At 41.3% G+C, this 144179-nt stretch overlaps 1 long non-coding RNA gene and 1 pseudogene across 3 annotated transcripts; both read left to right on the top strand.

Moving 5' to 3' along the window:
- The first annotated feature begins 35085 nt into the window (after positions 1 to 35085).
- LOC141416834 (uncharacterized) lies at positions 35086 to 132240 on the top strand. Of its 3 annotated transcripts, XR_012441405.1 has the most exons (6): positions 35086 to 35233; positions 77639 to 77839; positions 84447 to 84508; positions 90343 to 90404; positions 91468 to 91529; positions 121865 to 132240. It is a non-coding gene; the product is annotated as an uncharacterized lncRNA (long non-coding RNA). The 3 variants fall into 3 exon arrangements; XR_012441406.1 differs by lacking the exon at positions 90343 to 90404; XR_012441407.1 differs by lacking the exons at positions 84447 to 84508; positions 90343 to 90404; positions 91468 to 91529; positions 121865 to 132240 and adding an exon at positions 78840 to 81378.
- On the top strand, positions 86526 to 89398 carry LOC141416407 (zinc finger and BTB domain-containing protein 14 pseudogene; annotated as a pseudogene).
- Positions 132241 to 144179: the final 11939 nt, after the last annotated feature.

The following is a 144179-nucleotide window of genomic DNA, read 5'->3' as shown; positions in this document are numbered from 1 at the left end:
TAGGGAGGACGCCGGGCACCCTAGAACCAAGGACAGGACATGCAGGTCAGCGTCCTGAAGGAGAAAGGAGGCAGTTTGTAACCTTCGGTTTGCGTCACTCACGTCATGTGTTCGTGAGTCGTCTTGTAGGGCTGCTATTTGAAAAAGGAGAACTGTGAACTACCATGTGTTAGAACTGTCCCACGAGCAAGAAATAGTTGATAATGCTGAGGAAAGGGGAAGCCTGTGTTGGGGAATGCGGGCTGGGAGGAGGATATTTAGAGATTTATGGTTAGGCCAAAGAAGCGCTGGACTTGGAAGTGGTGGTGGTTGTATTTAAGACAGCTTTCCACATATTTAGTAAGTTGGGTTCAGAAGAGGTGGGCCCAACAGGAGGAAGGCAGCCTGGGGTGTGCATGAACCACAGATCCTACCATCTCCACCTGGCCGCTCACCTCCACGTAGTCTACAGGTAGGGAGAGCGTTAGGCATGTGCCCTGTCCTGACAGCCCCCTCCCACAGCCAGAGGGCGCTGAAGGTCGTCCCTCAACCACCAAACTTGAGGTGACCCCAGGACCATCTGCCCTACAAGACAACTGATGATCACCACTAAGCAACTCTGCCAGCCGTGTTTTGTTTGGGGTATATCTGAGATATGGTCTCCTGAACTATTTGCCTGGACTGCCATCCAACAATCATCATTCTGGTAAATGTCCTGAGTAACTGGAATTACAGACATGAGTCACCATTGCCATGCTACTTTGTTTTTTGAGACAGAATCTTGCTATGCTTCCCAGGATATCTTTGAACAGACTTTGTATCCCAGGCACCTGTAACTATTGATAGTACTACCTCACCTTCCTAAATGCCATGATGACCAGAACCTGGCTTCATATGAATTTTGGTCTGAGACTTGGCATTATTTTGTCACTCACACTCAGTTCTACACAGATTTTGATGACTTTTGAGGATACTTTGGTTTGAATTTAAGCTCATACTTTCTAGGCCACTACTCTATCACTTAAGCCAGATCCCCCCTGCCCTCCACATGGTCATCCAGAGATTTTTCAGTTGACTCTATCGGTGGCATACCAATATGGTAATGTGGAATTTCCTAGAAATGTTCCCATGAAGACGAGGAACACACAGTTGTTCTGTGGATATATCTCTTGGTTACATATAGAGGTCCTGAGGTGTGTTGTCTAAGATTGGCAGGATGGATAGCTGTCAAACCAGTATGATGACATGAAGTGCTACTGAAATTTACATTCCAAGAGCCAAGTGTGGGGACATTTACAGCAGGTATGGGATTTCTATTGGTATAGAAATCTCACAAATTTACCCACTATAACCAGTCCTGGGTAAGGTTCACAATCACATTCTTAAAGGTCACTGACACCTACAACACAGTGCATAATGTATAGTGCAGGAAGGGTGAGACAGCACCCAATTTCTGGGAAGTCCCCATGATTCTGGTCTCCAAACATTCACTGCATGTCTTGGTCATAAGCCTTTTTCTCTCTATACTCAGGTCCTTTCCCATAGTCACCGAGATGATGAAATGAGTTATTGATAAGGGAAATAGCAGAATAGAAGCACTCCTCAGGATTGTGTGTCATGCCATGTCACCTGTAAAGTCTCTTTGTAATACCTGCCTTAAAGCTGTACTTATATAACAGTAAACATTAATAAGGCATTAGTAACTCACACCTGTAATCCTAGATTTTCAGGAGGCTGAGATCTGGAGGATTCCAGTTCAAAGCCATGGGAGGCAAATAGTTTGTTAAACCCTATCTGAAAAACCTTGCCACAATAAGAAGAACTGGTGGATTCAAAATAGTTGGAGATAGTGAGTTCATGCCCCAGTATAGAAAAAAAATAACCACAGTAATCATTACAGTACTGACACTGCTCTTCTTTGAAATGCCTGCTCATAACACTTGACCTTACTCCTATCAGAGTAATTATATATTTGAAGGGGCAAGGCACTGGCAGCTCACACATGTAATCCTAGCTACTTGGGAGGCAAAGATTAAAATAACCTCAGTTCCAAGCCATCTGTGACAAATAATAAGACCTGAAAGGTCTGGTGCAGAGGCTCAAGTGGTAGAGCACTTGGAAGCATGAGGGCCTGCTTCCACACCCCAGTATCACTGATAAAAAGAGTTTAAAGGATCCCAGCACACTAAGTGTCCAGGAATACCACATTCCAAGTTTAGAGTTTATACAAATAATATGTGTTACACTCCTGCTTTCTTCTAAAGTTTGAAATTGTGTAACATCTTGGAAAGAGGGTGCATGCATGATTCCCCCAAATCACAGGGAGCGGCTGATCAGCAAGTCTCTAATGCACTAACTTTTTGAAAACATTCTTATATGATTATACTGAGAAGTCATGAAAAAGGTGACTGGTTTCTGGAGAACTCTCACCTGTGCAGATTGGGCACAACCAGGCAGAGTGCTGTAGCCTCCTGGCTGACTGATGGGCACTTTGTTAGAGCTCCATGCAGATCAGTATGGGACTGTTGGATTTGAATTCCCAGTCTCCTTGGACCAATAGCAGGGGCACCTCACCAACCAGGATCTGTGCAACTGTGTGAATGAGGGACAGGGCAGAACATCTCTATAGGCAGCAATTACAGAGTACCAGTGTGCAGCCAAAACCCACATTCAAATATTGGGTCTCTTATGGACTCTGCCCTTGTGTTTAACCACTTAAATGACTCACAGTCTAGATGCCAACAAAATCTGCCTTCCTTTACTACCAATTGGCAATTTGCACAAATCCAGAATGTCAGATCTTACATTTATTTTCACTTTACACTACTCAGATGGAATCTGCAAGACACTACTTACTTACATGTTTTGCTTACCTGTCCCAAATACCCAATGTACCAATCAGCTACAAGGCCTTTCCACAAATTATCTAGAACTTTCATATCAACAGTATTACCAGAGAGATTTTTCACAAGGGGTGATGGTTATAACAAAAAAGGATATGAAACAATTTCACAAATTTATTGACAGCTGTGGCCTCATGCATGTGCATAGCCCAAGGGAGAAGCAATCTTCCAATAGGAAATGTCAATTCTTATAGCCGTGTAGGCTTTCAATGCTGGAGTAATTACATATCATTTAACCATATTCTCAGAATTACAGCAGAGAAAATCAAAGTATCTCCAAATAGGCAGTATGAGCTTCTGAAGGCTGTCATTTAACAGTACCCATTTAGTTTCCCATCATTCTGGAACATCAAGTTATTGGATGGAATGATTTCTCCTGAGATCATTCACCTTGGTTTTTCTATTGTCATCTGGATCTCCTTGTCTTTAATGTTTTTCTGTGACTATTGATGTACTTTATCTTCCTGTCAGTAGAAAAGTACATGAATCAGATTAGGACCCAACCTTCAATTAACTGAATTTGTATTAGTTATGAATTTGAGGGAAATATGTCGAAGCCATTGTCCAGTCTGAGGCACCATTTTAACGGATGCAATGAGTCCCAGTATTCATGAAAGAAAAGAGAGCAAGATGCCAAAGGAAGGCTTCTGTAAGGTTAGTTTACATCACAAATGTGTCCATAATAATGGGTGTGGCACCTTAGACTATCGGCTATACATGGTGACATGTACCATGTTAGCACCAGGCAGGTTGGGGCAGTCCATTAAGCCTGGCAGCAAAGAGTGTGGCTTGCACTGCCTTTGGAGGCACTTGTGTGAACTCTGCAGTTTTGGCCGTGTCGCTGGCTGAGCATTAGTCCAACAACCAGTCTTTTACCTGCAGCCAAAAAAAGTAGAGGATATTTTGAAGGTGTCTCAATCCCATAGTATTGCTGCTTTGACAATTGTTTCATTTAGCCACTAACATTGTATTAAAAAATCGATGTGAAGGGGGCGGGGGCAAGTGGGAAATGGCTCCAAAATGTATGTACATATGAATAAATGAATTAAAAAATCTGTGTGAATTTTTCCGGGGGACACAATTCACCTCATAACATATACAAGCCTGCTGTAAATCATACTCCGCTATCATCTTCAAACCTTCCCTATTTACCTGTTCTATGATGAGCTAGGTCCTCCCTCCCAAACTGCTGTATAGAATGTGTCAGTGTGACCTAGCTCAGCTGTCCAGCTATGGATTGGTGTGATGGAATGTCACTCAGGGCCTCAAGCCCTGTCCACTTGGAGGCAAGGCATAAGGACTGCACAATCAGGTACAGATACAGAAAGTGGCAGGTTTAAACGATCTTGGAAGGGTTTTGAACTGAAACTAGCTGTCAGAGAACATCTGGGAATTGTCTCCAGGCTTTCTCCTCTGTTGAGGATGTTCATGTGGCTTTGTCACAGCCTCTGTCGTCCTGAGAAAGGTCAGACTCAAGCAGGTTATAGGGAGGATGCCAGGCAACCTAAAACCAAGGATAGGACATGCAGGTCAGTGTCCTGAAGGGAAGGGAGGCAGTTTGTCACTGTCGGTTTGCATCACCCCACTATGTGATCATTAGTCCTCTTGTAGGGCAGCTGGGCCTGGGGTCACCTCAAGTTTGGTGGTTGGGGGGTCATCTTCACCACCTTCTGGCTGTGGGAGGGGGCTGTCAGGACAGGGCGCGTGCCTAATGCTCTCCCTACTTGTAGATGATGTGGAGGTGAGCGGGCATGTGGAGATGGTAGGATCTGTGGTTCATGCACACCCCAGGCTCCCTTCCTCCTCTTGGGCCCACCTCTTTTGCCCCCAGATTTCCAAATATGTGGAAAGCAGTCTTAAACACCACCACCACTCAGTCCACTGCCTCTTTTCTGTAACCATAAATCCCTAAATATCCTCCACCAAGCCCACATTCCTCAACACCACCTTCCTCTTTCCACAGCATTATGAACTATTTTTTGCTCATTATTCTAACAGACAGTATGTCATCGTTTTTCCTTTATCAAAGGATGTTTAATATTTTACTGTTTGTGCGCATTTCATATGACTGGAACCCAGAGAAGAATCCTTTGACTCTGTTTTCTGTTTGTATTGATTTTACTTCTCTTTTTATGTCCCCTAGGCAGTGGCACCTCATCAGAACATTTGGGTCATCTGGCAGTTCAGTTCTGACCCAGGGCTACAGAACTGAGTGACATCAGGTGCCCATAGCTGCCCTGTGCCTGGTCCCTTGGCATTTCTAGTGACTAGAATCCCCTAGGACCTCTCTTGAGGAGCAGCCTGAGGTGTGGGTTTTGAGCATCTCAGAGCACCTGGGAGGAATCTCGGTATATGCTCATGTCAAAGTCACTTTACTTGTTTCTCTTTTTACCTGCTGTCAGAGTGCTATACTGAACATCGGAGTTCAGTCATCTTGGACATCCTGATGTCTGTTATTGGGATATATACCTAGAATTGTATTTTTGGATCATCTGACTGTTCGATGATTAGTTTTTTTGAAGAACTGTCAAGCTGCTTTCTGAAATGGTTATATTAACATTTATTCTCACCAGCAGTGTACCAGGACTCCACTCTCGATGGATATCCATGTCCTCTCAAACACGTTACTCTCCCACTACTTACTGTGGATGGAAGGTATTAGTAGGAGGACTGTGGTTTGACCAAGGGCTTCATGCTTACAAAGCAGGCACTCTACCCCTTGAGAAAAACCACCAGTCCAGGTTACTGTGGTTATTTTTGAGGTGGGGTCTCCTAGACACCCTGGGAATGGTGGTCTGGAACCATAATCCTCCAGATCTCAGATCTCAGCCTTTACAGGGATAATCCTAGTCTGGCTCTTCAACTTCTTAATTAAGCCATTCTGAATGTTGTGTTCACACTGCAGGTGGTTTGCTGTTTGGTACACTACATCAACAGTGCAAATTTGTTATAATCCAGGCTGTCAAATAGTTATTGGAGGCAGGGTGCTGTTGGCTCACACCTGTTATCCTAGCTCCTCAGGAGGCAGAGATCTGGAAAATCATCCTATCAAGCTAGCCCAACCAAATAGTTTGTGAGACAAAACTCAAAAATACTTATCACAAAAAAGGGTTGTTGGAGTGACTCAATGTGGAGAGCTCAAACCACAGTGCCACAGGAAAAAAATTAGTCACCAGAGGACTATGTCATAAACTTCCTAAATGTCTCTGCACATGTAAATGCTCCTGCAATGATATTGAGGTCCTAATATGTGTTGTCTGACATTGCCAGGACACATTTGTGTCATTTTTCACCTGCTTAACAATAGGAAATATATACCCACATACATTCTTACATGAATATTGTATGTATTGTGGCTGCTTGTATTTTATTACTTCACTATTATACCTAATAATATATATTAGTGTGAAGCTGTGTTGGCTACTCCTATTCTTACAATTGACAAGTTTCTAGGGTGATTTCATCTCAAATACACAGACACACATTCAGATGAGGTTAGAATTTCCTTTCAGGTTCTTTATTAAAATTGTATATGTTGACATTTCATTGATTTTGGAGAGAAAACGTAGACTTGTGATGAGTTTATCTACAGACCTGCAGTATATAACACAGTTTTTAATGTTCCTTTGTCCCTTTTTATTTTAGCCTAAATTCACAATTTTTCTTTTTTGAAACATGTCAACATTTGAAACAACACATGCATATGTAACTATATAACTTAGTGGTGCTAATAACATTTATTGTGCAGGATTTATAGAGTGAGGCTGGGCTGTAAAACAAGCTCCCACATTACAGGCATGATTATAGGCATGAGGCACAGGTGCATGGCTGAGATATCATTTCTTAGATCAGCGGAGGCTTTCAAAGCTAGAGAAATTTGATGCCATTCAACAATATTCACATACACTTCCTGCACTGAAAATTGTAAGCATCTCCTAAAAGACTGTATGATCGTCTGAGGACTGTCATTGAATACACAAAATTATTTTGCTCAGACTATTCTAACTGAATGGGTCCGGATCTGCGTGAGGAAGCAAACAGCGAAATGGCAACAGAAAGGCTTCTTGACGGTTAGCTTGCGTCAGAAAGGTGGCCATAGTAACGATTGTGACACACTAGACTTGTAGCCTAGGGATGGCGTCTTGTAGGAGGTTAGTGCCAGGCAGGTTGGGTCACTTGGTGCAGCCAGGCAGGACTGTGGTTTGTGCTGCTTCTGAGGCGCTGATGGGGATGCTGTCTGGGCGTTTGTCTAACAACCAGTCTTACCAACAGCTAAAACCAAAATTAAAGGGGACTTACCTGGAGAATTGCTCCTATGACGCCTGTTTCACTTAGCCACTAACATTAAGTTGTTGAAAATGCTTATGTTGTAAGAAAATCCAAGTGAATTTCTGTAAGGTTCCCACTTTAGCTCATAACATCTACTGTCCTCTTGCTAGAATTCCTAATCCTCTATCTTCAAGATGAGGTGAGTACACCTGTTCTATGATGAAGTTCGGTCCACCCTCCAGAAGAGGCAGTAGAGACCTTGTCATTGTTACCGCCCTCAGCTATGCACCTATGGATTGATGAGATCATATGTCATTCAGGGCGTCCAATTCTGCCAATTGGAGGCACGGCATGTAGACTGCCCAATCAGACACAGACTCAGAGGCAAAGGGGCGGGCTTAAACGATCTTGGGCGGGTTTTAAACTGACACTAGCTGTCAGAGAGCATCTGGGAATTGTCTCCAGGCTGTCTCCTCTGTGGAGGATGGTCAGGTTCCTGCCACATCCTCTGATGCCCTGTGAATTGTCAGGCTCAAGCAAATTACATGGAAGTCGCCCGGCGCCCTAAAACCAAGGATATGGGGTGCAGGTCAGCATCCTGAAGGAGAAGGGCAGCAGTTTGTAGCGAGTGGTTGGCGTCCCCCACAATGCCTCGGTGAGTCCTGTAGGGCAGCTGGACCTGGGTCTCCTCTCGCTTTGGCGGTTGGGGACGCGACCTTTAGCGCCTTCCGGCTGTGGGAGGGGCTGTCAGGACAGGGCGCGTGCCTAACGCTCTCCCTACTTGTAGACGACGTGTAGGTGAGCGGGCATGTGGAGATGGTAGGATCCGTGGTTCATGCCCACACCAGGCTGCCTTCCTCTTGTTGGGCCCACCTCTTTTGCCTCCAACTTGCCAAATATGTGGAAAGCAGTCTTAAATACAACCACCACCGCGTCCCAGTCCAGTGCTTCTTTGGTCTAACCATAAATCCTTAACCATCCTCTTCCCACCCCGTATTCCACAGCACCGACTTCCCCTTTCCGCAGCATTATCAATAATTTGTTGCTTATGGCACAGTTCTAACAGACAGTATTGCCTCCTCTTTCCTTTTTCAAAGGGTGCTGAGTATTTTTCTGTTGGTGCACATTGCAAGTTAGAGGAAGGCAGAGAATCTCTTGAGCCCTCTGTTGTCTCCGCGTGTTTTTCTTTTCCTTCTCTTCTTTGTCTCCTTGGAACTGGCACCTAATCTGTACATTTGGATCATCTGGTAGTTTAGTTCTGGCCCAGGGCTTCCTTATTGACTTTCATCAAGTGCCCACAGCTGCCCTGGGTCTGCTCAAACCCCAGTTCAACAAAGAAAGTAGTCACTGGAGGACTGAGCCATACACCTCTTAAGGGATCTGTCCTTCTTAAATGTCTCTACATATAAATGCTTCTGTCCCTATACTGAGGTCCTTGTGTGTGTTGTCTGAGATGGTCAGGACACATTTAATGTTATTTTTCACATGGTTAACAATAGGAAACATAAATTCACATGCATTCTTCTGTGAAAATTGTTTGTATTGTGATTTCTTGGTGTTGGTTATTTCAATATTATACTTTAATAACATACATTAGTATTAGATAATGATGGATGCTCCTATTCTTATATTTGAGAAGAATCTAGGCTAATTTCATACACACAGACACATTCAGATGACTTTAGAATTTGCTGTAAGGTTCTTTATTAAAAATTATATATGTTGATATTTAGATTGATTTTTGGGGAACAAATTAAAGTGGTAGTGAGTTTTATCTACACACCTGTGTTATGTAACCCAGATTTTTATGTCCTCTTTTCCATTTGTCTTTTATCCTAAATTCACAAATTTTCTGTTTTGAAACATGTCCCCATGTGAAACACCTGCATGGGATACTATGTGAAATTGAGGTATTGCTAATACCATTTGTCATACAGGATAGAGAATACCTAGAGTGAGGCTAGGTCTAGAACATGCCCCACATTTTCTTATTTGCCTCTTACGTATTCATTTCTTGATTTTTTATAGTGGTGACACTTGGGTTTGACATCAGGGCCTCATGCTTGCTAGGTAGGTGTTCTACCAGTTGATCCACAACTCCAGCCCTGTTTGCTGTAGGGTATTTCCAAGATGGGGTTTCCTGAATGATTTCCCTTGACAGCACTTCAACCATGATCGTTTTGAACTCTGCCTCCTCTATAGATAGGATCATAGGTCTGACACACCATTGTCATTCTCCTTTGGTTTTTGTGACAGGAGCTTGCTACAAAACCCAGGGTATCATAAAACACACCATGTAGCTCAGGTACCTGAAACTAGAGATCCTTCTACCTCAGCTTACTGAGTGTGGTGATATCAGTTCCCTGGTTCCACATCAGCTTCAGTCAAAGACTTTACTTTTTGTCACACACTTGGTTATACACTGTCTTCATATAGCATTTTCGTTGGAATTTCAGCTCACCTTTATTAAGCAATAACTCTACCACTTGTTCCAGATCCAGAATTTTCCTTTTGAGCTCTATTCATGGCATATTGATATCACTCTATGGAATGCCTAGAAATATCCCCACAAAAGCATGGAAACCATAGTTCATTTGTTTCTGGATATTTATCATTGTAGATGTGCCAGATGTTTGCATATTGAGTTACTGACTTCCTGAGTTGTGTTGTGTCACATGGGCAGTACAGAAAGCTGTCAAACCAGTATGATGAACTCAAGAGCTGCTGAAATCTCCAATGCAAGGGCCAAGTGTGGGGGCATTTATTGAAAGAATTGAATTTTTATTAATATTTAAGAAATGACCACAAACTTACCCACTAAAAACTCTACAGGGTGAGGGTCAAAGTCACATCCTTAATAGTCACTGATTCTTAAAACACCGAACATAAGAGCAGGAAGAAGGAGACAAAACAGGATTTGTTATTGAATTCATGGTAAGTACACACAATTCAGGTCTTGAATCATTCATTCCTTTATTTGGTCCTCAGGCTCTGTCTGTCTTCATTCATGTCTTTGCCCATAGTCACTGAGATGAAGAAATGAATTATTGATATGGGCAATAGCAGAATAGGACTACCCCTCTGAATTGTGGGTCCTGCCACAATCACTGCTTTAATATTTGTCTTAATGCTGTGTTCATGAAACAGTCAACATTACAGTACTGACACTCTCTTCCTTTGAAATGCCTTCTCATATTGATCTTGGCTCCTGTCAGAGTAATGAAGTATTTGAAGAGGCCAGGCACCTGTGGCTCACACCTGGAATACTTGCTACTGCAGAGGCTGAGGTCAGGATTGCAGTGTGAAGCCAGTGGGTAAAAATTGTAATACCCTATCTCAAACATACCTACCACAGGAAATATTAAAGAGTATCACATTATGACCAAGTTCCATGTGCAAATATGGGGACTACTCTCAGATTTGTCCCATGGCTTGATCAGTTGCATGACCCACAGTACTGATTCCAACAGATTATGCCTGCCTTTACTCCCACTGGCAAGCTGGCTAACATCCAGAATCTCAGACCTTACATTGATTTTCATGTAACCCTACTCAGAATGAATCTGCTTGTTACTACAGCTCTTACTTACCTGTCCCAAGTGCCCCATGTACCAATCAGCTGCACTGCCCTTTCAGAAATTATTGAAGAATTGCAGATCAACAGTATTCCAGAGAGGTTTTTCACAAGGAGTGAGGGTTACACAGAACAGGATATGAAACTATTTTCAAATTCTCAATGCTAGAGAAATTTCATGTCATTCAACCATACTGTCCTATACCTGCACCAGAGAAAAAAATCTCTAAGTGTCTCCTAAAAGGCTGTATTAGCTTCAGAAGGCAGTCATTTAATGGTATGCATTTATTTTCCTCATCATTTTGACTGGGCATGACCCCAACAACCCATCTTTGAATGGCAGCCAAAAGCAGCAAAGGAAAAAATAAAGGAGTCTTAATCCCTTTCTCCTCTGCTTCATGTATCTGCTAAAACAGTGTGTTATGAAACCAATGTGAATTTCTCAGGCGAGGGGCAGGGGAATACAATTTAGCTCATAACATATACTAGCCGGGTGGTATAATTGATAATTCATTATCATCGTCAATTTCAGGTTCGTACACCTCTTCTACAATGAATTAGGTCCTCCTTCCCATATATGCAGCAGAGAACTTGTTATTTTGATGTGCTCAGCTGTGCAGAAATGGACTGGTGCTATCTAATGTCATTGAGAGTCTCAAACCCTGTCCAATTGGAGGCACGAGATGAAGAGTTCCCAATCACCCCAGATACAGAGGGAAGTGGAAGGGCTTGAATGATGTTGGGTGGGTCTTTAACTGAAACTCCCTGTCAGAGACCATGTAGGAATGATCTGCTGGCAGCTCCTTTGTTGAGGATGTTCAGGTGGCTTTGCCACAACCTCTGTCACCCTGTGCATTTTCAGACTCAAGCAGATTAGAGGAAGGATGCTGGGCACCCTAAAACCAAGGATAGGGTGCGCAGCTCAGCATCGTGAAGAAGGGAGGACTTTCGTAAACAGTGGTTTATGTCTCCCCACTATGTGTTCTTGAGTCCTCTTCTAGGGCAGCTGGACTGGGGATCACCTCTAGTTTTGGGGGTTGAGGGGCAATCTTTGGTGTCTTCTGGCTGTGGGAGGGGCTGTCAGGATAGGGTGTGTGCTTAATGCTCTCTTAGGTGTAGGTGACATGGAGGTGTGAGAGGGGATCACAGGTTCATGAACATCCCAGGCTGCCTTCTTCCTGTTGGGCCCACCTGTTTCCAAAAACTGTGGCAAGTAGTCTTAAGTCCAAACACCACCACCCCCAGTCCTGTACCTCTCTCCTCTAACCATAAATCCCTAAGTATCCTCATCCCAGCCCAAATTCCCCAATACCACCTTCCCCTTTCCACAGCATTAGCAACTACTTGTTGCTCATGTGACATTTCTAACAGAGAGTAGTACCATCATTTTTCCTTTTTCAAAGGGTGCTTAATATTTGACTGTTTGTGCACATTCCATATGAGAGGAAGGCAGAGAAGAATCTCTTGACCCTTTTTGTTTTCTATTTGTAGTGATTTTACTTCTCTTTTTTTCTTCTAAGCACTGGCACCTCATCAGAACATTTGGGTCATCTGGCAGTTCAGTTCTGACCCAGAGCTACAGAACTGAGTGTCATCAGGTGCCCATAGCTGCCATGTGCCTGGTCCCTTGGCATGTCTAGTGAATCAAAGCCTCTAGGACATGTCCTGAGGAGCAGACTGAGGTACTGGTTTGGAGCCTCTCAAATCATCTGGAAGAAATCTCAGTCTATACGCTCATGTCAAAGTCACTTTACTTGCTTCTTCTTCTTTCTTGCTATGTGTAGTGCTATACTTAAAATCACTGTGCTGCCATCTTGCACATTCTGATATCCATTATTGGGATGAATACCTAGAATTGTGTTGTTAATATCTTCTGCCAATTCAATGTTTAGATTTTTGGAGAACCTTCAGGCCATTTTCCAAAATGGTTGTATCCAAATTTATTCTCACCAATAGTTTACCTGGGCTCCATTCTTGCTATGTCCATGTCCTCTCAAACACATCTTACCTTTTGACCTCTTATTTTGGAAGGAAAGTGGGAATTAGTAGGAGGAGGTGGTTGGACCACAGGTCTTCATTCTTGCAATGCTGGCCTTTTCCCTTTAAGCAATAACTTTTGTCCATGCTGCTGTCATTATTTTCGAGGTGAATTTTCCCAGAATATCTGGTAGTGGTGGTTTGGAACATTAATCCTCCAGATGTCATATATCAACCTTTCAAGTAACTAGCATTTCAGGAGTGTGCCACTGGCAAGTGCCTTCTCATCTTCTTAATAATAGCCATTCTGATCCCGGTGTTTAGACTCAGGTGTTCTGCAGTACACCCAGAAGGCAAATTCATTAAAATCCAGGCTTTCAAGTAGTCACTGGAAGTTGGGTGCTCTTGGCTCATGCCTGTAATCCTTGCAGAGGCAGAGATCAGGAAATCATAATTTGAAGCCAGCCCGGCCATATAGTTTTTGAGATGCTATCTTGAAAAATCCCATCATAAAATAGGGGTGTCACAGTGACTCAAGGGGGAGGTCCTGAGTATAAACCCCCGTAGAGCAAGAAAAATAGAGTCATCTCTGGAGGACTGTGCCATAAACCTCTTAAGGGATCTGTGCTTCCTAATAGTCCCCACACATCCACATGTTACTGTGACCATATTGAGATCCTCATGAGTGTGGTCTGATATTTGCAGGGCCACTTTAATGTCATTTTCTTGTGGCTAACAATAGGAAACTTACGTCCACATATCTTCTCTCATGCATATTGTGTGTATTGTGGTTCTTTGGTGTTTTTTACTTCAATATCGTATCTTAATTATGTACATTAGTGTCAAGCAATGATAGCTCCACCTATTCTTACAATTAAGCAGTTTCGTGGCTAATTTCAGATGCACACATACATTCAGATGAATTTAGCATTTGCTTTCAATTTCTTTATTCAAAATCATGTATTTTGACATTTGTATTGATTTGGGGGAAAAAACTTAAGCTTGTGATGAGTTTTATCTACACATGTGAGGTATGTAGCTCAGTTATTTTATGTGACATTGTCCATTTTTATTTACTGCTAAATTCACAATTTCCCCCTTATACACATGTCCACATGTGAAACAACGCGTCCATGTAACACCCATGTGATACCTACATGGTCCTAATATTATTTACCTAACCGTATATATGTACAACTATGTGTGAGTCTGTGCTCTCAAGGGGCCCCACACTTTCTTCTTTGCCTCTTCATTTTTCTTACCATTTTGGTTGTGCTGGGTTTGAACTCAAGGATTCACACTTGCTAGATAGGCACTCAACATCTTGATGAAGTCTGCCAGCCTTGTCTTTTGTTGGTTATTTCTGAGATGTGGCCTCCTGAACTATTTGCCTGGACTGCCATCCAACCATGATCATCCTGATCTCTACTACTGAGTAGCAGTTAGGTGGATTACAGGGGTGTGCCACCAGCTCCAGCCTCTCAACCTCTGTATAATAGCCATTGTGTAGAAGAGATTAACCAATACAGATATAGATATAGATATCACAAGGATACTCACTGCTTCCTTAGGCAAACAAAATGTCACTTTTTTCTTTTACAAAATCAGAGAATAGAAGAACAGAACAGATCCTCCCTGGAGGGTTGGTAGTAGTGGGAAGTGGGAGGAGTGGGGAAAGGTTGTAGGATGGTGAATATGGTACAAATACTGTGTATACATTTATGTAAATGGAGAAATGAAACCTGTAAACTAGTCCAGGAATTGAAGGGAGCAGGGTAAAGGAGAATAATGGAGGGGGTGACTTCAAGTATGATATGTTTAACATAATATAAGGACTTTTGTAAACCTCACAATGTTATCCCAGGACAAAAATAAAAAAGGAAACAATAAAAATTAATTTAAAAAATAATGATAATACCCACTGTGATAGTTGTGCACATGCTGCAGGTGGTTGTCTTTTTGGTACAGAACATTCCTAAGGCAAATTTGTTAGAACCATCAAGTAGTCATTGCTGTTCTGTACTATAATCCTATAAAGGGAATACACAGGCATTTCAGTTTTGCAAAAACTCTCTGCCCTTACAAATGCTAGTGTGCACCTTTAAAATCATTTGTTTTTGTTTTTCTCCAATCCCAGGAAATTACCACTTACCCATGCTGTATTACTGGTAGAGTTTGGAGAAATAGCATGTATTTCCTGCAGTGGCATGTGTTACAGTTGAAATACCCACTGCAAAAATCATTAGCTTTTCTGTATACCAACTACGAACAAACTGAGAAGGACTATATGGAACCAATTCCATTCACAATAGCCTCAAAATAAATCAAATACTAGGAGTGAAATTAACAAAAAATGTGAATGACCTCTACAAGGAAAATTACAAACTCCTGAAGAAAGATATCAAGGAAGACTACAGAAGATGGAATGATGATCTGTGCTCATGGATCTGTACAATCTATATAGTAAAAATGGCTATACTACGGAAAGCACTCTACATGTTTAATGCAATTCCCATCAAAATCCCAATGACTTTCATCACAGACACTGAAAAATCTACTCTAAAGTTCATTTGGAAACACAAGAGACCTCAAATATCTAAGGCAATACTCAGCAAAAAAAGCAATGCTGGAGGTATCACAATACCCAACTTCAAACTATATTACAAAGCAATAACAATAAAAACAGCATGGCACTTGCATAAAAACAGACATGAAGACTGTGGAACAGACTATGGACTGGGATCATGTGACAAGGGGAGAGCACATATGGGTGATACAGAAATAGGTAGAAAACCCAAAACATGTAAGTGTTTGATGTCCCCACTCCAGAGGAGCTACTACAGAAACCTTAAAGCTACAGAGGTTATCATGAGAAGGGGATCAGTAATTAGGGTAAAGATCAGTTAGAGATGAACCAACATGGGTCATAACATGTGTACACGAAAGCAATGCTAGGAATATTTCTGGATAGCTATTCTTAACTCAGCTAGCAAAAACACCTTGTCCTCCTTATTATTGTTGTCTCTTTTGTTCAACAAAATGCATGATAAAGGCAGAAAAGGACCTGCCTGGAACTGAGGGGGGAAGGGGGAAGAGGGTGGGGGAGGGAGTCAAGGTGGAGGAATGAACAAACAATGTGTGCACATGTGAGTAAATGAATAATAAAAGAAATTGGTACTGCAAATACCATAAACAAAATAAAAATTTATATTTTGTAAAAAAAAAATCTCATTCCAGGTGGAACTGGTGGACCTGGAGTCATCAGAAGGGTGAGCTAGGGGAGGCCCTAGGAAGTACTGAACTACTGTCCAGGACGGCAGAAATCTACAGATTGAAGGTAAGGAGGGTTGTTGGGAGTATTTGTTGTTGTTTTGCTTGTTTTTTGCCTTATCAACTCCCTACAAATCCCAGATAACAGCTCAGCAATGAGCAAGCTATGGTGGAAATCTCTTTTAAGAGAAAATTAAATTTTAACTCCTTTTCTGCCCTCAGACTAGGGAAGAACATATGTATGAACATGTAACACTACCACTTTGTTCTGTGGTCTGGGGAGACTCATGTATGCATAGTGCTGTTTTCTCCTAGCGCTAACTGAGTAATTTACACACAAGACTTTTGAGTCAGGGTGAACTATGGTCCAGTCTTTGTCACTTTAGAATGATCCTGTGGGTTTGGCATTTTTATTGGACACATTGCCCAGGGAAGGATTCATTTCCACATGTCTAACATCTTTCAATGCTCATTTGATGTGGATGTTTTCTCTCCTCCCTATGTATAGAAGTCTATCAACTCATTTATGGCTTTGAGAGTGATTTGAGGGGGAGTAGATTTTATTTAGCTGTGGTGTAGAGGTGGAGTGATAATCAGGATTTTCTATTAGTGCTGTAGCTGCTGGGAGTTGAGCACAGGGTTTTGAAAGTTCTGGCTATGCACTTTTACCACAGTGCTATATCCTCAGTCACAACATCTGCCTTTTTGGGGTTATTTAGTCTATTCACATTTAATGTTATTTGTTACATGTTTGACAATATGAAACTTATTTCCACTTAATTCTCCAATGAACATTGTGTGTATAGTGATTCTTGATGCTTATTGTTTGAATATTAGAGCCTTATAAAGTATATTAAAACTGGCCTGTGTCTGGTCCCTTGGCCGTTCTACTGAATAGCAGCCACTGGGAGCTCTGTAGAGGAGCCTGATCTGTGGGTTTGCAGCCTGCCAGAGCAACTAGGAGGAGCATTTGACTATACACTCACATAAAAGGCAAGTGCCTTTTCCATATCTTAGCTACTGTCAAAAGTTCTACAATGAACATCAGAGTACAGCCATCTTATACCTTCTGATATCCACTGGATCAGATTCATAAGCAGAATTGTGACTTGGGTCATCTGGCAGTTCAATGTTCAGTTTTTAAAGAATCTTCAAGCTCTTTAAGAAAATGGTTGTATGAAAATTTATTCTCACTAACAGTTTACCAGGGCACCATTTTGCTATATACAAGTCCTCTCAAACACAAGTTATCCTCGTGTTCTTTTTTTGGAGGAGTGAGCAATGAGAGAGTACTAGGACCCAGGGCTTCATTTTTTCAAAGAAAGCCCTCTACCACTTGATACACAGTATTGTCCACGTGATATGGTTATTTTGAAAGAGGCTTCTCCCAAACTATTTGGCAGGGCTGGTCTCAATCTCAATCCTTCTGATCTTAACCTCCCAAGTACCTAGGATTACAAAATTTGGCTCAAGTGCCAATCACCTGAACATCTTGTTAATAACCATTGTGACAGGTGTGCTCAGGTTGCAGGTGGTTTTCTATTTGGTACAGAACATCCTGTGGCAAAGTTATTAGAACCCAGGCTGTCAAATAGCCACTGGGAGACTCTACCATAAAGCTCTTAAAGGAATAACTGGGATCCAAGCTTCTTAAGCCTTCTCTGCCCACACACATGCCAGTGTGCCCATTTGAAACTGTCATAACAAAAGATGCAGGGTGGATAAAGTAGAATGGTGGAGGGGGTGAATTCAACTATGATATTGTATAAGATCTTTTGTAAATGTCACATTGTCCCTTCAGTACAACAGTGATTCAAAACAAACAAATAAATAAAACAATTTGTATTTCTTCACTCCAGGGCAATTAGCATGTGCCCAACTCTGTTTTTCTCTCAGTTTTGAGGATTAGGATTCATCCCTGAAATGGAATGTGTTTCAACTGCAACACCTAAAGCACTGACAAACTCTTTCCATGAAAAACTGGTGGACATGGAGTTGTCAGTGGGGTGAGCTAGTGGAAGTCCTGGGAAGTGTTGAGCTCCTGGTCAGGGTGATAGAAGTCTACTGGTTAGGGGGAAAGTCTGTTGTGGTCATTGGTTTTATTTTTTGTCCCATAAACTTCATACATCTGGTTAGATACAAGTTCATCTGTCAGCTGTTTTGCTCAACTTTTGAAACAACTGACAGTTAACAAACTATGCTGGAAAGGTCTTACACTGTCAAATTAGGCTTAAGCATTTAATTCCTGATATTAGGGACTGAAGCCCTTGGAGGGACATGTCACACCACCATTTTTTTCTGCTGTCAGTGGACCAGTGTAGGAAAAGTGCTATCCTTTGCCAGGCTAGGAGAATTATTCATCCATAGAGTACATTCGATTCAGGGTGACACATTTATGTTCCCAGTTTTTTCACTTCAGAGTGATGCTGTGTGTTTGGGATTCATTGTTGGGTTCATTGCTTAGGGCAGGATTCATGCCCACATGTGTTCAATTTCCATGCTCATTTGATGTGGATGTTCTTACAGCTGCCCAGTGTATGGAAGTCTCTCCAGTCATTGATGACTTTGAGAGTGACTTGAAGGGAAGAGATGTTTATTTAGCTTATACATAGGTAGAGGGCTAGTCAAAACCTGGTTTTAAAGGTGGTAGTAATTGAACTGAGGGCTTTCAATATTCTGGAAATAGACAATTACCACTGTGCTATGCCTCAGCTATATCATCTGCCTTTTGTTTGGATTAGTCTATTCACATGGAATTATTTTACATATGAAATTTATATGCACATACATTCATGTGAATATTGTTTGCATTGTGATACCTTGGTGTAGATTATTTTACTATTACCAATAATAATATACATTACTATCCAGTAATCATATGTTTTATCCTAAATTCACAATTTTTCTTTATAAAACATGTATACCTGTGAAATAACAGATACATGTGATAAGGATATGATACTTAGGTGGTGCTTAATACTATTTCTTGTCGTGGATATATAAAACCTAGAGGGGGGCTGGACTCTCAAATGTGCCACATACTTTCTTGTTTATCTTTTCTTTTTTGTTGTACTGGAGTTTGAACTCAGAGCTTCTCACTTGCTAGACAGGCACTCTACCACTTCAGCCACTCAGCAAGCCCTTTTTTCTGTTTTGTATTTCCAAGATAAGGACTGGTGAACTCTTTACCTAGAAGGCCTCCAACCATGATCCATCTGATCTCTGTCTCATGAGTAGCTTGATTATTTCATGTAGTATGAAGCTCCATTGTACTGCTTCTTGGTTTTTTGTGATAGCCTTGCTATGTAGTCCAGGCTATCACTGAACACACCATGTAACTCAGGGACCTGAAACTCAGATTCCTGAGTACTGTGATGAGAGACCCCTGCTTCCATATAAGTTTTGGTCTAAATCTTCAATTTGTGTGAGGCACTCAGTTCTACACAGTTTTTAATGTGTTTGTGTGGTACTGGGCATTGAACTTCAGTTGACACTTGCTAGGCAAGTACCTTACCACGTGAATCAGATCCCCAAGCCCTCAATACAGATATCCACGGATTTCTCCATGACTCATGAGCATGATTCTATGTCATGCCTGGAAATGTTCCCAGAAAGATATGGAGCACATAGTTCTTCTTTTGTAGGATATTGATCCCTACGGATATGTCTAGTGGTGGTGGACATTTATGGAAAGTATTGAATTTCTATTAGTAAATAAGAATGTTCACTAACTTGAGAATGCCATGCATAACATATAGAGCAGGAAGGGTAAAAGCACAGGATAGATTGTGCAATTCATGTGAAATTCCCAAGATTCTGGTCTCCAACATTCATTCTATGACTTGGTTGTCAGACACTTTCTCTCTACATTCACGTCCTTCCCCACAGTACTTCTGGAGGAAGAAATGAATTACTGGTAATTGCAATAGCAGTATAGGAGTACCCTATGGGTTTTGTGTCATGTGCTGAGGTCACCTCTTATTTCTGTTTCCAGTAAGTGACTTAAAGCTATACCCAAAAAACAGTAAACATTGCAGTACTGACAATACTTCTCCTTTCAAACTGGGGCTCACAACATTTGATCATTGCTCCTCACAAAACATAGTAAATATTTGAAGCCATCCCACCACACTAGTGGCCAGGAGTAGCTCACTCTGCCTTGATACTTTATGTAAACAACATAATATTTGTTAGTCTCCTGCTTTTGTTCAGATTTTGAAATACTGTTACATCTTGGAAAGAGGGTACTCCATGATTCCCCAAAAATCTCAGGAAATGAGTGATCAGTGAGTCTTCAATGAACTACCTGCTGAAAAACATACAATTGTCCCAAATTACCACATGAGCTCATTCTGTATGATTATGGTGAGAAGTCATGAAACAGTCTGCTGCACTGTTAACAGTAAGGAAAAAAACCTTTTGCCATCCTAACACAAATTTTTTCCAGTAAGTATTGGTTACCATTTTTTTCTATACAGATGTTGGTCCAGAGACCTCAGGCTATAACTTGTCTTCCTCTCTGATTGGAGATGTAAGTATATACTACTATGGATCTGACCATGATAGAAGAATTTGTCATGGCCATGAACTTATGGGGACAAACCGGCAGGGTTCATCAGATCTGACTGAGGACCACTCTTTTGCAGAACTCTATGCAGATCAGTATGGAGACATTTGATAATGTGGTGTCCTTGAACCAATAGCAGGGACACAAAGCCAAGGACCTGTGCCTCTGTGGATGACAATGGGTGCAGAAGGGTTTCCACAGGTCTCCATCAGGGTTCAGCTGAGACCCAGGTTCAGATATTGGGTCTGCTCTGTGCTCTGTCCTTGGGCTTGACAACTTGAATGAACCACAATCCATGTTCCAACAAAATCTGCCTTCCTTTACAACCCACTGGCAACCTGCATAAATGCAAAATGACAAATCTCACATTTATTTTCACTAATCCAAAAGAATATACTTGTTTCTATCGCTGTTATTGTTTTACTTACCTGTCCCTAGTACCCTAGGTACCAGTCAAATGCAAGAACTTACACAAGCCTTACAAGTCTGACAGAGCAATCTTTATCAAAAAGAGGAACCATGGTTACACCAAAATAATATGAAACTATTTCACACATTTAATGACTGGGTGTCATCTCACAGAACACATCAGCAGCTGTGATCTCAGTAATGTTCATAGTCCAAGACAGAATCAAAATTCCAGTAGGAAATATCGTTTCTAATATTAGTGCAGGCTTTCAATGATAGAGATATTTGATGTCATTCAAATTTCTTCTCATTCCTAACATGTTACAGAGAAAATTATGTGACCTACAGTGAGGTCATTTTAGACTTTCTGCTTATATATGAGGACCTGTAGCCAGATAGGAACAGGAAGGTTGGGGCAGTTCCTGCATCTGGGCAGCAAGCAGTGTGGTTTTTGCTGTTTTGGAGGCACTTGTGTGAATCCTGCACATTTGGCTGCATGTCTGCCTGGGCATTAGCCTGACATCCACTCTTTTACATGCAGCCAACAAAAAAAAGGACAAGTAAAATGTCCCTTAATGCAGTAGTATTGTTCCTTTGATATTTGTTTCATGTAGCCCAAAACACTGTGTTAAAATATTCATGTGAATTTTTAATGGGAACACACTTCAGCTCATAACATGTACTAGCCTCCTGCGATAGTTCATAATCCTCTACCTCTTCAATACGAGGTTAGTACACCTGTTCTATGATGAAGCTAGGTTTTCCTCCCAATGCTGCATCATAGGACTAATCATTGATATCTCTCTCAGCTATGCATCCAAAGATTGGTGTAATCTAATGTCACTCAGGGCAGCAAGTCCTGTCCAATTAGGCATGACATGAGGACTGCCCAATCAGGCACAGAAACTGAGGGACAAGGGCGGGCTTAACTGATATTGGGTGGGTTTTTAACTGAAACTCACTGTCAGAGATCTTCTGGGAATTCTCTCCAGGCTTACTCATCTGTTGAGGATGTTCAGGTGGCTTTGTCACATTCTCTGAGGCCCTGTTAATTGTCAAACTCAAGCAGATTGTAGGGAGATCACCAGGCACCCTAAAACCAAGAATAGGGAATACAGGTCAGAGTCCTGAAGAAGGTGGCAGTTTGTCCAATGGTTTGCATCTACCCCTCTGGGTTGGCAAGTCCTCCTGTAGGGCAGCTGGACCAGATTTCACCTCAAGCTTTGGGGGTTTGAGGGGTGACCTTCAGTGCCTTCTGACTATGGGAGGGGTGTAAGGACAGTTCACATCCCCCATGCTCTCCCTAGTTGTAGATGATCTGGAGGTGTGTAAGTTTGTGGCAATGGTAGGATCTGTGATACATGCACGGCTCCCACTGCCTCCATCCTGTTGGACCCCGCTGTTTCTCCCCAACCTTCGAAATATGTGGAAAGCAGTCTCAAATGCAAACACCACCACTCCCTAGTACAGCACTTCTTTCCTCTAACCGTAAGTCCCTAAAGATCATCCTCCCAGCCCACGTTCCACAACACTGACTTCTCCTTTCCACAGAATTATCAACTATTTGTTGCTCATGGCACAGTTCTAACAGACACTATTGCATGCTTTATCCCATTCAAAGGGTATTTAGTATTTTTCTGTTTGTGCACATTTCACGTTAGAGGAAGCCAGAGAACAGTCTCTTGACCCCTGGTTGTTTTGTGTTTTTAAAAAAATTCCTTCTCTTTTTGTGTTGCCTTGGCACTGGCACTGGATCATTTTTCAGTTCAGTGCTGGCCCAGGGCTTACAAACTAACTTTCGTCAGGTGCACACAGCTCCAATGTGTCGTTCAAACCCCAGTATCACAAAAAAGTAGTCATTGGAAGACAGAGCCAACGCCTCTATAGGGATCTGTCCTTCTTAAATGTCTTTGCACATATAAATGCTTCTGCCCCCATAGTGAGGTCCTCTTGTTTGTTGTCTGAGATTGTAGGAGATATTTAATTTTATTTTTCCCATGGTTAACAATAGGAAACTTACATTCACATATCTTCTTCTATGTAAATTGTATGTATTGTGTTTCCTTGGTGTTTATAACTTCAGTATTACACCCAAATATGCACATTAGTATCAGGTAATGATGACTACTCCTATTCTTACCATTGAGAAGGATCTAGGATAATTTCATATACACACATTCAGATGAGTTTATAATTTGCTTTGATTTCCTTTATTAAAAATTATGTATGTTGACATTTATATTGATTTTTGGGGAAAAACTAACACTTGTGATAAGTTTTATATAGACACTGCATTATGTAACTAGATTCTCATGTGCCTTTTTCCATTTATATTTTATCCTATATTCACAAATTTTCTGTTTCAAAACACATCCATATGTGAAACAACATATGCATATGATACTATGTGAAACTGAGTTGGTGCTAATACCATCTGTTGTCATTAAAAGTTAGAGTGAGGCTAGGCTCTAGAAGATGCACACATTTTCATATTTGCCTCTGATTTATTTATTTTGATGGTACTTGAGTTTGAACTAAGGACCTCATGCTTGCTAGGCAGGTGCTCTACCTGTTGATCCACACCTCCAGTCCTATTTGGGGTTGGGTATTTCCAAGATGGGGTTTCCTGAACTATTTCCCTGGACTGCCCTTCAACCATGATCATCCTGAACTCTGGCTTCTCAGTAGCAAGGATGATGGGCCTGATACACCACTGGCATTCTCCTTTGAGTTTTGAGAAAGGATCTTGCTATGAAACCCAGGATATCACAAAACAAACCATGTAACTCAGGTACCTGAGACTATTGATCCTCCTGCTCAGCTTTCTGAGTGTGATGATGTCAGGACCCTGCCTCTATATCAGCTTTGGTCAAAGTCTTTACTTTGTTTGATCACTCACACTCAGTTCTACAGTTTTTGATGTCTTTGCATAGTAGTTTGGTTGGAACTTAAACTCATACTTTAGGCAAATACTCTACCACTTGAGCCAGCTCCCCTGCCCTCCACACAGACATCCAATGATTTTTGAGTTGAGCTCTATCCATGACATATTAATATGATTCCATGAGCTGTCTGAAACTCTTCCCATGAAGACATGGAACCAATAGTTCATTGGTTGCCAGATATTAATCATTGTAGATGTGTCTGTTGGTTGCATATTGAGATCCTGAGGTGTGTTGTCTGAGATTCTCAGGACAGAAAGCTGTCAAACCAGTATGAAGATCTGAAGGACTGCTGAAATCTCCCACCCAAGGACCAAGGGTAGGGGGCATTTATCGAAAGAATTGGATTGCTATTAATATTTAAGATATAACCAAAAACTTACACACTAAAAGCTCTACTGGGTGATGTTCAAAGTCATGTCTTTAATGGTCACTGTACCTAAAACACTGAGCCAAAAGAGCAGGAAGAATGAGACAAAACAGAATATCTTATTCAATTCATGAGAAGTCTACATGATTCAGGTCTGGAAATATTCATTCCCTGACTTGGTCATCAAACTCTTTCTCTCTGCATTCATGTCTTTGCCCATAGTCACTGAGATGAAGAAATGAATTATTAATAAGGGCAATAGCAGAATAGGACCACCCCTCTGGATTGTCAGTTATGCCATACTCCTGGCTTTAATTCTTGTCTTAAAGTTGTATTCATAAAACAATAAACATGACAGTACTGACACTACCCTTCCTTTTAAATGCTTTCTCATCACATTGACCTTGGCTCCTTTCCGAGTAATTAAGAATCTGAAGAGGTCAGGCACTTGTGGCTCACATCTGTAACCCTTCCTACTGCAGAGGCTGAGATCAGGATTGCAGTTTGAACCCAGCAAAGATAAATAGTAAGACCCAATCTGAAACATACCTAACCCCAACAGAAATTAAAGAGTACCAAGGTGGGACCAAGATCCACATTCTAATATGGGGACTTCTCAGATCTGTCCATGGGCTTGACAAATTGCATGACCCACAGTACAGAGTCCAAGAGAATATGCCTGCCCTCACTACCACCAGTAAACTTGCTGAAATCCAGAATCTCAGACCTTACATTATTTTCATGGAATACTACTCAGAATGAATCTGTATGTTGCTACAGCTCTTCCTTACCTGCCCCAAGTACCCCATGAACCAAAGAGCTGCACCGCCCTTCCAGAAATTATTGAAGAATTGCAGATCAACAGTATTACCAGAGAGCTTTCTCACAAGGAGTGAGGGTTACACAAGAAATGATATGAAACTATTTTCATACCCTCAATGCTAGAGAAATTGTATGTCAGTTAAACCTACTGTTATTCAGTTCAGCAGAGAAAACATAAGTGTGTCCTACAAGGCTGTATGAGCTTCTGAAAGCTATCATTTAATAGCAATTTTTATTTTCCTCAACATTCTGGAACATCAAGGTTTTGGATGGAATCGGTTCTCCTGAGATCTCTGTCCTTATTTTGGGCATTGTCATTTTGATCTCTTTGTTCTTGTGTTTATCTGTATCTGTCGATTGTCTTTATTTTCCTATTATAAGGAAAACACACTAATCAGTTTAGGTCCCAACTCCCAATTAACTGAATTTTGGATTAGTTATGAATTGGAAAGAAATATGTCGACATGATTGTCCAGTCTGAGGTACTATGGAAACAGATACAATAAACCCATGTCTTGGTGATAAAGAAAAGACTGCATGATGCAGAAAGAAGACTTCTAGAAGCTTAGCTTACCTCATAAGTGTTGCCATAGTAATGCATGTGGTACCTTAGACTTTCGGCTTATCGGTGTGGACATGTAGCAGATTGTGCAGCTGGGTCGGAAGCAGTGTGGTTTGCGCTGCTTTTCGAGGCACTTATGTGAAGTCTGCACTTTTACCATAGTTCTGACTGCGCATTACCCGAACAGTCTTTGACATGCAACCAAAGGAAAAGGACAATTTAAAGGTGCCTTAATCCAGTAATATTGCTCCTTTGACATCTGCTTCACGTACACTCTAAAACTGTATGTTAAAAAAATCAAGGTTAATTTTTCTGGGGGGACGCAATTCAGCTTATCACATATACTAACCTCCTTCTATAATTGATAATTCGTTATCATCTTCAATTTGAGTTTTGTTCATCTGTTCGATGATGAACTAGTTCCTACCTCCCAAATCGGGAGCATAGAAGTCATCATTGTGAAGCTGCTCAACTATGCAGCAATGGATTGGTGAGACTTAATGTCACTCAGGGCCTCAAGCACTGTCCAATTGGAGGCACGAGATGAACACAACCCAATCAAACGCAGACACAGAGGGAATTGGGCTGGCTTTAACGAGGTTCTGCGGGTCTTTAAGAGAAACAACCTGTCAGAGGTCATCTGGGAATTTTCTCCTGCCTTTTGTTCAGGTTTCTTTGCCACAGCCTCTGTCGCTCTGTGAAATGTCAGATTCAAGCAGATAATAGGGAGTATGCTGGAAACCCTAAAACCAAGGAAAGGGTGCACAAGTCAGCGTCCTGAAGGAGAAGGATGGCAGTTTGTCGCAAGCGGTTGGCGTCCCCCCACTCAGCGATGGTGAGTCCTGTAGGTCAGCTGGACCGGGGTCGCCTCTGGCTTTGGGGCTTGGGGATGCGACCTTTAGCACCCTTTGGCTGTGGGAGGGGCTGTCAGGACAGGGTGCATGCCTAACGCTCTCCCTACTTGTAGATGACGTGGAGGTGAGCTGGCATGTGGAGATGGTAGGATGTGTGGTTCATGCACACCCCAGGCTGCCTTCCTTCTGTTGGGCCCACCTGTTTCACCCGCAGCATTCCAGAAAATGTGGAAAGCAATCTTAAATCTAACCACCACCCCAAGTCCAGCACCTCTTTAGTCTAATCATAAATCCCTAAATATACTCCTATCCCGCATTCCCCAACACTGACTTCCACTTTCCACAGAATTATCAACTATTTGTTGCTAATGGTACAGTTATAACTGTCAGTACTTCATCCTTTAAAAAGGGTGATTAATATTTAACTGTGTGCATTTCATATGAGAGGAAGTCAGAGAAGAATCCCATGACCCCTTTTTTTTTCTGTTTGCATAAATTTTACTTCTCTTTTTGGGTCCCCTAGGCACTGGCACCTCATCAGAACATTTGATCATCTGGCAGTTCAGTTCTGGCCAAGGACTTCAGAGCTGATTGTCATCAGGTGCCCATAGCTGCCCTGTGTCAAGTCCCTTAGCATTTCTAGTGAATAGAGGCCCCTAGGACCTTTCCTGAGAAGCAGACTGAGGTATTAGTTTGGAGCCCGTCAAAGCATCTGGGAAGAATCTCAGTCTATACACTCATATCAAAGTCACTTTACTTGTTTTTGTTTCTTTCTTGCTGTGAGTCTTGCCATACTTAACATCACTGTTCTGTCATCTTGGACATTCTGATATCCATTATTGGGATGAATACTTAGAATTGTGCTGTTAGGGTCACCTGACCATTCAATGTTTACTTTTTCAAGAACCTACATGCCCTTTTCCAAAATGATTTTATTAAAATTTATTTCACCAACAGTTTATCTAGGCTCCATTCTTGCTATGTCCATGTCCTCTCAAACATATATTACCCTTTTAATTCTTATATTGTAAAGAAAGCGGGAATTAGTAGGACTGTGGTTTGATGTCAGGTATTCATTCTTGCAAAGCAGGCACTCTACCCTTTGAGCAACGCCATCAGTCTGGGTTGCTATCATTATTTTGGAGGTGGGGTCTCCCAGACTCTGGTAGTGCTGGTCTGGAAGCTTAATCCTCCAGATCTCAATCTCAGTCTCTCCAGTAGCTAGGATTACAGGATGTGCAAGCAGAACCTGGCCCCTTAACTTAATAATAGTCATTCTGACTGCAGTGTTCAGGCTGCAGGTGGTCTGCTGTTTGGTACAGTACATCCATAAGTCAAATATGCTATAATCCAGGCTGTCAAGTAGTCACCTGAGGCCAGGTGCTGTGAGATCACACTTGTGATCCTAGCTAATCAGGAGACAGAGATAAGAAGGATCATAGTTTGAAGATAGCCCAGGCAAAAAGTTTGTGATATGTTAACTTGAAAAAACCCATCACAAAATACAGTTTACAGTGACTCAAGATGGAGGTCCTGAGTTAAAACCCAGTACTGCAGGAAAAATAGAGTAGTCTATCGAGTACTACACCATAAACCTCTCAAGGGATCTGTGCTTGCTAATATTCACTACATGTAAATGCTACTGTGACCATATTGAGGTCCTCATGTATGTTGTCTGAGATTAGAAGGACATATTTAATTTTATTTTTATGTGGATAACAATAGGAATCTTATATCCACAAACATTTTATCATGAATATTGTGTGTATTGGGAAACTTTCTTGTTCGGTGTTCCAATATTACACCTTAATAATGTACATTAGTGTCAGGTAATGATGACTGCACCTGTTCTTACATTTGATCAGTTTCTAGGCTAATTTCAGATACACAAACACACATTCAGATTAGTTTAGAATTTGGTATGTATGTTGACAATTGGATTGATTTTGGAAGAAAAACTTAATCTTGTGCTGAGTTTTATCTAGATATGTAGCATAGTCTTTTTATGGGCCATTGTACATTTTAATTTACTGCTCAATTCACAATTTTTCCATTACACACATGTCCGCATGTGAAACAACATGTAAATGTGACACCTATGTGAACCTTAGGTGTTGCTACTACTATTTATCTTACCGTATATATGTATGACCTTGTGTCTGTGCTCTCAAGGTGCCCCACACTTTCTTCTTTACCTCTTCATTTTTCTTATCATTTTGGTTGTGCTGGGTTTGAACTTAGGGACTCACACTTGCTAGATACATACTCTACACCTTCAGCAATTAACCAGGCCTGTTTTGTGTTGGGTATTTCTGAGATATGGTCTCCTGAGCTTTTTCCATGACTGCCTTCCAACCATGATCATCCTGATCTCTACTACTGAGTACCAATTAGGTGAGGAAACTCACTGTTACCTTAAACAAACAAAAATGTCAATTTTTCTTTATTAAAATTGGAGAATAGGAGGACAAAACCGGTCCTCCCTGTGGCACTGGTAGTAGTGGGAAGGGGGAGGAGTGGGGAAAGGGTGTATGATGGTGAATATGGTGCAAATACTGTGTACAATCTATGTAAATGGAGAAATGAGACCTATAAACTAGTCCAGGAATGGTGGGAGCAGGGATACAGGAGAATGTTGGTAGGGGAGAATTCAAGTATGATATGTTTAACATATTTTAAGGACTTTTGTAATCCTCAAAATGTTATCTCATCACAAAAATAAAAAATAGAATAATAAGAAATAATTTTAAAAGTAATAATAGCCCCTGTGATGGCTGTGCTCATGCAGCAGGTGGTCAGCTCTTTGGTACAGAACATTTCTGAGACAAATTTGTTAGAACTCAGGCTGTTAAGTAGTTATTGGTGGTTTGTACTGTAAACCACTTAAGGGAATACATGAGGATCTTTTCTTGGAACACCCTCTCTGACCAAATACTGGCATGCACCTTTAAAATCATTTGTTTTTCTCCAATCCCAGGAAGTTACCACTTGTCCCCTCTGCTTTACTGGCAGGATTTGGAGAATTAGGATATATTCCCTGCAGTGGCATGGGTTACAGTTGAAATACCCACTGCATGAACAAACTCCTTCCAGAAGGAACTGGTGGACATGGAGTCATTAGAGGGGTGAGCAGGGGGAGGCCCTAGGAAGTACTGATCTGCTGTCCAGGATGGTTGAAGTCTACTGGATTGAGGTAAGGGGGGTTGTTGGGAGTTTTTGTTGTTGTTTTGCTTGCTTTTTGCCTTATCAACTCCCTACAACTCATGTATAACCACTCAACTGATCAAACTAAGGTGGAAATCTCTTTGAAGAGGAAATTGAATTTTAACTCCTTTTCAGCCCTCATCCTAGGGAAGAGCATATGCATGACCATGTAACACCACACATTGTTCTGTGGTCTGGGGAGACTCATGTATGCATAGTGCTGTCCTCTCCCTGTGCTCAGTGAATAATCCACACATGGAAGACTTTTGAGTCAGGGTGATACAATTATGTTCCCAGCATTTCACTTAGAACGATCCTGTGTGTTTGACTTTCTGTCTTGGGCACACTGCCCAGAGAATGATTCATTTCCATATGTCCAACACCTTTCCATGCCCATTTAATGTGGATGTTTTCTGTCCTGCCCAGTACACAGAAATCTCTAACTATTTATGCTTTTGAGAGTGATTTGAAAGGAATAGATTTTCATTTACCTACTGGTGTACATGTGGAGAGATAGTTAGGACCTATCCATTGTTGGCTCAATTCCCAACACCTATATGTGCAGTAGGTGTTGGGAATTGAGTCCAAGGTTTTACAAATTCTGTGCATACACTCTTTCTACTATGCTATGTCCTCAGTCACAACATCTACCTTTTGTTTGCGTTATTTAGTCTATTCACATTTAATGTTATTTGTTACATGTTTAATAGGAAACTTACTTCCAATAATTCTCAAAAAAGAGTTCTGTGTATATTGTAATATTTGATGTTTATTATTTCAATATTAGAGCCTGATAATGTATACTACTGTAGAATTGAATGTCAACAGGTACCCACAGCTGGCCTGGGTCTGGTCCCTTGGAGTTTCTAATGAATAGCAGCCACTGGGAGCTCTGTAGAGCGGCCTGAGGTGTGGGTTTGCAGTTCATCAGAGCAGCTAGAGGATTATCTGACTGTACACTCATGTAAAAGGCAAGTGCCTTTTCCATATCTTAGCTACTGTCAATAGTGCTACAATGAATATCAGAGTACAGCCATCTTGTACCTTTTGATATCCACTGTTACAGATTCATAACCAGAATTGTAACTTTTGGATCATCTGGCAGTTCAATGTTTAGTTTTTTGATGAACCTTCAAGCTCTTTTCCAAAATGGTGGTATGAAAATTTATTCTCATCTGCAATTTCCCAGGGCTCCCTTCTTGTACATGTCCTCTCAAACACAAGTTATCTTCAACTTCTTTCAGTTTAGGGCCCAAACCCCTATTAATTGAATTTATATTAGTTATGAATTTGATGGAAATATGTCAAAAGCATTGTTGAGTCTGACAAAGTTAATGTCATTACAATGACTGTTGTAAGGGATGCATTGAGCCTGTGTCTTGGTGACAGAAAGAAGATGCAGAAAGAAGACTTCCAGAACTTGAGCTTACATCATAAATGTGGCCATAGTAATGGGTGTGGCACATTAGACTTTCAGACTATAGATGTTGAATGTAACAGGTTAGAGCCAGGCAGGTGGAGCAGTCCCTGCAGCTGAACAGCAAACACTATGGTTTCTGCTGCTTTTGGAGGCACATGTGTGAATTCAGCACTTTTGGACACAGCGTTGACTGGGTATTGCCCTAGAAACCATTCTATGATGTGCAGTCAAAAAAGAAAGTAACAATTAAAGGTGCCTTAATCCAGTAGTGTTTGTCCTTTGACATCTGATTCATGTAGCCACTAACACTGTGTGTTAAAATTTTTATGTGAATTTTTCAGAGGACACAATTAAGCTCATATACTAGCATCCTGGAATATTCATATTACATTGTCATCTTCACTATGAGGTTAGTATACTTGTTCTATGATGAGCTAGGTCCTCTCTCCCAAATCCGAAGCATACCACTTGTCATTGTGACATTTCTCTAATGTCACTCAGGATCTCAAGACCTGTCCAATTGGAGGCACAGAATGAGGACTTTCCAATCAGGTGCATATAGAGAAGGAAAGGGGCGGGCTTAATCATGTTAGGCGGGTCTTTAATTGAAGCTTCTTGTCAGAGATCCTCTTGGAATGATTTCCAGGTTGTCTCCTCTGTTGAGGAGGTTTAGGTAGCTTTGCCACAGCTGCTGTTGCCCTATGAATTCTCAGACTCAAACAGATTACAAGGAGGACTCCGGGCCACCCTAAAACCAAGGACAGAGTAGCAGGTCGGCAACCTGAACGACAAGGGAAGCAGGTTGTAACCTGTGGTTTGTAACTCCCCTCTTTGTTTGTGAATTCTCCTATAGGACACGTGCACAATGGGTCACCTCTTGCTGTGGGGATTGGGGTGGGGCCACCTTCAGCGCCTTCTCGCTCTGTGATCAGGATGTCAGTGCAGGTCACGTGCCTAATGCTCTCCCTAGTTCTAGATTACATGGAGGATCATTGGTTCACGTACACCCAAGCTGCCATCTTCAAGATGGGCCCACCCATTTTGCCCACAGCTATCCAAATATGTGGAAAGAAGTCTTAAATCTAAACACCAACACCCCCAGTCCAACTACTCTAACAATAAGTCCCAAATACCCTCCATCCAGTCCACTTTCCCTAAAATTGACTTCCCCTTTCCACAGCATTATCAACTATGTATTGCTTATGTCTAAAAGACAGTATTGCATCCTTTTTCCTTTTTCAAAGGGTGCTTAGTATTTACCTTTTGTGTGCAATTCACAGGAGAGGAAGGCAGAGAAGACTCAATTGATCGCTTTTTGTTTTTGTCGATCTTATATTGTGGTTCTCTTTTTGTAGGAGGATTGTGGTTTGACCTCAGCACTTCATGCTTGCAAACCAGGCATTCTACCCCTTGAGACACACCACCAGTCCACAGTTGTGTGGTTATTTTGGAGGTGGGGTCTCCCAGACTCTTGAAGGGTTGGTCTGGACACTTAATCCTCTGGATATCAGAGCTCAGCCTTTCACATCCCTAGGATGACAGGTGTACCATCAGTGCCTGCCCACTCAACTTTATAATAATAGCCACTCTGACATCTTTGTACCAATGGCACATAGTGTGCTTTTTCTTACATGACATCCACATGGCTAAATTGTTATGATCAGGCTTTCAAGTAGTCACTGGAGGCTGGGAGCTGGTGGCTCACAGCTGATAGCTAGCTTCTCAGGAAGCAGAAATCAGGAGGATTACAGTTTGAAGCCAGCTCAGGCAAATTATTTGTGAGACCCTAACTGGAAAAAAAATCACAAAAGAATGGTTTTTAGAGTGACTCAAGGACATGGTCCTGAGTTAAAACTCCAGTACTCCTGAAAAAAAAAATGGCACTGGTGGCCTGTGACAAAAGTCAAAGAAAGGGTCTGTGCTCCCTAAATGTCTCTGCACATACAAATGCTACTGCCTCCATACTGAGGTCCTCATGTATGCTGTCTGAACTTGGCAGGACACAATGTTATTTTTCATCTGGGTAACAATAGGAAACATACGTTCCTATTGTGAATAACAATATTCACATATGTTCTTCTCTGAATATTGTTTGTATTGTGATTCCTAGGTTTTTATTATTTTCATATTATTACTTTGATAATGTACATCAGTATCAGTTAATGATGGCTATGACTTCTTACAACTGAGAAGGTTCATACACACACATTTCATGCACATACATACACTAATTTCATACACACACATACACACATTCAGATGAGTTTAGAATTTAAGTGTAGTATTTTTGTTAAAAATTCAATATGTTGACATTTAGATTGATTTGGGGGAAAACTTAAACTTTTGGGGAGTTTTCTCTATATATCTGAGGTATGTAATCCAGTTTTTTATGTGCTTATGTCCATTTTAATTTTATCCTAAATTGACAATTGTTCCTTTTCAAAAAACGTCCATATATGCAACAACACAGGCATGTGACACAATATGAAACTTAGGTGGTGCTAATTCTATTTCTTGTACTGGACATATAAGACCTAGTGTGAAGCTTGGCTTTAGAATTTTCCCCACACTTACATGTTTCCCTCTTATTTATTTTTTAATTTGGTGGTATTTGGTTTGAATTAAGGTCTCATTCTTGCTATGAACCTCCAGCCCTACTTTAGTTGGGAATTTCCAAGATGGGGTTTTGAGAACTCTTTGCCTGGTTGTATTTGGAGACGTTTCTGACCCAGGACATCACAGCTGTCATCAGGTGCCCACAGCTGTCCTGTGTCTGGATCTCTTGGCATTTCTAATGAATAGCAGCCCCTGGAACCTCTCCTGTAGAATTGTCTGAGGCATGGGTTTGGAGTCTCCAAGAGAGCAGATGGATGAATCTCGGGCTATTCACTCACGTTCAAAGGCATGTTGTTTCTGCTTCTTACCTACCATGAGTATCACTGCTAAACTTAACATCGAAGTGCAGCTGTCTTTCTCATCCTGAAATTTTTTCTTTGGATGCATACCTATAATTGTGGTTTGGGGATCATCTTGAAGTTCAAAGTTCAGTTTTGTAAAGCATCTTCTGTTTGTTTTCCGACATGGCTGTGTTACAATTTATTCTCCCCAGTAGTATACCAGGGCTCCATTCTTGCTATACTCACGTCATCCTAAACAGGTTATCCTACAATTTCTTATTGTGGAAGAAAAGCAGGAGTTAGCAGGAATTCTGGTTTGAAAGCATGGCATTGTTCTTGCAAAGCAGTCACTCTACTCCTTGAGGCACATCACCAGATCAGGATGATGTGGTCATTTTGCAGGTGGGGTCTCCAAGACTCTCTGGGATTGCTGGTCTGGAAGCAAAATGGTGACAGGAAGGCCTCTGGACGCTTAGCTTATGTCATAAAGTTGGCGATGGTAACGATTGTGACACGTCAGATGGGTGGCATAGAGATGCTGTCCTGTAGCAGGTTAGCACAGGGAAGGTTGGGCCAGTCAGTGCAGTCCTACAGCAGAGTGGTTTGCGAGGCTTCTGAGCCACTTCTGGAATTTCGGGCACAGGAACGACTGGGCATTAGCCCAACAGCTGAAAAAAAGAGCAATTAAAGTGTCCCTTAATCTCGAAATATTGCCCTGGGAAGACATTTTCACTTAGTCGCTAACACTGTGTTTTAAAATCAACATGATTTTTTTCCTGAGGGACACAATTCAGCTCATAGCATATACTAGCCTTCTTCTATAATTCATAACCTGCTATCATCAATACGAGGTCGTACAACTGTTCAGTTTTGAAGGTTGGTCCTCTCTCCGGAAGCTGCAGCAGAGAGTTTGACATTGTGACGTCTTTCAGCTATTGGTTGGTGCGTTCTGATGTCACTCAGGACTTCAATCGCTGTCCAGTGGAGGCACCGCATGAGCACTGTCCAATCAGGCACAGATACAGAGAGGAAAGGGCGGGCTTTTGCGATCTGGGGCGGGTCCTTAACTGAAGCTCGCCATTTACCGCTAGCTTGGAATCGTCTCCAGCTGTGTCCTGTGTCCGGGATGCTCAGGTGGTTTTTCCACATCCGATTTCTCCCTGTGAATTGCAGGACGCAGGGAGACCCTTAGGGAGGACGCGAACACCCCGAAAGGCAAGGACAGTGCGTGCGTGTGGCGTGGTGACGGGGAAGGGAGGGCGTCCGTGACTGCGGGAGTGCTTCTCCCCACCGCGTGCTCCCGAGTCTACAGGCTCGGCTTCCTTTAGGGCAGCTGCGCCGGGGTCCCCTCTGTTCGGCAAGAGTAAGGTCATCCTAAAACCAGGCAGCCTCTTAAGGCTCACCCGCTGGCCTTCCCACTCTGCCATTTCTGACGTCACCTTACCTTGCCTTGTTTCCCCGCAGTCATTTTTCTTAAGTGACGCAGCCACTGTCAGTGTCCAGTAAGCGATGCACCAACCGTCCAGAGCTGAAAGATGCAACCCCTCCCTAACACAGCCGCATTAACCGTGACCTCCTGCACACCTGCCCTGAAGACCACCTCCCTAAAACACCCTGTACAGCCCCATAAATCCCAAGCCTGTTGGAGGGCACTCTGGTCTTTCCCTCTGACTAGAGTCCTCTCTTGTTCATCCTGACATAAACCTGCCTCTGCTGTTGAGCCGAGCCTCCCATTTCTGTCTTCTTTTCTGTTCACCTTTTTCCCGACCCCTCTAGCTGTGGGGCATTGGGGGAGGGCGGCCTTCAGTTTCTTCCGACTGTGAGGAGAGGTCTGGCAGGCAGCTGGGACTGGCGTGTGCCTTGGGCCTCGTGGTCCACGCCTGAAAAATCTAGCTACTGAGGAGGCAGAGATCAGAGGATCACACTTTGAAGCCAGCCCAGGCAAAAAGTTTCTGAGATCCTAACTCTAAAATAACATCAAGAGAAAGTGTTGTTGGAATGACTAAAAGTGAAAGTATTGAGTTGACACCCCACTACCACAAAAGAGTAGTTACTGGAGGACTGTGTCATAGGGCTCTTAAGGGATTTTGCTTCCTCATGTCACTGCACATATACTGATTCTGACCGTATATTGAGGTCTTCGTGGGTGTTGTCTAAGATAGGCAGGACACATGTAAAGTTATTTTTCACCTGGATAACCATCTGAAACTTAGGTTCACATGTGTTGTTCTATCAATACTGTGTGTATTGTGATTCCGTGGTGTTTATTATTTCAATATTATACCTTATAGTGTACATTGGTATCAGGTAATGATGGCTACTCCTATTCTTACAATTGAGAAGTTTCTAGGCTAATTTCATAAACACAGAAAAATACACACATTGACATGATATTAGAATTTCCTTTCTGTTTTTTAATAATTATGTATCTTCACATTTGAACTGATTTTAAGGGAAAAACTAAAACGTAGTGAGTTTTATCTACATACCTGAGGTATGTAACAGTTTTTTTATGTGCCTTTGTCCACTTTATATTATTGTAAAGTCACAGTTTTTCCTTTACAAAACATGGCCACATGCATGTGATACTATGTGAAACTTAGGTGGTGCTAATACTATATGTTATACTGGATATATAAGAACTCGGTGAGGGTGGGCTCGGGCACTTGCCCCACACTTACTTGTTTATCATGCGTCCTAGGCCAGTGCTCTACCTCTTGAGCCACACCTCCAGGCCTGTTTTGAGTTGGGAATTTCCATTATGGTGTATCTTGAACTTTCAGAGTTGTTCTGAACTCTGCCTCCTGAGTAGCTCAGACTATAGACCAGACCAACCATTGCCGTTCTCTTTGGTTTTTGAGATAGGACTTTGCTGTGAATCAGAAAGCACACTATGTAGCTCAGGTACCTGAAACTGGAAACCGCCTATGCCAGCTACCTGAGTGTAGTCACGATGGGTTCCTGGTTCCATATCAGCTTTGGTCAATGTCTTGACTTTGTTTTGTCATTCATATTCAGTTCCACATAGTTTTTTAACCTTCTAGCTGGTACTATGTTTAGAACATGAGTTCATACTTGCTAGGTTAGTACTCTACCACTTGAGCCAGAATCTCTGCCCTCTACATGGACATCCAGTGATTTTTGAATTGAGCTCTATCAATGGCATACTAATGTGATTCCATGGCATATCTGGGAATGTTCCCACGAAGATATTTAATCCATAGTTCATTTGTTGCTGCATATAATCATTGTAGATATGTCTGTTAGTTGAATATTAAGGTCCTGAAGTGTGTTGTCTGAGATTGGCAGGACAGAAAGCTATCAGACCAGTATGATTCCCTGAGGAGCTACTGAAATATCTATTGCATGAGCCAAGAATGGGGGGGGAATTTATGCAAAGTGTTGAATTTCTATTAGTTCTTAAGAAATAGTCACAAACATACCAACTAAAAATACTTTTGTGTGAGGTTAACAATCACATCCTTAAAGGACAAGGACTCCTAAGACACCCTGCAAAATGTACACAGCAGGAAGAGTGAGACAGAACAGGATATCTTAGTTAATTCACAAGAGGTCCCAAGATTCTTGTCTCCAAACATTCATTCCTTCATTTGGTCATCAGACCCTTTCTCTCTACATTCATGTCTTTTCAAAGTTGACTGAGATGAGGAAATGAATTATTGATAAGGGCACTTGCAGTATAGTTGCACTTCTCTGGATTTTGGGTCATTCCACAATCCTGGTTTTAATACTTGTCTTAAAGCTGTACTTGTCACAAGTGACTATTAGAGTACTAACACTGCTCTTCCTTTTATTTTTTTAATTTTTATTTTATTCATCTGTGCATACAATGTTTTGGTCATTTCTCCCCCCTTCCCCCATCCCCTCCCATACCCCCTCACCCTGCTCCCTCGCTTACCCCCCCCCTTACCCCTCACTACCAGGCAGAAACTATTCTCCCCTTATCTCTAATTTTGTTGAAGAGGGAGTATAAGCAATAATAGGAAGGACCAAGGCTTTTTGCTAGTTGAAATAAGGATAGCTATACAGGGAGTTGACTCGCATTGATTTCCTGTACATGTGGGTTACCTTTCGAGTTAATTCTTCTCGAACTAATCTTTTCTCTAGTTCCTGGTCCCCTTCTCCTGTTGGACTTAGTTGCTTTAAAGTATCTGCTTTATTTTCTCTGTGTTGCACTCTTCCTTTTAAATGACTGCTCATCACATTGACCTTGGCTCTTGCCAGAGTAATTAAATATTTTAAAGAGCTTAAGAGCTGATGGCTCACATCTGTAATCCATCCTACAAAGGAGGCAGAGAACAGGAGGATTGCAGCTCAAATCCAGCAGGGACAAATTGTAAGAACCTAGCTTGAAAATACCTAACCCCTACAGAAATAAAAGAATACCAGTGTGGGTACCAGACCGACACTCAAATATGGGATGTCTCTGGGTTCTGTCCTTGGTTTGGCCACTTGAATTATCCACAGTACAGACTTCAACACAATCTGCATTCCTTTGCTACCCACTGGCAAACTTTCACAAATCCAGAATCTCAGACCTTACATGTATTTTCACTTTACACTACTCAGATGGAATCTGCATGTTGCTACTACACTTACTTACCTGTCACAAGTACTGCATGTACCAATCACCAGCACTGCCTTTCCAGAAATTATCAAAGACTTCCATATTAAAGGTATTACTAGAGATTTTAATCACAAGGTGTAATGGATACAAAAAGAAAGATATCAAACTATTTCACAAATTTATTGACAGATATGGCCTCATTCATTTTCATAGTCCAAGGGAGAAGCAATCTTCCAATAAAAAATATCAATTCTTATAGCAGTGTAGGCTTTAAGTGCTAAAGAAATTTCATGACCTTCAACCATATTGTCATATACTTGCAGAAAAAGTCTAAGTGTTTCCTAAAAGACTTTATGAGCTTCTGAAGGCTGTCATTTCTTAGCATACATTTATTTGCTTCATTGTTCCAGAATATCAAGTTTTTAGATGGAATGGTTTCTCTGGAGAGCTCTCTTTCTTGGTTTATCCATATTCAATTTGATCTCATTGTTCTAGTGTTTTTCTGTGACTGTGGGTGTTCTTTACCTTTCTTGTTATAGGGAAAGTACACAACCAGATAAGGGCCCAATGCCCAATTAGCTGAATTTATATTAGTCATGAATTTGAGGGAAATGTGTGGAAACTATTGTCTTATTTACTAGAGTAACAGATTCAATGAGCTCCAGGCTTTGGTGACGAAGAAATGACAGCAAGATGCAGAAAGAAGGCATCTAGAGGCTTAGTTTATGTCATAAATGTGGTCACAGGAATGGATGTGGCATGTTAGATTTTCGGCCTATAGATGGCAATTTGTAGCAGGTTAGCGCCGGGCAAATTGGGGCAGTTCCTGCAGCTAGACAGCAAACGTTGTGCTTTTCACTGGTTGGAGGCACTTGTGTGAATTCTGCACTTTGGGAGACAGCCCAGGCTGAGCATTAGCCCAACAACCAGTCTTTTAGGTGAAGCCAAAAAAAGAAAAGGAGAATTTCAAGGTGCCTAAATCCAGTAGTATTTCTGCATTGATATCTGTTTCAAGAACCTGCTAATACTGCATGTTAAAAAATCAATGTGAATTTGTTGGGGGTGATACAGTTCAGCTCCTAACATATAGTAGCCTTCTTCTATAATTCATAATCTGCTAGCATCTTCAGTAAGAGGTAAGTACACCTCTTCTATGAAGAACAAGGTCCTCCCTCCCAAAACCGTAGCATAGAATTTGGGAATATGAGGTTTCTCTGCTATGCAGCTTGGATTGGTGTAATCCAATGTCACTCAGGGTCTCAAACCCTGTCCAATTGGATGTACGGCTAAAAAGATTACCCAATCAGGCAAAGACACTGTGGGAAAGGGCAGGCTTGAATCATGTTGGGCGGGTCTTTAACTGAAGCTTTCTACAAAAGATCATAGGGTAATCATCTCCAGGCAACTCCTCCATTGAGGATGTTCAGGTGGCGTTGCCACAGTGTCTGTCGCCCTGTGAATTGTCAGACTCAAGCAGATTATAGGGAGGACATAGGGCACCCTAAACCCAACAATAGGGCATGCAGGTCAGTGTCCTGAAGGGAAGGATGGCAGTTTGTAACTGCTCATTTGCATCTCCCCACTATGTGTTCCTTACGCGTCCTACAGGGCAGCTGGACCCGGCGTTGCCTCTAGGTTTGGGGTTGGGCAGGGCGACCTTCGGTGCCTTCTGGCTGTGGGAGGGGGCTGTCAGGACAGAGCCCTTGCCTAATGCTCTCCCTACTTATAGATGATGGGGAAGTGTGTGGATGTGCGGCTATGGTAGGATCAGTGGTTCAGGCACAACCCGGGCTGCCTTCCTCCTGTTGGTCCCACCTGTTTCTCCCCCAGCTTTCCAAATATGTAGAAAGCATTCTTCAATCCAAACACGACCTCCCCCAGTCCAGCACCTCTTTCATCTAACAATAAATCCCTATATATCCTCCTCCCAGCCCGCATTCTGGCAGCAGCCCACATACTGATTTCCCCTTTCCACAGCATTATGAAGCATTTGTTGCTCAATATACGTTCTAACAGACAGTATTTATCCTTTTTTCTTTTTCAAGCGTGCTTAATATTTTTCTGTTTGTGCACATTTCAGAGGAGAGGAAAGCACAGAAGAATCACTTGACCCCTTTGGGGTTTTGTTATTTTCAATTGTGCTTCTCTTTTAGTAGGAGGACTGTGGTTTGACCTCAGGGCTTCATGGTTGCAAAAGCAACAACTCTTCCCATTGAGCAACATCAGCAGTTCACATTGCTGTGGTTATATTGATGTGGGGTCTCCCAGGCTCCCTGGGAGGTCTGGTTTGGAAAGTTAATCCTCCTGATCTCAGTCCTTAGCCTTTCAAAAAACTAGGATTACATTGGTGTGTCACAGATGCCTGGCCTCTCAACTTCTTAATAATACCCATTCTGACCTCTGTTCTGAATGCAGGAGGTCTGCTGTGTTGTACAGTATATCCACAAGGCAAATTTGTTATAATCCATGTTTTCAGGTAGTCACTGTAGACTGGGTGCTGGTGGCTGATGCCTGTATTCCTGGCTTCTCAGGAGGCAGAGATCAGGATGATAACAGTGTGAAGGCAGCCCAGGCAAATAGATGGTGATATGCTAACTCATAAAAACTCATCACAAAAAAGCATTGTTGGAATGACTCAAGTTGGCTGTCCTGAGTTCGAACCCCAGTCCTCAGGAAATAAAAAGAAGTCACTGGAGGACTGTGCCATAGATCTTTGAAGGGATCTGTACTTCCTAAATGTCTCTGCATATATAAATGCTACACTGTGTATTTTGCTGTCCTCATCTGTGTTGTCTGAGATTGGAAGATTATATTGAATGTTATTTTTCACAAGGTTATCAATAGGAAACTTACATGCACATACACTCTTCCATGATTGTTGTGTATGCTATGATTCCTTGGTGTTTAATATTTCAATATTATACCTTAGCAATATACATTAGTGTCAGGTTATGATGGCTACTCTTATTCTTACAATTGAGAAGTTTTTTGGCTTCTAACATCATACACATGCACACACACATGCACACACACACACTCATTCAGGTGAGTTTCAAATTTGATTTTAGTTTCTTCATTAAAAATTATGCATATTGATATTTGGATTGATTTTGGTGGAAAACCTTAAGCTCAGGATGCGTTTTCTCTACAAACGTGAGGTATGTATCTCATTGTTTTTATGTGCACTTATATTTTTTATTTAATATTAAATTCACAATTTTCCTTTACAAACCATGTCCACATGTGAAGCAACATATGTGTGAAATTTACCTTAGTGAAATTTATGTGGTGTTAACACTATTTGCATTTCTGTATATATAAAACCTAGTGTGAGGCTAGGCTCTTAAGGTGCCCCACACATTCTTGTTTGACTCTTCCTTTTTATTATTATTTTGGTTGGGCTGTTTTGAACTCTGGGACTCATACTTGCTAGATAGGCACTTTACCTCTTGATCAACTCTGCCAGTCCCATTTTGCCTTGGGTATTTCTGAGATATTGTTTCCTGAACTATTTGCCTGGACTTCCATACAACCATGATCATCCTGATCTCTTCTCCTGAGCAACTAGGATTATGGTGGTGAGCCACCATTGCCATGCTTCTCTGTTGTTTGAGACAAAATCTTTGTATGTACCCCAACCACCATTGAAACACACTTATATTACAGTATTGATACAGCTCTGTCTTTGATATGCCTGCTCCTAACACTAGAACTTGCTCCTATTGGGGTAATTAAATATTTGAAGGGACAGGGCACTGGTGACGCCCACTGGTGATCCTAGCTACTTGGAATGCAGAGATCAGAGGAATCACAGTTCAAGTAAGCTGGAGCAAATAGTTGGTAAGATTAGTCTTCAAAATGCCTAAACACAAAAGCAGTAGTAGAGGGATTAATGTGGTAGAGCACTTGCTGACCAAATATGGGGCCTGAGTCCAAACCCCAGTATTGCTTTAAAAAATATTTTGAAGGGATCCCAGTACACTAATTGGCCAGGAGTACCACATTCTATTTTTAGAGTTTATATAAATAGTATAATATGTGTTATAATCCTGCTTTCTTTCAACATTTGAAATTGTGTAACATCTTGGAAAGAGGGTACCTACATGATTCTGCAAAATCCTAGGGAGTGACTGATCAGGGAATCTCTAATGCACTAACTCTTTTAAAACACTCTAATTGATTATACTGAGAAGTCATGAAACTGGTGACTGGTTTCTGGAGCATAGCCATGTCTGTTTGGGGACAACCAGGTAGGGTACTAATGCCTTCTGGCTGACTGATGATCAGTCATTTTTAGGTCTCCATGCAGATCAATGTGAGACCATTGGTATCCCAGTCTCCTTGGACCAATAGCAGGTGTACCACATCATCAACCATGACCTGTGCCTGTGTGAGAATGAGAATGGGTGCAGAAGATCTCCACAGGCAACATTTAGTGAGTATCAGGATTGGACCAAGACCCACATTCAAATATTGGGACTCTTATGGACTCTGCCCTTGGGTTTAACCACTTGAATGACACACAGTCCAGATTCCTCCAAAATCTGCTTTGCTTTACTACCAACTGGCAACTTTCACAAATCCAAACTCTGAGATCTTATATTTATTTTCACTTTACAATAGTCAAAAGGAATCTGCATGATGCTACTGTTCTTACCTGTTTTGCTTACCTGTCCCAAGTACCCCATGTACTGTTCACCTGCACTGCTGTTCCAGAACTTATGCAAGATTTACAAATCAACAGTCTAAGCAGAGAAATTCACAAAGGAGTGATGGTTGCATGAAAAGATATCAAACAGTTTCACAAATTTATTGACAGCTGTGGCCTCATTCAGGTTCATACTCCAAGAGAGAAGCAATATTCAAATAGGAACTATCTTTCCTTTTTTGATTATTTGCTTTACTGAAGTTGGAACTCAAGGGTCCACAACTTTGCCACTCAACTAGCACTATTTGTGTGTTGGGAAAGTAGGAGATATGGTCTCCAGAACTGTTTGCCAGAGATGGAATCGAACCGCACTGGCCGGAGTATCTAGGATTACAGGTGTGGGCCACAGGTTGGAAAGAGAGTGGGTGCAGAAGATCTCCACAGGCAGCAATTAAGGAATAGCAGAGTGGGGCCAGGACACACTTTCAAATATTGGGCTCTTGTGGACTCTGTCCTTGGGTTTAACCACTTGAATGACACACAGTCCAGATTCCAACAAAATCTGCCTTTCTTTACAATGGACTGGCAACTGGCACAGATCCAAAATAACAGATCATATATTTATTTTCACTTTGCACTGGTTTGAACTCAGGGCCTCAAACTTGCTACTCAGGTGCTTTACGACTTGAACAACTTGGCCAGCCCTGTTGTGTATTGGGTATTTTCAAGTAAGGTCCTGAAAACTCTTTGTCCTCCTGGGCTCAAACTGTGATTCTCCTGATCTGTGCCTCCTCACTAGCTAGGATGATGGGCCTGACCCATTGGCACCCTGCCAGTTTATTTGTGTTTTGCGATAAGGTCATGCTGTGTAGCCCATACTATCCTTGAACACACCATGAAGCTAGTGATCCTCCTAACTCCATTTCTGGAGTGTTGGGTATACAGGCTCTGGCTCCATGTTTGTATTGGTAAAATCTTACGTCACACATTCAGTTCTACACAGTTTTGATGTCTTTGGGTTTTACTGGGGTTTGAACTGGAGCTCACACTTCCTATGCCAGCAAGTACTCTACCACTTGAGCAGGTCCCAGGTCCCCTTCCCTCTACACAGCATCCACTGATTTTGTAGTGAGATCTATCCATGAAAAAAACACATGTATCTGTGGTATGTATGTAAATTTCCCCACAAAGACATGGAACACATAGTTCTTCAGTTGTTGGATATGGAACATTTTGGTTATTTCTGCTGGTTGCTTATGGAGGCCATTAGTTGTGTTGCCTGATATTGGCAAGGCATAAAATTTCAAACCAGTATGAAGACCTGAAAGTCTACTGAAATTTCCACGCTGAGATCCTGGGGTGTGGGGTATTTTTGGAAAGTATTGTATTTCTGTTATATAAGAAATAGCTACAAACTTATCCACTCAAAACACTACTGGGTGAGGTTCACAGTAAATCTGCAAAATTCACTTACTACCCAGGCACCGGTGTCTCAAAGGATCACAGTTCAAATACAATTGAGCAAATAGTTCATGAGACTCGATGTGAAAAAAAAACCCATCACACACAAAAGAGGATTGATCTGCCATCCTCCTCATCTCTGCAAAGCACTCAATTATAAGCACAAAAAAACAGTGCCCTGCAAGAAATGAACTTTTGATGAGGCACATAACATAAATTTAGCATCCCTCTGGGCTGAAGTTCATGAAAGTAGAATGTGCTGCACGATTATCTGTTATTTCTCTTTCAAATAAGTATCTTAAAGCTGTACTCTTAAAACAATGAATGTTAAGTGCTGACATTTCTTCTTCTTTGAAATGCCTGCTTATAGCAGTTGAGCTTTATATCTTTCAAGGAAATTAAATATTTCAAGGTATTGCACCACACTAAGTGACCAGATGTAGCTCATTCCATTTTTTAGATTTTATACAAACAATACAATAACCTTCCATTCAGATTGAAATTCTGTTCCATTTTGGAACAAGTGTGCCTGCATGATTCCCCCAAATTTGTAGGGATTCTACAACACACTGCTTGGGAACAGTTTCTAAATATTGTCCCTAATTGCTACATGAGCCCATTATATATGATTATGCTGAGAAGTCATGAAACTGGCCTCTGGTTTTTCCTAAAGCAAATTTAATTGTGCACTACTAACAATAATGAAAAAATATTTTGTCATCCTAACAGAACAAGTTATTAATAAGTATTGGGGACCAGTTTGTCTACTCAGATGTTGACCCAGACACCACAGGCTATAATTTGTCTTCCTCCCAGATTGAAGATGTAAGCATGAGCTCCTATGGACTTGACCTTGTTGAAGAATTTTTAACGGCTATGTCCTTTTGGAGGCAACCAGGCACCATGTTGGTGTCTCCTCGTCTGACTCTGAGGTACTCCTGAACAGCTCCATGCAGATCATGGAGAAGTCATTTGATAAACCTCTCCTTGGACCAGTAGCAAGTGCACCATTCCATGGGCAATGACCTCTGACTCTATGGGATGAGAATGGGTGCAGAAGGGTCTTCACTAGCCTGGAACCAAGACCCAAATTCAAACGTGGAGGTACCTGTTTGCTTTGCCTTTGGTCTTTATCACTCATGTGACCCCCAGTACAGGCTCCAAAGGGATCTGGTCTCTTTTACTATCCACTGGCAAATTTTCAGGAGTGCAAAATCACAGTTCTCATGTTTATTTTCACTTTTCTCTAGTCCCAAAAAATCTTCATGTTGCTATAGGTAACTAAATAATTGCCTGTTCCAAGTAATTCATGTGTCAGTCAACTCCCTGCCCATCCAGAATTTACACAAGACTTACAAATCAGCAGCCTTACTCTTGTAGGCTCCTGCAGTCTCTGATTAGAAGATTCCCACATTCTTTGTGTCCCATATGGAAACATCCTGGCTGGACATGTGCATGTAGGAAGGGAGGTAATAGAGTTTATTAAACATAAAGTAAAGGAGTTACAAAGGCCATGATGTGACTAGGTGACAAGAGAGAAAGCATCTTCCTCTCTAGCTGCTTTTAAAACCTTCACTAGCTGGGTGACAGTGGCTCACACATATCATCTTAGCTACTCATGAGGGAGAGATCAGGAGGATCACGTTTTGAAGTCAGCCTGGGCAAAATACTTCAGACCCTGTCTAGAAAAAAGCCATCACAGAAAAGGGTTCTGGAGTGGTTCAAGGTGTAGGCCCTGAGGTTAATCCCCAGAACCAGCAAAAAGAAAAAAAGAAGACAAGAAAACCTACTTTAGCTTGGTGATTACCAACCACCAGTAATCAATGGATGGGGAGGGTCATTGGTAGTCCCCTGATGAAATGAGGGTGGTGTGAATAGTCTGCATGCCAGGGTGTGAATAACCTATACACATTTGCAATTGAAAATAAGGCTGAAAGAAAGAGAACTTTCAACCTGAAATGCAATATTAAGTCATGTATGTTTTAAGAGTCCCAAACTTTTCTTATTAGCCAGCCACATTACAGGAGAGATTTTTTTCAGAAGGAGTTATGGTTACACAAAAAGAATAGCAAACTATTTCACACATTTATTGATAGCATGTCATCTCACACAACATATCACTCTAGCCCCATCAGCAGCTGTGGCCTCATCCATGTTCATAGTTCAAGGAAGAAGCAATATTCCAATAGGAAATACCATATCTTATTACAGGGCAGGCTTTCAATGGTAGAGAAATTTGATGTCATTCAACTCTGTTCTCATGTATTTCCTACAGAAGAATATCCTATGTGTCTCCTAAAAGGCTCTATGAGCTTCTGAGTGTTGTCATTTACTACCACAAAATTATTTTCCTCATAATTCTGGAAGATAAAGATTTTGCATGGCATGGTTTCTCCTGAGATCTCTCTCCTAGTTTGTACATTGTCCACGTGGTTTATACATTGTCATGTTGATCTCTGTGTTCCTGTTGTGTCTCTGTGACTGTCCACGTCATTTTGTTTCCTGTTTTAAGGAAAGTGAACGAATCAGATTACCCAAACACACACACACACACACACACACACACACACACACACACACACTTACTTAAGAGATTAATATTAGTTATGAATTTCAGGGGAATACACCCAAACAGTTGTCCAGTCTTATGTAGTATTGTAACTAAATGCAATGAGTTCAGATCCTGGTGACGAAGAAAGATCAATATGTCAACAGGAATGATTCTGGATGCTCACCTTAAGAGCTAAATGTGGCCATAGTAACTGGTGTGGCACGTTAGACTTTCAGCCTATAGATGGCGCCATGCAGCAGGGTAGCCCAGGCGAGTTGGTCAGGTGTGCAGCCGGGCAGCAGTGTGGTTTGCGCTGCTTTGGGAGGCACTGGTGTGGATGCTGGAATTTCGGCCGCACGGGTGGCTCGGCCATGGTACAACAGCCAGTCTTTACCTGCGGTCAAAAGGAAAAAACAGTTCAGATAGCTGTATTCGAGGAGTGTTGCTCCTATAATGCACATGTGTTAGAAAATCAAAGTGAGTTTTTCAGAAGGGATGCAATTCAGCTCGTAGCATGTGCTAGCCTCCTGCTCTAATTCATAATCCGCTATCATCTTCAATAACAGGATAGAACACCTGTTCTGTGATGAAACTAGGTCCTCCCACCAGAAGCTGTAGCAAGGCACTTGTCATTGTGACCTCACTCATCTATGCAGCTATGGATTCGTGTGATCTAATGTCACTCACGGCCTCAAGACAAATCCAATAAGTGCCACCTATGAGAACTGCACAATCACAGAAAAGGGCGGGTTTTCTGATATTGCTCAGCGAGGGGGAGCTTGACTTTAACTGAAGTGCACCATCTGCTGCCATCCTCAATTCTCTCCAGATTGTTTCCTCTACTCAGGATGTTCAAGTGGATTTGCGACAGTATCTGTGGCCCTGTGAAATATCAGACTGAGATAGATCCATAGGGAGGACGCTGGGCACCCAAACACAAGGACAGCGGGTATGGGTCAGCATCCAGATGAGGAGGAAAGGAGGCTGTTTGTAATCTGCGGGAGTACATGTCCCCACCATGTGCTTCCAAGTGTACAGTCCTGGTGCCTCCATTAAAGCAGCAAGCATGGGGAAACTAGTGCGGATTCGGAGGTGTTATTATTTGATAATGCTTTGGAAAGGGGAAGTTGGTGTAAGTATTTATGATTAAAGGAAAGAGGCAGTGGACTGGGTAGTGTTTGGATTTAAGACTGCTTTCCACATATTTGGAAATCTGGGGGCAAAAGGGGTGGGCCCAACAGGAGGAAGGCAACCTAGAGTGTGCATGAACACAGATCCTACCATCTCCACATGCCCGCTCACCTCCATGTAGTCAACAAGTAGGGAGAGCGTTAGGCACGCGCCCTGTCCCAACAGCCTCCTCCCACAGCCAGAAGGCACTAAAGGTCGCGTCCCCAACTGCCAAATCCAGAGGCAACCATGGTCCAGCTGCCCTACAGGATGACTCACGAACACAGTGGGAGATGCAAAACTCCAGTTACAAACTGCCTCCCGTGCCCAGCAGGACACTGACCTGCATATTCTATGCTTGGTTTTAGTGTGCCCAGCTTTCTCCCTGTAATCTGCTTGAATATGAGAATTCTCAGAGGTACCTAGGTTGTGGAAAGAAACCTGAACATCCTCAACAGAGGAGACAGCCTGGAGAGAATTCCCAGATGCTCTCTGACAGTGAGTTTCCGTTAAAAACCTGCCAACATCATTCAAGCCTGCCATTTCCCTTGGTAGCTATGTCTAACTGGACACTCAGCATGCTGTGCCTCCAATTGGACAGGGTTTGAGGCTCTGAGTGACATTAGATTGTACCAATCCATAGCTGCATAGCTGAATAAGGTCACAATGACAATTTTTATGCTGCAGCTTTGTCGGGAATGATCTAGTTCATCACAGCAGAAGTGTACTACCTCGCTTTGCAGATCATAGCAGAATTTGAATTATAAAGGAGGTTGGTATATGTTATGAGTGGAATTGTGCCCTCCCTAGAAAAATTCACCTTAATTTTTGTACACACTGTTAGTGGCTAAGTGAAACAGGTGTCAAAGGAGCAATGCTACTTGATTAAGAAACTTTGAAATTGCCATTTTCTCTCTTGGCTGCATGTCAAAGACAGCTAGTTGGCTAATGCAAAGCCAGTGCTGGGGCCAAAACTGCAGAATTCACATAAGTACACCCAAAAGCAGCACAAACCACACTGCTTCCTGCCATCCATAGGCCAAAAGTCTAAGGTACCAAACCCATTGATATTGCCACAATTTCAGTGACTATGGACAAATACATGAATGTAGAGAGAATGACTGATGACCAGGTCATGTAAAAATGTTTGGAGACCAGAATCATGAGCACTTCTAATAAATTGAAAAATGTAACCTGTGCCGTCTCATTCTTCCTGCTCTATACATTATGCATGGTGTTTTAGGTGTCAGTGATCTTTAAGGACGTGACTTTATACCTCACAAGGTGTGTTTTAACCAGGTGTTTGTGGCTATTTCTTAAATGTTAATAGAAACCCAATGGTTTCCAAAAATGCACCCCACACTTAGCCTTGGAATGGAGTTTTCAGTATTCCTTCAGGTCATCACACTTGTTTGACAGCTTTCTGTCCACCCATCCCAGAAAACACACATCAGAACCTCAATATGCAACCAACAGACATATCTACAGTGATGAACATCAGGCAACAAATGAACTATGGGTTCTATGGCTTCAAGGGAACATTTTCAGGAATTCCATGGAATCATATCAATATGCCACACATAGGGCTCAACTGAAAAATCACTTTATGTCCACGTGGAGGGCAGAGGAGCTTACTCAAGTGGTAGAGTACTTGCCTAGCAAGTATGAGCTCAGGTTCAAACCAAAGTTCCATCCAAAGACATCAAAAACTGTGTAGAACTGAGTGTGAGTGACAAAACAAGGTCGTGACTTTGACTAAAGCTGATATGGAGCAGGGACTTGTCATCATCACACTCAGTATCTGAGGTAGGAGGATCACTATTTTCAGGTAACTTACTGACATATGTGTTTTGCTATACCCTGGATTACATGAAAGATCCTGTCTCAAAAACCAAAGTAGAATGCCAATATGGGTCAGGCCTATAATCATAGCTATGGAAGAGGCAGAGTTCGGGATGAACAAAGTTGGAGGCCAGTCCAGGCAAATAGTTTATGTAAGTCCATCTTGGAAATACTCAACTGAAAACAGGGTTGGAGGTGTGACTCAAGAGTTCAAGCACCTGCTTAGCAAGTCTGTTGCCCTGAGTTCAAACACAAGTACCACCATAATAAAAAAAATTAAATAAAGTAGTAAGTTTAGGGCAAGTTCTAGAGCCCAGCCTCTCTCTAGGTCTTATACATCCAGTAGAACAACAAATAGTATTAGCACCACCTAACATGCATGTGTTGTTTCACATTGGGACATGTTTCAAAGGAAATATGGTGAATTTAGGATAAAATAAAACTGTAAAAAGGCACAAAAAAACCAGGGTTCCATATCTCATGTATGTAGAAAAAACATCACAAGTTTAAGTTTTCCCCCCAAAATCAATCTAAATGTCAACATATTTAACTTTTATTAAAGAAACTAAAATCAAATTCTAAACTCATCTGAATGTGTGTGTATGTATGAAATTAGCCTAGAAACTTCTTCATTGTAAGAATAGAAGTAGCCATCATTGCCTGACACTAATGTACATTATTAAGGTAAAATATTCAAATAATAAACACCAAGGAATCACAATTCACACAACATTCACAGAAGAGTATATGAGAATACAAGTTTTCTGCAGTTAACCATGTGAAACATAACATTATATGTGTCCTGCTACTCTAATACAATACACATGAGGACTTCCATATGGTCACAGTAGCATTTAGATAAGAAGAGAAATTTAGGAAATACACATCCCTTCATAAGATTTTGGCACAGTCCTCCAGTGACTTTATTTTTTCTGTGGTACTGGGGTTTAACTCAGGACCTCTACATAAAGTCACTCCTAAAACCCTTTTGTGATTTTTTTCCAGTTAAGGTCTCACAAACAATTTTCCAACTGTGATCCTTCTGATCTCTGCCTCCTGAGTACCTAGGATTACAGGAGTAAGCCACCAGTACTCAGTCTCTTGTGACTACTTGAAAGCCTGGTTATAACAAAACTGCCTTGTGTCATTTTACATACTGTGCTACTCTGCCAGCCCTGTTTTGTGCTGGCTATTTCTGAGATATGGCCTCCTGAAGTATTTGACAGGACTGCCATCCAACCATGATCATCCTGACTTCTATCCTGAGTAACTAGGATTATAGGCATGAGCCACCATTGCCATGCTACTTTGTTTTCTGAGACAGAACCTTGCTATGTAGCCCAGGCTACATTGAACACACCATGTAGCTCAGACCATTGAAGCTAGTGATCCTCCTACTTCAGCTTCCTGAATGTTGCAGTGACCAACCTCTGGCTCCGTGTCAGTTTTGGTCTAAGACTTGACATAATCTTATCACTCACCCTCTGTCCTACACAGGTTTTGATGTCTTTTGAGGGTACTTTGGAGGGTGTGAATTTGGGCTCAAACTTGCTATGGTAGTACTCATCCCTTGAGCCAGACCCCCTGCCCTCCACATGGCTATCGAGGGATTTTTCAGTTGACCTCTATCCATGGTATAATAATATGGATGCATGGGATGCCTGGAAATTCTCCCATGAAGTTGGAATGCATAGTTGTTCTGTTGTTGGATATTGATCATTATGGATATGTCTGTTGATTGCATATAGCTCCTGAGGTGTGTTTTCTCAGATTGGCTGAACAGAAAGCTGTCAAACCTGTCTGGTGTCCTGAAATGCTACTGAAATTTACATTTCAAAAGCCATTGATGGGGACATTTATGGAAGGTATTGGATATCTATTCATAAAGAAATCCCACAAACTTGCCCACTAAAAACTGACCTGGGTGAGGTTCAAAGTCACATTCTCCTAAAGCAGTCACTGACTCCTAAAACACCATGCATAATGTACAGAGCAGGAAATGTGTGACAGCAGAGGATACCTCATTCAATTCCTGAGAAGTCCCCATGATTCTGGTCTCCAAACATTCATTGCATGACTTGGTCATCAGGCTCTTTCTCTATACACTCATGTCTTTTCCTACAGTCACTGAGATTAAGAACTGAATTATTGATAAGGGCAATGGCAGAATAGGAGCACCCCTTTGGATGGTCTGTCATGCCAGGTCATCATAATATCTCTTTCTAATACCTATCTTAAAGCTGTACTCATAAAACAGGAAACATAGTGGTACTCATAAAAGCTGTACTCATAAAACAGAGGCACTGGTGACTCAGTCCTGTAATCCTAGCTGCTCAGGAGGAAGAGATCTGGAGGATCCCTGTTCAAAGCCATCCCAGACAAATAGTTTGCAAAACCCTATCTCCAAAAACCTTCCACAATAAAAAGAGCTGTGGGAGTGGCTTAATATGGAGGTCATGAATTCATTCTCCACCACTGCAAAAAAAAAGTAAACATTACAGTACTGACAGTTCCCTTCATGAAATGCCTGCTCATAGAACTTGACCTTTCTCCTATTAGTGTAATTATATATTTGAAGGGGTGAGGCACTGCTGGCTTACACCTGTAATCCTAGCTACTGGAGAGGCTGAGACTAGAAGAATCTCAGTTCCAAACCAGCTGGGGCAAACAGTTGGTCTTGGGAACCTAAAGCCACAATCTGACAAGGTCACTGTGGCTTAGCAGCAGTCCAACAAGTCAGAATCTGCAGGAGTACCATGTCTCTATCACAATGGGAAGGAATGCTAAATGGTTTCCCTTGACTAGAAAAAAAGTTTATACTCAGTCAAGGACACTGGCAGTAAGAATGCAGGATGGAAAAAACAGAAAGATTGTAACTAGGTCAAAGTGTTTTTAATATTTAAGTCTCTTCCTCTTTTATATAAAGCTAGCTGAGAAAAATAAAATTTTGCCAGTTGGTCATCAGCCTACTAGCCCACTCGATCTGTGTCTTGTTCATTCCTGCCCTGAGCCCTTTCAGGCTAAGGACCTCTGCAATCCTGGCAAGTTGGTAAGACCCTTTCTTGAAAATATCTAACCTGAAAGTTCTGGTGGAGGGGCTCAAGTGGTAGAGCACTTGCTGAGCAAGCAGGAGAGCCTACACTTAAACCCCAGTATCATTGAAAAAAAATTTGAAGGAATCCCAGCACACTAAGTGACCAAGAATGCCACATTCCAACTTTAGAGATCATGCAACTAATAAAACATGTGTTACACTCCTGCTTTGTTTCAAAGTTTAAAATTGTGCAACATCTTGGAAAGAGGGTGACTACATGATTCCCCTAAATCATAGGGAGTGACTGATCAGTGAGTCCCTAATGCACTAACTCTTTGAAAACATTCTATATGATTATACTGAGAAGTCATGAAACTGGTGACTGGTTTCTGGAGCACAGCTATGTCCCTTTGGACACAACCAGGCAGGGTGCTGATGCCTCCTGGCTGACTGATGAGCACTCTTTTGTAGAGCTCCATGCAGATTAGCATGGGACTGTTTGATTTCCCAGTCTCCTTGGACCAATAGCAGGTGCACCACATCACCAGCCTATGCATCTGTGAGAATGAGAGAGAGAGAGTGCAGATCATCTCCACAGGCAGCAAATAAAGAGTACCAGGGTGGGGCCAAGACCACATTCTAACATTGAAACCCTATGGCATCTGCCTTTGGGTTTAACCACTTAAATGACACACAGTCCAGATTCCAACAAAATCTGATGTCCTTTACTACCAACCAACAATTTGTACAAATCCAAAATCTCAGATCTTATATTTTCTCTTTGCCTTAGTCTGTGTGAGTATGCATGTTGCTACTGCTCTTACTTAACTGTTTTACTTCCTTTCCCAAGTACCCCATGTACCAATCAGTTGCATTGCTGTTCCAGAACAGATGCAAGATTTACAAATCAACAGTCTTACCAGAGAATATTTTCACAAAGGAGTATTGGTTACCCAAAATGATATCAAAGCATTTCACAAATTTATTCACATCTGTAGCCTCATTCATGTTCATAGTCCAAGAGAGAAGCAATACTCAAATAGGAAAAATTTCTTTTTTGTTTGTTTATTTGTGATACTGGGGTTTGAATTCAGGTTCCACACTTGAGCCACTTGACCAGCCCTATTTTTGTGGGTTATTTTGAGACAGAGTCTCAAGAAGCATTTGCCCAAGCTCGCATTGAACCCCAATCCTCCTGATCTCTGCTTGCTGAATGGCTAGGATTACAGCCGTGAGCCACAGGTACCCAGCAGAAGTATCATTTCTTATAGCAGGGCAGATTTTCAAAGCTAGATGAATTTGATGTCACTCAACTGTATTTACATATACTTCTTGCAGAGAAAATTCTACGTTTCTCCTTAAAGGCTATATGAACTTCTGAGGGCTGTCATTTAATAGTATAAAATGATTATCCTCATACAATTCTAAGTGAATGGGTCCAGATCTGATGACAAAGAAAACAGCAAAATGGTGACAGCAATGCTTCTTGACGCTTAGCTTGCATCATGAACATGGCCATAGTAATGACTGTGACACGTTAGACTTACAGCCTAGGGATGGCGTCCTGTAGCAGGCCAGTGCCAGGCAGGTTGGGCCACTTGGTGCAGCCAGGCAGGACTGTGGTTTGCGCTGCTTCTGCAGGCACTGATGGGGATGCTGGGATTTCATCCACAGTGCTGTCTCAGCATTAGTCTAAAGAGCAATCCTTTACCTGCTGCCGAAGAAAAAATTTAAAGGTGTCTTAATCCAAAGGAATTGCTCCTTTGACATCTGCTTCAAGTAGGCACTCACACTGTGTGTGAAAAATCAACGTGAATTTTTGGGACACAATTCAGCTCATAACATATACTAGCCTCCTGGAATATTCATAATCTGTTATCATTTTCAATATGATGTTACTACACCTGTTCTATGTCCTCCCTTCCAAAGTTGCAGTTTACGACTTGTCATTGTGAGGTGCCTCAGCTATACAGGTTTGGATTGGTGCCATCTAATGTCACTCAAGACCTCAATCACTGTCCACTTGGAGGCACTGCATGAAAACTGCCCAATTAGGCCCAGACACAGAGGCAAAGTGGCCAACTTGAATCTTGTGCGGGTCATTAATTGAAGCTAGTTGTCAGAGATCCTCTTGAAATGATCTCCAGGCTGGCTCCTCTACTGAGGATGTTTAGGGGACTTTGCCACAGCCTCTTTTGCCCTGTGAATTCTCAGGCTCAAACAAGTTATAAGGAGGAAGCCAAACCAAGGATAGTGTCTCAGGTGAGCATCCTGAAGGGGAAGGGAGACAGTTTGTAACCTGCGGTTTGCCTCTCCTATGTGTTTGTGAGTTCTCCTATAGGGCAGCTGCATGGGGGAGGGGGGGTCACCTCATGCTTTGGGGGTTGGGTGGGAGATCACTGATTCCTAAAACACTATGCATAATGTATGGAGCAAGAAGGGTGAGAGAGCACAGGATAACTTATTCAATTTATGAGAAGTCCCCATGCTTCTGGTCTCCACATATTTATTCCCTGACTTGGTCATGAGGCTCTTTCTCTATATATTCATGGCTTTACCTGTAGTCACTTAGAGGAAGAAATGAATGATTTATTGACATTGGCAGTAGCAGAACAGGAGCACCTCTCTGAATTGTGGCTCATGCCACAATCCTGGCTTTAACACTTGTCTTAAAATTGTACTATTAACCATAAATTATGAGAGTACTGACACTGCTCTTCCTTTTAAATGTCTAGTCATCACATTGACTTTGGCTGCTCTCAGGGTGATTAAGTATTGCAAAGGGCCAAGCAGTGGTGACTCACACCTTCTATCCTTCCTACAAAGGAGGCAGAGATTAGGAGGATTGCATTTCAAAGCATAAGACATGCAGGTCAGTATCCTGAGGCAGAAGGGGGAGGCAGTTTTTAATCATCAGTTTGTGTCGCCCCATTATGTGTTCGTGAGTCCTCCTGTAGGGTTGCTTGTCGGGGGTGGCCTCAAGCTTTGGGGGTTTGGGAAGGGATGACCTTTGTGGCCTTCTGACCATGGGAGTGGGTTGTTAGGGCAGTGTCCACGCCTAACGCTCGCCCTAGTTGTAGATGAAGAGGAAATGTGCAGGTGTGTGACGATGGTGGGATCTGTGGTTCATGCACACCCCAGGCTGCCTTCCTCCTCTTGGGTTCAACTGTTTCGCGCCCAGAGCTCCAAATAACAGAGCCTCTTTCTTCTAACCATAAATCCCTAAATATCCTCCACCCAGCCTTCATTCCTCAACACCACCTTCGCCTTTCCACAGTTTATCAACTATTTCTTGCTCATGATACAGTTCTAACAGACAGTACTTCATCCTTTTTTCCTTTTCAAAGGGTGCTTAATATTTTTGTTTGTGCACATTTCACAAGAGAGTAAGTCAGAAATGTATCACTTGACCCCTTTTGTTTTTTTATAAATTTTATCTCTCTATTTGTGTCCCCGAGGCAGTGGCACCTCATTAGAACATTTGGATAATCTGGCAGTTCAGTTCTGGCCCAGGGTTTCAGAACTGACTGTCATCAAGTGCCCACATCTGTCCTGTGTCTGGTCCCTTGGCATTTCTAGTGAATAGATGTCCCTAGGACCTGTCCTGAGGAGTAGTCTGAGGACAATCCCACTGAGGAGTGGGATTGGAGTCTCTCAGAGCAGTTGGGAAGAATCTCTGTGTATATACTCATGTCAAAGGCAATTTACTTCTTTCTTTTCCTTACCTGCTGTGAGAGTGCTATACTTAACATATGAGTGCAGCCATCTTGGACATCCTGATATCCATTATTGGGATGCATATGTAGAATTTTACTTTTTGGATCTGACAGTTCAATGTTTAGTTTTTTGAAGACCCTTCAAGCTATTTTCCAAAATGGTGTATTTAGATTTATTCTCACCAGTAGTGTACCAGGGCTCCTTTCTTGCTCTATCCTTGTCCTGTCAAACACATGTTATCCTCCAATGTCTTATTGTGAATGGAAAATATGATTTAGTAGGAGGACCATGGTTTGACCTGAGGGTTTCTTTCTTGCAAATCAGGCACTCTATCCCTTGAGAAATGCCACCAGTCCAGGTTGCTGTCATTATTTTTGATGTGTGTTCTCCTAGAATCTCTGGTAGTGTTGGTCTACAAGTTTAATCTTCCAGATCTCAGATCTCAGCCTTTCATGTAACTAGGATTACAGGGCTGTGCCACTGGCACCTGGCCCTCAACTTCTTAATAATAGGCATTCTCACTGTTGTGTTCAGACTGCAGGTGGTCTGCTGTTTGGTAGATTTGGCAAATTTGTTCTATTCCAGACTGTCAAATAGTCATTGGAGGCAGGATGCTGGTGGCTCACACCTGTAATCCTAGATCCTCTTTGAAGCCAACCCAGGCAAATAGTGTGTGAGACACAAACTCAAAACTATCTAACACAAAAAAGAGGAGTTGGAGTGACTCAAGGTGGAGGTCCTGAGTTCAAACACCAGTACCACAGAAAAAAAAATTAATCACTGAGGACTGTGCCATAAACCTCTTAAGGAATCTGTGCTTCTTAAATATCTCTCCACAAATAAATGCTACTGGGATCATATTGAGGTCCTCCTGTGTGTTACAGTCTGTCATTGCCGGGACAAATTTATGTTACTTTTCACATGCTTAACAATAAGAAACATATATCCACATACATTCTTACATGAATATTGTGTGTATTGTGATTGCTTGGTTTTTATTTTTTCAATATTATACCTAACCATGTACATTAGTGTCAAGCAGTGATGGCTACTCCTTACAATTGACAAGTTTCTAGTGTAATTTCATCTCAAACACAAAGACCCACATTCAGATGAGGTTAGAGTTTCCTTTTAGGCTGTTTATTAAAAGCTATATATGGTGACATTTAGATTGCATTTGGAGAGAAAACTTAAACTTGTGTGAGTTTTAACTACACACCTGTGGTATGTAATCCAGTGTTTTTTTTTAAATGTGCCTTTGTCCATTTTTCTTTTAGCCAGAATTCACAATTTTCCTTTCTTCAAACATGTCCACATGTGAAACCACACATGCATGTGTTACTATATTACACTTAGTGGTGCTAATAACACTTGTTGTACAGGATCTATAAGACCTAGAGTGGAACTGGGATGTAAAAGATACTCCACATCACAGGCGTGATTATAGGGGTGAGTAACAGGTGTGAGCCACAGGTGTTCAGGAGAAACAACATTGCTTATATAGCAGGGCAGGAGGCTCAAAGCAACAGAAATTTGATGTCATTCAACTATATTCACAAAAATACTTCCTGCAGAGAAAATCTGTCTCCAAAAAGACTGTATCAGCTTCTGAGGACTGTCATTAAATACAACAAAATTATTTTGCTCAGACTATTCTAACTGAATGGGTCCAGATCTGCGGGAGGAAACAAACAGCGAAATGGCGACCGGAACGCTTCTTCATGCTTAGCTTGAGTCCCAAAGGTGGCCATGGTAACGATTGTGACACACTAGACTTGCAACCTAGGGATGGCGTCTTGTAGGAGGTTAGTGCCAGGCAGGTTGGGCCACTTGGTGCAGCCAGGCAGGACTGTGGTTTGCGCTGCTTCTGCAGGCGCTGATGGGGATGCTGGGATGTCGTCTGTAGCGCTGTCTCAGCGTTTGTCTAACAACCAGTCTTTTACTTGCAGCCAAAGGAAAAAAAAATAGAGGTGCCTTAATCCAGGTGGATAGTGGCCTGCTTCATTTAACCACTACCTCTATGTGTTAGAAAAAGCGAATTTTTCGGAGGGGACGGAATTCACTTCTTAACATATACTTGCCTCCTGCTACAATTCATAATGTGCTATCATCTTCAATACGAGTTCAGTTCACCTGTTCCACGATGGAGAGAGGTCCTCCCTCTCAAAGCTGCAGAGTAGGACTTGTCATGTGACCTCCCTCAGCTATGCAGCTATGGATTGGTGCAATCTAATGTCAAGCCTGACCAATGGGAGGCACCGGAGAGACACAGATGCAAAGGGGCGAGCTTTAACGATCTTGGTCGGGTCTTTAACTGAACCACAGCTCTGCCTGAGGTCTTGGAGTTCTCCTCTACTGAGGAGCTTCAGGTGGCTTTGCTGCAGCCTCTGTCGCCCTGTGAGTTGTTGAACTCTGGCAGATCTATAGGGAGGACACTGGCACCGCACACCAAGGGTAGTGTGTGTAGGTCAGTGTTGTGAAGGGGAAGGAGGCAGTTTATATCCACACACATTCTTCTATGAATACTTATTGTATTGTGAATCCTTGTTGTTTATTACTGCAATATTACAGCCTTATAATTTACACTAGTATAAAATAATGATGTATTTTATCCTAAATTCACATTTTTTCCTTTACAAAACATGTACACATATAAAACAACACATGCATGTGCTACCCATATGAAACGTGGTGGTCCTTAATACTGTTTGTTGTACTGGATCTTTAAGACCTAGAGAGGAATGGTGGAGTGGCTCAAGTTGTTCAGTGCTGGCACAGCAAACTTAGCAAGACCAGCAAGTGTAAGGCCCTGAATTCAAGCCCCACTACCACCAAAAAAGAAAAATCAAAGAACCAGAGGGACGCTGGGCTCTACACATTCCTAACACTTTCTTCCTTAACTATTTTTTTAAATTTATTTTGGTGATACTGAGTTTAGAACTTGGGGCCTTAAGCTTGCTACTCAGGTGCTCTACCACTTGAACGACTCGGCCAGAACTACTTTCTATGGGTATATTCAAGTTAGGGTCTAGTAAACTATTTGTTCTACTAGGCTGGTACCAAGATCTTCCTGATCTCTGCCTCCTTACTAGCTAGCATGACAGGCCTGACCCACTGGCTCCCTGCCACTTTGTATTTTGAGAAAGGATATTATTTGTAAGCCATTTGCCAGTGGAACCTGGGTGACCAAGCCATAAAAGAACTGGGGGGACTACTGAGTCCTTCTCAATAGCCACTTTAATGAAGCATACTACTGATTTTATAAACTCCTTTTACACACAGAGCATTTGGTCAGAAAAAGCATGCCAAGTATTACATGTCAAGGTTACATTAATACAGGGAAACACAGTTAAAATTAACTCTTTGTTATGTCTCCTTTAAAACAGGAACAGAGAAACAGGAGAAGCACACTGTCAGCATAAGTTTCTTATTTACATCTGAAGGACACAAAGCCATCTGGAAACCTTGAATACTGCTTTTCTGGACATCTGGCTTTTGCACAAGGACAGATACCAACTCACACAGTCTGGTTCCAACACTTATTATGTAGCCCAGACTATCCTTAAACACACCATGTAGCTTAGGCACACCTGAAGCTATTGATCCCTTAACTCAGCTTGCAGAGTGTTGGGATGACAGGCTACTGGCTCCATATCTGTTTTGGTCAGTCTTAGATCACACATTAAGTTCAGCACAGTTTTTGATGTGTTTGGGTGGTACTGGGGTTTGGACTTGTGCTCACACTTGCTATACAAGTACTCTACCACTTCACCAGATCCCCCTGCCCTCTTCACAGCATCCAGTGATTTTTTAGTAAGAGCTATCCATGAAAAACTACCGTGTATCCAAGGCATGCCTGGAAATAACCCCACAAAAACATGGAATACATACTTCTTCAGTTGTAGGATAGGGATCATTTGGTTATGTCTGTCCTTGGCATATTGAGGCCCTTAGTTACATTGCCTGATATTGGCAGGGCAGAAAACTATCAAACCAGTATGATGACCTAAGGGCTACTGAAATCTCCATCCTGAGAGCCTGGCAGGGGTGTTTTTGGAAAGTGCTGGATTTCTATTGGTAGAAAAGAATAGTCACAAACACCCACTGAAAACACTACTGGGTGAGGTTCATTGTCTTATCCTCAAAGGTCAGATACTACCCAGGTGCTGGTGTCTCAAACCTGTAGTCCTAGCTACTCAGAAGGCAGATATCAGGAGGATCACAATTCAAATACAGTTGGTAAAATAGTTTATGAGACTCCCATCTCAAAAACAACCCATCTCACACACACACGCACACACACACACACACACACACACAAAATGGGCTGGTGGGGAGGCTCAAGGTATAGGCCCTGAGTTCCAGCCCTTGTATGGAAATAATACATAGAAAGATGACTTACTCCTAAAAGAGCATGCATAATGTATACAGCAGGATGGGTGAGATAGTACAACACAGAATTTCTTATTCAGTTCATGAATAGTTCCCATGATTCTGGTCTCCAAACATTCATTCCATGACTTGGTCATCACGTTCTTTCTCTTTACATTCATGTCCTTCCCCGTAGTCACTGAGATGAAGAAATGAATTTTTGGCAGTACTGGGGCTTGAACTCAGGGCCTATACATTAAGACCATGAGCCACTGCACCAGCCCTTTTTTGTGAAGGGTTTTTTTCATGATAGGGTTTTGAAAATAATTTGCCTCTGCTGGTTTCAAACTGCAATCCTCCTGATCTCGGCAGACTGAGTAGCTAGGATTATAGGCATGAGCCACCAGCACCTTCAAGAAGTTAATTTTTGACAAGGGAAATAATAAAATGGAGCATCGCTCAGAATTTAAAGTCATGAAATTAGGATGTGCTGCAGGATTACCTGTTATTTCTCCTTCAAATAAGTTTCTTAAAGCTGTACTCTTAAAACAATAAATGTTACAATTCTGACACTGCTTCTCCTTTGATACACTTGCTCATAACATTTGACCTTGGTATCTATCAATGAAATTAAATGTTTGCAGGGATCCTACTGCACCAAGTGACCAGAATTAGCTCATTCCATCTTTAGATTTTACACAAACAATACAGTGTTCTTCCATTCAGATTGAAATTCTGTTCTGTCTTAGAAAGAGGGTGCTTCATGATCCCTCCAAAATCTCAGGGAGCCTCTAATACACTGCTTGGAAACTATTTCTACACATTGTCCCAAATTGCCACATGAGCCCATTATGACTGAGAAGTCATGAAACTTGCCTAGACCAAATTTAATTGTGCACTACTAACAGTAATTAAATAATACTTTGCCATGCTAACAGAAAAATTTACTAGTAAATGTTGGGGACAAGATTGTCTACTCAGATGTTGATTCGGACACCACAGGCTATAATTTGTCTTCCTCCCAAATTGAAGATGTATGCATATGCTCCTATGGACATGACCTGGTAGAAGAATTTTTAATGGCCATGTGTCTTTGGGGACAACCAGGCAGTGTGCTGGTGTCTCCTAGCCTGACTCCAAGGTACTCCTGGACAGCTCCATGCAGATCATTGTGGAGCCATTTGATAACCCTGTTTTCCTTGGACCAATAGCAAGTGCACCATTCCATGGGCAATGACCTGTGCCCTGGAATGAGAGTGGGTGCAGAAGGGTCTCCATTGGTCTCCACCAGAGTGGAGCCAAGACCCAGATTTAAATATGGCAACTCCTCTGGGCTCTACCCTTGGGCTTGACCACTTGAATGACCCCCATTCCAGGTTCCAATGGTATCAGGTCTCCTTTAGTATCCACTGGCAACTTTCATGTGTGCAAATCTCAGTTCTCATGTTTATTTTCACTTTTCATTAGTCCAAAAATCTTCATGTTGCTACTGTTATTATTTAGTTACCTGTCCCAAGTACCTCATGTGTCAGTCAACTCCGCTGCCCCTCCAGAACTTATACTACTTATACAAGAATTAAAAATCAACAGTCTTACTCTTGTAGGCTCCTGCAGTCTCTGATCAGAAGATTCCCACATTCTTTGTGTCCCACATCACAATTAACTGAATTATTATTAGTTACGAATTTGGGGAAAATACATCCGAACAGTTGGTCATTCTAAGGTACTATTGTAAGTAAATGCAATGAGTTCAGATCGTGGTGACGAAGAAAAGAGATTAATATGTCAACAGGAATGATTCTGGATGCTCAGCTTACATACTAAAGGTGGCCATAGTAATGGGTGTGGCACGTTAGACTTTCGGCCTATAGATGGCGCCATGCAGCAGTTTAGCGCCAAGCGATTTGGTCAGGTGTACAGCCGCGCAGCAGTGTGGTTTGCCATGCTCCTGGATGCGCTGGTGTGGATGCTGGAATTTCGGCCGCACGGGTGGCTCGGCCGTAGTACAACAGCCAGTCTTTACCTGCAGTCAAAAGAAAAAGACAGTTTAGGCAGTCTTATTCGAGGAGTATTGCTCCTATGACGCCGGTCTCAGTTTGCCGCTAACACTGTGTGTTAGAAATTCAAATTGAATTTTTCGAGCGGACACAATTCAGCTTATAACATGTACTAGCCTCCTACTCCAATTCATAATCCGCTACCATCTTCAATATGAGGTGAGCACACCTGTTCTATGATAAAGCTAGGTCCTCACTCCAGAAGAGGCAGCATACAACTTGTCACTGTGACCTCGCTCAGCTATGCAGCTATGGATTGGTGACATGTACTTCACTCAGAGCCTCAAGACCAGTCCAATATGGGCATGCTATGAGGATTTCCCAATCAGGTACAGACACAGAAAAGGGCGGGTCCTTAACTGAGGCTCACAGTCTATCACTCTCTTCAATTGTCTCCTCTATTCAGGATGTTCAGGTGGCTTTGCCACAGAATCTGTGTCTTGTGAATTGTTGGACTGTGACAGATTCATAGGGAGGACACCGGGCACCCAAACACAGGATAGTGTGTGAGGGTCAGCGTCCTGATGAGGAAAGGAGGCTGTTTGTAACCTGCGGGAGTGCATTTGCCCAACCCATGCTCACGAGTCTACAGACCTGGGCCTCCATTGGAGCAGCAAGAATGGAGGACCCCCTCTACCTGTGGGGGCTGGGGGGGCGACCTTCAACCCCTGTCACTGTTCGGGAGGGGCTAGGCATGCAGTCAGGACAGGGCACATGTCCTGTGACTTCACCTCCCATGGGCCACCTCTGGCCACCTGCCCCCGCTGCTCCCTCTCCCTAGATGATCAGGAGGTGTGCAGGTGTGTGGCGATGGTAGGAACTGTGGTCCATGCACAGCCCAGTCTGCCTTGGTCCAGATGGACCCACCTGTTTTACCCCCAGCTTTGAGAGATGTGGAAAGCCATGTCTTAAATCTATATGTCCCCCCCCACCCCAACCACCACCGCTATAGTACTTCATTGTTTTTCCTCCAAGTACTGCTGAGAAGAATTTTTTAAAGAATGATTAATATTTTTGTTTGTGAACATTTCACATGAGTTGAAGGTAGAGAAAAATCACTTTACTGCCTGTTTAAAATTTTTTGCTTCTGCTCTGTCTCCCCCCTGCACAGGCACCTGACCAAAATGACTCTGGAGACTCTTCTGGTTCAGGGTTTCAGAAATGACTGACTGACTGTCACCAGGTGCCCACAGGTGCCCTGTGTCTGGTCCCTTGGCGTTTCTAGTGAATAGAAGTTTCTGGGGCATCTCCTGTAGAGAATCCTGAGGTGTGGCTTTGGAGCATCTCCAAGCAGCTGTGCGGAATCTCAGACTATACACTCACATAAAAGACACTTTACTGGGTTCCATATTTTAGCTGCAGTCAGTAGTGTTACATTGGACATCAGACCACAGCTTTCTTGAATAATCTGAAATCCATTGTTTTGGATCATACCTGGAATTATGATTTGGGGATCATCTGGAAGTTCAGTGTTTCGTTTTTTTGAGTAAACTTCCAGTTATTTTCAAAAATGGCTGTACTAAAAGTATTCACACCAGCAGTGTACCATCCTCCCTTCTTGCTATATCCAGGTCCTCTCAAATGCAGGTTGTCCTATATCTTCATTTATGGATAGTAGCAGGGGTTAGGAGGGAAGTAGGGTTAATCTCAGGACTTCATTCCTGCAAATCAGGTGCTGTACCCCTTGAATCACACCACCACTGCACTTTTCTGAGGTTATTTTTGAGGAAGTGTCTCCCAAAGGATATGCCAGGACTGGTCTTGATCCCCAATCCACCCAAACTCAGATCTCAGCATTTCAAGTGGCTGTGATTATAGAGATGTGTTGATGGCATCTGGCCCCTCAACTGTCTAATAATAGCCATTCTGACAGCTGTGCTAAGATTGTAGGTGGTCTGCTATTTGGCACATTACATCCCCAAGGCAAATTTGTTACAACCCAGTCTGTATCAAAGAAGGGGTTTCATTATGACACATCTATATATGCATATAATATAGTTGAGCATGTTCAGTCTGTCTATTTCTCTTTATCCTTTCCCACCCCATTTCCACTGTCATATTCCTTATAGTCCCTCTTTTGTGTTCATGTCCTCCCCCTTTAGATCCACATGAGAAAAAATGTATACTTGTCTTTCCAAGATTGACTTTTTCACTTAACACAGTCATCTCTAGTTCTGTTCATTCTTCCTTATAGCTGGGAAAACTCCATTGTGCATACATTCCACATTTTCTCTATCCCTTCAGTCACTGATGCACACCTAAGCTGATCCTATAACATGACTGTTGTGAATTCCACCACAACCACCATGGGTATGCATAATTAAAAAAAGAACCCACACTATCAAGTAGTCATATACCTCTTGAATACACAGGGATCTGTGCTTCTTAAACCCTCTCTGCCCATACAAATGCTGGCACACACATTTAAAACCATTTGTTTTTCTGCAATCTGTGCCTCTTAAACTGTGTTATAGCTGAAACACCTGGTGCAAGGACAAATTACTTCCAGGAAGAACTGGTAGACCTGGAGTTGTTGGTGGGGTGAGCTGGGGGAGGTACTGGGAAGTGCAGAAGTCTACTAGATTGGAGGCAGAGGGTTTTTGTGGTTTTGTTTTTGGCCCTATCAACTCCCTGAAGCTGACTAGATACTGCTGAACAGTTAGCAAAATATACTGGAAATCTCTTGCACTGGCAAATTGGGTTTTAAGCTCTTATCTGCCCTCATCCTAGGGAAAGAGGAGTGTGGAAGGACATATGCATGACCATGTAACTGACACCACCCCTTTGTTCTGTGATCTGGAGAGACCTGTGTATGCATAGCGCTGTCCTCCCCCAGTGCTAGGTGAACTATCCACCCATAGAGCACTTTGGACTCAGGGTGACACATTCATGTTCCTGAAAGTCTTTCTCACTTCAGATGTGATGCTGGGTTTGGTAGTCTTCCTTAGGCATATTTCCAGGTCAGGATCATGCCCATGTGTGCCCCACCTTTCCATGCTCATTTAATGGGGATGGTTCCTCAGCGGCCAAGACATTGATGACTTTGAGAGTGACTTGAAAGGGAGCTGCTGTTTATTTAGCTTGTCCACAGGTGGGGGGAGAGTCAGGCACCTCCTGTAGGTGCTATAGGTGGTGGGAATTGAGCCCAGGGCTTTGCAAATGCTGGGCATGCACTCTTAGCACTGTGCTGTGCCCTCAGGCATGGGACATGCTTTTTTGGAGTGTTATTTTGTCTATTTACAATTAATGTTATTTTTCACAAGGTTAACCATATAAAAGTGTCATCCACATACACTCATCTATGAATATTTTGTGTACTGTGATTCCTTGGTGTTTATTATTTCAACCTTGTAGCCTTATAATGTACATTAGTGTCAGGAATGAGGGCTACTCCTAGTTTTACAATTTGGTAGTTTCCAGGCTAATTTCACACACACACACACACACACACACACACACACAGACTCTCAGGTGAGTTTTAGAATTTTGCTTTTAGTGTCTTTAATAAAAATAATGTGTGTTGACATTTAGATTGATTTGAGGGGAAAAGGTTAAATTTGTGATGAGTTTTATCTACATACCTGAGTTATGTAATCCAGTTTTTTAGGTGCCTTTGTCCAGTTTTATTTTATCCTAATTTCACAATTTTTCCTTTTCAAAACATGTCCACATGAGAAACACATGTGTGTGACATTATATCAAACTTAGGCAATGTTTGGTATTATTTGTTGCACTGGATATAAAAGACCTAGAAAGAGGCTGGATTTTAGAACATGCCCCCACTTTCTTGTTTTTCTTGAATGTACCTCTTACCCCCATGCTCTGGGATTCAACTCTTTGGACCAAACTGCTGTACCCTCCATTGTTATCACGGCACACTGCACTAGTTTGTAAGTCCATGCCTGTGGTAGGTGAGCATCTTGCCTCCACAACAGCCAGGTTCCCCAAATGGATAATAACAACTTAAACTCCATCTTCTGCTCATGAATGTTTCAGTGCTCCATGTCTTCATCAGTACTGTTTAACTGTTTACTTAATGTTTACCTCTCTAATTACTAAGATAAGGATTTTTAATGTCCTTTGAACACTTAGATATCTCATAATTGACTGTTCAAGTCTCTTGCCTACTTTTTTCTGGACTGTGTATCTTTTCCTGTTTTGTTTTGCAGCACTAGGGTTTGAACTCAGGGCCTCACACTTGCTAGGCAGGCATTCTTACCACTTGAACTACTCTGCCAGTCCTGTCTTTTCCTTTCTTATTAAAAGTGTTTTGTCAGCTGGGATAGTGGTTCAACTGGTAGAGCACCTGCCTTGCAAGCTCAAGGCTCTGAGTTCAAACCCCAGCACCACCCAAAAAAAGTATTTTGTCATATTGATGCAATTAATATCTCATACTGTCACTTCCCTTTTATGCTTTAATGCTTTCATATGCATGAGATTTTTATTTTAGTATGCTCTAATTTATTAATATTTTTAATACTGTGTGGTGTAACTTTTTGCTGTACTGTTTTGGTTTTTTGTTGTTTTTTGTCAGTACTGGGGTTTGAACTCAGGGCCTCTCATTGCTAGATAGGTGCCCCACTACTTGAGCCATACTCCAGCCCTGCTTTGTGTAACTTTGAAATGAAATCTTACTTTCCATGATACCTTTTGAATCCCTTAGTTTGCTTTAACAGGTATTTATTAGCTCTAAACATGTTTTATTGTATGACACAATAGTGTATAGTTTTTTAGTCATACAGATACATTGTCCCTGCAATTTTCATTGGAAAGGATGCCTGTTTTTCTATTTCTCTGCAATGCAGTCTCTGTTATTCATGTGTCTCAAATACAAGAGTCTTTTTAAAGTCTGTCTTCAGCAGGTTTATCTATTCATCTCCTTGCCAGGTCCACGCTGATTGCTATAGCTTAGTAACCTACAGTCATATGACACAGAAAGATGTTGTAGTTATCAGCAGACTTTGTATCTGACTGTGGCTGTAACATATAGTGTAGATGTGTGGTAGATAAACTAGGTTTGTGTAAGTCACTCTATTATGTTTGTACAATGTCAGAATCACTTAAGAACACATTTCACATATGGTATCCCCATTATTTGTGAGGGGTGAATGTGTGTATACATGTGTTCCAATTATATAATACATAATTAAAATGTAGGGGTTTTATATCAAATTTAATAGAACTCTTTCCATTCTATTATTCCTTTAAAAGCACCAACATTTGAGATGGGTGCAGTAGCTCACGCCTGTAATCCTATCTACTCAGGAGGCAGAGATCAGGAGGATCTGAGTTCAAAGGCAGCTGAGCAGACAGTTTGAGATACCTTCTTGGGTAGAGTGGCTCAAGGTGTAGACCCTGAGTTCAAGCCCCAGTACCACAAAAAAAAACACCAGCATTTGGCATTGTCATATAACTCTGTGATAGTTAACCTTCAATATCTTTTTGGCAGTACTGACACAACCACTTTAGTTTTACCTCCAGCCCCTCTTCAGTATCTTTAAATTTTACTCTTTTGGGGGGTTACTGGGGTTTGAACTCAGTGCTTTTTGTTTGCAGAGCATGTATTCCACCATTTAAGCCACAATGCCAGTCGATTTTTCTCTGGTTATTTTGGAGGTCGGGTCTTGTGAACTATTTGTCCTAGTGTAGCAAACACCTAGTATGGCAGCCAAATGTAAAGCACAGGACATTCATTGCTAGTGTCAATGGAAAATAACCACTTTGGAAGACAGTCTTGAACACTCATACAAAGATAAACATGGTTTTACTGCACTGTTCAGCAATCACACAGCTATTTTCCCACATGAATTGAAAGCCCAGGTTCACATACAAGTCTTCATAGGAAGACTTAATAATCTTCATAGGAAGATTAATAGCAGATTTATTTAGAATTACCAAGGCATGCCTTTGAGTAGTTAAATCAATAAGCTGTGGATATCTACATAATAGAATATTATTCAGCAATAGAAGGAAATCAGGTGTAAGCCAGCTGTAGGGCCTCATGCCTATAATCCCAGCTACCCATGTGGGAGAGATCAGGAGGACCACACTGCAAGACCAGCCCAGGCAAAAGTTAGCAAGACCGCTACCTCAACCAATCAACCTGGGCATGGTGGCACACATCTGTCACTCCAGCTATGCAAGAGGCATAAATAGGAGGAGTCTAGGTCAGGCCCAGGCAAAAAAGGAAGACCCTATTTGAAAAATATCTAAAGCAAAATGGCTAGCTACATGACTTATTTACAGCACAATTCCACATACACAACATTCTAGAAAAGACAAAACTACAGATAGTAAATAGTTAAGTGGTTGCCAGACAAGTTGTCCTGGATGGGGGCACACTGGACTGTGGCACAATGAACAGATGGAGCAGAGGAAATTGTTAGGGCAGTAAATTCATTCTGTAAGATAGCATGATGTGACATTCATTTGTCAATAACTACAAAACTAAAAAAAAACCCTACAAAACCATACAACACAATATGCAAAGTATGGACTTCAGTTGATAATGTACTGCTTCATTCATATCACCATCCAGTGCAATATATTGATTCACAAATGCACTACACTACTGATGAATGGATCAAGAAAATGTGGTACTTGTACAGAATGGAATTTTACTCAGTCATGAAGAAAAATGAAATCTTATCATTTGCAGGTAAATGGATGGAACTGGAGAACATCATTCTGAGTGAGGTTAACCAGGCTCAGAAGACCAAATATCATATGTTCTCTCTCATATGCAGACTTTAGATCTAGGGCAAATGCAGCAATGTTGTTGGACTTGGGTCATAAGACAAGGGGAGAGCACATAAGGGAGATATAGGAATAGGTAGAAAACCCAAAACATGAAAGCGTTTGATGTCCACACTCCAGAGGAACTAATACAGAAACCTTAAAACAACAGGTTATCACGAGCACTTTACAGGTACCACTGTAAAGATCAGTTAGAGTTGAATCAACATGGGTCGTACCACATGGGTACATGAAAGCAATAGTGGGAATCTTTCTGTATAGCTATCCTTAACTGAACTAGAAAAAACACTTTCTCTTCCTTATTATGCATATGTCCTTTCTTCAACAAAATCAGTGATAAGGGCAGAACGGGACCTGCCTGAAACTGAGGAGGGGAAGGGGAGAAGAGTGGGAGAGGGGGCAGGATGGAGAAATGACCCAAACAATGTATGCACATGTGAATAAGTTAAAAAAAGTAAAAGAGAAAAAAATATTGCTGCATTCTTGGACCTTGAACATGAATGAGGCCACAGCTGTGAATAAACTTCTGAACCAGTTTCATATCCTTTTGTGTGACCATCACTTCTTTGTGAAAAAATTCTCTGGGATGACTGTTGAATTGTAAATCTTGCATAAATTTTTGAAGAGCTGACAGGTACATGCAGTATTTGGGACAGTTAAATAAAATAGGTAAGTAAGAGCAATAGCAACATGTAGATTCATACTGACTAGTGTGAAGTAAATGAAACATCTGAGATTTGGATTTGTGCAAGTTGCCAGTGGGTAGTGAAGAAAAGCAGATTTTGTTGGAATCTGTACTGTGTGTTCTTCAAGTGGTTAATCCCAAGGGCAGAGACCATAAGAGTTCCTGTCCTTGTACTTGGGTCTTGATCCCAACCCGGTACTCTTTAATTGCTTCCTGTGGAGATCTTCTTTATCCACTCTCATTCCACAGATGCACAGGTCACAGTTGGTGATGTGGTGCACCTACTGTTGGACCAAGGAGGCTGGGATATCAAATGGTCCCACGCTGATCTGCATGGAGCTCTACATAACAGTGTGAATCAGTCAGCCAGGAGGCATCAGCACCCTGCCTGATTGTGTTCAAATGGACATGGCTTTGATCCAGAAACCAGTCACCATTTTCATAACTTCTCAGTATAATCATATAGAATGTTTTCACAGAGTTACTGCCTTAGAGACTCACTGATCAGTCCCTTCATAGGATTTTGAGGAATCATGTAGATACCCTCTTTCAAAAATGTTATACAATTTCAAACTTTGAAAGAAAGCAGAAGTGTAACATGTATTATATTATCTGCATAAACTCTAAAGATGGAATGTGGTTTTTCTGAACACTTGGTGTGATGATATCCCTTCAAAAAATTTTTAGTGACACTGGGATTTGGAATCAGGGCCTCATGGTTGCTCAGCAAGTGCACTACCACTTGAACCAGGCCTTTGGAATTAGGTATTTGCAAGATAGTGGCTTACCAACTATGTGCTCCAGTTGGCTTGGAACTGGGAATCTTCTAATCTCTGACTCACAAGTATCTAGGATTACAGTTGTGAGCCACCAACGCCCTTCCCCTTAAAATATTTAATTACCCTGATAGGCATGAGGTAAAGTGTTATGAGCAGGCATTTCAAAGAAAGAAAAGCAGCAGCACTGCAATGTTTACTGTCAGTATATTGATTTTTTTTTTTTTGGCGTACCTGGCTTCTAAATCAGGAATGACATCTTTAGCCACTCCACTAACTCTTTTCATTGTGACACGTTTTTCAAGAGAGGATCTTGCAAGTCATTTTTCTGGCCTGTCTTTGAAACAGAATCCTCCAGATCTCTGCTTCCTGAGTAGCTAAGATTATAGGCATGAGCCACTAGCACCTTGCTAACTTTACTCTTTTGTGAGAACAGCTTTAGAACAGGTAGTGGAAAGAGATATTACAGGTGACCTGGCATCACCCACAATCCAGAAAAGTGCTACTATTCTGCTATTGCCCTTATTGGTAATTCATTTTTTCATCTCAGTGACTGTAGGGAAGGACATGAATGTAGAGAGAAAGAGTCTGATGACCAAGTCATGGAATAAATGTTAGGAGACTGGAATCATGGGAATATTTCAGGAATTGAATGCAATATCCTCAGTTCTCTTGCCCTTCCTTCTCTATTATGCACAGTGTTTTAAGAGTCAGTGACCTTAAAGAATGTGACTTTGAACCTTACCCAATAGTATTTTTAGGGGTAACTTTGTGACTACTATTTATATACCATTAGAAATCCAATTCCCTCCAAAACTGTCCCAACCATTAGCTCATGGAATGTACATTTCAGTAGCAGTTCAGCTCATCATATTGGCTTGACAGCTTTCTGTCCTGCCAGTCTCAGACAACACACCTCTATAAGCAACCAACACGCATATCCACAATGATCAATATCCTGCAACAGAACAACTATGTGTTCCATGTTTCCATGGAACATTTCCAAGTATGTCATGGAATAATATTAGTATGCCACAGATAGAGGTGAACTAAAAAAAATCTCTGGATGTCCAGGTGGAGGGCAGGGCACCTGGCTCAAGTGACAGAGTACTAGCCTAGAAAGTATGAATCTAAGTTCAAATGAAAGTACCCTCAAAAGACATCAAAAACTGTGTAGCAGAGGGTGAGTGACAAAATAATATCAAAACTTAGACCAAAATTGATATGGTGCCAGGGGCTGGTCATCACAACCCTCAGGAAGCTGAGATAGGAGGATCATTAGTTTCAGGTGCCTGAGTCACGTGGTGCGTTCAATGATAGCCTGGGCTTCACAGTAAGATTCTGTCTCAAAAACCAAAATAGAATGGCAATGGTGGCTCATGCCTATAATCCTAGTTATTCTGGATAGAGATCAGGATATCATATTTGGATGGCTTCCAGGCAAATAGCTCAAGAGACCATATCTCAGTAATCCTGAACACAAAACAGGGCTGGCATAGTTGTAAAGAGGTAGAATGCCACAAGTCAAATTTGGTATAATCCATGGTTTCAAGTAGTCACTGGAGGCTGGGTGCTGGTTGTTCACTTCTGTAATCTTAGCTACTCAGGAGGCAGAGATCAGAAGGATCACATTTTAAGCCAATTATTTGTGAGAACTTAACTGCAAAAAAAATCACAAAAAGATTTTAGCAATGACTTAAGGTAGAGTTTGGGAGTTGAAACTCCAGTACTGCAGGAAAAAAAAGTCACTGGAGGACTTTACCTAAAACCCTTTTAAGGGATCTGTACTTCTTAATCTTTTCTCATTTAAATTCTACTGAGACCAGTATTGAGGTCCTCGTGTGTATTGTGTTAATATTGCAGGACACTTTTAATATTAAGTTTCGCATGGTTAACAATAGGAAACTTATGTACACATATGTTCTTCTGTGAATATTGTGTGTATTGTGATTACCTGGTGTGCATTGTTTCAACATTAGACTTTAATAATGTACATTAGTGTCAGTTAATGATGGCTACTCCTATCCTTACAATCAAGAAGTTTCTAGGCTAATTTCATACACACATACACATTCAGATCTGTTTAGAATTTGAGTTTTGTTTCTTTATTTAAAATTATATATGTTGACATTTGAATTGATTTAGGGGAATACTTAAACTTATGATGAGTTTTATCTACACACATGAAGTATGTAAACAAGTTTTTTATGTCCCTTTTTACTATTTTATTTAATCCTAAATTCACAATTTTTCCTTTTCAAAATGTCCAATGTGAAACAACTCATGCATATGACATTATATGTAACTTAGGCAGTACTAACACTATTTGTTGTACTGGATATATAAGACCTTGTGAGAGGGTAGGCTCTGGAACTTTCCCCACACTGAATATTTTACCACTTATTTCTTCTCTTGTTTTTGTGGTACTTGCATTTGAACTCAGGGCTTCATGATTGCTAAGCAGGTGCTCTACCTCTTAAGCCACACCTTCAGCCCTGTTTTGAGTTGGATATTTCCAAGATGGGGTTTCCTGAACTATTTGCCTGGACTGCCCTCCAATCATGATCGTCCTGAATAGTGCCTCCTCTATAGCTAGGATTATAGGCCTCACCTACATTGGCATTCTACATTGGTTTTTGAGAAAGGATCATTGCAGGATATTAATCATTGCAGAAAAATCTTTTGGTTGCATATTGAGGTCCTGAGGTATTTTGAATGATATTGGCAGAACAGAAAACTGTCAAACCAGTATGATGACCTGAAAGGCTACTGAAATCTCCATTCCAAGGCCAAGTGTGGGACACATTTATGGAAAGTATTGGGTTTCTTTAGCATTTAAGAAATAATCAAAAACTTACCTGGTTAAAACACACCTTTTGAGGTGCAAATTCACATCCTTAAAGATCACTGACACCGAAAACACCGTGCATAATGTTTAGAGCAGGAAGGATGAAACAGCACAGGTTACATTTTTCAATTCATTAGAAGTCCCCATGATTCTGGTCTCCAAACATTTTTACATGACTTGGTCATCAGGGTCTTTCTCTTTACAATCACGTATTTGTCCATAGTTATTGAGATGAAGAAATGAATTATTGATAAGAGCAATAGCAGAATAGAAACAACCCTATGGATTGTGAGTCATGCCACAATCCTGGCATTGGTATTTGTCTTAAATTTGTACTCATAAACAGTAAATATTAGAGTACTGACACTGCTCTTCTTTTTAAATGCCTGCTCATCACATTGACCTTGGCTCCTATCAGGGTAATTAAGTATTAGAAGGAGCCAGGCACTGAAATCTTAGACCTGTAATTCTCGCTACAGCAGAGGGAGAGATAAGGATGATTGCAACTCAAAGCCATAGGGGACAAATAAAAAATACCTAACCTCAACAGAAATTATAGAGTACCAGTGTGGGACCAAGTCTCACATTCAAATTTATGGGTCCCTCTGGGATCTGTCCCTTGGCTTGACTCTGTGAATTATCCACAGTAGAGACTTCAACAGAATCTCTATGCCTTTACTACCCACTGCCAAACTTGCACAAATACAGAATGTTGGATCATACATTTGTTTTCACTTTACTCTACTCAGAAGGAATCTGCATGTTGCTACTGCTCTTACATACCGGTCCAAATTACCCCATCTACAAATCAGCTTCATGCTCTTCCAGAAATTATCCAAGACTTACATATCAACAGTATTAGTTGACAGGTTTTTCACGAGGATTGAGGTTTACACTAAAAAGGATGTAAAACTATTTCACAAGTGTATTGACAGCTGTGTCCTCATGCTTGTGCATACCCAAAGGGAGAAGAAATGTTTCAACAGGATATATCAATTCTTATAGCAGTTAAGCTTTCAATGCTAGAGAAATTTCATGTCATTCAACTCTATTGTGGCAGAGAAAATAAGTGTTTCCTAAAAAGCTGTATGAGCTTCTGAAGGCTGTCATTAAATAGAATATACTGATTTTAATCATTATTCTGGAACATCAAGGTTTTGGAAAAAATGGTTTCTCCTGGGATCTCTTGGTTTGTAGTTTTCATTTTGATCTCTGTGGTCATGTTGGTTGGGGCAGTTCCTGCAGCTGGGCAGCAAGCAGTGTGGTTTGCGCTGCTTTTGGATGCACTCGTGTGAATTCTGCACTTTTGACCGCAGCGCTGGCTTTGCATTAGCCCAACTACCTGTCTTTGACGTGTAGCCAAAAAAGAAAAGAACAATTTCAAAGTGAGTTTATCAAGTAGTAGTCTTCCTTTGACAACTGTTTCACTTAGCTGCTATCACTGTGTACAAAAGTTGAGGTGAATCTTTCTGTGGGGGGACATAATTCTGCTCATAACATACACCAACCTCCTATATAATTCATATTCTGGTATGATCTTCAAAACGAGATAATAAAACTGTGCTACGATGAGCTAGGTCCTTACCTCCTCCACCTCCAAAGCTGCAGCATAAAAAAATGTCATTGTGACCTCATGCAGCTATGCAGCTATGGATTGGTGTGACCTAATGTCACTCAGAGCCTTAAACCCTGTCCAATTGAAGGCACAGTATGCGAGTGCCCAATCAGACACGGATACAGAGGAAAGGGGCGGGCTTGAATGTTAGGTGGGTTTTTAACTGAAACTTGCTGTCAAATCATCTGGGAATTCTCTCAGGCTGTCTCCTCTGTTGAGGATGTTTAGGTTTCTTTGCCACACCCTAGGTACCACTGAGAATTCTCAGATTCAAGCAGATTACAGGGAGGTAGCTGGGCACACTAAAACCAAGGATAGGACATGCAGGTCTGCTTCCTGCAGGGCACAGGAGGCCGTTTGTAACTGGCTTTTTGCGTCTCCTCACTGTGCTCCTGAGTCCTCTTGTAGGGCAGCTGGACCGGGGTCGCCTCTGGCTTTGGTGGCTGGGGATGCGACCTTTAGCGCCTTCTGGCTGTGGGAGGGGCTGTCAGGACAGGGCGCATGCCTAACGCTGTCCTTACTTGAGACGACGTGGAGGTGAGCGGGCATGTGGAGATGGTAGGATCTGTGGTTCACGCACACCCCAGGAGGCTACCTTCCTCCTGTGGGGCCCACCTGTTTCGCCCCCAACTTTCCAAATATGTGGAAAGCAGTCTTAAATACAACCATCACCACCCCATGTCCAGCACCTCTTTCCTCTAACCAGAAATCCCTAAATATGCTCCTCCCAGCCAGCATTCCCCAACACAGACTTCCCCTTTCCACAGTATTATCCACTAATAATACCCCCGAATTCTCACAGCTAGAGGGGGTCCCCCATTCTTGTTGTCTAAAGGAGGTCCCTGGCCTGTAGAGTCCTGAGCACATGATGGGGACACGCACTCCCGCAGGTCACAAACAGCCTCCTTTCCTAATCAGGATGGTGGCCCACACGCACTATCCTTGTGTTTGGGTGTCTGGTGTCCTCCCTATGGATCTGTCTCAGTCCAACAATTTATAGGGCCACAGATTCTGTGACAAAGTCACCTGAACATCTGAATAGAAAATACAACCTGGAGATAATTGACGATTGTGGCAGATCATAAATTCAGTTAAAGGACCCACCCCCCTTCTCCACAATATCATAAAACCCGCCCTTTTCTGTGATTGGGCAGTCCTCATAGCATGCCCATATTGGATTGGTCTTGAAGCCCTGAGTGACGTTAAATCGCACGAATCCATAGCTTCATAACTGAGCGAGGTCACAATGACAAGTTCCAAGCTGCAGGTTCTGAAGGGAGGACCTATCTATTTTATACAACACGTGTACTATCCTGAAGGTGGTAGCAGATTATGACTTAGAGCAGCAGGCTAGTATATGTTATGAGGTGAATTGTGTCTTCTCCAAAAAGCAACTTTGATTTTCTAACACAGGTTTATCAGCTAAGTTAAACAGGAGTCATACCAGCAATAAACCTCACTAAGGCAACCTGAACTGTCATTTTTTCTTTGCTGACTGCAGTTGAAGACTAGCTGTTGGACCGGTGCCGAGCCAGCCATGCAGCTGAAATTGAACCATCCACACCAGCACCTCCAGAAGCAGCGCAAACCACATTGTTGCTCGGCTGGACATATGAGGAACTTGCACCAAGCTGCTACAGGTCACCATCTAAAGGCCGAAAGTCTATCATTTTATCCCCATTACTATGGACACCTTTAGCATGTAAGATAAGCATCCAGAAGCATTTCTCTTAACTTCTTGCTCTCTTTTCTTTGTCACCATGATCTGAATTCATTGCATTTAGTTACAATAGTAGCTTAGACTGTACAACTATTGTGGATGTATTTTCCTCAAATTCAAAACTAATTTTAACCCAGTTAATTATGTGTGTTTGGGGGCAATCTGATTCCTTCACATTCCTTATTACAGGAAACAAACAGGACATGGATAGTCACAAGACAGGAACACAGAGATCAACATGACAACATACAAACTAGGAGAGAGATCTCAGGAGAAACAATGCCATGTAAAATCTTGATATTCCAGAATTATGAGGAGAATAATTTTGTGATATTAAATGACAACATTCAGAAGCTCATTGAGCCTTTTAGGAGACACATAGAATTTTCTTCTGCAGGAACTAAATGAGAATACAAGTTGGATGACATCAGATTTCTCTACCACTAAAAGCATGCACTGTAATAAGAAATGATATTTCCTATTGGAATATTGCTTCTTCCTTGAACTATGAACATGAATGAAGCCACATATGCTGATGGTGCTAGAGTGAGGAGTTATTTGAGATGGTGTGTTGTCAATAAATGTGTGAAATAGTTTGATATTATTTTTTGTGTAACCATTACTCTTTGTGAAAAATAATCTCTCCTGTAACATGGCAGTTTAATAAGAAAAGTTTGGGACTCTTACAACATACATGACATAATATTGCATTTCAGGTGGAAAGTTCTCTTTCTTTCAGTCTTTTTTTCAATTGTAAATGTATATAGATTATTCACACCTGGGATGCAGACTACTTACATCACCTGCATTTCATTAGGGGACAACCCATGACCCTCCCCATTCAGTGATTATTTGTGGTTGGGAATCACCAGGCTAAAGCAGGTTTTCTTTCTTCATTTTTTTGCTCTTCTATGTCTTAACCTCAGGGCCTACACCTTGATCCACTCCAACATCCCTTTTCTGTGATGGTTTTCTTTTCCAGACAGGGTCTCTGAAGTATTTTGCCCAGGCTGGCCTCAAAACGTGATCATCCTGATCTCTCCCTCATGAGTAGCTAAGATGATATGTGTGAGCCACTGTCACCCAGCTAGTGAAGGTTTTAAAAGCATCTGGAGAAGAAGATGCTCTCTCTGTAACCACATAGTTGCATCATGGCCTTTGTAACTCCTTTCCTTTATCTATAATAAACTCCATTACCTCCCTTACTATACTCACAGGTCTCCTGCCTGGATGTTTCCATGTGGGAATATTCTGATTAGAGACTGTAGGATCCTACAAGAGTAAGGCTGCTGATTCTTAAGTCTTGTATAAATTTTGGAAGGGTGGTGTTGACTTACACATGAGGTATTTGGAACAGGATTGTTTGGATTAGTGAAAAGTTACAATAAACATGAAAAGTGTGATTTTGCATTCCTGGAAATTTGTCAGTGGATAGTAAAGGAGACAAGATTTCACTGGAACCTGGAATGGGGGTCACATGAGTGAGAAAGCACAGGGTAGAGCACAGAGGTATCACCTTGTTTCCATCTGGGTCTTGGTTCCTTGGCGGAGACCTGTGGAGACCTTCCTGCACCCACTCTCATCCCACAGAGGTATAGGCCATTGCTCAAGGAATGGTGCACTTGTTATTGGTCCAAGGAGACAGGGTTATCAAATGACTCCACAATGATCTGTATGGAGCTGTTCAGGAGTACCTCTGAGTCAGGCCAGGAGGTATCAGCATGCTGCCTGGTTGTCCCCAAAGGGACATGGCCATTAGTAATTCTGCTACCAGATCAGGTCCATAGGAGCTCATGCTTATATCTTCATTCAGTGAGGAAGACAAATTATTGCCTGTGGTGTCTGGACCAACATCTAAGTAGACAAAGTGGACCGCAACATTTACTATATATTGTTCTTTAGGATGGCAAAGTATTTTTCCATTACTGTTAATAGTGCACAATTAAATTTTGTCTCAGAAAAATCAGAGGCCAGTTTCATGACTTCTCAGTATAATCATATGTAATGGGCTCATGTGGAAATATGGGACAGTGTGTATAACCTGCTCTCAAACAGTGTGTTAGAGAATCCCTGTAATTTTGGGGAATCATGTAGGCACCCTCTTTCTAAGATGGAACAGAATTTAAGTCTGAATGGATGGATATTGTTTTGTTTGTATAAAATCTAAAGATGGAATGAGCTACTTCTGGTCACTTAGTGTGGTGAGATCCTTTCAACTATTTAATTTCCTTGATAGATACCAAGTTTAAATGCTATGAGCAGGCAACTCAAGAAGAAGCAAAGTCAGAACTATAACATTTATTGTTTTAAGAGAACAGTTTAAGACACTTATTTGAAAGAAAAATAACAGGTGACCTTATAACACATCCTAATTTCATGATCTTCAGTCCAGAGGATACTCCATTTATGATATTTGCCTTATCAAAAATACATTTCTTGCTAAGCACCATTTGCTCATGCCTGTAATTAGACAGCATGCAGAGGTCAGGAGGTTCACAGTTTGATCCTCTTTGTGTTTGATGGAGTTTTTTGAGATCAGATCTCAAGAACTATTTGCTCAATTGTATTTGAACCATGACCCACCTGATCTATGCCTTCAAAGTAGCTAGAATTACAGGTTTGAGACACTGGTGCCTTGGTAGAAGTGACCACTGAGGATTTGACTGTGAATGTCACACAATAGTGTTTTGAGTGGGTAAGTATATGGCAATATCTTATAAACGAACAGATCAGCACTTTCCATAAAGGCCCCAAACACCAGGCTCTCATGATGGAGAGTTCAGTACACCATCAGGTCATCATACTGATTTGATAGTTTTCTGACCTGCCAGTGTCAGGAACACAAATAAGTGCCTCAATATGCAACTGACAGACATATCCTACAACCAAAGAACTATGTGTTCCATGTCTTTGAGGGGAAATTTCCAGACATGCCATAGACACTTGCTACTTTTTCACACACAGATTCTCACTAAAAAAATCACTGGATGCTGTGTAGAGGGCAGGGGGATCTGCACAAGTGGTGGAGTACTTGCTTGCATAGGAATTGTAAGCTCAAGTTCAAACTTCAGAGCCACCCAAGACATCAAAAAATGTGTAGAACTGAATGTGTAAGTTAAGACTTTGACCAATACAGACATGGAGCCAGTAGCCTGTACACCCAACACTCTGGAAGCTGAGGTAAGAGGATCACTAGTTTCAGGTGTGCCTAAGTTACATGGTGTGTTCAAGGATAGTCTGGTCTACAAAGTATGATGCTGTCTCAAAATACAAATAAAGTAGCAGGGAACAAGTGTGTCAGGCCTGCCATCCTAGCTATTGAGGAGACAGAGATCAGAACGATCACAGTTTGGGCCCAGTAGGACAAATAGTTCACAGAACCTTAAATTGAAAATATCCAATATAAAATAGGGCTGGCCAAGTGGTTCAAGTAGCAGAGCCCCTGAATAACAAGTTTGAGGCCCTGAGTTCAAACCACAGTATTACCAAAATAAATTTTTTAAAAAAGAGTTAAACAAGAAAGTGTGAGGAATGACTAGAGCCTGTCAGACCCCTACGTCTTTTTTCTTCTTTTTCGGTGATAGTGGGGCTTGGACTCAGGGCCTCACACTTCCTAGATTTCCTAGGTTTGCTAAGCCAGCACTCAAGAACTCAGGCCACTCCACCAACCCTCTCTAGGTCTGATACATCTAGTGCAGCAAACATTATAAAGCAACACCTCAGTTTGACATAGGTATCATGTGTGTATGTTGTTTTACATGGGGACATGTTCTGTAAAGGAAAAATTTAAATTTATCATAAAATCTATCATTACATGACACTAATGTAAATTATAAGGCTATCATATTGAAATAATAAACAACAAGGTATCACAATGTAAATATTCATAAAAGAATGTATTTAGATATAAGTTCTGTATTGTTTACTATGTGAAAAATAAAATTAAGTGTGAATAAACAAAATAATTCAAAAAAAGGCAGATTTTGTGACTGAGGACATAGTACAGTGGAAGAGTGTATACCCAGAAAGTGCAAAGCCCTGAGTTCAACTCCCAGCCTCTATAGCACCTATAGGGTGCTCAACTATCCCTCCACTAATGGACAAGCTAAATAAACATCTACTCACTTTCAAGTCCCCGTAAAAGTCATAAAGGCATTGAGAGACCTCTACCCTGGGCAGCTGAGAAAACATCCACATCCAAAGAGCATGGAAAGGTCAGGGGCAGGTTGGCATGTATCCTACCCTGGCAATATGCCCAAGAAAGAATGCCAAACACCCGGCATCACTCTGAAGTGAGAAAGATTGGGAACAGAGTTTTACTCCCTGGCTCAAAAGTGGTATGTGGTTGTAAAATTCACCTAGTACTGGTTACAGACAGCACTATGCATACATGAGTCTTTCAGACCACCAAAAATGTGGTGCTGTTACTGGTCATGCATATGTACTTCCATGGGCTTCAGTGTCGAGAAAAAGGGAGGAAAGAGGCTAAAACCCAATTTCTCCATGCAAGGGATTTCCAGCACAGTTTGCAAAACAGCCAACAGTTGAGTTTCCATCTAGCCAGCTGCAGGCAGTTGAGAGGGACAAGAATAAATTAAAAGAATAAATAAATCCAACTACCCTCATTTCCCCTAGACCAGTATATTTCAACCAGCCTGGACAGGCACTCAGCACTTCTGTGGCTCCTCCACAGTACAGCACACTGACACTCCAGATGACCAGTTGTCCTGAAAGGAGTTTGTCCATGAACTGGCCCTGCAGCTGTAACACATTCTGTTCCATGGAATGCATCCTTATCCTCCAAACTACAGAGCAAAGCAGAGTGGGCACTTAGTAATTTCTCTGAATTGGAGAAGAATGATTTTTTCATTTATTATTTTACTTATTCAAAATTATTGTTGAACTGGGATTACAATGTGACATTTACAAAAATTCTTACAATGTATCTTAGCTGAATTCACCCACTCCACCATTCTTCTTTATTCTCCCTATCCCCTAAATGATCAGTTTTAAATAGGCACACTGACATTTCTATGGACAGAGAAGGTTTAAGCTTCAGCAGAGATCCCTGTATTTTCCCTTAAGAGGTTCATGGTACAGTCCTCCATTGGCTACTTGACAGCCTGGTTTCTGACAACTTTGCCCTGGGGATTTTTGTGCCAAATAGCAGACAACATAGAGCCTGAGCACAGTTATCACAATGGCTATTATCAAGAAGTTGAGTGGCCAGGCAATAGTGGTATAGTCCTTTATTCCTCTCTCCTTGAAAGGCCGAGATAGGGAAGATCCAGTTTTGAGGCCAGCTCTGACAAAGTTTTTTGGGGAATACACCTCCAAAATAACTACATCAACATGATCTGGAAGTGTGGCTCAAGTGGTAAAGTGCCTGCTTTGTAAGAATGAAGCCCTGAGTTCCAACCCTGGTTCTGCCCACCCCACCCCCAAGCTTCCAAAAAATTTGAAGGATAATATATTTTTGAGAGGGCACAGATATAGCAAGTATGGAGCATTGGTACACTGCTGGTGAGAATAAATCTTAATACAACCATTTAAGACATACCTTGAAGGTTATTCCAGTTATTTAAAACTAAACATTGAACTGCCAGATGATCCAAAAAATCACAATTCTGGGAAGGAATCTAAAGGAGATTTCAGAAAGACCAAGATGGCTGCACTCTGATGTTCACTTTAACAGTAGGTACAGAAGCTAAGATATAAAAACAATTAAATTGTCTTTTTCAAGAGTGTTACCCATGATTCCTCCCAGCTTTACTAGAGGCTCCAAATCCACACTCAGGCTGTTCTATGGGAGAAGTCCCAGGGGTTGCTATAAACTAGATATACTAAAGGACCAGACACAGGGCAGATTTGGTACCTGATGGCAATCAGTTAATTCTGAAATCATGGATCAGAAAGGTATGTAAAGACGTTCAGATTTGGTGCAAGTGCCCAGGGGACGCAAAAAGAGAAACAGAATTTAAACAAAAAAGGGATTCTTCTTTCCTGCCTCGCTGTAATGTGCACAAACAGAAAAATATTAAGGGTCCTTAAAAATCCTTGTCTCCAGTACTTGGAGGAAAAAAGATGAAATACTGTCTAAGAACTGTATCATGAGCAAAAAGTAGTTAAAAAGTGTGGAAAGAGAAGTCGGTAATGGGGAATGCGGACTGGCAAGTGATTTAGGAATTTGTTGTTAGAGGAAAGAGGCATGGGATGGGGGTGGGGGAGGTATGGGGTTGGTGTTTGGACTTAGACTGCTTTCCACATGTTTGGAAAGCTGGGGTCCAAACAGGTGCATGCAACAGGAGGAAGGCTGATTAGGGACCCCAAGGCCCACAGATCCTACTACCTCACACCCGCACACCTCCATATTACCTATATCTAAGGAGACCATTAGACACGTGCCCTGCCCTGGCTGCATGCCCACCCCCCTCCCCCAACCAGAAGGGGATGATGGTCACCCCTCCCCCAACCCCCACAGCTAGAGGTGACACCAGCCCAGCTGTCCTAAAGGAGGACTCTGAGACATAGTGAGGAGGCACAGCACAGGCACTTGTTGATCTAACATAATTTCTTCTCTGGTCTTCAGGGTCCATTAAACCACGGGCAGTGAAGGTTTGAGGAAATGCACCTCATCATCAGTGTTTGCAGGTATTCATAAGTATGGGTTCTGCTGAAAGGTACTTTTCTTAGATGAAAGTCCAGAAATTCACTTACTCCAAAATAGTTAATATTCATGGATCACAGCCACTCTGTGGGTGTGTTTATGTGTGGGGGCGCATGTGTGGTTAAAAGTATTTCCTGGATCAGTGTCCATTAGATGCTCAGTTCCTAATAATGCCAGTCAGGAATGCTACTTGGAAGGCAGTAATTTTGGGTTTTTCTCCAAATTGCTATTCCCTAGGTCAACTGTAATCAATTGTCTGAGGAGGAAAGATTCAGTGTTCCTCAAATATGGCCAGTGTATGTCAGGCTATCATGATGCATGTATGTACGTGCATCGTTAGCCTGCTAGAATTGATTTCAATTCAAGTGATGGCTTCAGGCACTGACTATGGATTAGGCTTTAGTGTTCCTTGGCATAATGGTGGTAGTATGTCTTCCTTCCAAGAAGACTGGTGGAACCGATCTCACTTCACGTGTTTTTCTTTCTTTGATCCTTTCTAAAGTGGTTAAAGTGACCCCTCAGTAGGTTCCCACCTGATATCAGCCTTTGCAGATAATAGTGGACATGTGTTGAAGTACAGGTCGGATTCCTGGGGGTGTGTGTGTGAGTGTGTGTGTGTGTGTCTACCTGTCTGTCTGTCTTTCTTTGTGTGTATGTGTTTGTTTTTGTGTCTGTGTTTAATATTTGTAGTGTCTCCATGTATTAATTTCTTTGCTGTTTCTCATAAATTCTCATATTAGCAACTATTTCACACTCGTTGAGTGTATCCGCTGCATAAGCATGCAGAAGTCTCCTTGAATCAAAATCTATCTTTAACACTGTGGAAATAGATGGAATGTACAAGGCTGTGTGATGTTCCATGGCTTCTAGTCATGCTCACTGTTGTAATTAACTCCATAGAATGTAGGAAATTAACATACAAGATAACTATTAGTACATCACTAATTTTGTGTGTGTGAGTGTGTGTGGGATATTTGTTGTTCGGGTTGCCATCACTGATTTGTAGGAATTAGGTTCCTTCCCGAAGTCACTTGAGGAACAGCCTTGTGTGTCTCTTACTTTATGTCTTCGGTTCCATGAATGAAAGGTGTACTGTGATTTCCCTCAGAGAACCTTTGCAGATTTGCATGTCCTTCCTGAGAGTTTCATGCTTATTCCATAGGTTGTGGTGTTCCTGAAACCTGCCATTCTTCCGAGAGGTGCTAAGAATTTCAGTGACTAGAGAAACCTAAGCATTCCTTGGCTATAGCGTGTATGCCTGTGTATTTCTCAGATCCAAGTGAAGTAATTTCTGTGTCGAGAGGAAGTGAATTTATGTGGTCACCTTGAGGGTCTTGCCAGCCAGTGTGTGTGTTTGCATGTTCTGTTCAAGTTAGGAACACAATAGCCTGGAAAACAGCCCCAGGTTCTCACTTTGTGATATTTTGGGTCCACATATGGGAATACCCTCCCAGATGATGGGAGATGTAGTTCTGAGAAGGAAGTTGCCTCATCCAAGGTTCAGGGAGTTTTCCTGGCTTATTTACCTTCAAAGGGCTTGAGGTGTTTGTGTACTCACCATGTGAAAGCCTTCCTGTCCTCCAAAGTGTGGGTTCCAGATTGGCAGTAGTTTGGAACATGACAGGAATGTCATGCCAGGGCACACCTTCTCCCCAGCCCCCACCACGCATGCATGGGAGGGGGGGGGTGGGGGTGTTCACGGCCACGGCCGGCTAGACATTCTGTGCTCATGCAGGAGGAGGGCTGCCACCATCAGGGATGTGCACGATTTCCCCCTACCCCACCCCCTTCCCAAACTCAAAAAAAAAAAAAATTCCAAAACACTACTGCCCACCATGCCCCCGCGTCCATCACATCCCGGCCTGCACACTAGTGAACGAAGGAAGCCCACGGTGAGTGTCTGTGGTTGTGCCAGGCTGCAGGTCTGTTGTACCCCTGATCAGTTATTCTGATCTGAAGATTTTGATGTTCGAGGCATTAAGATAATAGCCTGAGTTGCTCATGGAGTTTTTCATCAGGATGTCTGAAACCATTAAATATAATGACGATGACCATAAAACTCTCTTTCTGAAGCCCATAAATGAATAACGCCTGGAGGGAGAATTCTGTGACATCGCCATTGTGATTGAGGATATAAAATTCAGAGCACATAGATGTGTTCTTGCTGCCTGCAGCACCTACTTTAAAAAGCTGTTTAAGAAGCTGGAGGTGGATAGTTCTTCAGTCATAGAGATAGATTTCCTTCGTTCTGACATATTTGAAGAGGTCCTGAACTACATGTACACAGCAAAGATTTCTGTGAAAAAGGAAGATGTTAACTTGATGATGTCATCAGGTCAGATCCTTGGTATCCGATTTTTGGATAAACTCTGTTCTCAAAAGCGTGACGTGTCTAGTCCCGATGAGAGTAATGGTCAGTCAAAGAGTAAGTATTGCCTCAAAATAAATAGCCCCATTGGAGATGCTGCTGACACTCAGGATGATGATGTGAAGAGATTGGGGATCAGGATGACAGTCCTTCCGATGACACAGTAGAGGGTACCCCCCCAAGTCAGGAAGACGGCAAGTCACCGACCACCACACTCAGGGTTCAGGAAGCTATTTTGAAAGAACTAGGGAGTGAGGAGGTTCAAAAAGTGAATTGCTACAGCCAGGAAGTAGAATCCATAGAGACCCCAGAGTCCAAAGATTTAGGGTCCCAGACCCCTCAAGCCTTAACATTTAATGATGGAATGAGTGAGGTGAAAGATGAACAAATGCCAGGCTGGACAACAGCCGCCAGTGACATGAAGTTTGAGTATTTGCTGTATGGTCACCATCGGGAGCAGATTGCTTGCCAAGCCTGTGGCAAGACATTTTCTGATGAAGGCAGATTGAGGAAGCATGAAAATCTCCACACAGCCGACAGGCCATTTGTTTGTGAAATGTGTACAAAAGGTTTCACCACACAGGCTCACCTGAAGGAACACCTAAAAATCCACATGGGGTATAAACCCTACAGTTGTGAAGGATGTGGGAAATCATTTATCTGCACCCCAGACTTAAAGAAGCATGAGAGAGTTCACAGTAATGAGAGACCATTTGCATGCCATATGTGTGACAAAGCCTTCAAACACAAGTCCCACCTCAAGGACCATGAGCAGAGACACAGAGGGGAAAAGCCTTTTGTGTGTGGCTCCTGCAACAAGACCTTTGTGAAGGCATCGGATCTGAAGAGGCACAAAAACAATATGCACAGTGAAAGGAAGCAGGTCACCTCCAGTGCCCTCCAGAGTGAGAGTGAACAGTTGCAGGCTGCAGCAATGACTGCTGAAGCAGAGCAGCAGTTGGAAACAATAGCCTATAGCTAGAGGTGATGTGACAGGAACACTTGGTCTGGGAGGAGGACACTGGGATTGCATTGGTTATAATCGGTGGACACCAGTGACTTGTGTTTTTGTGGAAATGCATGGAGCATTTTACTCACTGGACTTAAGGCAGTGCTTGGTTAGGTATTTTAAAACTTTTCAAGGAAATTGTGTACCTAAGTCCTGACCAAACAGTCTTGTGGTGTCTAGTATTCATGTTGCCAGTAAGTTTCCCTCCCCTTTTTTTATGATTTTAGTTTGAGAACTGCGGTGTCCAGTTTAAAGTGAGAGACTTTTACTATATTTTTAATTCTTCTACACTTGCCACATCGGTGAGTGCACTGCACAGAATAATAATTGAGTAAATTGATTTCCATATCATCACGACTTATGCTGACCATAAGTCCATACGTGTGACTTATGGTCAAACAGCAGTTTTAATAATTTAATAAAAGTACTTCATGAAAGCGCAGAAAATGCTGACGGGTGGTTGACCAAGAAGACTGCGCAAGTCTCAAACCAAATTCTGGAAATGTGGAATGGTATTAGATTTATATTTGGTTTGTTAATTTTTTATATCACTGTTTTTCACTGTTTCTGTGGACAAATAATAATTGCTTTTCTGAAGTGTTTCTTCATTTTAGTTGCCCCATACCTACTCCAAAAAGTGTAGTCACACATGCTGAAGGCTGAGTGAATCTACCAGGGTGCTGAGATCTTGGGACTAAGTTTTTAGATTCTTCTTTTGGGGAGCATGGCCATGCTATACTAGTGGGAATTTGTGGACTGGATCAGTGGTGAGAGGAGTAGAAAAGGCTCTCAGACAAAGTTTTCTTGTGACAATTCTAAGATGTCCTAGATCAGAATAATTCAATGATTTTGAAATTGGGTTTGTATGTAGGATGAAAGTTAAGACAAGAAGCAGATACATTTCTGCAGAATGCCATCAAGCTTTGGGCTCTCTGCAGCCTGTGATTTACCCATAAAGGAAATGCACTATGCTTACTTGAATAAATTTAAATTTTTAACTGTAAATATAGTGTTGGTTTTATGTAAAAGCAGACAGCTGCACTTTTTTTTGCATATTGAAATTAAAATACTTTCCATCAGCAACAAACATCAGACTGTTTCAACCAATATTTAAAATTGCCAGACCAAATGTTATGTTTTCGAAGAATATTTCATTGCTGGTTACAGTTTTAAATAGAAGTTGATTGCCTTTTCATAGCCGTAAGTCAGAGCCTCTGTTTCAGATTTGGTGTAATAAGTGTTCTTTTAACCATTTCCTTAGGAATATATTGAAATGCCAACAATTGTTTGAATTTTCTGTAAGAAAGTATTAGTCAATTATTTTAGAAAATGTACAATTGTAGAAAATGCCAACTTTTAAATTTCATGTTTGGTGCTAGGATTTTTCTTTTCTTTGAAAATACATTCACTTCATTTCATAGCTTCCTGCATTAACACCTGTAATTACTATTGTGGAAAATTTCATTTTTTAAAATTGGTGTATATGTTATGCCAGGATTGTAGGATGAATATGCTACCTATTAAATTTTTTTATTTATTGGTAAAAATGTTTAATTTAGTTAAAAATTAATTTTTCTTGAAAGTTGTTTATTCTGTACTAAAATAGTCCTGTCACTGTGTTTATATGCTGTTAGTAGAAAGGGAACTGACTGCTGTTCCTGGGCTGTTTTAACCAAAACAAAGGTAAAATAATTTAGCATCCTGTGGATAACTACTTCAACAAACCATATTTGGGGCCTTCATTTTTTGTATATAAAAGAAAATATACTTCTAAAAAAAAAACCAAACAAACAAAACAAATGTCATGCCAGTTTAACCTTGAATGATCTTAGGAAGGAACATGGAGGAGAAAAACAATCCCCAGATCAGAAGATCTTGCCAGGAATTGCCACAAAGTGGCTGGAGACTGGAGGGAGAGGGGCCATAGAGGCAGTGTTTATGTGGTCTGACCAATCAGGAAAAACTTGGCTGTGATGTCACAGTGGGATCACAGCCCCTGGAACATGGAGAATCCTGAGGCCTGTTCCTATGGCAGCGCAGTGAGCCATACAGGACAGAGCTAGAGGTAGGTGCCCCTGTCTTGTGTGGAAGACTTCTCTTTTAATTGGGTCCTAGGGATATGGGGCACACATGGCAGGAGCACACATTGACCTGAGCACATCAGGATCGGGTGATTCCATTCTTCACAGCTAGCTTAAACTATCATTCCATACAGGTTTTAGTGTCCACAGGCCTCTGTGTCATTTGGGCAGGGAACTCACCAAGCAGAACAGGCCGCCTGGATGTCACACTTGTGTACAGGCAGCCTTGGTTTCTGCTTCTAATCCTGACCATGTGATCTCAGGGTGTGGTTCTAGTGGACTGGCAAGGGAGGAAATGATTACATGGAGGCACAGCACAGGCACCTGTTGATCTGACATAATTTCTTCTCTGATCTGCAGGTCCATTAAACCAGGGGCAGTGAAGGTTTGAAGACATTCACCTCATTCGCCAGTGTTTCCAGGTATTCATAAGAATGGGTTCTGCTGAAAGGTACTTTTCTTCGATGAAAGCCCAGAAATTCATGAAAATAGTTAATATTCATGGATCACAGCCACTCTGTGGGTGTGTTTATGTGTGGGGGTGCATGACTGGTTTAAAATATTTCCTGGATCAGTGTCCGTTAGATGCTCTGATCCTAATAATGCCAGTCAGGAATGCTTCGTGGAAGGCAGTAATTTTGGGGTTTTCTCCAAGTAGCTGTTACCTAGATCAACTGTAATCAATTGTCTGAGGAGGAAAGATTCAGCATTCCTTGAATATGGCCAGTGTATGTCAGGTTATCATGATGCATGTATGTACATGCATTGTTACCCTGCTAGAAGTGATTTCAATTAAAGTGATGTCTTCAGGCACTGACTCTGGATTAGTCTTACTTGTTCCTTGGCATAATAGTGGTAGTATGTCTTCCTTCCAAGGACATTGGTGGAACCGATGTCCCTTCACGTGTTTTTCTAAGATTTTTCCTTTCTCAAGTGCTGAAAGTGTCCACTCAGTAGGATAATGCAAGGATTTCATCCGTTGCAGATAACATTCGACATGCCTTGCATACAGGCAGGGCTCCTGGGTGTATGTGTGTGTGTGTGTGTGTGTGTGTGTGTGTGTGTGTGTGTGTGTCTGTGTGTCTACCTGTCTGTTATCTTTTTGTGTATGTGTCTGTCTTTGTGTCTGTGTTTAATATTTTGCAGTATCTTCATGTATTAATATCTTTGCTGTTTCTCATAAATTCTCATACAAGCAACTATTTCACACGTGTTGAGTGTATCTGCTGCATAGGCATGCAGAAGTCTCCTTGAATCATAATGTATCATTAACTCTGTGGAAAAAGATGGAATGAACAAGGCTGTGTGATGTTCCATGACTTCTGGATGTTGCTCTGGTGTACAGGCAGCATTGCTTTTTGTTTCTAATCCTGACCACATGATCTCAGGGTGTGGTTCTACTGGACTGGGAAGGGAGGAAATGGTTACATGGAGGCACAGCACAGGCACCTGTTGATCTGACATAATTTCTTCTCTGGTCTGCAGGTCCATTAAACCATGGGCAGTGAAGGTTTGAAGACATTCACCTCATTCACCAGTGTTTCCAGGTATTCATAAGTATGGGTTCTGCTGAAAGGTACTTTTCTTAGATGAAAGTCCAGAAATTCACTTACTCTAAAGTAGTTATTATTCATGGATCACAGCCACTCTGTGGCTGTGTTTATGTGTGGGGGAGCATGTGTGGTTTAAAGTATTTCCTGGATCAGTGTCCGTTAGATGCTCTGATCCTAATAATGCCAGTCAAGAATGCTTCCTGGAAGGCAGTAATTTCTGGTTTTTCTCTGCCTTGCTATTCCCTAGATCAACTGTAATCAATTGTCTGAGGAGGAAAAATTCAGCATTCCTTGAATATGGCCAATGTATGTCAGGTTATCAAGATGCATGTATGTATGTGCATCGTTACCCTGCTAGAAGTGATTTCAATTCAAGTGATGTCTTCAGGCACTGACTCTGAATTAGGCTTTAGTTGTTCCTTGGCATAATGGTGGTAGTATGTCTTCCTTCCAAGAACATTGGTGGAACTGATGTCATTTCACATGTTTTTCTACATTTGATCCTTTCTAAAGTGCTGAAAGTGTCCCCTCAGTAGGTTCATGCCAGGATTTCAGCCTTTGCAGATGATATTCGACATGCATTGAAATACAGGCAGGATTCCTAAGTGTGTTTGTGTGAGTGTGTGTGTGTGTGTGTGTGTGTGTGTGTGTTTGCGTGTGTTGTGTGTGTGTGTCTACCTGTCTTTCTGTCTTTCTATACACCAACAAGGAACCAACTGAGAAGGAATACATTGAAACAATTCCATTTGCAACAGTCTCAAAAAAAAAAATGAAATACCTTGGAGTAAACTTAGCAAAAGGTGTTAATGACCTTTACAACAGAATTACAAACCTCTGAAGAAAGAGATCTAGGAAAACTACAGAAGATGAAAAGATCACCCATGCTCATGGACTGGAAGAATCGACATAGTAAAAATGGCTATACTACCAAAAGCAATCTACATATTTAATGCAATTCCCATCAAAATCCCAATGACTTTCATCACAGAGATTGAAAGATCTACCCTTAAGTTCATTGGGAAATACAAGAGACTGGGAATAGCCAAGGCAATACTCAGCAAAAAGAGCAATGCTGGCGGTATTGTGATACCTGATTTCAAACTATATTACAAAGCAATAGCATGAGAAACAGCATGGTACTGGCATAGAAAGTGACATGAAGACCAGTGGAACAGAATAGAGGACCCGGATATGAATCCACACAATTATACCCACCTTATTTTTCAGAAACGGGCCAAGTATATATGATGGAGAAAAGACAGCCTCTTCAACAAATGCTGCTAAGAAAAGTGGTTATCCATCTGTAAGAAACTAAAACTAGATCCAAGTCTATTACCCTGTACTAGTATCAACTAAAAATGGATCAAGGACCTTAAATCAGACCCAAAACTCTGAAGTTAGTACAGGAAGGATCAGGAAACACTTTGGAACTAATAGGTATAAGCAAGGACTTCCGCCATAGAACCCCAGCAGCCCAGCAACTAAGAGAAAGAATGGACAAATTGTTCTTCTTAAAATTAAAAAGCTTCTGCACAAGAAAAGAAATAGTCTCTAAACAAAAGAGACCACTCAAAGAGTGGGAGAAAATATTTGCTAACTATACATCAGACAAAGGACTGATAACCAGAATACATAGGGAACTTAAGAAACTAAATTCTCCCCAAATCAATGAACCAATTAAGAAATGGACAACTGAATTAAATAGAACTTTCTTAAAAGAAGAAATTCAAATGGCCAAAAAACACATGAAGAAATGCTCACCATCTCTAGCTATAGAGGAAATGCAAATAAAAACCATACTAAGATTCCACTTCATCCCTGTTAGAATAGCCATCATCAAAAACACCACCAACATGTGTTGGTGAGGATATGAGGAATAAGGAGCCCTCATACACTGCTGGTGGGAATGCAAGCTGATGCAAACACTCTGGAAAAAAATCTAAAGACTTCTTAAAAATCTAAACACAGACCTGCCATATGATCCAGGAATCCCACCCCTGGGGAAATACCCAAATGAATGCAACACAAGTTACTCCAAAATCACCTGCACACACATGTTTACTGCAGCACTATTCACAATAGCCAAGTTATGGAAACAACCAATATGCCCCACTACTGACAAATGGTTTAAGAAAATGTATTTATACACAATGGAATTTTACTCAGTCTTGAAGAAAAATGAAATCTTATCGTTCCCAAGTGAATTGATGGAATTGGAGAACATCATTCTGAGCGAGGTTAGTCAGACTTAAAAGACCAAAAATCGTATGTTCTCCCTCATATGTGGTCTTTAGATCTAGGGCAAATACAGCATGTTGTAGGACTTGGGTTATATGACAAAGGGAGAACACATATGGAAGGTACGGGTTAGATAGAAAACCCAAAACATGAAAGCATTTGATGTCTCTACTGCAGAGGAATTAATACAGAAATCTTAAAGCAATAGACATCAACATGAGAAGGGGATCAGGAACTAGTGAAAAGGTCAGGTAGAGATGAATCAACCTGGGTTGTAGCACATTTGTACATGAAAGCAATGGTAGGATTCTCCCGGTATAGCTGTCCTTATCTCAACTAGCAAAAATGCTATGTCTTTCTTATTATTGCTTATTTCTATTCTTCAACAGAATTGGAGAAAAACACAGAACAGGTTCTGGCTGGAAGGGAGTTGAGAGAGAGGGAGAGAGTAAGGGCTGAGGCAGGAGGGAGAAATGACCCAAACAATATATGCACATGTAAATAAATGAAAAAAATAGCATTATATTTTTGTGTCCTTTAGATCTAAACATTTTGTGTTTCAAGAACCACATTAATATTACTTTTAATTTCAATGTATTGGTTTATATTGTTTATAGTCTTCTTTATACTGTTCCATTGTCATTACGAACGTTTCACAAAAAATAGCATAACTTGGGACTTTGCTTTAAATCTGCTTCAGTATAGTTTGTCTTTGTTTTTGTTTTGTTTTGTTTTGTTTTGTTTTTTGTAGTACTGGGGCTTGAAACTCAGAGCCTTCTCCTTCATCCACTCCATCAGCCCTATTTTTGTGTAGGGTTTTTTGAGTGGGTCTCATGAACTTTTTTGTTTGGGCTGGCTTCAAACTGGTATCCTCCTGATTTCTGCCTCCTGAGTAGCTAGGATTACAAGCATGAGCCACTGGTGCCTGGCCTATATCTTGTCTTTTAAGAGGACACTTTAAAGAAATGCCTCTTCAGGATTTGTCTGGCCTTACATCTGGGAGCCTTCCTTTAAAGAAAAATAAATAAACATACAAAAACTTTCTATCTTTTCCTTGCCATCTTCTCCCTTTCTATTTCTCTCTTTCCTTTTACTCTTTTGGGCAATTCTTTGACAAATGTATAGCACTACTTTAATAAAGGCTTTTAACTTTATCTCTGTTCCAAACATAAAATTCAGGAACTTTATATTTTTTGAAGATATGAATGATGGCAAAACTTACAATTCTCACATTTGTCATTTCTTTCATGTAATAAAATTTGCTTAATGTTTACTCATATCCATATTACATTGATTAAATATTGACCTAATATAAGCCAGGCATTGTGGTACATGTTTGTAATACCAGCTACACAGAAGGCATTGCCAGGAGGATCATGAGTTCAAGGCCAGCCTTGATGGCCTCATAGTGGTGAGACCATCTCTCAAAAAGCAAAGTAAAATTAAAAATGCAGCTCAAGTGGTGTCTGTTTACACAGTATGCACAAGGTCCTGGGATGGACCCTCAGCCTAGCAGATATAGATAGATAGATAGATAGATAGATAGATAGATAGATAGATACAGATACATAGATACATAGACAGATAATAGATATAGATTTGCTATACAGAAATCAAATGTAGAACTTTTTACTGAGCAGCATTGTTTCATTTACTTGGTTCATATGTCACTTAAATTTTATTCTGAAACTCCTCGTCATTTTTTAAAAATACTGCTTTGTCTTATGCTATTTTTTAAAAAGGGAAATCATTCAATTTCTCAACAATACTATCAGTATTTTATTTAGTGATGTGTTTAACTTTTTCAATAGCTACACTAGGCAAAAAACTAGCAGGAGCTGGTTTTTTCCTTATTCCAGCATTCAGTTTAAGAATTTTCTTTCATGCTTTGCCTAGTAGAGGTTTTCAATGTTTCTAGAATTTTCATCGATTTCATTTTATAGGCAAGAAAGGCACATAGCTAATGGGTTTCTCATGAGCATAAATCTGCCCATGTCTTTGAATCCCTGGCGATTTTAAGATATGGAAGTTTTAATTCTTTCTTTTAAAAAAATTATTATTATATCATTTATTCACATGTGCATAACATTGTGTCATTTCTTCCCCTTGTCCCCCTCCCCCAACCTCTAGCTCCTCCCCCCTCACTTCCAGGCAGAACCTATTCTGCCCTTATCTCTAATTTTGTTGAGGAGAAGACATAAGCATAATAAGGAAGACAAGGTGTTTTTGCTAATTGAGTTAAGGATAGCTATACAGAGAGATCCTAGCGTTGGTTTCATGTGCAAATGTGTTACAACCCAAGTTGATTCATCCCTAACTGAATCTTTACACTGGTTCCTGATCGCCTTCTCATGTTGACCTCTGTCGCTTTAAGGTTTCTTATTAGTTCCTCTGGAGTGTGGACATCAAACACTTTCATGTTTTGGGTTTTCTATGTATTCCTATATCTCCCATATTAATTCTGTCTTTAAGATCACTTTTTGGAGGCCTAAAGAGCACAAGCTTCAGGCCACCCTGGACTATAACTAAGATTGTCACAGGAAGCTAAGGTCTGGGAATATAGATTGGGGCAAGATGACTGCCAGAATAGATGCTTGCTTCAGTACCACACAGACATACAGAAACACATACAGACATACACACACATGCATACACACAGACATGCAATGACACACACACAGACACACACAATCACTTTTTAAATGACTTTTATTAAAAGATTCCCATATCACTACTACATCAATTGCTGAAAAAGAAAATAAAATGTAAAGACATTATCATTCCCATCAAAAGGAATTCTGAGCAAGTTGATGATAAATGAATCATTGTTTGTATTTAATTCACTTTCTCATCAGCATTAGTCTCAGATTGAGGGGCACAAAGATTGAGAATGGATTTATCAGAACAAGAAAATAGAATACATCTCTGTCATGTGCAGTGGTTAGGTTCAAAGCCTTTTACATTAATTCCTGTGCCTGAAGACTTAGACAAGAAGATTATCAGGGTGGCTTGTTCTCCGTACATTCATTTGTTTAAGTGTGCTAATCCTGGTTAAGTATAATTCCAGCCTGGACAGTACACACAGTGTCCTCAGGCTTAGACTATAGCTGCAATTTCCTTCACTAGACACTGTTATCCTTTGGAAAGTGAGTTTGTTTTGAAATAATATACCATATGCAACAATGTGGGTTATTATCTAGTGGTCTCTCTCACTCTCTTTATACACACACACACACACACACACACACACACACACGCACACACACACACACAAATAGAGAAAGAGAGAGATACAGAGATAAAGTTATTATTTGATAATATGTACTGAATAACTATTTGTATGTCTTTTTTTCCATTAAGTAAATGTTATCTAAATTGGTAGCCTTTGTGTATCCATAGACTTTCTATGGATATGCGTAGGATCAAAGATCTAAAATTCATTCATTTTGTTTCTTTATGATCTACTTATGATATATTTTGCTTAGTGAGTAAATGGGTTTGTCTTGACTCCGTACCTGTAATAGACTTTATTTTTTACTTTTTGTATTTTTCTTGGTGGAACTGGAACTTGAACTCAGGACCTCATTCTTTCACTTGAGCTATGCTCTTGGCCTTTTTCTTTTATTTATTTTACAGGTAGTGTGTGCCTTTTTTTTCTTGGGGCTGGCCCAGGACCAAGATCTTCTTAACTATGCCTCCTGTATAGCTGGGATTATAACACCATGCCCAGCTTATTAGCTGAGATGGGGTCTTGTTGACATTTGCCCAGGCCCAGGCTGGCCTTGAACCTTGATCCTTCCAATTTCTTCTTCCTGAGCAGCCAGAATTAAGGTGTGATCCACCTTACTCAGCCTGCCTCCCGTTTTGTTTTGTTTTGTTTTCCTTTTTAAAATTTTAAATATAAGCCTTAAGCAACTAAAAGCTGAAGTTCCAGGGTAAATTGAAATCTATACTGGGAAGTAAAATATTAAGAAGTAGTTAGAATATGCAGAATGTAAGTTGTCAGGTTTAATTTTACCTCCTTCTCAATTCTAACCATTTATGTATTCCATTCATAACACAAAATCTGTCATTATTCTTGATGATTAATATCAGGTAATTAAAATATTTTACTATGCCTTCTAGATCTGTTCTTGCTTCTACTTCATTGATCCAATGCAATCATATTGAATTGAAATTTGCTTCAGCAGTTTATGATAAATATAAGAAAACAAATTACTTCATTTTGGAAATGTTACATCAGATAAATTTCTTTAGTCACCAGATGATTATCAATTTCACATGTATTTTCTATAGACCTTACCTGTGACAGGATGAGTTTTTTTAAATTTAGAATTGCAAATTGCCAAAAACTGCCTCATTAAGTCTTTTAGATATTCTATAATAATTTAGTATATATAATTTGGATATTATGTAATAACACTATTATATTAGTATATAATATCACATATTATAGGTAATTATATAATAATTTATAATGTATAATTAATATATATAATATGTAACATGTAATTAATATATAATATGTGCATAATATAATATATATCATACATATATAATATAATATGTTATACAAATACATAATATAATATAATTATGCTATAACACAATGATATTATTATATACTTGTTATATAAAATATAATATAATATATAATAATATAATATTATATAATAATACTAGTTTTTAATTTTCCTTTTTTTCCCCTCACATATAATCTCTTTGTCTGTTTGTAGTGCTGTAACTCAGTCTTGAAAGTTTATAAAGAAAAAACCCTGAATTTTCATAATTTATTTTAGAAATGGCACAAAAATTATTTTTTTATAATTTTGAAAGCTCAAAAGTCCAAAATCAAGGTTTGGTGACTGAGGAGATCTGCTTTCTTCTTCCTTGGTTCCTTCGCCTTGCTACTGTGACCTCCAGAGGGTAAGGGGAAGAGCAAGTGGGATTTGTCTAAGCTTTTACATTCAGGCACACTGATACGTGCATACATATCAAGGTCATTCTAAAAGAGCACTTTGGTTTACTTACCTGATATACAGTGCTACATAGTTATAGTTATGGATATAATTTTATTTCATCAAGTAGATCTGACTCTAAATCCTGTTTTTATTACTTATTTGTATTGCGGTCTTTGTTTTTTTATACTCCATTCATAAACAGTCATAATACCTATTTTTCATGTTGCCATTTGTAAGATTAATTAGCATTGTGCTTAAATAGTCACAACTAATGTTTTTATTATAACACTATTAAATATTTTTAACTAGGAGTTGCATAATAAATGATAATTGGAATCTCAGCTTGGAGTGTGACTAAAATGAATGAATACAAATTTAAGTGGAAATTGTATGCTTTAATTTCTGGGTACTTTGCAATTCTAAGTAAGGATAGAATGAAAATAAGTAATATAAAATGATATTTGAGATTTTCTTCTTCTCTAAATTTAAATAAATGCAGTTATTACTAGCTGACAGACCACTTAATGGGAAGAGTACATTTCAGACTCCTTCCTATCCCAATATTTTCACTTTCCAAGGGAAGAAGGACAAGAAGTTTCCAAACTAATGGATAGTTGTGGATTAAGAGGGCTCTAATTATTCTTTGAGAACTGCAAGCAACTGCATAGGCTAAAGTAACTGAAACAAATATTTTACTGTAAGGTAAAGAGAATATAATTGGCTAACAAGTTAAGTAATTGCTTAAGTGATTTATTCTTCAAAATTACATCAGATATTCATGAAAAGAACTTTTTATCACTGAAATCTAGAGTTGTGTGGTTGAAAGATGCAGGTAAGAGTCACATAAAGTCATTTAAATTTAGTCTAAAATTCAGTTCCTCAATTATATTAATCACATTTCAGTCATACAGCCACTTGGATTGTAACCACTGACATGCACACATCAGAAGAGGATAAAGAGATCATTACAGAAAGCTCTGTTAGACAGCATACCATCCACACACCACTGCTTTTTCAACTTTTTTTTTTTTCTTCCTGTACCTCTGAAGAGTCTTTTGGAGATTATGTTCTTGTTGCTTATAGATATAAATAGATTAGCCCTATTCCCTTGAGAATGCTTAACATAGGTCTATAGAAAGAGAAAGCTATTGATCCAAAAGCTAACACTATGAGAGGTAAAACAGCATTTTGCCATCTGGTTTTGTTCACGAAATTTTTGAACCATTTACTCAATTTTACTTTCCTAAATGTCAAGTAGTTATAATGAATAGTTGAAGTAAATTTTAGAGATTGGCCTGGACTGTTGTATTTCTCTATTAATATTCAAGCAAAATTACTTGCAATGAAAATATTTTCGGACTGGGGATGTAGCTCAGTGGTTGAGTGTTTGCCTAGCATGTACAAGGCCCTGGGTTCGATCCCAGTACTGCAAAAAAAACAAACAAACAAGAAAATATTTTCAATTTTTACATCAAATGCAAAGTATTGACAGTAGCTACTATGTTATCTATCATCCTTCCATCTTCCTGTGAATATCTCATAAGTACCAGGATGTGAAATAGACAACAAGAGGCCAAGGGAAATTAGTTTCTAGACTAGTATGAGGTAATGGTAAAGTCAATGTCTTTACATCTCAATCCAAAATCCACATATTATGCTAAGTAATATTGTCTGACTTACGAAAATGAAGTAGTATGCTGGTTATCACTAACTCACAAAAGTCAATTGTAAAATTTTCAAACTTTTTTAGAGCATATTGATATCACATTGTTACCCTGAAAACAGCTAAGGTGAGACCATGTACAATACAGAAGTTAGAAAAAAATAAGAATAAGTGATTGAATTTTTCCCCATAGCAACAGTTAATCAGTAATTGAGAATGCATCACTGCTAAAAATGTTTTTTAAAAAGAGCAAGATTAATCTATCAGATTCAATTTTCCTAACACTAAGGCTTCAATCAAACCCCTGATAGTGAAGAAATTGACTCAAATGGCAATAAACTCAATTTTTCCTAGTATTCCAAGAATCGATGAGGTACCTTGAAATAACTCAGTATTTAAAAATTTTTAGAGTGGAGAATCATTGTTGGCATCTGTTACTATCTATCAATAGGACTAACATACAGTGTGTTAAGCTTAATAGTGTTTGTTTTACAATTAACACTGAGTTAACCTTCATCATTAACCAAAATTTGTGAGCCACACATCATTTTCCTGGATAGGGACAGAAAAATGACAAATGAAAGAGGATGATCTGGCATGTCATTACTTTCCTTTTTCAGCTACACTGGTTTTCTAACAAGATCATTCTAGTGACACTTGGCCTTCACATATCATGTGAACACCCCATACTATGGCAAAGATTTTTGTATACATTGAAATGACTGTTTCTTAAATGACTTTTTTCCTTAACGTAGCATCTCTGTAAATTACTACTATAAGATATAAGTAAGAATAAAAATAGTGCAAATAAGGATGTTCAGACTGTGGAACAGAAGACATTCTGTGTTTAATAGCTAATGATAGTTTCTCAAAATGTCTTCCAAATAACACCAGTCATGAGAAATGATTTCTAGAAATATTTTGATGATGTAATACTAGATTTTAAGCATTTTCTGAACATGAAAATTGATCTGCAATGAATTTGAACCATCTTTCTCCCACATTTAATAACTGTGTACTCTCAGTCTACAAGTTCTCATAAGTGATTATTCCTACAGGTCTTTCATGCTTTCTCCTGATGACAGCAATTTTGTGAAACTCTCTAGTGTAAACTGGGGTTTTTTTTTTGGACAAACTCAAATTGTAGAAAGGCCTAGAAGAATCTCTGTTCCACTTTTTGATCTTTATGCTCACATAACTATATCACCTTATTCTTCTTTGGAAATTGGTGCATTAAGGTACAGTATTGGCTCCCAATATTGTCTGAGAATTCTTTAAACAACCATTCAAAGTATTTGCCTTTTTCATTTTTAGATGGCTGCTATATAGCCACCTATATATCATTGCACACAAGATATATAACCCATGTTACTCAGTATTGCAAATTATTCTCTATATAATGCTTAATTATTTTTTATATTTACAACCCATCCTTTGCTCTTCATTCTATCTTAAGCATAATACATGTCTTTGATTCTAAGACGGACATATTGATCTTAGAATATTACTTATGCCTCATAATATACAAAATCATTATGTCATAGAATTAATGGCACCATAGATTTATCAAATAGACCAATCTTTCCCCTCTCTTTTGCTTTTGTCTATTCTTAAGCCTTTTGTCCTGCTTCTTCTCTTTTTCCTCCAAAACTGTTCACAGACATTTCAACTCCACATACGCTCTATACAGGTAACTTGAAAAAATATTCATTGGTAGTTATTTCTTCTTAGACCTTCATTTTTGTTGTTTTACTTGGAAGTTTCCATATGCTTTTATTACATTAAAAATTAAAGTACAGCTTCTCTCCATAGATCCTTTCCCACCAATTTCACACCCTTCTTAACCTCCAAACCTCTAACTTTATTCTTGTCTTCTACCTATCTATGTAGAGTGTCCAAGCACAAAACTATAAAGGCAAATGAAATTTCAAATACTCATATAAGTTTACTGCATCAGGTTACTAGCTCATTCATTTCCATTTCCACTTTCACAGCTCCAGATCAGACCCTCATTTAAATTGAATGCCATCTAAGATAAACCTCTTTTGTTTCTTTTCAGTTAACATATGCTTCACAGGATTTTTAAATCTGTCTTTTTACAGAAGCAATCTTATAAGACAATTTCTTTGCTGAAAAGACATTTTAATAGCTTTCTGTTATGTTACCAAGAATAAAGTAGAATCCACGTTTATTATTTCTGATTGTATTGAAAAAGTAAATAAAACCTTATCCTAACAATAATAGTCTTTGTGGCAGAAAAACAAAAATACAGTATTTTCAGTAAAACATTGTAATGTAAAAGAACAGCTCCAGGGGATTAAAATTAATGAATGTCATTCTGAGTTTAAATTGTTCATAGAATTAATTACTGTTCACATTCTTAGAATGCTCAGGGGAACTAACACTGTGTAAGTTATAGTTCAGCCAGCAGAAGCAGCAGACTGGGGTGAAGTTTAGTAATAGTTAGATCATTAGATCATTTGAGTTTAGTAGGAGAAATAAAGATGAATAATTGGGGGCTAAGGGAATTGAAGTCAAGAGTAAGAGCTAAAAGTTTAGTCTTATACGAGCCTTCTTTTAAAATCATAGTTGAAATACAGAGGACAAAGTTAACACAGTCTTGTCATCAAAAGGAATGTAAAGCCTTTTCTTTGGCTTACTGTCAGCTGTCCTATATATTCTCAGAGAAGTTGTTAATATTTGAAGGAAAAGATCTTTTTCAATCTAAATTCAAATATCTCCATTGATTTTAATATTAATTTAATTATGTTTACTAACAAGATTGTGTAATGTAGTATTGCACAATGCATTTCAAGGAAGTACTTCATCTTCTATATGCATCTTTTGTGAAAGAGGTTATGGTATTCTATTATGCAATAAGTAAAATGAGGCCATATGAGGTTTAGTTTTATTAGTTAATTTGATGGACTTTTGAGCCCAAGTATTTAGTTAAATATTATTTATGCATTGTGTATATTGTGTATCTGTGATGATATTTGTGGGTAAAGTTAGAACATGAATTTGGAGTAAAGCAGACATTTCTCTCTAATGTGGTAGACATCATTGAAACCTTTCTTTAAACCTGACTTTAAGCTCAGTATTGATTTTATTTTACCCTCAGACTTGGAGTCAAATTACAACTTACAACTTTAAGTTTTCTAAGTCTAAATTTCTTGTCCTCTGCTTGTAATAATCCTTATAACAAAAATGATGCCAAACAACCAATGAGTGGACAAAGAAAATATGATATGTACATACTGTAGAATATTATTCAGTCATAAGAAATGAAATGATGTTGAGTGAGATAAGAAAAATCCAAAAAGCCAAATATCTTATGTTCTCACTCATTTATGGAGACTAGACCTAAAATGATGATTTTTTGATAATAATAATAATGAAACAACATGAATGTAAATGGGTAACTGCCTGGGAGGAAAGCGGAACAAGGAGGGGAAAGGAAAGAATATTAAGGAGTGAAGAAGATCAAAGTATGCTACATATATATATATATATATATGTATATATATATACATATATATACATATATATCATAAAACAGTGTAAGGAGATCTACCAAACAATGTTTGAAAGAAGGGAGAAGAAAGAGAGGGGGCATGGGAATATAATGCAGGAGATGAACTTGTTTAAGGGCTGCTGCATGCATGTATGGAATCATCACAATAAAATCCCTTGTATTATTAATTTATCATATTGAAAACTCAACCATAATGTTCATATGAAATCACAAAGACCTTCAATAGTCAATGCAAACCAAAATCATGTTAAGATTCCACCTCACCCCTGTTAGAATGGCTATCATCAAGAATATAAACACAGGAATATTCTCTTCTTTCTTTTAGGTTTCTACTGAGAAATCTGCTGTTATTTTTCTGGTTTTACTGTTATAAATTGTTTGATGTTTTTCCCTTATAGCTTTCAATATTTTTTCCTTATTCTCTGTGTTTGTTGTTTTAATTATAATATGCCATGGATTGCTTCTATTTTGGGCATGTCTGTTGGTGTCCTAGAGGCCTCCTAGACCTGGATGAGCATCTCTTTCTGGAGACTTGGGAAGTTTTCTGCTATTATTTTGATCTGAGGGTATAACTTAAGAATAACAAATTCACCAGTCCAATGCCAAACCAGTAATTTATGTGAAATATAAATCCCTTGTTAGTATTATCTATAAACAGAGGGGTGACGGGGAAATAAAATTGTTGCATAGGTATTAAGTTTTAGGAAATAAAAATAATGGTAATAGAGGAGAAGATAAAGAAGGACAACAGGGAGAGGAGAGAAGATGTGTGGAATGTGGGGGTTTCAGGGTAATAATACCCTAATGTGTGGAAAGGTCTGTTGTTAATTATGGCAGAATAGGAAGGATAGGAAAAATATAAGATGGCAGGAGAAAAAAACACTCATTGAATGATTTGTAAGGAAGAGATAGATAAAGTGGGGTGAAATGGAAGAGGAAAAGGAAAAGGAAAGAAGAAAAAAGACAAAAAAGTTGAAAAAAATTGGAATAAAAGGATAGACAAATAGAAACTTCAGCAAAATGGAATAGATGTTCAATAAGTATTCTGGACCCTTCCCCCAAGACTGCAGTTTTCACGTATTCCCTCTGTGTTCCTTTAGAGAGTGGCTTTTTCTGGGTGCTTGCCCTCCTTAGGATACATATGCTTGCCTGAGTGGCAATCAGTAATGCCCCTCCACATCAGGCTGGTTTTGGTGGCTCCATTCAGGAGTTTTAGCCACAGGCTCCTCTTGGTTGGAGGCAAGTGGTTAGGTGTTTTCTCCAAGGTGGTTGTGTGGGTCTGAGCAGAAAGCTCTGGTCAGCCTCTTCCACTAGGCAAGTCTGAGCTGTAGCTCAGGTAGTCTAGACAAAAGCTTTTCTTTGGGAAAGGCAGTCAGTTTAAGTTCATTGCTAGGCTTCTCAGAAATGATGGAATGAGTTATTATTTCTCACAGGATGGGCTCAGGCTTGGCTAACCTACACTCAGCTTGTCTTTGTTTGTACAGAGAAGAGCATGGGCTGATCTTTGAGCCATGGCACCCCTCTTGTACCAGGCAGGGTAGAGACTTCCCTCAGTTTATTGGGCCCAAAAACTTTCTCCTGGAATGGTGCAATCAGATACATGCAAATTGAGCTGGACTATGTTTTATACTCTGGGATTGAAAGCAACAAGCTCCCCTGAATTAATTGTAGGTATCACTCTCTGGTATTGGAGTTGACTCAGGTTGGCAGGGGACAGGCCCTGGGGTTGGAGGGTGACAACTGGTGATTAGTTCCTTTCTCCACAGTCCAGGACTTTCTAGGCTCTTGCAGGGCTCATTGCCCTGTGTGTCAAGTTTTAGCACTTCAGATGAGGTTTTGTGAACTGCAGGCTACTCTTGTCAAAAAAAAAAAAAATCCACCAGTCAATGGGGGGATGTGGTGTGTTGCTAGTGGCACCTGCATATCTGGGGGCAGATTTGTTCTTTAAAAGGCTTATTTAGAGGTTGGTCATTGTAGATATTGTCTGGCTATATATTGGCAATCTCTTAAATTGCAAACTAACCAGAGCACTTATCCTTGATGCCATGAACCTAAGTTTATCTTACAGGGTTTGGGGAGCTGGGTGTTCTGGGGTCTACCAGCAATCTACCATCTTGGTTTTTCCTCATCTTGAATTTTCTGTTTAGCTTTACAAATTACAGAAGTCTTAGTCAGCCTTGAACCTTCCCAAGGAATATCCAGATTTCTCAAAGAATCCCATCAGTATCTAAAATTTCTCTGGCAACAAAGGTCAGTTTCACTATGTCTGAACTGTGCTTTTAAAAGACTCATGATTTCATCAATTTGAATTCATACTAATCTCTGCCATATCTATTTATTTTCTAAAACCAAAATATTACTCAATTTTTCTGCCTAATACATTTCAGTAATTTTTGTTTTATTTAAAGAGAAAATTTTATCAAAAGTATTAACTTTAAAATTGTGACTATCTTCTTAGCCTCAATGAACCATTTGTAGAATAAAACTCTAGTCAGGTTTGTCAACACTCATTGAAATGCTTTACTGAAATATTTTATGTGCCTCTTTCCTACCTTCTCTAATTGTGAAAATGCATTTTCTGTAGAGTCTGAATGTATATGATGTGTTATCTTTGAATAACTTTCTGATACATTAAGAAAGATATTTTTTCTTTTGTTTGCTTGCATGTCTAAATATTTACCACATTGAGGCTCATTATTTATTCACAATACAATCATTTCATTTAAACTCAGTATTTGCAGCTCTGTTACCCAAACAATTCCCTCTCTTTCTCCTTACTATATATCAAGAAAATGATTTGACTTCTGTAATTCAATTGAAACAATATCACTATTTTAAAAATAAGTTGATGACTAAGATTACCCTTTGTTCACTCAAAAATCAATCTCTCCAAAAATATATATATATACACATTTTACTAGTTGCTCTTGAATTGCTGACTAGGTACACAGTGATAGCACAGAAATCTGAAAATGCAAGAGCCTTAAATTTCTTCTATAGTAAAGCTTTTGAAAACAGGAGTCACTTCTGGCTAAGTCTTTTCAATTACCTGCATTGCTGTGAGATTTATAATGATGGATTGATGTTTTTAAGCAATCATTAGACACAGGAGACAAAATTATGACAAATAGTTCATGCCCAATGAGAATGGGAGTGCCAATATATAAGATCAGTTGTATGAGGTGGAGGACAAATATTTTAGTTGCACTAAACAAGAGAATACAACTGAAGCAAATAGCATGGCCTGGGTAACAGTACACAGACCAAGTAAAGGGAACAATTATAAATATAGAGATTGCCACTGTGCATCAGAATGTGAGTATATATAGTATAAAATTCTTCCTGTGATACTTAATGTTAAAAAGAAGGATGGAAGCTCATAGATTACATCTCAGAAATTTATTCACTACCATTTATCACATGAGAAATTAAATCTGATTTCTTGCTTAATGTATTTGTGATTTTTTTAATGTTATAATTTTTTTAAATTTTAGAAATTCTATCAAAAATTGAGTTTGTTATATCAGGCTCTTCTAAAGTAGATGAAAGTGGACTTTGTAGAATACATTTATCAAGTACAATTACAAAAAGTGCTGTTACTACAATTACCAAGCACTCCTTCAGACTCTGTCTTGAGAACATGGGAAGGGAATGATAAAGTAGGAACAATATGAAAAGCCTAAGTTCCAGAAAAAATGAGCCATTCAGAAAGAAATGCCATTATGAGAAGCTTGAAGAGATAAAATGAATAGTTCTTTCATTTAAAGACTACATTCCCCATAATCTTTGTTATTATACAGGTGGAGGCAGTGAGCTATTAACTATTGTAAAGTATAATTATCGTAAGTCAATTGCATCATAATAAATACTCTCAGTGATTCCACAGAATATCTAGTTTCAGAAAAAAATAAGAAGTCCACAGATCATAAAATGGATTTTATTTAAAAGAACTCTTTTTTTTACCATGAGGTTTCTAGAAGAAAGTTATCATTGAAGTTTTCAGAGATGAATTCAAAAATTTATCATTGTTACATCCCAGGTCTTCTCTTTGCTTTAGATTTTCTAAAGAAGAACAATTGGGGTAACCAATGAAAAACTACCAAGAACTGTAATGGTGAGCACACATTGACAATCAGTATTTGCTACATATACTTGCTACATTTACTTCATACGTCAGAGAACATCTAAAAATAGTTCCAATATCTCAAGACAATCTTGTTTAAAGATAAGGGGGAAAAAAGGAAGAAAAATAACAAGAATTAAAGTTAGAAAGTTTTTTTATTTTTTGTTTTTATTTTATTTTTAAATCTATTCATATGAGCATATATTGTTTGTGTCATTTCTCTCCCCTGCCCCCTGCCCCCTCCCCCATCCCCTCCCTCTCTTCCCTACCCCCTCAAGTCCAGGCAAGCAATCTCATTTTAATTAAGAAAAATTTGACATGGAAAAATAAGGTTGATAACTATACTAGTATTAGAACATGGGTCTAGTAATTTAATTTAATTTTTTAAATTAAATCATATTTTTGTTCATGACACAAGCAAAAATTACACAAAATTTCTGATCCTTACATTGGCTCTGTTGCTTCTTTCTTGTCTAAAACATCAAAGCAGTTAGAGAACTGAAGCCAAAGATGACTACAACCTTTACCCCATTATTTAGTCACATTATCCTGCAGAAAAACCATTAGTTTTCTATTTCTGCATAGCAAAATGTCACAAGTTTGCAGCTTAAATAACACCCAATTATTAGGTCAAAATTCTGTAGCTTAGAAATTTAAGAGATCTCTGCTGATTTTTCTCATTTTAGGATTTCACAAGACTGAAATCAGGTACTGAACAGACTCGGCTCTTATCAGGAGTCTGTGCAGAACAATTTGTTTCCTAGCTCATTCAAGTTGTTGGTAGAATTTAGTTCCTTATGCTCTAGGTAATTAGACTAGCCAGTTTTCTGGCTGAGTTTCAATCACAAACTAATTTTTCTTCCTAGAGGTAACATGAACACCTTCTTATAAAATATCCTCCATCTTCACAATCATCAAAAGTAGCTTGTCCTTTCTGCTCACCAAATGGAGAAAACTTTAAAAAATACTCATGTCATTACTTACTCTTTGAGATGTATTTATTTTTTCATATAATTTAATACAATCATGGAAGTTATATCTCATATTAATGGGTTTCACTCACACACAACAGGAGAAGATTACACTAGGTAATGCGGACTAGAGTTGATGCCTAGAATTTTTTTACTACACTAGTCTTTTTTTATTTGTAAAAAATAAAAAAATATATTATTATCTTATTAATTTGAGATTAATTTAGTCTCTTATGCAAAATTGTGAGTAGTAAAAGAACTAATATTTAAAATCACTAGTCTAACTTCACTTAAGATTCATTCACTTATTTGCAAACAACAAAATTTCATTCTTCTTTATTGCTGAATAAAATTCCATTTTGCATAAATATCACATTCTCTTAATCCATTCATCAGTTGTGGGGCAAAGATCACTGGGGGCTAGGTTTCCCCCAAAAGATGATCAGCTGTGATTCTGTAACATCTACATCTGTTCTTTTGTGGAGATGATATAACCTGGAATCAATAGTTAACAGGAACTTGATAGTGTAGCGGGTGAGGAAAATTTAAAAGGAGATTATTTTGTCCAAAGGAAAAGAACAGTGAAAAGTCAAGACCAGTAAAATCTTATAAGCTGAGCCATGCAATCTGTTCCTACTCTTTGCTGATTTGATTTGAAATCTTATGTCCACATATAAATCTGCAAGAAATTCTTCATAGCAGCTTTATTCCAAACCACTTATTCATACTGTATTACAAATTATAAATCAACCTCATGGAAGAGGGAAGAAGAGAGTGATGGTCTAAGTAACCCTGAAAACATATAGAAATTTAAGACTAAAATAAAGGCAAAAGAAACTGTACAGATGCACTATACTTTAGTTAAAAAATTCTGTTACCACTCTACATGTATACTGGAATTGAGCAACCAATTAAATAGATGGTGGATAGTGCGGACCAGGTTTCTCACTATTGCAATAAGAGTCCGGAGAGAAGCAAGGGGAAGAGACTAGAATGAGTTGTGTTGTGATGGATTAGAACTGGTGACATCACTAGGAACTCATGTTTGGCAAAATATACAGATTTTTATACACAGGAATAGTTATATATGTGTATATACATGTTTTTCCTTGCACTGTCACAGAAAAAAGCCTAGAAGCAGACACTGTAGTTATAATGAGCATACTATCACCCAGATCTTGAGTTCAAAGGAAGAAACAAGGGCTTCCTAGACAAATGGCTGATTCTAGGGCTAGGGCAAGACATACACAGAATGAAAGGAACAGCTGATAATGCCAGAAAGAAAGAAACCAAAACAAAAACCATCAAAAATTGATGGGAAAATGTAAGGGAAGTAGGAATTAATGGAAATAGCACTCAAACGACCAAAGCTGGAACAATTTGAGCAACAAAATGCACTAACATTGATTATAATCCAAAATATAGACTGAATATTCTTGAGTCTGTCTACACTGGCATAAATAAATAACTGAATAAATTGGAGGCAATATACAAATCTCCACACAGAAGAACCCCAAGTAATTTATGTAGAACCCCAGCTATCAGGAGATAACTTCTCATTCCTTAAATGAGGATACACTTGGTGATTTTCTGTTAAAGAATGCAGTATGGAAAGGAAGAACAGAGTAGCTTTATAGTGGAAAACCTGATGTTACTTCAACTAGAAGATCATGGTCAATATTAACTATGAAAAGTCATGTTGATAGTATATATACTTGATGTAATAAAAATGGTGAACTACTTATTTGTCCTCTCTAAAACACTTAACACCAGTGTAATCATAAGGAAAAATCAGACAAATCCCAATTACAGCACATTCTACAAAATTTCTGATCATCAAAAACAGAGAAAGTTTGAGATACTGTTGTAATAAGAGGAGTCTAAAGAGAAGTATCTTATATGGGTATCTTATATACACTATCTTATATGCTATTCTAAAGCAGAAAAAGAACATTAGCTTAAAACTTGAAAATTTGAATAAATTATGAAATTTTCTTAATCTGTATCTCAATACTGGTTCATTGTACATTGTAAAAATAATGTACAATACTAATGTAAGATGTTAATGGGGGAAACAGGATAATGGTTATGTGAGAATTTTTATATCTTTCTAAGTTTTTCATAAATCTGAAATTGTCCTAAAATATAAATTTTATTGGAGCAAGCTGTTTTCTTTCACTCCTTTGTTTCAGTGAGCTTTCTCTCACTCCTAATTATTACTGAACCTAACTGGGGCTAACTAGGGGTGACTGGAGATTCAGAAAAGACACAATTATAGACAGACAGAAAGTGGGATCAGGTGTGTTGGGCACTCATGTGGAGATGCACAACTCTCATTGCTTCTTTTCTCTGTCTTTATTCTTTAAGGCCTTACTCCTTTACAATTCTTTAAAATCTTGCTACTAAGTTCTTCTTTAAAACCTTCCTTAAAACCTCTTTCTTTAGACTCATTCTGCCCATGTTTTCTCTTTGCTGATCTTTAGCATAATCTCTGAGTCTTTGCCCCTAGAGTTGCACTGTTTCTTTAGCTTTCTTAAAGCCTCAGTGCTCAGACGTGCAAACAACAGCTTCGTCTAAAAACTGCATATGTGTAACTCTTAAAGTCCCATTCCTTAGACTTGCACTGTTCTCTTTAGCTTTTCTTTAGCTTAGCTTTTCTAAAGCCTATGTATAAAATTCTCAGTGCCAACTTGCACTGTACCATGTTCTTTCTTTAGCTGTCTTAAAGTCTCAGCCCTCAGGCTTGCTAGCAATTCCCCTTTAGCCATTCTCCTTTTCCCTTAAGCAATCTTTCCCCTTCAGCAATTTATTTTCCTTTCCAAAAGCCTCCCACACCAAGAAGCCTTCCCCATCAGAAATCCAAAAGCAAAAGGCCCAAAGCAAAGGAAAAAAGCCCAGAGCAAAAGCCTGGTGTCCTCCTTCAGTGAGTTTTATATATCCAGTGGTAAACGGGGTGGAGCAGCAGTTCTTGGGGAGTGGCATGACATTGTAACAGGTGAAACCTGTGTTCCTGCTTCTCTGAATGTAAACAACTCAGAAGCAGCTGTTTGCATTTCCCTCTTCTGTAGCTGGGGCTGTGCCTATCTTGGCTTACTGTCTGTAGGAATCTTAGGAAAAACAGTTCAGCTGCCTCTCACCTTGCTTATGTCCAGTTCTGATAGGCTTCTCATAATCCACTGTCCAAGGTTTATTTTAAAGACATGAAAAAAATCATTTGTCAAACTATAAGTAATGAAATCATTGAGTATCCTGATAAACATATTCTCTTTCACTCTAAAAGAAAGGAAAAGAAGAGTATTTGTCTGGGTGTGAGCTCAATGAGATCTCCTTGTAGCCAATGGTCCAAGATGATCTATGGAGGTTTTTTTGTGGTAGGTAATAATTGTTAAGTTGGCTTTGGAGAATCTGGAGGAAGGTCTGGTACAGATGAAGTAGTCAATTCATTACTATCCTGGATAGAGGGCAGATGGGTGATATGGATCTTGGTGGGTTCTGTCCAATAGCAGGAGAGAGCAGTAGGGGGTGGTGCATCGGGGGAAGAAGAGGCTTGTTTTATAGAAGAGACTGTACCCAGGGTTAATATCTCTGTAGTTTAATGGCAGTGGAAGTTGTTAAAATATCTCTTGCCTATATGGGGCCCTTCCAAGGAGGTTGTAAGTGAAGAGGGGTATTGGTCCCTTGTAATAAAGCCATTCTCTAGTCTGTACCGGGTTGGGGTTTGTAGGACAAAGAGAGGTGGGTTTTGAGAGTTGGGTGTCTAGGTGAGTCCAAAATATTGTCCTCAAGTAGGTAGTAAAGAAGAAAGCAGAAGGGGAATGTTAGAAGTTGTTGTAGGAAGACCAGGTGTTACTAGTTGGTAGCCATACGTGGCCTCAAAAGGGCTGATGAGCAGAGGCTTTAGAGGGAGGGCTTGGGTGCAGAGGAGAGCTAAACGTAATAGTTTGACCCTGTTTAGTTGAAGTTCCTGAGTAAGTTTAGTGAGTATATTTTTTAGGGTGTGACTGGCCTTTTCTACTTTTCCAGAGGACTTTGGATGGTATGGGATATCAAAGTGTCATTTTTGACCCAATATAGGAGGTCAATTGTTGAACAATGGTAGAAGTAAATTCTGCCACATTATCTGATTATAGCAATTTTGGGACACCAAAACTGGGAATGATTTCCCTGAAAAGTATGGTGGCCACAGTGGAGACTCTCTTTTTAGTAGTGGGGAAAGCTTCAATCCTTCTTGTTAAGGTGTCAGTGAAAACTAGAAGATATATCTTGTGCTTAACCAGGGGCATATTAGGAAAATCCACTTGCCAGTCTGATCCAGGTAAGTGACCTCTTGCCTGATGGGTGGGAAGGGAGGGAGGCCAGATATTTGATAGGGGGTTAGCTTTGGGGCATATGTTGCAAGAAGATGAGATTTCCTTTATTGTTTTGTGGAAGTTAGGATTAGGAGCAATATGAGTTTTAATAAAATGGAGTAAAGATAGAGGGTTAGAGTGGAAGACTTGATGGAGGGCAGTTAATATGGGTTTAATTTGTTGTTCTGGTAGAACAAGGGTATTGTTAAGAAACCAGTATTCTTTGTGTTGGCTAGCCCCAGGAGATTTTAATAGTTCTATCCCTTTTTGTGTGTAACTAAAATGAATTGATAGAATGGCCTGGGGGAGAGCATTTGTTGGGGTGCCTGTTTAGCTGTGGTGTCTGCCAAATTATGGCTAATGGATATGAACATATTATCCTTTTGATATCCCTTACAGTGAAGGAAGTCAGCTTTGTGAGGAAGAGACAGCTTATAAAAGGTCCATAATATGTTTTGCCTTGGTAATTGGGTACCCTTAGTTGTTAAGAAGCCCATTTTTTTTTGCTATTAGAATGGATGATATCATATGTGTATTTTGAGTCTGTATAAATGTTAAGTGTCTTCTCTTTTTCCCTTTGTAATGTTCATATAAGAACATGCAGTTCTACCTATTGGGAAGTCATTAAAGGAGGAAGGCTATTTGTTTCTGTTATGGTGTATGTATTATTATTTGGGCATCTCTAAACTATTTTGCATCCTGTTCTAGCTGCAGAGATAGTGGAGGCCTTTGTAGAGCTACTGTCTGTAAACCAGGTGGGTTCATCAGGTATGCGGGTGTCTAGGATGTGATGAAAAGTTGTGAGTCATCAGGTATCACATTGCAGTCATGAGTTGGGGGCTCTGGGTTAGGTGGGATGTTTGAGTATAAGAGGGTAGCAGGGTTTGTTCACTGACATCACAGGAAAGTTAGATCAGTTTGTAAGAGAAAGGAGTGTAAGATCTGAACACGAGATGGGGAGATTGCATTAAGAGCTTTGTGGCTAATTATGTTTTGAATGTTGTGAGATGACCAGGCTGTCATAGGTAAATTGCAAGTTATTTTTTGAACTTCTGTTGTTAAGAGAGCTGCTGTGGCCAATACTTTTAGGCACACTGGCCAGCTTCTGTAAATGAGGTATAGTTGTTTTGAGAGGTCAGCTATAAAAGCTGTTGAATCTCCTGCACTTTGGGCCACCAGGCCCAAAGCTTAGCCTTTGTCTGAGTGTAGATGAATAATTTTGTTAGAGTCTGGTATGGAAAGTGCAGGAGCCCTTGATAAAGATTGTATGAGGAGATTAAAAGAGGTACATGGAAGCAATGCTAGGAATCTCTCTGTATAGCTATCCTTATCTCAACTATCAAAAATTCTTTGTCTTTGTCTTTCTTGTTATTGCTTAATAATAAGAACAAAATTGGAGAAAAGGGTAGAACAGGTTCTGCCTGGGGGCAAGGAGGATTGGGAGAGAGAGAGGTGGGGGGCAGTGGGGAGAAATGTTGAAAACAATGTATACACATGTGAATAAATGAATAAAAATTTTTTAAAAAAAGAGGTCAGAAGGGCCCTTAGGCAAGGTAAAGGCTCATATAGGTCCCCTCTAGCAGCCTTATATAGTGGTTTGGTTATTATTGAATAATTAGGAATACAGATTCTAAAATATCAAATTACTCCAAAAAAGAAAGGATGTCCCTTTTTCTCTCAAGGGAAGGAATTTGGATTATGGAAGTTTTTCTGTTTTGAGGTATTTGACAATATCCTGGAGTTAATAAATGTTCCATGAATGTTATTGAAGTTGATAGAAGTTGGGCCTTATTTTTTGATACCCAATATCCCCAGTGTTTCAATGAATTAAAGAGAATAATGGAGTGGGGTTTACATACAGATCTGGAGAGGCTATATAGAAGGAGGTCATCTACATATTGAATGAGCTTGCTTGAGAAAAGATTGAGGGAACTGAGATTGAGATCCTGCTGTAGGGCTTGGCCAAAAAGGTGAGGAGAGTTTCTGAATCCCTGGGGGAGAACTGTTCAGGTTAATTGTTGGGTGTAATGGGTAATGGGATCTGTCCTTGGAAAGGCAAATAATGGTTGGGAGGAGGGATGTAAGTGGATTGTAACGAAGGGGTCATTGAGATCTAGGACTAAAAAGAAAGAGGTCCTGGGAGGAATCTGAGAGAGAAGAGTATATGGATTAGAAACCACGGGATGAATGGCAGCATTGATTTTTCTGAGGTCTTAGACTAGTCTAATGGAACCATTGAGTTTTTTAACTGGAGAGATGGGAGTGTTGTAAGAGGATTTAACACAGATTAAGAGATGAGAGGTTTTTAGTTGATTTGTATTTAATTTTAATCCCATATGTTCTTAACTCCACAGAGGATATTGTGGGATGATCTTAACAGGCAGTATGATGTGAAACTATGAAGGGATGGCATATTTTCCAAATTTGGGGATTGACTTCCTGTAAGAGGTGGATAGAGGTTTTGGGTTGTGGAAGGTCCTCTATAGGGAAAATAAATTGTATGGGCTTGACAGAATTAATGGTTGAGATAAAAATGGTGGTTTTGAGTATATGGAGTATATCTCATCCTAATATTGGAAAGGGACAAGCTGGAATAACCAGGTAGGGTATGTTAGATCCAAAAGTAAAGTACAGAGGAATGTGCTATGCTGGGTGTGTTTGGTATGCCATCTACTCCAACGATAGGGAAGGAAGCTTTTTTATGGTGACCCACATATTCGGTTAAAACTGATCTGGATGCCCCAATATCAAGGAAGAAAGAAATGTGTTTTCCTGATACTATCCCAGTTACCCATGGATCAGTGTACTCACAAGTGGCTAGGGCTTTATGATCCAGGTTTTGTCAATCTTCTAGTGGAAACATTGGTATTGGATCCTCGGTTGGGAGGCTATTTGGAATTTGAGACTGTACATGAGGAAAAAGTTGTTTCCCTGCAGACACAGTCCATCCTCCAGTGTCCCCATTTTCCACATTGTGGGCATGTCCCTTGTTTCTACATTGGAATCTGGCCTCAGAGGGCTGTTTGCCAGGTCCCTTGTGTGGTTTTTTTTTTTTTGGTTAGTATGGGGTATCTGGTTTTGGTTTTGGAGGATGGAGGCCTGTATTTGGTATTTTTTGCTGGTGTTTTTTGCTGTTTTTTTTGTCCCTTAATTCTTGGCTTCCTCACCTCTATTGCTTAAAACATTAAAGGCTGGGTTTATTAACATTTGTTGGGGGATCTTGGTGCCCTCTTCAAGTTTTTGGAGCTTTCTTCATATATCTGGTGCTGACTGACTTATAAAGTGGAGATGTTAGAAAATATGGCACTCTTGGGAGGCAGGGTTTAAATTAGTGTATTTTGTCATTGACTCCATGAGGTGATTAATAAAAAGAGTGGGGTTTTCATCTGGATTTTGTGTGATTTCTTTGATTCTACTGTAGTTGACTTCTCTATGGCTATTTTTGCCCATGCCTGTCAGCAGGCAGGAAATCATATAATTTTGAGAATTTGATCCTGGGTCCCCATCTTTTTTTAAATTATTTTTCTTATTCATTTATTCACAGATGCATACATTGTGTGGGCCACTTCTCCCTATGCCCCCGCCCCTTCCCTCTCCCCTCTCCCCTCACTCCCCCTCACTTCCAGGCAGAACCTGTTCTGCCCTTTTCTCCAATTTTGTTGAATAGAAGACATAAACAATAATAAGAGAGATAAAGCATTTTTGTTAGTTGAGATAAGGATAGCTATACAGAGAGATTCCTAGCATTGCTTCCATGCATAAGTGTGTTACGACCCAAGCTGATTCAGCTCTACCTGACCTTTTCATTAGTTTCTGATCCCCTTCCCATTTTGACCTCTGTCATTTTAAGGTTTCTGTATTAGCTCCTCTGCAGTGGGGACATCAGACATTTTCATGTTTTGGGTTTCCTATCTATCCCCATACCTCCCATATGTGCTCTCCCCTTAGCATGTGACCCAAGTCCGACAACATTGCTGTATTTGCCCTAGACCTAAAGTCCACATATGAGGGAAAACATATGATTCTTGGTCTTCTGAGCCTGGCTAACCTCGCTCAGAATGATGATCTCTAGTTCCATCCATTTTCTTGAGAATAATATTTCATTCTTCTTCATGACTGAGTAAAACTCCATTGTGTATAAGTACCACATTTTCTTAATCCATTCATCTGTAGTGGGGCATCTTGGCCATTTCCATAACTTGGCTGTTGTGAATAGTGCTGTAATAAACATGGGTGTGCAGTTGCCTCTGGAGTAACCTGTGTCACATTCCTTTGGGTATATTTCCAGGAGTGGGATTGCTGGATCATATGGAAGATCTATGTTTAGATTTTTAAGAAGCCTCTATATTTTTTTTCTAGAGTGGTTGCACTAGTTTGCATTCTGTGTCCTCATCTTAATAGCTCCATTGAGACTTAGTTTTAGGTACTGCCTCAGTGTCAGAGGGGGGGTTGTCTATTGGGATGCTGTTCATTGAGTGGGTCAGTGTGTTGTTCTGCTGCTTTCCATATTATTTCTTTTTTATTCTCTGTGAGGGTGTCATTAATAATGGTATTAGTGTCACCCAATGTGAGGGCATAGGCCCAAGTAAGATGGAGGGATTCCTTATGGCATCTTGTTGGATTGTCTGAAAAGGAGCCCAATCATTGATCAGTTTGGGAGATGAATAACATAGAAAAATGGACATGGACTCTGACTGTTCCTTCAACTCCTGCCACCTCTCATGGTGGGGAATGGGAGTTGGAGAGGGATGTGTAGATCTGGATAGTTGTAGGAATGTTGGAGCATGTGATTGGGATAGGGTGTGAGGAGGAGATAAAAGAAGGGAAGGGGCCACAATTAAAGAAGTGTTTTCTAGGGAAAGAGGGGAGGAAGTGTCTTCTGGAGAGGACAGGGGCTTGGAGGAGTTAGTTTGAGGGGGGACAGATAAAGAGGGCATGCATCTATGGGATCTGGATCAAAAGTTGATGGGAGTGGACTAGGAGCAGGAGCTGAGGGGAAGAGGTAAGAATCAAGAAGAAGGACTTGGAGAGGTCTGCAGTTTGAACAAAGAGAAGGTTAAGACTTGAGATTAAAGAATGCCTGAAGATAAGAGGCCTCTTGCCATTTGATGTTGCTCACAATAAAAGTACCAAGATCATGGAGAATATTGGTATCAAAACTTCCAAATTTAGGCCATTTTGAAGAGTTATTTAATCTATATTGTGGCCAAATTTGTGTGGAAAAATTTATGAGATTTGTTTGTTTTAAACTGCCCTTTAGGCCTAATTTTGTGAGGTTATGTATGAGACACCCCAGCAGTGTGTCAGAGGGAATTATAGAGTGGTTATTGCTCATGGTCAGGGTTAAGAAAGGTTACCCAGGCAGACATCTCTAACTTATGTATCCAGGGACCAGACTCATTGTGGCCAAATGGCCATAGGGGCGGGGGTGGGGGAGAGATAAGAACACTGAAGGCAGGAATGGCTGGTATTTGACACATTGAGGCACTACAGAGTGCAGGATGGAGATGCCAGGTCTTACCTGTCCCTGTAGACGTTGGAGATGGTGTTGAGTGTGTGGAGTGGAATCAGCGAAGGGCACTGCATAAACTCACAGGGGAACAGATTGTTAGGGGCTTATGTATGACCAAAAGCCCCAGCCCCAGAGCAGTGTTTCTATTAGGTAGAAAAAGCCAACAATAGATTTAGGCTCATGTCCAATCAGAAGAGGCAGTTGCCCCTAACCCCATGCCCAAAAGAACTGTCATTTTGATGGGGAGGCTTAGCAGAAATTATAATAGTGACAGAGTCATATATATGATAGTGGGGAGGGAAAGAATGGAGAGAAAGAGAGTTTTAAAGAGAGGTTAGAAGGGGATTGGACTATGAGCACATGATAAAAGTGAGAGCACACAAGGGAGGGGTGAGGATAGGTAAGACACCTAAAAAACTAGCTAGCATTTGTTGCCCTTAACTCAGAGAAATTAAAGCAGATACCTTAAAGCAACTGAGGCCAATAGGAAAAGGGGAACAGGTACTAGAGAAAAGGTTAGATCAAAAAGAATTAACCTAGAAGGTAACACCCACGCACAGGAAATCAATGTGAGTCAGTGCCCTGTATAGCTATCCTTATCTCAACCAGCAAAAACCCTTGTTCCTTCCTATTATTGCTTATACTCTCTCTACAACAAAATTAGAAATAAGGGCAAAATAGTTTCTGCTGGGTATTGAGGGGGGGGAGAGGGAGGGGGCGGAGTGGGTGGTAAGGGAGGGGGTGGGGGCAGGGGGGAGAAATGAGCCAAACCTTGTATGCACATATGAATAATAAAAGAAAAAAGAAAAAAAAGAGAGGTTAGGTGGTTTGGGGATGGAGTTGGACACCAGCCATGTCCCTCTCAGGAGCTTTAGCACCTCTTAGCCCTGGTGCTTCTGTATAAGCCCTGGATTGGAGATCCCATGGATGTGCACCATTAACCATATGACGATTGCCACAGAATCCCAGTAGCCCAAGAAAGGCATTCCCTCTTCTCAAAACTCTCTCCCAGGTTTCAGCAATAAATGGAAGGAAAATGAAGAAGCAAGAGAGAGAGAGAGAGAGAGAGAGACCAAGAAAGAATCTGTGACCTTTGCAAGCAGTAGGTCTTTATTAGGGAGAGAAGACTTTAGAGGGACACTTAGCCATCAGAGTAACATTCTTAGAGGGCTGAGGAAAAGCCTCTCTTACAGGCTAGTGTTTTAAGCATCCTATAGTGGGAAAAGGGAGGTTGGAGGAGGATGGGCATTAGAAAAAATGACTGCAAAGGGGAATGGAGGAAGGTGCTGGACATTGCCAGAAAGGTCATTGGTGCTGGGCAGCAGCCATACGTTTTGTTTTCCTCTGCCTCTTTTATTGGAGGTAGCCATGTTTGCATTGTTTTGGTGTTTCTCAATATTCCAGCAAGGATGATATTAAAAATGTCCTCAAGCTCTGTGGTAGATACCTCTTATTTGCACGCCTTTCATTGTTGTGATTACAAACCTCAACAACTTTTGCTTTACTGACATAGTGACGGTATGGCAACATCAAAGATGCCTGTTCACTAGGCTCTGAAATTCAGGGAAGATGCAGAAACTAGAGAGAATAATATGAAAGAAAATAACTATAGATGGATATGCAGTGAGTAGCAAAGAAGTTATAGAGTCGCTCCTGAGGGAATTTCAGATGTTGATGCTAGAAAAAATGAGTCTAAAAAGGAACAAATGAATCCAAAAATGGCAGGAATAAAATGATACTCATTCGTGTCATATCAAATGAGTTAACAGTAGAAAAATTCAAGAAGGAAGGAGTAGTAAAATGGCCAATTAAGATAAAAAATGAAACACATGTGTATCTTTTCACAGATGGAGATAAGTTTTAGTGAAATTTAATAGAAATAGTGCACATAGGAGGAGGATGACTGAAACCAGGCTGAAATCAGGCTTTAGAGGAGAAAAGAATAATGAATATAGTGAGGGCAAAGACTTTCTAGAATGTCTATGGTGTCTATGAATGTCTCCCCAAAATACCTATTGAGCCTACAGCTGTGAATTTTGAAGTTGTTTGGAAACAGGGTATTTGCAAATATTAAAGAAGTTAAAATGTCATCATCCTGGATTAACATGGTTTCTAAATCCAGGCACTGGTTTTCTTTTGAGAATGGCACTTGAAGACACAAAACCAGTCATACAGGGAGAAAAACTCCTGAAGATGGGTAGAGATTGAAACAATGTTTCTAACAAGAAAAGAATGCTAAGAATGGCAGACTACCCCCAGAAGCCAGTAGAATAATTTCTACTCTTAGCCCTTCAAAAGGAACATGGTGAAGGATGGACATTGGGAGGTCAAGGAGACACTTCTCCTCTTTAGGAAATGCCCAGCAGCATCTGAAAGGCATCTCCACACTCAGGCAATACACAAAGAAAAAAGCTATAAAACACTCCCCACACTGACCCATGGGACCACAGGTTTCCAGATCCCCCTGCATTCTCCATTATGCAGTCTTTCTCTTCTCTTCTCTACAAATATAATCTTTCTGACCTCTGCTGTTGAAGTCCACCTGTGCTTTCATTCTCAGAGCAGGCTGAAGAACCCTGAGCACCTGAAATTCCTGTGTGTGTCATCCGTGCATCATATTTGGTGACCACAAAAGGACCAGCTGTCACCTGAGTTTTGTATGGGTTGTGCCAAACTGGGAAAGGCTGTCTAGAAATGTGACCATGAGTGTCCGGTACTCTGATGGAGTCTGTTTACAGTGGAACTCTCAGACCAACCTTCTCTCTCCCTGTCTTGTTAAGGAGGGTTTCTCCCTTGGGAAACTGAGAAAAAGCTCTGAGCCCATTATAGGTGTAAGGCAGGCAATCTGAGAAAACTCAGATGCTGGCCAGGGGTTTATACCACACTGACAATGCTACGTGGGTGGAACCAGACTTCAATGCACTGAGGCTTTATTTTTTCCTTTCCTTAAACTCTAACTCTCTCTCTCTCTTTCAAGATCTGACCTGCTTAAGAGGAGGTCCAACTCCCTGGTGTCACCCAAAGGCTGGAGATAGAACTTCCTGACTTGCCCTGAGGCTATAAAGGCAGCCAAATCTGAGACCCCTCCAGCCATGTCTAAGGCAAACATTCTGATTTCTTACACTTCCTTCATGTTTTCCGTGTGATGGGCACACGTGTGATGGGTGCATGGTTCCCATGCACCAGTACTACCCTTGGCCTGGATCACCCTGGACAGCAGTGGTGACCAATAATCTCTCATGCTTTGAGCCTGGAAACTCTCTTTTCACCAGCCCTCAGCCTCTCCTTCCTCTTTCCCAGGTAGTTCAGGATGGGTGTCCCACTCCCTGCTTTGCTCCAAACACCAGTGAGCTTGTTTCTTCAGCGAGTTTGGGGAAAATTCCTGCAGGCACCAGAAAGTGCTAATCTCCAATTTAGCTTTAACTGTCTTTGTCAAGCACCAAGTTAACTGGTTAAACATGTTTCCCAGCTGGCCCCCAGGGAAAGAAAAACAAAACAGTTAAAAGGCACAGACCTCAGGTCCTCTCCGTTTTTGCCCCTTACCAGAGCAAAAGCCTTCAGACACTCCCTCTTTTCATAAAAAGTGTATATGCCTCGCCTGATATATAGGGGTATAAAATTGTACTTCATCAGGAGTCCTCATCCACACCTCTGCAGGGGTCCTCCCTCTGGTCATGCAAGCCCTCTTCGTTACTTTGATGGAGTTATTACAAGCCTTCAGCAAGTAGAGGAGAACCAGGCTTACCTGGGTCACAGGGCAAACAGGCAAGTCAAAATAGATAAGAGATTGGTTAAAGGCCATTGAGGGGGGTGGCTGCACCCAAAATGACGAAAAATCCTTCACAACGTTAGCCACAGGTGGCAGTGGAAGGAGCAAGGGAGAGAGTGATGCCATTTGCAAAAAGCCTCCAAACTCCCTTGAACCAAAAAACCCATCTGATGCTTCATCAGCTCTCCTCCACACTTACCCAGCTACATCACACAACAGACATTGTCCCACAGTACTCTACCCGCTCCAGTTAATTCCTGGAGGGGATAGGGGTCATGTTCCTTTTAGAGTGAGTGAACTTAAAGAAATAAAAGTGGATTTAGGAAATTACACACAAAACCAAGATCAGTACATCCATACATTTAGAGAAGTCAGCCAAAACTTTGAACTGAGTTGGAAAGATGTAATGCTGTTGCTATCTCAGACCTTTAATTCTCTGGAGACACAGCATGTACTAGATCAGGCAGTCACAGCTGGAGAAATTATCACTTAGATAAAAGTGGCCCTACAGGCCTGTCTCAGACTGGGCACTCACAGGAGGAGGAGGGGGAGGGAGAAGAAAGACAAAGGCATTGGATACATAAAAGGGAACCTCGATTCCCAATTCCAACAGATCAGGCAATGTCTAGGTATGACTCTAAGTGGGACCCTGAAAATGACAAGGATAAATGGAGTCATAATCATTTCATCCAGTGTATTCTTGAGGGTCTAAGGAGAGCCAAGTAAAATCTCTTAATTACTCCCAAGTCACAGTTGTGCAGCAAGGACACCCAAGTAGCTCTCCTACAGAGACTTAAGGATGCTTTACAAAAGCATACCAATATTGTACCAGAGTCACAGGAAGAGGAAATTGTTCTAAAAGATAAATTTCTAACACAGTCAGCATGAAATCTCCATAAAAAGCTTCAGAAACTGGTGGCTGAAGAGAGCAGAGATCTAGATCAATTTGTCCATGTAGCCACATCCTTATACTAGAATAGGGACCTAGAAAAAGAAAAGAAGGACCTGGACAAAGAAAAGAGAAAGGATAAATGGCAAGAGGATCTAATCACAGCACTCAGAGAGGCTTCCCTAGGGCAAAGTTCAAACAGGAGGACATGCTTTCAATGGGGACAAGCAGGCCATATTTAGAGGGAGTGCCCCCAGAGAAAGCTACCTCCAGGACCCTGCCCCATTTGTTGGGGAAAACATTGGAAGGCACACTGACCTGATTCCCAGGGGAACCGAGGCTGGAGCCTCCCACCCAATGACTACCATTAAAGCAGAAGAGCCCTGGGTTAAGCACAAGGTCAGCCTCCTTATCAATATTGGAGCCAGCATCCCAGCTATTCCTTTCTCTCCTGAACACAGGTCCTCCAAAATAATTACCGTTTGTTGGCATATCAGGCCAGCCTCTAGAGTGTTTTTTCACTCAGCCTTTAACCTGCTCGTGGGGAGATTCCTTTGCTGTTACTCCTTTGTAATTGTCTCAGAAACCCCTACTCCTCTGCCTGGGAGAGACCTTCTATCTAAATTGGGATACAGCTTTTACCCCCAGGAGAGGAACAAGTAGACCCCACAGTGTGGATGGATGGACATACCATGGGATGGGCATGAACAGCTGTCCAGTACTAATTCATCTCAAGGTCCCCTCCTCATTTCCCCATCATAAACAATATCCTTTTGAAAGGATGTGCCCTTTGACCCAGCAGATCCCCATAGCAGAAACCAGTAAAGCCAGCACAGGATGCCTCGTGCAGGATAAGATAAACAGGATGGGGGCAGGTGGAATGTGAGGAATGTGAGGAATGTGAGCAGATTGCGAAAGACGACTAGAAGTACGTGCAAGATGTGCCCTGCCTGCTTGCTAAATGTAACCGCGTGCGTGAATACTGGCCCTTGAATCTATAGGCTAAGAAGTAATCTACTCTTAAATGGATAGGCTGGAAATGTATGTGGTGTTACAAACTCATTGGCTATGTACTGTGCGGGCTTTTGCTGTAACGGCCGGTAGGGGCCTATATAAGATCTTCCCTAAAGAGGCTCGGGGTCTTGTCTGCCCAATCGGACCTGTGTGTCTGTGTGGGAGCTTGACCCTGGCTTACCAGCTCAATAAACTCTGCTTTGTTGATTGCATTCACGCGTGACTCTCTGTCTCTCAGAGGAATAGGATTCTCGGACCCTAACACTTTAAACCCAGAAGTTAAGGAAGGGCTAATTCCTATAATCAAAGACTTAAGGACACAGGGACTGCTAATAGAATGCTCCAGCCCATATAATACTCCTGTTCTCGGTGTCAGAAAGGGACCTAACAAATGGAGGCTCTAGTCCAGGATTTCTGCCTGATCAACAAAGCAGCAGTGCCTCTCCACCCTGTAGTTCCAAATCCTTATATGATTTTGACCCAGATACCTCCAGCTATGTCTTACTATCTGTCCTGGATTTAAAGGATGCCTTCATTTGTATTCCCTTACACCCTAAAAGTCAACTTATCTTTGCCTTTGAGGATCCCACAAGAAAGTCTGGACAGGTCACTTGGACTGTAATCCCCCAGAGATTCAGAGACAGTCCCCACTTCTTTGCAATGGCTCTAGCCCAAGACTTGGTAGAATGGCAATATCCCCAAGCTACTTTGTTATAATATGTAGATGACCTCTTGCTCTGTGGACCAAATGAGCCTGTCATTTCATGAGCCACTGAATCCTTACTAAGCTTCTTAGCAGATAGAGGATATAAAATCTCTAAACAAAAAGCCCGATTGTGTTAGTCTAGAGTTACATATTTAGGTCTTGTCTTGGAGAAAGAAATGAGGGCACTAGGACAAGATTGAATCCATCCAATCCTGACACTTCCTCTACCTGAAACTTTAAAGCAATTGAGGGCCTTTTGGGGGGGGTCACAGTATACTGTACAATTTGGATCATGGAATATGCAGGCCTAGCTAGTCCCTTATATCAAATCCTTAAGGAGTCACAGAAGGATACCCAGCCCTTTACTGAATGGCATGACAAGAAAATACATTCCACCAGTTAAAAAAAGTCCTTATGACAGCTCCAGCCCTGGGTCTCCCAGTACAACACAAGTTTCAATTATATGTCTATGAAAAGGAAGGACGGGCCTTGGGAGTGCTGACTAAACTCTGGGGCATCTCTCCCTAGTCAGTAGGCTACTTAATCAAAGAATTAGATCAGGTAGCCAATGAATGGCCAGGATGCCTTAGAGCAGTGGCTGCAGTAAGCATTCTAGTGCCTGAAGCTTAAAAACTTATCCTAAACCATAATGATTTATACCCCACACAACCTAGGGGGAATTTTAAACTCAAAAGGAGAACTTTGGCTGTCTGACAGACATCTACTTAAATGCCCAGGCCCAACTTCTGGGAGGGATAGAAATAACTTTAAGGACCTGTCAGAGCCTAAATCCTGCATCCCTGCTACCGGAGGCAGAGGGAAATCCTGAACACTCATGTGAGGAGGTACTTATGGAAAATTATGCTGCCCAACCTGAATTAACTGATTAGCCCTTAAAAAACCCAGATCTAGAATTATACACTGATGGCAGTTCCTTTGTCAAGAATGGTGAGACATGCAGGGTTTGCAGTTGTGACAGAATTTGGCATCCTCAAATCAGGTCCTCTTCCTCCTAATATAAGTGCTCAATTGGCAGAATTAGTGGCCCTAACAGAAGCCCTAAGACTGTCAAAAGAACAGAGTAAACATCTATACAGCCTTCCTGATCCTGCTTGCTCATGCAGCCATTTGGAAGAAAAGAGAAATGTTAACTAAAATAGAACAGCTTCTCATAGAAATAAAAGAGAGATTACTTTAATAGTTTTAGGGACAACAGCATTAATTGCAGCCCTAGCTGGAATCAGCTCTGGGGTAATTGCCAATCATGTAACTGCAAAAAAACTGAACCAAACTGGCAGAGGACAGCTCAGACCAGGTAGGCCTTGCCATTAAGGACATGCAAAAGTCTTTCTTGTCCCTTGCCTGTATGGTAATGGACCATTGCCTGGCCCTAGATTTTCTTTTGGCCAAACAAGGAGGGGGGGGTGGTAATGTGCCATCGCCAATACCTCCTATTGCACATATATAAACACTTCAGGCATTGTAGAGGAACATGCTGATTACACTCTCCAACAGGCCAAGTGGCTCTGGGAGTAATCTCTTGAAACTCAGATTTCTACATAGCTATGGGATCAAATAAAATCCTGACTCCCCTCCAGGACTTGGTTCCTACCCTTTCTGGGACCTATAGTTGCCATTATCCTCTTGCTTATGTTTGGGCCTTGCATTTTAAACTCACTTGTCAAGTTTGTTTATTCTTGCCTAGAATCCATTAAACTACAAAAGCCTCTGATGGACATAAAAATGACCTACTATCAAGGTCCCCTTGACAAACCCTCTCTTGTTCATCTGTGGGCCCCTTCATTGCCCCCTGTCAGCAGGAAGCAGTTACTGAGCAGACTTCATGTTCCCTATTCCTAACAGCAGTTAGGGCAGTCACTGAGAGGAAAGACTTGAAGGACTGACCAGGAGGTCAAGGAGACACTTCTCCTTCCTAGGAAATGCCTGTTTGCATCTGAAAGGCATCTCATCCCTCAAGAAATAAAAAAAAAAATTAAAAAGCTCTAAAACCTATTCCCCACCCTAACCCATGGGACCACCGGTTTCTCGGTCCCCCTGCATTCTCCACTATGCAGTCTTTCTCTTCTCTTCTCTACAAATAAAATCTTTCTGACCTCTGCTATTGGAGTCCACCTGTGCTTTCATTCTCAGAGTGGGCTCAAGAACCCTGAGAACCTGAAATCCCTCAGTGGCTTTGTATACATCTTGATTTTGGATTTCTTGCTTCCAAAATTGTGAGTGAATGAATTAATATTGTTTAAAGACACTCAGTTTGTGGCACTTCATTTTAGCATTTCTAGGAAACTAATACTTATTTTAGTGTCATGAAGTTGGGTATCACTGTATCAGAAACCTAGCTGTATGGACAAGGCCTTGAAACTGGGAAATGTGTAAGGTTAACAGAATTTTGAGCCCCATGATAGAAAAAGCCTAGGTTAACTTGAGGAGACTCTTTATAGAAATGTGGATACAAAAAGCAATTCTGGATAGGTCTTAGATGGATGTGAGAACACAGTTGAAAATGTTTCTAGCATTTTAGGGTACATATTTATCAAGAATCTGTAGTTGTGAATGGAATTTTTAATAGTTGATCTCATGGATATTGGGAGCACATAGATTAGTGGATACCAGGCAATGGGGAAATACGAAGAGCAGAAAGGGGGAGATCGATCAATGGGTACACTGTTATTGTTAGATGGGAAGAATAAGTTCTGGTATTCTAGGCATACTAGGTCAATATACTTAATAATGCAGCACATACCTCAACATAGAAAAGAGGAACTTGAATGTACTCATCTTAAAAACATAAAGAAATTTTAGGGTGATGGCTATGCTAATTACACTGATTTGATCAGTACTTAATGTATACATGAATCAAAACATTACATTGTGCCACTCAATATTCAAACTTCCTTTGCTTAGTGTTAGTCTGGTGTATGTTTCAGTACCTCTTGAATACAAGCTCATCTTTACTGCTATATGGACAAGGGAGGCTGAGGATGAAGAAACACAGATACTGTTACCAGATGGGTAGTCTTAGGAAAGCCTGGTCAGGAGATTCCAGGTACTTGGGTTGAGCATGAGAAGCATCCAGGCAAGACAGGGAAATGAAGTGAAAGTGATAGTAAAGTTTATTGAAGGCAAAGGGAAGACACTGTAAAAAGCAGAGTGAGCACCTGTCAGGTGTGATAGAAGAAAAGGGAAAAAAGGTCAGTCTTTGTTTGAAAGTGCTTTTATAAAAATTCTAGGGAGTCTTTGCAGGATGGGGTAGGTTGATTGGCAGGTAATATTGACAAAGTCTTGATATACAACACAGGACACTCTGCACATGCACTAATACTAACTCTCAGGTATTTTAATTACAAATATAAGGTATACTGAGATAATGAAGGGCAGAATTTTACATGGCTTCCTGACTTACAGCTACAGAGAATTTACAACTGAAAAGGGCTCTGCAACTGCTAAGATTTTACAATTGAAAAGAAATTTACCACTAGGGAGGGTAGCATTGGGGTGACAGAGAGAGGGTTTAGCATGAAATGTACTGGGAAAAGTAACTTGGAACTCTGAGAGTGGAACAGCTTCTTTCCCTATTTCCTAGCCAGCCTCAGTATTGCTTGGAACTTAGATTTGAAGAAAGAAATGAAATAAAGTAATAGCCCCAATGAAATGTAATGTAGCCTAGATTAAAGTAGTCACAATAAAAGAAATATAGACTGGGATTTTGATCTGTAAACTAATGTGGATGAAAGAGAGATTAAAATTACATAAGACACAGGTTTGATGCATGGATGACACGCGCAGGAATTTCAGGTGCTCAGGGTTCTTGAGCTTGCTCTGAGAATGAAAGCACAGACAGACTCCAACCACAGAGATCAGAAAGATTTTATTTGCAGAGAATTTAGTTGGAGAAAAGAGAAGAGAAAGTCTGCATATTGGAGAATGCAGGGGGACCCAGAAACTGGTGATCCCATAGGCTAGGGTGGGGAGTGGAGTTTTATAGCCTATTTGCATTGCCTGATGGTGGAGATGCCTTTCAGAGGCAAACAGACATTTCCTAGGGAGGAGAAGTGTCTCCCTGACTGTCGGAGACAAGGCTCCCTTTGTGAGCCATTCTGTCTTGACCTTGCCCTGGAACATTTTGCGGTTGTTTGTCCCAACTTCTCCATCTCCAGCACAAGATGGCGCCGTCCCTGCTTCTCTTCCGGGAGTTTACCTTGCCGCCGGCGGGAACGGGCACCCTATCAGAAGTCCTATAGCAGAACCAGCCAACCAGCCTGCACCTCCTCATACCCCTCACTCCCTCAGCACATAAATACCCCTGTGTGAACAATAAAATTTTGCAGCTTGATCAGAACTCCTGTCTTGCTGTCTCCTTCGTGTCTCTTGTCCCTTCATTCTTCCCCTTCTAGGTTCGCTACCCACGCTGATGTGTCCTGCAGGACGGGACATCTGGCGCCCAACGTGGCTGTAGCTATTCCTTTGATTGCGGGGAGAACACCGTCCTCCGGGAAGGCTTGGGCCCAAGCAGAGTTCGCGATCGCCTCGGCTAACGCAACCGAGAGACAGATCCAGGAGGAGAGTGAGGACGGCGAACGGTGAGTGACCCACCCAGGGACAAGCAGTGTCGTCACATGATTTGTTTCTTTCAGGCCTCAAGGAGGCCCTCAAGACACGAGGGGCGCATGTTAAGAAAAAAGACTTGAGGTCATTCTCTTGTTACATAGGAGATTTATGTCCTTGGTTTCCTCTCGAAGGAACCATTGATGGTAAAAGATGGCTCCAGGTCGGAGACTGTTTAAAAGACTATTATGAATCTTTTGGCCCCGAAAAGGTCCCTGTGACCGCCTTTTCTTATTGGAACTTGATTAATGACATTCTCAAAAGTGCACCCTTTGATAATGGTACTTTAAAACTTGTTAAAATTGGGCAAAATGCTATGCAGATGGCTTCCCGCCCTCCTACAGGGGTCTCTGACGGTGGAGGACCCACGGATGCTGTCAAACATCTTCAAATAATCGAGCTTTTAAAACCCCAAATCCCTGAACTCACATATCACCCCTTAATGTTGCCTAAATCTCAGATTCCAGATTTAGATCCCAATACATTAGATATTTTGGGAAGTACCTTCTCCTTGTTTAACACTTCCAACCCCACCCTTGCTAAGGATTGCTGGCTTTGCATGACCACAGGAGCAATAATGCCCATGGCAATACCTGTTAACTCCACCGTAAATAATCAGGATACCTGCCAATCTGGACTTCCCTTTAAAGTACAGCCTATGGATGCACCTACAGTATGCCTTCAAGGCAGGATGCAAAATAATTCTTATGATATTGACGTTGGGGTTAGTTCTTTTGGAAATTGCTCATCAGTTCTAAATTATTCCTCACCCACCCCAGCTCTTTGTCCCCCCAACGGTACAGTTTTTTTGTGTGGAGGAAACTCAGCCTTCCCCAGGCTTCCAGCAAATTGGACTGGTGGCTGTGTTGTTGCCTTATTACTCCCAGATATTACTGTTGTCTCAGGAGATGAACCTCTGCCCATTCCTAGCTTAGACACCTTAATTAAAAGACATAAACGGGCAATACAAGCCTTACCGCTCCTTGCCAGCCTTGGAATAACAGCAGCTATAGGCACAGGTACAGCTGGCTTAGGCACGGCTATACACTCTTACCGTCGCCTATCTCAACAACTTATAGATGATGTACAAACTCTATCTGGAACCATTAAGGATTTACAGGACCAAATAGACTCCCTGGCAGAAGTCCTTCAGAACAGGCGAGGCTTAGATCTGCTAACAGCCAACCAGGGAGGTATCTGCTTGGCCTTAGGGGAAAGATGCTGCTTTTATGCCAATAAATCAGGCATAGTACGCACCAAAATTAAACAGCTTCAAGAAGATTTAGAAAAGAGACGAAGGGAGATATTTGAAAACCCCCTCTGGACTGGGCTTAATGGAATTCTACCCTACCTTCTTCCACTATTAGGCCCCTTGCTAGGTCTACTTTTAATTGTGATCATAGGGCCCTGCATTATAAACAGGCTGATACAATTCATTAAAGAACAAATTAACACCTTAGCCTCTAAGCCTATACAGGTCCATTATCATCGCCTGGATATGGAAGACCGTGCTCCTGAGACCTTCCTTTCAATAGAAACTCGCTAAATGCTCCATCTGGGTTTCCAAATTTTTCTCTCTGCCACCCCCTCTTCTTATATAACATTCTTGACCACTCATCGCCCATTGGGCCCTCCTCCACTGGGCCCCTCTGCTTGGGGGAGGCAGCACCCAGGGAGAGTGATCATAAAGGCTTTTCTAAACGAGGGTGCAGGTAAGACTGCAGGAGGGTGGATCCTAGGATCCCCAGACCCAAGACCTCTGTATGACATGCCCTGGTGCATGGCGGTTGGCATGCTACTAAAAAATCCGCCTCCTCAAAAAACATGCCGAGGAGATTCTCTTGAGAACTTAGCAAGGACGCTTGCTTACAAAGCAAAAATGATCTCCACCCTGAGGAACTGGGCCTCTGTCATCCCCTCTCAATAAGCCGACATATTCTGGTCGTGTTTGTATAAGAATAAGGGGGAAATGTCGGAGACAAGGCTCCCTTTGTGAGCCATTCTGTCTTGACCTTGCCCTGGAACATTTTGCGGTTGTTTGTCCCAACTTCTCCATCTCCAGCCCAAGATGGCGCCGTCCCTGCTTCTCTTCCGGGAGTTTACCTTGCCGCCGGCGGGAACAGGCACCCTATCAGAAGTCCTATAGCAGAACCAGCCAACCAACCTGCACCTCCTCATACCCCTCACTCCCTCAGCACATAAATACCCCTGTGTGAACAATAAAATTTTGCAGCTTGATCAGAACTCCTGTCTTGCTGTCTCCTTCATGTCTCTTGTCCCTTCATTCTTCCCCTTCTAGGTTCACTACCCACGCTGATGTGTCCTGCAGGACGGGACACCTGACCACTTATCGCCTTTTGGGACCTTCTACAGTCCGTCCTTAAGTCCTTCATTCCCCCCCTCTCAATGGTCGCCCTAACTGCTGTTAGGGATAGGGACTACGAAGTCTGTTCAGTAACTCTTCCTGCTGACAGGGGGCGATGAAGGGGCCTGCAGCATCAGGGCTGACCATGAGAGGGGTTGTCAAGGGGACCATGGTGGTAGGTCATTTATCTCCACCAGATGCAATTGTAGTTTGATGGATTCTAGGCGAGAAGAAACAAACTTGACAAGTAAGTTTAAAATGCAAGGCCCAAACACAAGCAAGAGAATAATGGCAACTATAGGCCCCAGAAAGGGTAGGAACCAAGTCCTGGAGGGAAGCCAGGATTTTATTTGTTCCCATACCTGAGTAGAAACATGAGTTTCAAGAGATTGCTCCCAGAGCCATTTAGCCTGTTGGAGAATGTAATCTGCACATTCCTCTACAATGCCTGAAGTGTTTATATATGTGCAACAGGAGGTATTGGCGATGGCACATTACCGCCCTCCCTCCCCTTGCTTGGCCAAAAGAAAATCTAGGGCCAGGTGGTTGTCCATTACCATACAGGCAAGGGACGAGAAAAACCTTTGCATGTCCTTAATGGCAAGGCCTACCTGGTCTGAGCTGTCCTCTACCACTTTCGTTAGGTTTTTTGCAGTTATATGATTGGCAATCACCCCATAACTGATTCCAGCAAGGGCTGCAACTAATGCTGTTTTCCCTAAAGCTATTAAAATAACATCACTTTTTTCCCTATGGGAAGCTGTTTCTGTTGTAGTTAGCATTTCTCTTTTCTTCCAAATGGCTGCATGAGAATGCAGGGTCAGGAAGGCATACTTAGAATCTGTATAGATGTTTACTCTGTTCTTTTGACAGTCTTAGGGCTTCTGTTAGGGCCACTAATTCTGTCAATTAAGCACTTGTATTAGGAGGAAGAGGACCTGATTTGAGTGTGCCAAATTCTGTCACAACTGCAAAGCCTGCATGACTGACACCATTCTTGACAGAGGAACTGCCATCAGTGTATAATTCTAGATCTGAGTTTTTTAAGGGCTGATCAGTTAAGTCAGGCCAGGCAGCAAAATTTTCCATAAGTACCTCCTCACATGAGTGCTCAGGATTTCCCTCTGCCTCTGGTAGAAGGGATGCAGGATTTAGGCTCTTATAGGTCCTTAAAGTTATTTCTGTCCCTCCCAGAAGCTGGGCCTGATATTTAAGTAGATGGCTGTTAGGTAGCCAAAGTTCTCCTTTTAAGTTTAAAATTCCCCCTAGGTTGTGTGGGGTATAAACCATTAGGAGGCGGTTTAGGATAAGTTTCTGAACTTCAAGCACTAGAAGGCTCACTGTGGCCATTACTCTGAGGCATCCTGGCCATCTCTTGGCTACCTGATCTAACTCTTTGCTTAAGTAACCTACTGGCTGGGAAATGATGCCCCAGAACTGAGTCACCATGCCAAAGACCAGTCCTTCCTTTTCATAGACATATAATTGAAACTTGTCTTGTATTGGGAGACTCAGGGTGGGAGCTGTCATAAGAGACTTCTTTAACCTGTGGAATGCATTTTCTGACTTGTCATCCCACTCAATGAAGGGTTGGATATCCTTTTGTGCTTCCTTAAGGATTTGATATAAAGACCTGGCTAGGTCTATATATCCCAGGATCCAAATTCTACAGTATCCTGTGGCCCCCAAAAAGGCCCTCAATTGCTTTAGAGTTTTAGGTGGAGGAAACATCAGGATTGGATGGATTCTGTCTTCTCCTAGAGACCTCATTTCTTTCTCCAGGACAAGACCTAAATATGTAACCCTAGACTGACACAATTGGGCTTTTTCTTTAGATATTTTATAACCTCTGTCTGCTAAGAAGTTTAGTAAGGACTCAGTGGCTCATGAAATGACAGGCTCATTTAGTCCACAGAGCAGGAGATCATCTACATATTGTAGCAGAGTAGCTTGTGGGTATTGCCATTCTGCCAAGTCTTGGGTTAGAGCCAACCCAAAGAGGTGGGGGCTGTCTCTGAATCCCTGGGGGAGGACAGTCCAAGTGACCTGTCCAGACATTCTTGTGGGGTCCTCAAAGGCAAAGATAGGTTGAGTTTTAGGGTGTAAGGGAATGCAGAAGAAGGCATCTTTTAAATCCAGGACAGAGTAGTAAGTAGTACCCAGAGGTATTTGGGCTAAAAGCGTATAGGGATTTGGAACTGCAGGATGGAGAGGCACTACTGCTTTGTTAATCAGGCGGAGATCCTGGACTAGCCTCCATTTGTTAGGTCCCTTCCTGACACCAAGAATAGGAATATTATATGGGCTGGAGCATTCTATTAGCAGTCCTTTTCTCTTTACGTCTTTGACTATGGGAATTAGCCTCTCCTAAACTTCTGGCTTTAAAGGATATTGTTTCTGGTGGGGAAACCAGGAGAGGTCCTTGAGATGAATTAGGACTGGGGCAGCTGTTCGTGCCCATCCCACAGTGTGTCCATTCATCCACACTGTTGGGTCTACTTATTCCTCTATTAGGGGCAAGCAAAAGTACTCTCCTGGGGGTAAAAGTAGTTGTATCCCCAATTTGGATAGAAGGTCTTGCCCTAGCAGAGGAGTAGGGTTTTCTGGGATAATAAAAAAGAAGTGACAGAAATGGAAATCTCCCGAGGGGCAGGCTAAAGGCTGAGTGAAATAATGCTCTAGAGGCTGGCTTGATATGCCTCGAACAGTAATTTTCTTGGAGGACCTGGGTTTGGAAGAGAAAGGAATAGCTAAGATGCTGACTCCAGTATCAATAAGGAGGCTGACCTCCATTTGTTAGGTCCCTTCCTGACACCAAGAATAGGAGTATTATATGGGCTGGAGCATTCTATTAGCAGTCCTTGTCTCTTTAAGTCTTTGATTATGGGAATTAGCCCCTCCTTAACTTCTGGCTTTAAAGGATATTGTTTCTGATGGGGAAACCAGGAGAGGTCCTTGAGATGGTCCTTGAGGAGGCTGCTTAGTTTAGGGCTCTTCTGCTTTTACAGTGGTTACAGAAGCCTGTATGCGAGGCCCTGGGACCCATCATTGGGTGGGAGGCTCTGACCTCGGTTCCCCTGAGAACTGGGGACAGTATGCCTTCCAATGTTTTCCCCAACAAATGGGGCAGAGTCCCATTTTTTACAGAGTCCCTCCTAAAATGGCTGGTGTGTCCACATTGAAAGCATATCCTCAGGTATGGACTTTGCCCTCGGGGAGCCTCTCTGAGCACTGCAATCAGAGCCTCCTGCCTCTTATCCTTTCTCTTTTCCCTTTCCAGTTTCTTCCTTTCTTTTTCTAAGTCCCTGTTATAGTATACAGATGTGGCTACATGAACCAATTGGTCCAGATCTCTGCTCCCTTCAGCCATCAATTTCTGAAGCTTTTTATAGATATCTGGTGCTGACTGTGGTAGAAATTTATCTTTTAGGATGATTTCCTCTTCCTGTGACTCTGGTATAATGTTGGTATGCTTTTGTAAAGCATCCTTAAGTCTCTGTAGAAAAGCTACTGGAGTTTCTAAGGGTCCTTGCTGTACAGCTGTGACTTGGGAGTAATTAAGAGATTTTACCTTGGCTCTCCTTAGACCCTCAAGAATGCAGTGGATGAAATGTTTACAACTCCATTCATCCTTGTCATTTTCAGGGTCCCACTCAGGGTCATACCTAGGCACTGCTTGATCTCCTCTTGGAATTGGGAATTGAGGCTCCCTTCTAGTTATCCAGTACCTTTGTCTTTCTTCTTCCTCCCCCTCCTCCTGTGAGGGCCCAGTAGGCGACAGGCCTGAAGGGCTGCTTTTAGCTAAGTGATAATTGTCTCCAGATGTGACTGACTGATCTAGAATCTGCTGTTTCTCCACAGAAGTGAGGGTCTAAGATAGCAATAGCATTACATCTTTCCGGCTCAGTTCAAAGTTTTGGCTGACTTCTCTAAATGCCTGGATGTACTGATCTGGGTTTTCTGTGTAGTTTCCTAAATCTTTTTTATTTCTTTAAGTTCACTCACTCTAAAAGGAACATGAGCTCTGTCCCCTCCAGGAATTAACTGGAGGGGGTAGAGTACTGTGGGACAGCATCCACTGTGTGAGGTTGCTGGGTAAGGGGGAAGAGGGAGAGCTGATAAAGCATTAGATTGGTTTTTTTGCTCAAGAGTGTTTGGGGGCTTTTTGCAAATGTAGGTATCTAGCCTACATTTGTTTAGCCATTCTGAGTGGTCTCTTAGGAATAAGAACAATTGAACATATGGAACTTCTGTCCACTTTCCCTCCTTTTTACAGAACATATCTAATTGAAGAATGGTATTATAATTAATGCTCCCTCCTTCTGGCCATCTTTCCTCATCTCCCAGAGGATATTGTGGCCAAGCCTGGGTGCAGTAAAACTAGAGTCACTTTTGCTGAAGACTTTCTGGATCAAGATCTTTCCAATGTTTTAATAAGCAGGCAAGGGGGGATCCTTCCTGGATCCTTGAAGCTTGATTTCCCATCTAAAAATGGAATCAAGGGAAAATTGGTCCCGTTAACAGAGGTTTCTCCTTTTATCTAAGCATCCCCAGATGAGGAGAAACTCTAGTGGGAGAGGGCGTCCCACTCTCCCTTGCTCCTTCTGTTAGAGTACGAGGCCGGCCACCTTCTGAGAGGACAAAGGACACTCGAGACAAAGGAAGTCACAAGGCAAGGTTTATTTTCTAGCTAGCTAGGGTCTGAGCATCCGCCTGACGCAGCAGGTTTCAACAAGGACCCTGAATGCAAAGTTTAAGCAGGTCTTATACTCTTTAAAGCATCAATCATTGTCACATAGGAATTCCTCATGCCCCTGGGGTCACATTTTCCTGACATTGCCCACATCCTGGTGGTGGGGTAAGATTATTTATTGGGAACTGGAGAAACACCAGAGGTTTACTTATCAGGTTACAAGGAATGTGTTCTCCCATAAATTAGGGACTAGTAGTGGAATAGAAACCTAAGGTTTAGATAAGAACAGCAGGGGGGTCCTGTTTTGAAAAGTTTATTTACAAGTGGAGACAAAGAAAGGCAGGAATGGGTGCTTATCTCTGCATGGTGCCTTTCATCTCGGTCCCAAACTTTTGCATGGCTCTAATGGGCAATTCCTCACAGCTCTGTCTGAGGTTACAGCTTTTAATTGACAGTTTACCATGTTTTACAACCCTGTTTCAAGTCTATCTTCTTCTTCACGAGGTTACCCAAGGGTCATGCCAGTTATAGCTGATTTTTAGGTTAGGTGGGCTGCAAGTTAAAGTACCCCAACATTCCCCCCTTTGGATGTTCATAATGAGGAATCATGCTCATTATGCATGATTATGCATAAACATTTTCAGGGCTAGGTAGCCCTTCATATTGCTGTCTCAGGACTATGAGTTGGACTGTACTAACTCAATCTTTTATGAAGGTCACTAGCTTATTCAGAATGCATGGACTGAAAGTTAGGGTAAGCAGCAGTATAACCAAGGGACCCACCAGGGTGAAGACCAAGGTAGTAAACCAGGGGGACCTATTGAACCAAGCTTTGAACCAACCTTCTTGGGCTTCTCTTTCCCGCTTCCTTTTTGCCAGTCCTTCCCTCACTTTAGACATAGACTCCCTAACTACTCCCGAATGATCAGCATAGAAACAAAATTCCTCCCCTAGGGCGGCACATAGTCCCCCTTGCTAAAGGAACAACAAGTCTAAGTCCCGTCTGTTCCGAAGTACTACTTCAGATAAGGAGGTAAGGGATTTTTCTAAGTGACTAATGGAGGCTTCTATTCTCTCTATGTCCTCATCTATGGCCACGTGCAGTGAAGACATCCCGCTATGTTGAATGGCCAGGGAGGCTATGCCGGTTCCTGCTCCGGCTACTCCCAAGCTGAGTAGGGTAGCAATGGTTATGGCAGAAATAGGCTCTCTTTTTTTTCTCTCACATGCTTTATACTCCAGTATGAATATAGGCTCTCCTCGGAATGATAGATGATGCAGGGCAGCACAGCCACTAGGACACAGAATTCTTTAGAGTTGTTAAAGACCTTAGTTGATAGGCAAGGGGTGAGCCTGGATTGTGAGCATATCCACCACCCATTGCCTTTCAGAATTATCCATCTGACATCTCTTCCCCAGATGGGGTTGTTATCTATAGTAGCACATAGGTCCTATTTTTCCCTCGGCACCTTCCCTAGGCAGGTTCCTTGGCCACTCACTTGTTGTATGGTCAGACCTCTCTTATGGTCTCCCCAGAAACATTGGGTGGGATTTTCATGGGTTAAGGCATTGTAGGTAACATTTAGCCCTATCACCTCATAGAAAGGGGGCCTCACATCATAGCACAGCCAGCAGGAGGTAGTCATATTAGGGTCAGTGTGGTTTAATGTTAGGAGTGCAGCATCTACCAGATTCCACAGGGGATCTGTGGCCCCAAGTGTGATATGGGGGGGCTTTCCTGGGAAGAGCTGGTGCTTAACATTCCCAGGGTTTTAATGTTAGCTTTCGTGTGTGGATGGGGAGAGGCCAAGGTGGTGCAAGATTGGAGAGGTGGTTGGAGAGGCAGCTCTGCATGGGGTGGCTTGAGAACTTTGTTGGGGCCTACCATCTTAGGTGGTGGCCCTATGGGCTCAATTTTTAATCTAATTACTACAATCGAGCCAGAATGTCCACCATATTTATAATACACAAGCTCCCACCTTCTGCCTTGTATCCACCCGGGGGTGTCCCCTTTGCCAGTGTCAGTGAAAGTGACCTTGATTCTATCTAAGTCAGTGGGTCGGCATTCTTGAGAGCTTGTTTGGAGGTTCTAGCAGGGGAGCGCAGCTACTTGTATACCCTTGACCGAAGAACGGTCCTCCTCTATTGGGGATGGTCGTCCTCTTCGACCGAGCACGCAGCTTCGGGAGGGACGCACATGGAGCAGTGAGGGAGGAAGGGGACACCCGCCTAGCCGGCCAGATCAGCCGAATCAACCCTGATAATCAATGGGGTGACAGATGTCGCAGCCAGATCACCCTCACATCCATGGGTTGGCATTCTTGGGTGGGTAATGGCCACTTTTTAGTTCTCTTGTTTCTCACACAACCCATGTCCAAGTCAGACAAGTCATGGCATCTGGATACCTCCTTATTTACAAAGGCAAATTTAACCAGGTCTGGTCTTGTCACCCCCCATCTCCAATTACCATCATTAGATGTAACACATGCCCATGACTTACAGAAGAAGTCCTGCATCCCCTCACAATCTCTACTTATCTTGTGGCTGGGGCAAGCATAAAAACCATAACACCAGGCTTGCTCCGGGGCATCGGACTTGTAGGCAAAATTGAGGTCTCTAAAGCAGAATTGAAGCTCTGGCCACCAAGTTTCTGTAGGGGCAATGTGTGTGGTCTCATTAAGAACGGTATGGGTCTCCCCGTCAGTGGTTATCCAGGTTTGCTTATAAGGCTGGTGAGGGTTGGTTTCTGCGAGGCTCTTGCTCTGAGCAGTGAGCAAGATCAGAGTGACCAACCAGCCCATCTGTATCTGTTCCCGAAGACTCTGCATGTTCTCAGGGTCGCAAGAGCTTCAGCTTCAACAGGTTGTCTGGTTGCAGCCATGCCGTCCACTCTCTGGCATTTGTCTGTTCTTGTTGACTGGCTTGATGCATGTGGGAGTGGTGGACCCAGGGCCCAATGCCATCAACCTTGAGAGCAGTGGGAGTAACCAGAATGACCATGTAAGGGCCCTTTCACCTTTTTTCTAAAGTGCGGGCTCTGTGTCTCTTTACCCATACCTAAACCCCTGGGACGATGCCATGTTCCGGGTTTGACACATCCTTTGTCTCATACAAGGAGCGCACTAAGGGCCAGATCTCTTGTTGGACCTCCTGTAGGGCCTTTAAGCTAGCCAAGTAATTTGGGGCCATACTGGGGTCTTGGCCCGGTAGAGCTCAGATGACAATGGGGGGCAGAGCCCCATACAGAATTTCAAAAGGTATCAATCCATGCACATACGGTGAATTTCGAACCCGGAAGATGGCATATGGTAGGAGGGCCACCCAGTCTCCGCCAGTCTCGATGGCTAATTTGGTAAGGTCTCCTTCAGGGTCCGGTTCATTCTTTCTACCTGCCCTGAGCTCTGGGGGTTATATTCACAATGTAGTTTCCAATTAGTCCCCACTGCCCGGCCAGCCCTTGTAGGACGTTACTGATGAAAGCCAGACCATTATCAGAGCCTAGAGTTTTGGGGATGCCATACCTGGGTATGATTTCCTCCATCAAAACCTTAGCTACAACCTGAGCAGTCTTTCGTTTTGTAGGAAAAGCCTCCACCCAGCCTGAGAAAGTGTCTATCAGAACCAACATATACCTATACACATACCTTCCCGGCTTCACCTCAGTGAAATCCACTTCCCAGCTCTGTCCTGGTGCCCTCCCCCATACCCGTGTACCTGTATGTAGAAGTCCCTTTTTGCTGGGTTTCATAGTCTGGCACCCGGTACATTGGCTCACAATCCTTTGAATCTGGGCTGTTTGGTGTGGGAACCGGAGGCAGGCCGACTTGAGGAGGGCGAGTAGTTTTTTCTTGCCTAGATGGTTGGCTCAATGTAGATTGGAGAGGATAAATAGTCCTAGCTTTTCAGGAAGGATCAGTTGCCCTTCGTCAGATGCCCTTTGGACTCCGGGCATCTGTGACCTTGAATCCACTGTCTGTCTTCTGGGGTATACTTGGGTCGCGGTGGCAAGCGCGGAAGCTCGGGCATGGGTAAGGTCAGCACTAGGGTTGTGGAGGCCAAAGCAGTGCTTTGGCATGCTTCGTCCACTTGCCGGTTCCCCATAGCCTTCAGAGTCTGAGAAGACTGGTCACCAGGAACATGTACTACCGCAACAGCCTGAGGCTTCTGCACCGCAATCAGTAGTCTCTGGGTCTCCAAGGGGTTATGTAGCTCCTTCCCTTATGCTGTGATGAAACCCCTTTCCTGGTAGATGGCACCATGTACATGGACAGTGCTGAAAGCATAATGGCTGTTGGTATAAACAGTCACTCGTTTTCCCTCAGCCCGTTTGAGCGCTTCTGCCAGTGCGATCAGTTTGGCCTTCTGGGCTGAGGTTCCTGGGGACAACAGGGCACTCCAAATTATGTTCCCACCTTGGTCCACCACTGCTGCCCCCGCCTTATGCACCCCATCTGAGATGAAGCTACTCCCATCTGTATACCATACCAGCTTGCTGTTGGGTAAGGCTAGGTCCTGAAGATTGGGGTGCACTTGGGTGATTTCAGCTATGATCTCTTGACAGTCATGTAAGGGGGCTTCCAGGTCCGGATTTGGCAGCAAGGTGGCCGGGTTCAGAGAGACTGGTTCAGAGAAGAGGATATGGGGGGCATCCAGCAAGAGCCCTTGGTAATGAGTCAGTCGGGCATTGGTCATCCATCTACCTGGAGGGTGCTTTAGGACCCCCTCTACTGAATGGGGGCTTACCACCTTCAGATGTTGCCCAAAAGTGAGCTTATCTGCGTCCTTTACCATTAGGGCAACTGCCACTATGATCCACAGGCATGGGGGGCCGGCGTGCTGCAACTGGGTCCAACCTTTTGGATAGATAAGCAACTGAACGCTTCCAGGGCCCTAGGCACTGCATTAGTACCCATTTCGCTATTCCCCTGCTTTTGTCTACAAAGAAGGTGAAGGGCTTTAGAGGGTCTGGTAGTGCCAGGGCTGGAGCTCTTAGGAGGGCGGTCTTGAGCTCCTCAAAGGCCTTTTGTTGATCTGGCCCCCAGACCCATGAGGCCTTATCTTTAGTTGCCTCAGATAAGGGTTTTGCCAGTTCAGCATACCCCAATATCCACAGCCGGCAGTAGCCCGCTGTCCCCAGGAACTCACAAACTTCTCGAGCTGAGGTGGGGACGGGGAGTCTGAGAATAGTTTCTTTCATAGCATTCGTTAACCATCTGGTTCCCTCTTTTAGTTCATACCCCAGGTAGGTTACTGTTTGTCTACAAATTTGAGCCTTCTTTGCACTGGCCCAATAGCCCAATTTCCCCAGCTCCTGGAGGAGGTCTCCAGTGGCTTGCTGGCACTCAGCTTCAGATGCAGCTGCCAGAAGCAAGTCATCTACATACTGCAAAAGTGTGATGGAACTGTGGTTCCAGTGATATGAGTCCAGATCCTGATTAAGAGCTTCATTGAACAGAGTAGGGGAGTTTTTGAAACCCTGTAGGAGTCTGGTCCATGTTAACCGTCTGGGAGTTCCCATATTTTCATCATGCCATTCGAAGGCAAAAATGTGTTGACTGTTGGGTGCCAGGGCTATGCTAAAAAAAGCATCTTTCAAGTCCAAAGTGGTATACCAAACATGGGAAGGGGGCAAATGGCTCAGCAAGGTATAGGGGTTGGGGACTGTGGGGTGGATGTCCTCAACCCTCTTGTTTACTTCCCTTAAATCTTGGACTGGTCTATAGTCTTTTCCCCCAGGTTTCTTAATGGGGAGGAGTAGAGTTTTCCAAGCAGAACAGCAGGGCTGTAATATTCCGTCCTCCAGGAGATGGTTAATGTGAGGGGCAATCCCCCTCCATGCCTTGGAAGACATGGGATACTGACAGACTCAGATGGGCTGAGCCAAAGCCTTGATTTCTACTATTACTGGCGTTCGATGTTTCACCAGCCCCACACCTGTTATTTCTGCCCAAGCCTGGGGGAAGAGTTGAATCCAATAAGTCATTTCAGGGGACCACTCAATAGGTTTCGGGGGAGGGTCCCACAAGGAGAACAAGTGATGTTCATCCTTGAGAGACACAGTCAAGACTTGGAGGGGCTGTCCTCGTCCATCTGTCACTTTGATACCATCCGGCTCAAAGTGAATGTGAGCCCTCACCTTAGTTAGCAGATCACATCCCAGAAGTGGGGCAGGGCATTCAGGAATGACCAAAAAGGAATGGGTCACCTGATGCCGGCCCCAATCCACCTGACACTTGCTAGTCCATTGATATGTCTTGGACCCAGTGGCTCCTTGCACGAGACTAATTTTCTGAGACAGTGGCCCAGTAGGTTTATTTAGAACTGAATATTGAGCCCCTTTGTCCACCATGCATCTCACGGGCTTCCCCTCCACATATATGGTTACCCAAGACTCGGGGAGGGGTTCCGAGTCCTGTCCCTTCTAGTCATTGTCCGTTTCAGTTAACAGGACCCAGGTGTCATTGTTGGGTCTGCTATTTGGCCTTGGGCGACCCTGGAGCTTGGGACATTCTCTCTTCCAGTGTCCATATTCCTTACAATAGGCACATTGTCCCTGGCCCAACTGGGGTTGATCTCTTTGGGGATGGGGGGGGCCAGTCCATCCAGAGCCCAGTCCAGCCAAACCTTGGAACCCTGCTAGCAATATTTTAGCCATTTCCTTCTGCTGTTTCTTGTTTTCCTTACTCTGGTGTTCCCTGTCCTCCCTCTGAATCCTTTCTTGTAGTTCCTGATTTTCTTTCCTGATTCTATCCTCTCGCTCTTCTGGGCTTTCTTGGGTGTTAAAAACTTTTTTGGCTACTTTCATCAGATCCCAGATAGTCATTTCCCCAAGTCCTTCCTGTTTATATAGTTTCTTCCTAATATCGGGGGCAGCCTGATTTATGAAGGACATTATCATGGCTGACTGATTCACCTCTGCTAGTGGATCTAGGGGGGTATACTGTCTGTATGTATTGTAAAGGTGCTCAGGAAATGTGGCCGGGCTTTCATTCTCCCCCTGCACTATCATCTTTACCTTAGCCAGATTGGTAGGGCGGTGAGCTGCCGCCCGGAGGCCTGCCATAAGAGTCTGGTGGTAGACCCAGAGACGCTCCCTACCTTCTGCGTTCCCATAGTCCCAGCTGGGTCTGTTTAAGGGAAAACGGTCATCAATCAGGTTTGGCAGGGTAGTTGGTTGTCCATTGTTGCCAGGGACATTCTTTCTGGCTTCAGTGAGAATTCGCTCCTGTTCCT

This window comes from Castor canadensis, chromosome 14 (assembly GCF_047511655.1).
Source record: "Castor canadensis chromosome 14, mCasCan1.hap1v2, whole genome shotgun sequence".
NCBI lineage: Eukaryota > Metazoa > Chordata > Mammalia > Rodentia > Castoridae > Castor > Castor canadensis.
This window is presented reverse-complemented; position numbering and strand designations above follow the sequence as displayed.